Source organism: Coregonus lavaretus, assembly GCF_964263955.1.
Source record: "Coregonus lavaretus genome assembly, chromosome: 22".
NCBI lineage: Eukaryota > Metazoa > Chordata > Actinopteri > Salmoniformes > Salmonidae > Coregonus > Coregonus lavaretus.
Genome location: NC_140009.1, coordinates 30,309,193 through 30,439,876, shown reverse-complemented (window position 1 = coordinate 30,439,876; position 130,684 = coordinate 30,309,193). Strand labels below are relative to the sequence as shown.

At 44.0% G+C, this 130,684-nt stretch overlaps 1 protein-coding gene and 1 long non-coding RNA gene across 2 annotated transcripts; both read right to left on the bottom strand.

Moving 5' to 3' along the window:
* Nucleotides 1-24,787: 24,787 nt before the first annotated feature.
* LOC311149984 lies at nt 24,788-31,428 on the bottom strand. Its single transcript, XR_014615062.1, has 3 exons — nt 31,223-31,428; nt 29,495-29,534; nt 24,788-29,408 (listed from the first exon to the last, which is right to left on the bottom strand). It is a non-coding gene; the product is annotated as an uncharacterized lncRNA (long non-coding RNA).
* Nucleotides 31,429-62,859: 31,431 nt separating this feature from the next.
* LOC311149923 (uncharacterized protein) lies at nt 62,860-119,196 on the bottom strand (the record flags this gene model as incomplete). The annotated part of the gene is made up of 9 exons (XM_084187152.1): nt 62,860-63,042; nt 64,064-64,216; nt 67,912-67,964; nt 68,122-68,230; nt 83,966-84,046; nt 84,280-84,548; nt 85,199-85,228; nt 85,595-85,678; nt 119,115-119,196. 9 exons carry the CDS (start codon nt 119,194-119,196, stop codon nt 62,860-62,862), a joined length of 1,044 nt encoding a protein of 347 aa, XP_084043278.1.
* Between the last annotated feature and the right edge of the window lie 11,488 nt (nt 119,197-130,684).

The following is a 130,684-nucleotide window of genomic DNA, read 5'->3' as shown; positions in this document are numbered from 1 at the left end:
TTCTTTGCAGCAATTCGACCATGAAGGCCTGATTCACACAGTCCCCTCTGAACAGTTGATGTTGAGATGTGTCTGTTACTTGAACTCTGAAGCATTTATTTGGGCTGCAATTTCTGAGGCTGGTAACTCTAATGAACTTATCCTCTGCAGCAGAGGTAACTCTGGATCTTCCATTCCTGTGGTGGTCCTCATGAGAGCCAGTTTCATCATAGCGCTTGATGGTTTTTGCGACTGCACTTGAAGAAACTTTAAAAGTTCTGGATTTACTTACCTTTATGTCTTAAAGTAATGATGGACTGTTGTTTCTCTTTGCTAATTTGAGCTATTCTTGCCATAATATGGACTTGGTCTTTTACCAAATAGGGCTATCTTCTGTATACCCCCCCCCCCCCCCCCCCACACCTTGTAACAACACAGCTGATTGACTCAAACGCATTAAGGAAATAAATGACACAAATTAACTTTTAACAAGGCACACCTGTTAATTGAAATGCATTCCAGGTGACTACCTAATGAAGCTTGTTGAGAGAATGCCAAGAGTGTGCAAAGCTGTCATCAAGGCAAAGGGTGGCTATTTTAAGAATCTCAAATACATTTAGATTTGTTAACACTTTTCTGGTTACTGGAATGCATTTTTGGTTCCATATGTGTTATTTCATAGTTTTGATGTCTTCACTATTATTGTACAATGTAAAAAATTAAGAAAAACCCTTGAATGAGTAGGTGTGTCCAAACTTTTGACTGGGACTTTATATAGAGACATTAAACACTGGACCGTTTCTTTTATACTGTTTTCACACTGTGTATTCATAACTGTTTTCTTCACATTGCTCATTCTAATAGATCTACTACTGTACATTGCATTTTTGCTACACTGTTTATGCACACCGCCTGTATTTATCAACTGGATTCTTGACATAGCTCCACTGTGATAAAGTTACTGCTGAATATATCATTCTTTAGTATATATTTTTGGTTTGTATATACTCATAGATTGCATTTGGATTACTGATAGCGCTATTTGGGTTGTTAACTGGTTTCGTCCTGTCAGTCATGATTTCTTGTTTCTAATTTGTTCTTATTTGTGTACTTGCTTGACATTTTTACTGCCCTGTTAGGAGCCAGTAACATAGGCATTTAGATGCCCCTGCGATAACATCTGCTAAACTGTGTATGCGACCAATAAACTTGGATTTGATGTATCTCGTCCCTCCATTTCAAGGTGTCGTAAGTATTTGGACAAATTCACTTGTGTATTAAAGATATGCTCCGGAACTTTGGCGACTACAAAGTATTTTTTAAACTTCCCGCTTTGGACTGGATTTGTCAATGTGGAGTTCATACATGCATAATCTAGGAGCAGAATTACTGTCTTACCTCAATTAGCCAAGAAATCCCTAGTTTGAAGCAACTGTTTTTCTGGAAGATGTGCATTTTCCCCCATGTGGGCCAGCCCCCTAGCAATTCATGTTCAACCAATGAGCTTCAGCCCCTCGCCATATCAGTGACAGCTAGCAAGATGCACATGATGCAGCCACAGCAGAGCGAGAGAGAGCGATGACGTGGTGCACAAATCTGCACATGTAGTACGCAATTTTCAGGGAAATGTTTTGGCTTGTGCGCTCTACTTTCAGAACTATTTGCTAAAAAGTATACAAAAGTACTGGAGAATCCCTTTAAAGTAGTCAAATGTTTGTTGGATGCATTTGCAGTTTGTTTTTGTGTTTTGGATTATGTTGTGCTAATAAAAATGAATGGTAAATAATGTACTGTCATTTTGGAGTCACTTTTTTTTTCTAAACAAGAATAAATGTTTCTAACCACTTGGATGCTACCGTGATTATGGATAATCATGAATGAATCGTGAATATCAAATACAATTTTATTTGTCACATGCTTTGTAAATAACAAATGTAGACTAACAGTGAAATAACTGCTTACTTATGGGCCCTTCCCAACAATGCAGAGAGATAAATAATAACACAATGAATAAATACACAATGAACAACGATAACTTGGCTATATACAGTGCATTTGGAAAATATTCAGACCCCTTGACTTTGTCCACATTTTGTTACGTTAGAGCCTGATTCTAAAATGGATTCAATAGTTTTTTCCCCTCAATCTACACACAATACCCCATAATGACAAAGCAAAAACTGGTTTTTAGACATTTTTGCAAATTTTTTAAACATTTAAAAACTATCATATTTACATAATTCGATTCCCACGGGGGGTATGAAAAATATATAAAAAATAATAATGTATGCACTAACTGTAAGTCGCTCTGGATAAGAGTGTCTGCTAAATGACAAAAAAAAAAAAAAAGGATCTCTCTGTACTTTGCTCCATTCATCTTTCCCTCGATCCTGATTAGTCTCCCAATCCCTGCAGCTGAAAAACATCCCCACAGCATGATGCTGCCATCACCATGCTTCACCGTAGGGATGGTGCCAGGTTTCCTCCAGACATGACGCTTGGCATTCAGGCCAAAGAGTTCAATCTTGGTTTCATCAGAATCTTGTTTTTCATGGTCTGAGAGTTCTTTAAGTGCCTTTTGGCAAACTCAAGCGAGCTGTCATGTGCCTTTTACTGAGGAGTGGCATCAGGATTTTTATAAGAAACATGAATGTGGTTCTCCTGAGTGGCGCAGCGGTCTAAGGCACTGCCTTGCAGTGCTAGAGGTGTCACTACATACCCGGGTTCGATCCCGGGCTGTGTCGCAGCCGGCCGCAACCGGGAGACCCATGAGGCGGCGCACAATTGGCCCAGCATCGTCCGGGTTAGGGGAGGGTTGTACTTGTTCCATCGTGCTCTAGCGACTCCTTGTGGCGGGCCGGGCGCATGCACGCTGACTTCGGTGTTTCCTCCGGCACATTGGTGCGGCTGGCTTCTGGGTTAAGCGAGCAGTGTGTCAAGAAGCAGTGCGGCTTGGCAGGGTCATGTTTCGGAGGACGCATGGCTCTAGACCGTTGCCTCTCCCGAGTCCGTACTGGAGTTGTAGCGATGGGACAAGACTGTAACTACCAATTGGATATCACGAAATTGGGAAGAAAAAAGGGGTAAAAAAAATAAATAAAGAAACATGAATGTGTTAAATCCCAAATTGTTTGCATAGTCAATTTATACACAGCTCTGACACACGCTTATGCCACCAGGTTTTTTTTCACAGTCCCCAATTCCAGAACAAATTCAAGAAAGCGTTCAGTATTATATTGAGCCATTATTGCATGGAACTCCGTTCCATCTCATATTGCTCAAATGAATAGCAAACCTGGTTTAAAAAAACAGATAAAGCAACACCTCACGGCACAACGCCTCTCCCCTATTTGACCTAGATAGTTTGTGTGTATGTATTGATATGTAGGCTACGTGTGCCTTTAAAAATATATATATATATATTGATGTAGTTTGGTCCTTGAGCTGTTCTTGTCTATTAATGTTCTGCATTATGTCATGTTTTGTGTGGACCCCAGGAAGAGTAGCTGCTGCTTTTTCAACAGCTAATGGGGATCCTAATAAAATACCAAATACCATAAAGGCCTGATTGGTGGAGTGCTGCAGAGATGGTTGTCCTTCCTGAAGGTTCTCCCATCGTCACCTCCCTGACCAAGGCCCTTCTCCCCCGATTGCTCAGTTAAGCCGTGTGACCAGCTCTAGGAAGAGTCTTGGTGGTTCCAAACTTCATCCATTTAAGAATGATGGAGGCCACTGTGTTCATGGGGACCTTCAATATTTTTGTACCTTTCCCCAGATCTGTGCCTCGACACAATCCTGTTTCGGAGCTCTACGGACAATTCCTTTGACCTCAAGGCTTGGTTTTTGCTCAGACATTCACTGTAAACTGTGGGACCTTATATAGACCGGTGTGTGCCTTCCCAAATTATGTCCAATCAATTGAATTTACCACAGGTAGACTCCAAGTTGTAGAAACATCTCAAGGATGATCAATGGAAACAGGATGCACCTTAGCTCAATTTCGAGTCTCATCACAAAGGGTCTGAATACTTGTGTAAATAAGGTATTTCTGTTAAAATTGTTTATAAATTTGCAACAATGTCTAAACCTGTTCACTTTGTCATTATGGCGTATTGTGTTTAGATTGATGAGGAAAAAATATAATTTAAAGGCAAGGTAACCCGGTCCCGGAGATCCCATTCATACAGCAGTAAAATGCTGCAGATGTCGTGTCAATCACAAATGACCTTGTCAACTGTGCTAGAATGCAGATCTTCCACAGTTGGATTGAATCCTTGCCTGTTTTCATAACATTTACAATGCTGTCAAACATAATTACCTTGTGTAAACTGATGAATAATTTATGTTGGATTTAATTGTTATTGAGTTAAACTTATATATATTTTCTGGGACTGTCAATCGGTGGCTGGCTTTTGTAGTCAGGTCCAGGAATAGTTGTTACGTAATAATATCAGGGTTCAGATGGACCTGCAAACTGTATTGTTGGGGGATCTGAATAAACCACGATCAATCAATTGGAAATATCATCATACTCTTGGGTAAAGTATTTATTTTTAGAGCAATATCGGTAGAAACGTTACAAAATAGGGTGGTTCAGGACCCTCGTAAGACATCATAGTAAAATGGAGGGATGTTTTGCAAAAGGAAATAGCAAAATGGCATTATACTGGGAAAGATGGGTTAATCTGTGGACATCAGAGGGTTGGAGTTAAAATCAGAATGAATGGTGGACTGGCCACTGTGGGGTGAAAATCCAGCATTTGGAAGAAAGAGGAAAGTTTAAAAAAATAAATATATATATATCAGTGGGGAAAAAAGTATTTAGTCAGCCACCAATTGTGCAAGTTCTCCCACTTAAAAAGATGAGAGACGCCTGTAATTTTCATCATATGTACACGTCAACTATGACAGACAAATTGACAAAAGAAAATCCAGAAAATCACATTGTAGGATTTTTAATGAATTTATTTGCAAATTATGGTGGAAAATAAGTATTTGGTCACCTACAAACAAGCAAGATTTCTGGCTCTCACAGACCTGTAACTTCTTCTTTAAGAGGCTCCTCTGTCCTCCACTCGTTATCTGTATTAATGGCACCTGTTTGAACTTGTTATCAGTATAAAAGACACCTGTCCACAACCTCAAACAGTCACACTCCAAACTCCACTATGGCCAAGACCAAAGAGCTGTCAAAGGACACCAGAAACAAAATTGTAGACCTGCACCAGGCTGGGAAGAGTGAATCTGCAATAGGTAAGCAGCTTGTTTTGAAGAAATCAACTGTGGGAGCAATTATTAGGAAATGGAAGACATACAAGACCACTGATAATCTCCCTCGATCTGGGGCTCCACGCAAGATCTCACCCCGTGGGGTCAAAATGATCACAAGACCGGTGAGCAAAAATCCCAGAACCACACGGGGGGACCTAGTGAATGACCTGCAGAGAGCAGGGACCAAAGTAACAAAGCCTACAATCAGTAACACACTACGCCGCCAGGGACTCAAATCCTGCAGTGCCAGACGTGTCCCCCTGCTTAAGCCAGTACATGTCCAGGCCCGTCTGAAGTTTGCTAGAGTGCATTTGGATGATCCAGAAGAGGATTGGGAGAATGTCATATGGTCAGATGAAACCAAAATATAACTTTTTGGTAAAAACTCAACTCGTCGTGTTTGGAGGACAAAGAATGCTGAGTTGCATCCAAAAAACACCATACCTACTGTGAAGCATGGGGGTGGAAACATCATGCATTGGGGCTGTTTTTCTGCAAAGGGACCAGGACGACTGATCCGTGTAAAGGAAAGAATGAATGGGGCCATGTATCGTGAGATTTTGTGTGAAAACCTCCTTCCATCAGCAAGGGCATTGAAGATGAAACGTGGCTGGGTCTTTCAGCATGACAATGATCCCAAACACACCGCCCGGGCAACGAAGGAGTGGCTTCGTAAGAAGCATTTCAAGGTCCTGGAGTGGCCTAGCCAGTCACCAGATCTCAACCCCATAGAAAATCTTTGGAGGGAGTTGAAAGTCCGTGTTGCCCAGCGACAGCCCCAAAACATCACTGCTCTAGAGGAGATCTGCATGGAGGAATGGGCCAAAATACCAGCAACAGTTTGTGAAAACCTTGTGAAGACTTACAGAAAACGTTTGACCTGTGTCATTGCCAACAAAGGGTATATAACAAAGTATTGAGCAACTTTTGTTATTGACCAAATACTTATTTTCCACCATAATTTGCAAATAAATTCATTAAAAATCCTACAATGTGATTTTCTGGATTTTTTTTCTCTCATTTTGTCTGTCATAGTTGATGTGTACCTATGATGAAAATTACAGGCCTCATCTTTTTAAGTGGGAGAACTTGCACAATTGGTGGCTGACTAAATACTTTTTTCCCCCACTGTATATACTTTACCGAGTCAGGTGACATGGTCAGGAAAAACTCTACCTATGGGTAATGACAAATTCCCACTGTGAGAAGGGCACTGAGTAAGACTCAGTGTTCATGTGATCACCATTGCCACCTGGTGGACTAAATTGCAAATTACAGATTTCCTGACTGGCGTAAACACTGCAAAGAGAGAGACAATGCACTTTGTCTGTTAATTTATGTTCATTGCATTGTTATTTACCTTTGACCAGCCTCTAACACCTTATTACTCAAGTGAAGTGATTCAGTGTGCAATGTTTTACAAATTCATATCCATTATAAACAAATTTACCCTATAATCTGGGATGCAGCAAGACCCCCTCAGAAGTCCGGTTCTTCACTCCATGCAGTAATTTCCCCTGAGTCTGTCCAGTTGACTTTGTCCTTTATTGTAACCGATTTCAAATGGTGCTAGAAACACAACAAGACTCTGAACACCAAAAGAAATCGGTCACCCTTGGTGATAGGACAACTAGCTGGAGGTGTCTGTGTCTCTGCTGTGACATCCCTGATGACTAGAGGCCATTACACCACTGAGGGATATGGTCAATGGCACTTTGGGCCCAATTTAATCAGATCCGCTTTAGCCGACATCCGCATAGCTGATGTTCTGACGGTGTCGGAGGTGGAACTGCGTTAGAGCTGTTAAATCCAAAAGCGGCTCCTGGCATTATACCTAAAGGGGACATTGCCATTGGCTGCATGGAGTCACATTATGAGAAATCCCATGCAGCCTTGTTTACAAGTTCGAACACTGGAATGTGAGTTGTAATCTACACCTCGATTAGGCTGATAGAAATCCTCATTATTCCGTTGAATGATTTTCAATTTGAGCGTAATTATTTCTATATAGCCTACACTTTCTCATTCTGAACTTCTAACGGGACTGGGACTGGTGTGGCTTCCATGATAATGATCACAAGAGCAGCTGCTCACCGATTTGACAGCTCCAACGCAGTTCCACCTCCAACACCACCAAAACATCAGCTATGCAGGTGTCGGCTATCGCCGGTTAAAGCTTGATCTGATTGAATCTAGGCCTTAGTATTTCCTCCTCTCAATACGAAGTATCTCACTCTGCTGCTTGTCTGTCAAGTCCAGTCATTCAGGGATGTTTGGTTAGGTGTTGTTGGTCCGAGGCACAGAGAAGACGTAGCTACTTCCCACCCCAAGAACACTGATTTCAAATGGTGCTAGATAATGACTACAACACTCTAAGCCACCACCTGAAACCAGCTTCCAAGAGGAGCATTGTTAGGTCACACCAACCTTAACTGATGAAACTAACGACGCACTGAACCTGCTGGAAATTAGAAAACAACATGTGAAATGGTTAGTATTCATCTTGGTTACAAAATTATTAATCATTGCAAGTGTTAGGATACATGTTAAAGCTCACGGAGTCATGTGCTGCACATAGTCAAATTCTCACGTTTTGTGGAGTTGATGGGTGTTTGAACGTTTGTCAATCAGGTAAGTGGCACCTAGCTAGCAGAGAAACTTGCAGAGTTCATCCATGTAAACTTGGATTTGATGTAACCAAGGCTGTCAACGTACGATACAAACGTTTGCAGTATGTCAAGCTACCAAACAGCTTGGGAGGTGTGTCTGATTTAACATGATTGATACCTCTGATACACACTAAACATTCATTAGCACTACATTACAGCACAGAATAAATTGTAATAGTATAGTACCACTTTATCCCGTGCTGTAAGTCACGTCAATTCCACTTATTGAACAACTCAACACTTTGTTCCCCATTCTCCTGGCATGTGTAAATAAAATATCCTACTGTACATTTGCTTGAGTGCTTTCCCTGTATTAATATTCCTGCAAATAACTACTTTTATTCCATTGAGCTTATTTTATTATTCCTTTTATTATTCTTATGTTGCATTGTCTAGAGTGATGTACTGTAAGCTTTTTGTATTGTACTGTGTAGCATGTGTATCCCGTGCATATGACAAATAAACTTGACTAATGTAAAGTACAACCAAACAGTCTTAAGTAAAATCGATTGATCTCCGGCCCAAGCACTTTAATAAGACACAATCTGTCTCCTCCTGTAACCCTGTCTCCCCGTCCATCACCTGTGTTATTTTCCTGTCAGCCCACCCTCCTCTGAAATCCAAAACGTTAGTTGTGCTACGAGGGAGAGGAGAGGCACACTCGTACGCCCTAAACAAGACAACACAACAAGGGCCAGCCTTTTCAGAGTCAGTGGAAACTGAACACCGCCAGGCCCTTTTCACTGGAGACAGTTAAATACCCTGGCAGGCCGGCCTGGGAGGATCTGACGCAGACTTTCCGCGTCCCAAATTGCACCCTATTCCCTATATCAAATCAAGCTTTATTTATACAGCTGAAATATTTACTACACAACAAACAAGATAAAAAACTAAAGAATGACATCCAGGGCCCATAGGGCTGTGGTGGTCAAAAGAGTGCATTATATAGGGAATAGGGTGTCATTTGGGGGACACGCATTGAGAGCATGACTGGGGCACTGTAATCTTGTAAATCTCTGACAGAGGAACGTCCTCCATTTTTCCATCACAGCTTAAAATAGTGGTCTTAAATACGATCCGCGAGGCATCACTGCCTTGTTAAGTACAAATTAGAAATATTCAAATGTAACTGCACAGTAATGCATGGTCATTCTGTATAGAATAATGCATAGTTTATTCCAGTCCTCTGGATGCCCTCAGTGGGCAGTAGAGGAAAAATGATTGATAAAAACATCTATCAAACTAGAGTCCTCCATTATACTGATGTCTGTCATTGGAAAACTGTTAGTCAACTGTAAATCGCTATAGGATACACTCTGTTGTATCTGGGGTTCCATTGGACGTCAGCTGCACCTTTGGTCCCATCAGCTTTTGCAGATAGATTTGTAGGTTCTATGAATGTTGTTGTTTGCATCATTTCTAATCCCCTCTTTTTTTTTTCTCTATACTTTTCTTTCTCCTACCATTCCTACCCTGACTGGAGTAAACTAACAGAGAACAATATTTCTACTGCTATTTACAGCTATTTTCGATCACATCTACGGTACATGTAGTTAAATAATTATATATATATATATACAGTGGGGGAAAAAAGTATTTAGTCAGCCACCAATTGTGCAAGTTCTCCCACTTAAAAAGATGAGAGAGGCCTGTAATTTTCATCATAGGTACACGTCAACTATGACAGACAAAATGAGAGAAAAGAAATCCAGAAAATCACATTGTAGGATTTTTTATGAATTTATTTGCAAATTAAGGTGGAAAATAATTATTTGGTCAATAACAAAAGTTTCTCAATACTTTGTTATATACAGTGAGGGAAAAAAGTATTTGATCCCCTACTGATTTTGTACGTTTGCCCACTGACAAAGACATGATCAGTCTATAATTTTAATGGTAGGTTTATTTGGACAGTGAGAGACAGAATAATAACAAAAAAATCCAGAAAAACACATGTCAGAAATGTTATAAATTAATTTGCATTTTAATGAGGGAAATAAGTATTTGACCCCTCTGCAAAACATGACTTAGTACTTTGTGGCAAAACCCTTGTTGGCAATCACAGAGGTCAGACGTTTCTTGTAGTTGGCCACCAGGTTTGCACACATCTCAGGAGGGATTTTGCAGATCTTCTCCAAGTCATTAAGGTTTCGAGGCTAACGTTTGGCAACTCAAACCTTCAGCTCCCTCCACAGATTTTCTATGGGATTAAGGTCTGGAGACTGGCTAGGCCACTCCAGGACCTTAATGTGCTTCTTCTTGAGCCACTCCTTTGCTGCCTTGGCCGTGTGTTTTGGGTCATTGTCGTGCTGGAATACCCATCCACGACCCATTTTCAATGCCCTTGCTGATGGAAGGAGGTTTTCACTCAAAATCTCACGATACATGGCCCCATTCATTCTTTCCTTTACACCAGGGGTGTCAAACGTCCGGCCCGCGGGCCGGATCAGGCCCGCAAACGGGTTTAATCCGGCCCGCGAGATGATTTCGAAAAAAAGAAAAGAAAAGAAAATATATATATATATATATTTTTTTGTAAAGTATAAAAATGCGCTGCAATTTTTCTATAAAATAAACTGCTGTTCCAATTGCATCCACTGGATGGCGCAATAGCAATTGTGTTAAGCAAGCAAACTGTTTATACCGGGGCAGAGCAAGTAGGTCAAGCACATGCAGCCAATGAGCTACTTTGTTTTGCCCGCGATATTTATTACGGCTTCTACTTTTAACATTATGTGCTTTGGCACCCTCATTGCCCCAATATGTCTCTGTCAAAAAAGAGAAAAGTGGACGCAGAGTGCAGAGTGTTCCAAGAAAAATGGTCATCCTATTTATTCACGGAATTGAATGGGAAAGCTGTATGTTTGGTGTGTTCAGAGCATGTTGCAGTGCTGAAAGAATATAACCTTCGTCGCCACTATGTGAGTCTTCATGCCGACAAATATGACAACTTTCAAGGACAGCGGAGATGAGAGAAGGTGAATGAACTGTTGGGGGTTCTGAAGAAACAGCAGTCTGTGTTTACTCACAGCCGAGACATCAGTGACGCTGCAGTGAAAGCTAGCTACCTCATTGCTAATGAAATCGCAGTGGCTTCAAAACCATTTAGTGAGGGTGAATTTGTAAAAACATGCATGATGAAGGCAGCGGAGATTGTGTGCCCTGAAAAGCGGCAGGCTTTTGCAAATATCAGCCTGACAAGAAACACAGTTGCAGACAGGATTTCCGATCTTTCAGTGGATTTGGACAGCCAGTTGAAGCAAAAAGTAATGTCATTTATTCAGTTTTCGGTTGCAATTGATGAAAGCACGGACATTACAGATGTTGCACAACTGGCCATTTTCATCCGCGGAGTTGATGACACATTGACCGTCACCGAGGAGTTTGTGGAGTTGGTGCCGATGACAGATACAACGACAGCAGCTGATATTTTTACCGCACTCGTCGGCGCACTGGACAGGGTCGGAGTGGACTGGTCCCGCGCTGTCAGCCTGGCTACAGATGGTGCGCCCTCAATGATCGGGAAAAAAGCAGGCGTTGTGACAAAGTTCAGAGAGAAAGTGCAATCTGCAAATGGAGGACGTGATTTTTTGACTTTTCACTGTATTTTGCACCAGGAGGCTTTGTGTTGCAAGTCATTAAAGATGGATAACGTCATGAAGGTGGTCATCCAAACTGTTAATTTCATCCGATCCAGAAGCCTGAATCACCGTCAGTTTGACAGCCTTCTCAGAGAGAAAGACCACATCTATGGCCTGCCATACCACACTGAGGTAAAATGGTTAAGCCGAGGTACTGTGCTGAGGCGTTTCTTTGATTTACGAGAAGAAATTGAACAGTTCATGGAAGAAAAGGGCACACCAGTGTTAGAATTTCATTCCGCAGAATGGATGCAGGACCTTGCATTTATGGTGGATGTTACAGAGCACCTGAATAACTTGAACAAACAGCTGCAAGGGCGCAACAAAGTTGTCACGCAGTATTATGACAGCATACGTTCTTTCAAGTTGAAGCTGTCATTGTGGGAGACGCAACTTGCCGGTGGTGATGCAGCTCACTTCCCCTGTCTGAAAAATGTGTGCGCGACCCAACATGTGGCAGACATGAAGCGGTTCAAAGATAAAATAACGGGACTGTTACGGGAGTTTGAGCAACGCTTTCAGATTTATGTTTATATGTTTTTATGTTGATGTGCTATTGTTTTTAATTGATTTTATTTTATTTGTATATTTAACCTATTCTTGACTCTGTGGTTCTTGCACTTGTTTGGGGAACAGGATTTCATTATTTTTATCTACATTTCTGCCTGAGAAATGACACCCTGATATAGTTCTGTGATCTGTGAAACAGTTCTGTTAATCACTGAGGCATTGTGTGTTTGTGTGTTCTTTTTCTTTAGAATTTTCAAATAAACTTGACGTGTTTTATGATTAATAGTGATGTTGTGCTTGTACTATTTTGGACACACTGTCCTCAGGCTCCAGCTTTATGTTGTATGTTGATCGTATTAAAACAAAGAAAACAATCTGAAGTTGTTGTTTTTAAGTTATATATACCATGATATTTCCGGTCCGGCCCACTTGGGAATAGATTTTCCTCCATGTGGCCCCTGAGCTAAAGTGAGTTTGACACCCCTGCTTTACACGGATCAGTCGTCCTGGTCCCTTTGCAGAAAAACAGCCCCAAAGCATGATGTTTCCACCCCCATGCTTCACAGTAGGTATGGTGTTCTTTGGATGCAACTCAGCATTCTTTGTCCTCCAAACACGACGAGTTGAGTTTTTACCAAAAAGTTCTATTTTTGGTTTCATCTGACCATATGACATTCTCCCAATCCTCTTCTGGATCATCCAAATGCACTCTAGCAAACTTCAGACGGGCCTGGACATGTACTGGCTTAAGCAGGGGGACACGTCTGGCACTGCAGGATTTGAGTCCCTGGCAGCGTAGTGTGTTACTGATGGTAGGCTTTGTTACTTTGGTCCCAGCTCTCTGCAGGTCATTCACTAGGTCCCCCCGTGTGGTTCTGGGATTTTTGCTCACCGTTCTTGTGATAATTTTGACCCCACGGGGTGAGATCTTGCGTGGAGCCCCAGATCGAGGGAGATTATCAGTGGTCTTCTATGTCTTCCATATCCTAATAATTGCTCCCACAGTTGATTTCTTCAAACCAAGCTGCTTACCTATTGCAGATTCAGTCTTCCCAGCCTGGTGCAGGTCTACAATTTTGTTTCTGGTGTCCTTTGACAGCTCTTTGGTCTTGGCCATAGTGGAGTTTGGAGTGTGACTGTTTGAGGTTGTGGACAGGTGTCTTTTATACTGATAACAAGTTCAAACAGGTGCCATTAATACAGGTAACGAGTGGAGGACAGAGGAGTCTCTTAAAGAAGAAGTTACAGGTCTGTGAGAGCCAGAAATCTTGCTTGTTTGTAGGTGACCAAATACTTATTTTCCACCATAATTTGCAAATAAATTCATTAAAAATCCTATAATGTGATTTTCTGGAAAGTTTTTTCTCAATTTGTCTGTCATAGTTGACGTGTACCTATGATGAAAATTACAGGCCTCTATCATCTTTTTAAGTGGGAGAACTTGCACAATTGGTGGCTGACTAAATACTTTTTTCCCGAGAGAGAGAGAGAGAGAGAGAGAGAGAGAGAGAGAGAGAGAGAGAGAGAGAGAGAGAGAGAGAGAGAGAGAGAGAGAGAGAGAGAGAGAGAGAGAGAGAGAGAGATAAAAACAAATATTCTACTTTCCTCTTTCTTCCAAATGCTGGATTTTCACCCACAGTGGCCAATCCACCATTCATTCTGATTTTAACTCCAACCCTCTGATGTCCACAGATTAACCCATCTTTCCCAGTATAATGCCATTTTGCTATTTCCTTTTGCAAAACATCCCTCCATTTTACTATGATGTCTTACGAGGGTCCTGAACCTCCCTATTTGTAACGTTTCTACCGATATTGCTCTAAAAATAAATATTTTACCCAAGAGTATAATGATATTTCCAATTGATTGATCGTGGTTTATTCAGATCCCCCAACAATACAGTTTGCAGGTCCATCCGAACCCTGATATTATTACATAACAAATATTCCTGGACCTGAATACAAAAGCCAGCCACCGATTGACAGTCCCAGAAAATGTGTTCTATTGATTCTGTTTCCTCGTGGCAGAATCTGCTGACTGTCCAATGCCCCATATATTGAGCATTCTTTCTGTAGCAAGTATTTTATATAATAGTTTAAATTGACGTGAACGGATTGATGTGTCAATTATTGTTTTATATGTTTCATTTCTTCTTTAAGTAACTGTCTCTTCCAATTTTGTGGCAGTGCCACCATAAGTTGGTTATACACTGCTCAAAAAAATAAAGGGAACACTAAAATAACACATCCTAGATCTGAATGAATGAAATAATCTTATTAAATTCTTTTTTCTTTACATAGTTGAATGTGCTGACAACAAAATCACACAAAAATTATCAATGGAAATCAAATGTATCAACCCATGGAGGTCTGGATTTGGAGTCACCCTCAAAATTAAAGTGGAAACCACACTACAGGCTGATCCAACTTTGATGTAATGTCCTTAAAACAAGTCAAAATGAGGCTCAGTAGTGTGTGTGGCCTCCACGTGCCTGTATGACCTCCCTACAACGCCTGGGCATGCTCCTGATGAGGTGACGGATGGTCTCCTGAGGGATCTCCTCCCAGACCTGGACTAAAGCATCCGCCAACTCCTGGACAGTCTGTGGTGCAACGTGGCGTTGGTGGATGGAGCGAGACATGATGTCCCAGATGTGCTCAATTAGATTCAGGTCTGGGGAACGGGCGGGCCAGTCCATAGCATCAATGCCTTCCTCTTGCAGGAACTGCTGACCAACTCCAGCCACATGAGGTCTAGCATTGTCTTGCATTAGGAGGAACCCAGGGCCAACCGCACCAGCATATGGTCTCACAAGGGGTCTGAGGATCTCATCTCGGTACCTAATGGCAGTAAGGCTACCTCTGGCGAGCACATGGAGGGCTGTGCGGCCCCCCAAAGAAATGCCACCCCACACCATGACTGACCCACCGCCAAACTGGTCATGCTGGAGGATGTTGCAGGCAGCAGAACATTCTCCACAGCGTCTCCAGACTCTGTCACGTCTGCCACATGTGCTCAGTGTGAACCTGCTTTCATCTGTGAAGAGCACAGGGCGCCAGTGGCGAATTTGCCAATCTTGGTGTTCTCTGGCAAATGCCAAACGTCCTGCACGGTGTTGGGCTGTAAGCACAACCCCCACCTGTGGACGTCGGGCCGCTTGAGCAGACAAATGCACATTTGTGGCCTGCTGGAGGTCATTTTGCAGGGCTCTGGCAGTGCTCCTCCTGCTCCTCCTTGCACAAAGGCGGAGGTAGCGGTCCTGCTGCTGGGTTGTTGCCCTCCTACGGCCTCCTCCACATCTCCTGATGTACTGGCCCGTCTCCTGGTATCGCCTCCATGCTCTGGACACTACGCTGACAGACACAGCAAACCTTCTTGCCACAGCTCGCATTGATGTGCCATCCTGGGTGAGCTGCACTACCTGAGCCACTTGTGTGGGTTGTAGACTCCGTCTCATGCTACCACTAGAGTGAAAGCACCGCCAGCATTCAAAAGTGACCAAAACATCAGCCAGGAAGCATAGGAACTGAGAAGTGGTCTGTGGTCACCACCTGCAGAACCACTTCTTTATTGGGACCACTTCTTTATTGGGGGTGTCTTGCTAATTGCCTATAATTTCCAGCTGTTGTCTATTCCATTTGCACAACAGCATGTTAAATGTACTGTCAATCAGTGTTGCTTCCTAAGTGGACAGTTTGATTTCACAGAAGTGTGATTGACTTGGAGTTACATTGTGTTGTTTAAGTGTTCCCTTTATTTTTTTGAGCAGTGTAGTTTTTAATTGATCATATGCCTCCATCCACTATTGTTAGTTGCTTGTATGACTTAATTTTACCGTTCTTGTTTGCAATGTACTTCATAAATATTATACCCTTCTTGTAATTATTTGTAAAAAAAAAAAATTGTACATTGGAGTTTAGCCATGTTTTTTGCTGTAATATTAGATGTGCCTTTTCTGGAGGATGAAATGGAAATTGTAGCCAACTCTGTATGACCTCATTTAAAAAGGAGCATACTTTAAACAGGGATCCATTGTCAATCCACCGAAAATGTAAGGTTTTAATCTGCAAAAAGGCAAAGAGCCCACTCTTAAACATAGAATGGGCCTCTCTTAGTAGCTTGCTATAAAAACGGTTTGGTACAATGGAGGCTTTAAGAGAGGTTTAATGCCTTAATATTTAATAGTTTTAACCCTCCAAACTCATGTTTGTTATATAAATATGCTCGTTTGGTTTACCATTCCAAATAAAGTGAAATATTTTTTCTCGCATGATTTGAAAAATGATTATCCTGGAGTCAGTAGAGCCATGAATAAATATGTAAACTATGATATAACTAGAGAAATAAATCAGGGTAATCTTCCCGTAAATGGATAGGTGTTTCCCTCTCTACAGTTTCAAAATTAAGTTTTTGATCAATGTTAATAGTTGCAAGATCGCCTAACTTTTCTGGGTTATGTACACCAAGCACATCGAGATTACATGGACCTTTTAAGTTTGTATCTTTTAGAGACCCAATCATTAATATAGTACATTTATCATAGTTGAGTTTTAAAATTATCCAGGTCCTCAATGAGGCCCTTCAAGGTTGAAGATTGAAGACCGATGATTCAAGAAAACTTGAATCATCGGTCTCTAATCCCTTAATTTTTAGCCACTTAATGTTATCATTAGATCAAACTAACAGTTCAATGGCCATAATAAATAGGTATGGTGACAGAGGGCAACCTTGTTTTACGCCTCTTGACAATTCAATGTTCTCAGTAATACATGTTGTCAATATTTTGTGATGGGCCTTTAACTTTTTTAAGAGACTGGATCTTTGTATTGCCCCCTGGCTCCTGCTTCAGTAGGAGAGAGATCAGTCCCTCTTTTTGTGTGTCTGACAGTTTGCCATTTATATATGAGTAAGTTGTCCTGTCCCCTTAGCAGAAAAACACCCCCAAAGCATAATGTTTCCACCTCCATGTTTGACGGTGGGGATGGTGTTCTTGGGGTCATAGGCAGCATTCCTTCTCCTCCAAACACGCCGAGTTGAGTTAATGCCAAAGAGCTCGATTTTGGTCTCATCTGACCACAACACTTTCACCCAGTTCTCCTCTAAATCATTCAGATGTTCATTGGCAAACTTCAGACGGCCCTGTATATGTGCTTTCTTGAGCAGGGGGACCTTGCGGGCGCTGCAGGATTTCAGTCCTTCATGGCGTAGTGTGTTACCAATTGTTTTCTTGGTGACTATGGTCCCAGCTGCCTTGAGATCATTGACAACATACTCCCGTGGAGTTCTGGGCTGATTCCTCACCATTCTCATGATCATTGCAACTCCACGAGGTGAGATCTTGCATGGAGTCCCAGGCCGAGGGAGATTGACAGTTCTTTTGTGTTTCTTCCATTTGCGAATAATCGCACCAACTGTTGTCACCTTCTCACCAAGCTGCTTGGCGATGGTCTTGTAGCCCATTCCAGCCTTGTGTAGGTCTACAATCTTGTCCCTGACATCCTTGGCGAGCTCTTTGGTCTTGGCCATGGTGGAGAGTTTGGAATCTGATTGATTGATTGCTTCTGTGGACAGGTGTCTTTTATACAGGTAACAAACTGAGATTAGGAGCACTCCCTTTAAGAGTGTGCTCCTAATCTCAGCTCGTTACCTGTATAAAAGACACCTGGGAGCCAGAAATCTTTCTGATTGAGAGGGGGTCAAATACTTATTTCCCTCATTAAAATGCAAATCAATTTATAACATTTTTGACATGCGTTTTTCTAGATATTTTTGTTGTTATTCTGTCTCTCACTGTTCAAATAAACCTACCATTAAAATTATAGACTGATAATTTCTTTGTCAGTGGGCAAACGTACAAAATCAGCAGGGGATCAAATACTTTTTTCCCTCACTGTATATATACAGTACCAGTCAAAAGTTTGGACACACCTACTCATTCAAGGGTTTTGCTTTATTTTTACTATTTTCTACATTGTAGAATAATAGTGAAGACATCAAAACTATGGAATCATAAGGAATCATGTAGTGACCAAAAAAGTGAAACAAATTCTTCAAAGTAGACACCCTGCCCTTACCCCCAGGTGGTAAGGGTAGTTAACAACACATCTGCCACGTTGATCCTCAACACAGGGGCCCCTCAGGGGTGCATGCTCAGTCCCCTCCCGTACTCCCTGTTCACTCATGACTGCATGGCCAGGCACAACTCCAACACCATCATCATTGTGGTCCTCTGTAGCTCAACTGGTAGAGCACGGCGCTTGTAACGCCAAGGTAGTGGGTTCGATCCCCGGGACCACCCATACACAAAAATGTATGCACGCATGACTGTAAGTCGCTTTGGATAAAAGCGTCTGCTAAATGGCATAATATTATTATTATTAAGTTTGCCGATGACACAACAGTGGTAGGCCTGATCACCGACAACGGCGAGACAGCCTATAGGGAGGTCAGAGACCTGGCCTTGTGGTGCCAGGACCACATCCTCTCCCTCAATGTGATCAAGACAAAGGAGATGATTGTGGACTACAGGAAAAAGAAGAGGACCGAGCACGCCCACATTCTCATCGACGGGGCTGTAGTGGAGCAGGTTGAGAGCTTCAAGTTCCTTGGTGTCCACATCACCAACAAACTAACATGGTCCAAGCACACCAAGACAATCATGAAGAGGGCACGACAAAACCTATTCCCCCTAAGGAGACTGAAAATATTTGGCATGGGTCCTCAGATCCTCAAAAGGTTCTACAGTTGCACTATTGAGAGCATCCTGACTGGTTGCATCACTGCCTGGTATGACAACTGCTCGGCCTCCGACCGCAAGGCACTACAGAGGGTAGTGCGTACGGCCCAGTATATCACTAGGACCAAGCTTCCTGCCATCCAGGACCTCTATACCAGGCGGTGTCAGAGGAAGGCCCAAAAAATTGTCAAAGGCTCCAGCCACCCTAGTCATAGACTGTTCTCTCTGCTATCGCACGGCAAGTGGTACCGGAGCGCCAAGTCTAGGTCCAAGAGGCTTCTAAACAGCTTCTACCCCCAAGCCATAAGACTCCTGAACATCTAATCAAATGGCTACCCAGACTATTTGCATTGCATTCATCACTCCAGAGAACGCGTTTCCACTGCTCCAGAGTCCAATGGCGGCGAGCTTTACACCACTCCAGCCAACACTTGGCATTGCGCATGGTGATCTTAGGCTTGTGTGCGGCTGCTCGGCCATGGAAACCCATTTCATGAAGCTCCCAACGAACAGTTATTGTGCTGACGTTTCTTCCAGATGCAGTTTGGAACTCGGTAGTGAATGTTGCAACCGACGACAGATGATTTTTACACGATACGCGCTTCAGCACTCGGCGGTCCCGTTCTGTGAGCTTGTGTGGCCTACCACTTCGGGGTTGAGCCATTGTTGCTCATAGACGTTTCCACTTCACAATAACAGCACTTACTGGGGCAGCTCTAGCATGGCAGAAATTTGACTAACGGACTTGTTGGAAAGGTGGCATCCTATGACGGTGCCACGTTGAAAGTCACTGAGCTTTTCAGTACGGGCCATTCTACTGCCAGTGTTTGTTTATGGAGATTGCATGGCTGTGTGTCGATTTTATACACCTGTCAGCAATTGCTGCATCCACTAATTTGAAGGCTTGTCCACATACTTTTGGCCATGTAGTATATATAGAGATTTTTGCAATTCGTTCCAGTCATTAGCAGCAGAGAACTGGAAGGAATGGCGGCCAAAGGAGGTGTTGGCTTTGGGGATGACCAGTGAGATATACCTGCTGGAGCGCATACTACGGGTGGGTGTTGCTATGGTGACCAATGAGCTAAGATAAGGCGGGGATTTGCCTAGCAGTGATTTATAGATGGCCTGGAGCCAGTGGGTTTGAAGACGAACATGTAATGAGGACCAGCCAACAAGAGCGTACAGGTCACAGTGGTGGGTAGTGTATGGGGCTTTGGAGACAAAACGGATGGCACTGTGATAGACTACATCCAATTTGCTGAGTAGATTGTTGGAGGCTATTTTGTAAATGACATCGCCGAAGTCAAGGATTGGTAGGATAGTCAGTTTTACGAGGGCATGTTTGGCAGCATGAGTGAAGGAGGCTTTGTTGCGAAATAGGAAGCTGATTCTGGATTTAACTTTGGATTGGAGATTCTTAATGTGAGTCTGGAAGGAGAGTTTACAGTCTAACCAGACACCTAGGTATTTGTAGTTGTCCACATACTCTAGGTCAGACCCGTCAAGAGTAGTGATTCTAGTCGGGTGGGCGGGAGCCAGCAGCGTTCGATTGAAGAGCATGCATTTAGTTTTACTAGTGTTTAAGAGCAGTTGGAGGCTACTGAAGGAGTGTTGTATGGCATTGAAGCTCGTTTGGAGGTTTGTTAACACAGTGTCCAATGAAGGGCCAGATGTATACAAAATGGTGTCGTCTGCGTAGAGGTGGATCTGAGAGTCACCAGCAGCAAAAGCGACATCATTGATATACACAGAGAAAAGTGTCGGCCCAAGAATTGAACCCTGTGGCACCCCCATAGAGACTGCCATAGGTCCAGACAACAGGCCCTCCGATTTGACACATTGAACTCTATCTGAGAAGTAGTTGGTGAACCAGGCAAGGCAGTCATTTGAGAAGCCAAGGCTATTGGTTATGATTCCAATGCTGTCCAATATTGGGTCCATCTTAAGGATCTCCAGAAGAAATGCACCATGGGACAGTACTGGAAGAGGGAAGGTGGGAAGTCCCTGCTGAGGACATCTTTCACTAAGTTAGTTCTCTGCATCAGACAAGATAGTACTTCTAGCAGTGGCGGCTCCTGAAAAAATTCTCAGGAGGGGCAATTTTTCTGATGATTTAGGTGACCTACACACATTTAAAAAAAGATATGTCCAGCAACAACATGAAGACAGGGGCAGCATATAAGTCAATACCAGAAGCATTTATTGACTGATCTCAAAAGTGTTGGCTTACCAGGGTTGGTGGAGCCCTCAGTTTCATCTTTGCCTCGCAAAGCTAACTCAAACACTCCGCAAAACTTCACACACTGGATTAGCCGGCTGAGGATGTGGCGGTTCTTGCTAATGTCGTAGTAAATATATTTGTTATAGTGAATATGGAATATGATATGTTGAGTAAAATGTTGTGCTAAGATCTATTTAGGTCAGGAGCTGGTTATAAGTTCTGTTCCTATCCAATAACAATGGACAAAAGGGTCCTATCTTGTCAGCCTTGTCAGCAGGTGGCCAAGGACAACACCCACGCCATAGGCCTCTCAGTTCTTCCAACTCACGAGTTCTTGCTCTGAGGACACACACACACACAAACACACACACACACACATCATCACTGTTAAACACACACACACACACATCATCACTGTTAAACACACACACACACACACACACACACAAATCCCCTCTCTTAGGCTGAACATTTGAAGACAGAGAACCCGACTCAGAGCCAATGCAACAGTGACAGTAGCCTGCATGGGACCTCGCCCAACTCATCAGGACCAATCAGAAGATCAGAACTACTAGATTGAACCTACTTCATTTATTGCATAAAATGTCTGCACACAATGTTTCGGGGCTCTCTTCAGATAATAATAATAATAATAATAATAATAATAATAATAATAATAAGCCATTTAGCAGACGCTTTTATCCAAAGCGACTTACAGTCATGCGTGCATACATTTTTGTGTATGGGTGGTCCCGGGGATCGAACCCACTACCTTGGCGTTACAAGCACCATGCTCTACCAGCTGAGCTACAGAAAGTGGATACTCATGGATGCGCATTGCAATTGTAAAATGTCAACACAATTGGAGACACCACGTCATTTTTGGAGACATGTTATTGACAGTAAACTATTGTAGATGCGACTGCTAACTAAATAAAACATTTTAGCTGGCTAGCTAATCATCTTAGCTAAATGTGGGGCAAACAATTCAGTTATTTACCGTTAATTTGAGGGATTGGGGTGAAAGAAATCGAGTTACATAGTGATACTTTACGATATACTGTATTGACAATATCGCAATATTTTAGCGCTAGTTGGCTGTACCTGCACCAAAACACCATTATTGTTCCTTCATAGCTTGTTCTCAATCTTTTCACATTGGGAGCAAATTTGTTTTCAGCACTTTTATTTCCATGACTGATCAAAACTCGTTCTCATGGCTTTCTGATCCCTCTGCAACAGACATATGGTGCGCAATAAAATCACAGTATCGAATCGCAATACGTATAGAATCATGAGACTCGCAATGCTGATGCATATATCTTATCGTGAGGTTCCTGGCAATTCCCAGCCCAAGTTCATTTGCCACAACAAATCTCTTCGCTAGCAAACGCGATGTCTTCTCCAAAACGGCAATGTGTCTCCAGCAATTTTTACTTTTTTGACGTTCTATGGCATCTCCACTTTCCAAGCATATATGACCACATGTAATATTTTGGTAAGTGATGCAAATAGTGAACTATGTAGGGCCAGGATGTAAAATATATGTAGCTGCAGCAATTTCTCTTATCTGATATGGTAAGTAATGGGGCTTAATTTATAGCTCCCTAAGAGTTTGACGAACGGGTCCGTGAACGCGATTCCAGATATATTTACCTCTGAATAAACTGCCTTTATTACACCATATCCACATCCAGTAAACTTGTGATTATCAACACTAACCTCATCGTTGTGGCGGCGGACAGCTAGCCTGTATCCCTCGTCATCCAGTTGAGTGAGTGGCAATGTCTTTTTTCGTTCGTACCAATTTTTGGAAAATCCTCGGGTGTAGGACTTTCTGCCTTTAGTAGAAACCTGTTGAATTATTAAATTTGGTCTGGGAGGTCCTAATTGTTTCGTTGCCAATTTATCTCCATTTGTTCGCCGACAAAAAGGAACTTCTTTCAAACAATCCACTCTTTTCTCAGTTACGTTCATGGTTACGTAACGTATGACGAAAGCGCGTAAGTGCAAGCCCACAGACACCCATTGAGATTGTATTGAAGGCTCTGAAATTTGAAAAAAATAGATTTTACATGGGAGTCTATTACAGACTTCTGGGCGATTTTCAACCTGACTGAAATCGCCCCAAAAGGGGGGGGAGCCATTTGAAGCACGACTTTAGCCTGATTCGACATTTAGTGGCAGTGTGGCACTGTGGCAGATCAGACGTATAGATTACAACACTGATAACTACTGTTGCCGTGATATAATTGATTAGAAAAAAAATCCCTTCCTTTTCCCGTTTGGCAGTGCGTCGCCCATATCGCCCTATTGAACAGGCCGCCCCTGACTTCTAGTTGTATCACAGGAGAGAGAGCGAGAGAGAGAGAGAGAGAGAGGGGAGAGAGAGAGAGAGAGAGAGAGAAAGAAGGGCTTGGAATTGTCAGGAACCTTACGATACAATATTATCATGATAATTCTATACGTAATGCGATTCGATACTGTGCTTTTACTGTGATTCAATGTTCTAAATTGCTCACCATATGTCTGCTGCAGAGGGACAAGAGAGAGCCATGAGAAAACACATTTTGATCAGTCATGGAAATAAAAGTGCTGAAAACTAATATGCTCCTATTTAAAAAGAAGATGGAGAACAAGTTAAGAAGAAAAAATACTGTTTTGGTGCAGGTACAGCCAACTAGCGCAAAAATAATATTGCGACATTGTCAAAACGATACGATATACAGTTTTGTAAAAAATAATATTCAGATATGAAACTGTATTGATTTTCTTCTCCCATCACTAATAGATAGAAAAAGAGAGAGCTGTAAAACCATAGAGAGAACACCACACATACTACCTCCTTCTAGCAAACCTGAAACTTGATCCAAACGAAGCAGATCTGCTTGGAGCGGAGCAACACACAACAACACATGCCAAGTCAACATATTTTTTTAAAAATCTACAGTTTTACCTGCAGCCCTGAAGACACAGAGACAGATGCTGGCTGGGCCGTTGACTTCGGTCCCCTTCACTTTGACTCACAGTGGTGTGGTATTCACACTCACAGCTCTCTACCACCGCCATTATGGAGAAAACCAAGGAAGTGGCAGGTAGATTCTGTCAGGGAGAGAGCCATGACGCAGACACAATGTAAGGGCGTGGTAATAGGCAGTGGCCAACTCACTGACTTACAGTGGTGCCAACTGATTAGCTAGGCGAAATACAAAACTGCCCAACCTCTCCCCCAAAATACCCTTCTACCCTCTATGTAATTCAACATCTAACTCTCTCTGTTCTATTCTCTCAGCTACACCCCTCCCTCTCTTCGACAATGCCCACAAACACTCCTTGTACTTTAACTGATTAGAAGAGGGTCAGGGAAGTAAGGCTCCTGCCAAAATATTCCCTCCGTTTTTTCTTATTCTATTTAAAATGCATATTTGCTTTGATTTCCACAATGAGAGGAAGAGCAAAGACCCTGGCGCCCTACTGCCCTTATCAATCTGACCTATAGACAGACTGGACAATATGTTCAGGAGTTAGCTAGTGAGTCATGGGAACTCTGTCTCATTGGCCACCGTGACAGGTCAGACTGATCAGTAGGGTGTCTGGTTCCTCCCTGGCTGAACCCTACCCTGGCAGGCAGATTTCTTTTTTGGTTTGTTTGTTGCCTGTGTTCCCTGGACCTATTGTGTAATGTTTATAAAATAGTTAAAGGGACAGGAGCCTTTCCATGTGCAGTCCAAAACAACACAGACAGCACTGGCTTGCCTAGATGGACTTATTTATTTTATTTGGGGGGGGGGATTTGCTTAAATACATTTTCAACAGCATTATTTTCAATCTAATCAATCTAGCCAGTTCACCCTGATCAGGAAACACCATCAAAACTAAATTAAACCCAAAGTATAAGCCAAATGTAGAGTATATAGCCTAAAGCCTAAATCAATGTTTTGAATTATTTTCACACTATGGTGGTCTTAATCTGTGTAGACCCCATCCAAACAGGGGGTTTCAACACATGCATAGGAGTGATATTATATTACACCCTGAAGTGACTATTAATGGAGATTAAAGACTTTCACCCATTCAGGATCAAATCATTCTACCATGACAAAGTGATAATAGATATCTATTAAAAAAGCAGTATCACGTTACCTATTAATGAGAAAAGAAAGCGACACACACACACACACACACTAAAGTATGGGTGTCCTCCCTGTGCCCTTCTTATGATATGCTGTGTGTGTGTGTGTGTGTGTGTTATATCCACCACATACTGGCAGGCTAACCCTCTCCTGTTGCGTCCTCATTTATAACAAATTATCTCCATGGGGTGCCGCCGGGATATGGCACCCTCAACCTCAGAGATGAGGGCATTAGACAGACTCAGTGTGTGTGTGTGTGTGTGTGTGTGTGTGTGTGTGTGTGTGTGTATTGCCTTCATTTCGTGAATACGAGTGTGTGTGCGCGTGTGTTTCTGAGAGGGAAAGAGTGGCGCCAACTGCAGAGGCAGCAGCTGCAATGCAGACCCTTGGCAAACAGTTGTTCTTCCATCAATTTAGAAATTGCCAATGTGGCAGGTTTGTGACATCACAGAATGTCAGTTTACAGAACCCTCTGTCTCACGGACGGTAACCGTACTACAGCAACCAAACCAAACACTACTGAGAGACTGAGAAGTTGGCTCCTCTGGGAAGGGAAGGGGAGGAGAAGCTGGACAGAGCAGGAAGTGGGCTGTGGTTGGCCCCCAGCGTCACAGGAAACAAACAGGAGCTGATCAATGTCAGCAACATAGAATACAAACCAATCAGACTATGAGAACACATTACACAAGACATTACTGGAACCTAGTAAACAGATACACACTCATGTGTTTACCTACAGTGCACATAATGTTTCCACTCCTTTCAGCATAGGACAAACAATAATATAATATATTCTAATATAGAGTACATAAAACTAAATGTGCCATAGATAAGAAACAATAATGTAAAACAAAACCATGTACTGTACCTGTACACATTTCATTAGAACCCCTATAGAACATACAACATCTTTTAAAAAACGTATCCATCAATCAGAAGCTGCCCTCCACCTGGCTCCCTTGTGCTCTTCCAATAGCATTGTGCTGCCAGCAGAGTCTAGGGAGCTCCTCCCACTCAATGGGAGGCCAGCTCTGGCACTGGGGCCTGTGATGCAGCAGCTTTAGGAAGTCTAGTGAATGTGAACTGGAGAGCTGCCAATGCAGAGTTACCAAGAGAGCAAGGTAAAACATTTCTCCCTCTCTGTTTCTCTCTCTCACTCTGTCTCCCCCTCCCTCCCTCTTTCTCTCCCTCTCTTTCTCTCTCTCTGAACTCGAGCCATGACATTTAGACCCCATTTGCTGCTCCCTCACTCCCCCCCCAGAGATAGAGAGAGAGAACAAGAGGGAGAGAGAGAACGAGAGAGAAAGAACAAGAGGGAGAGCTACATGGGCGAGAAAGAACAAGAGAGAGAGAAAAACACAGGGCCAGCCATGCTGTCGTAGAAGTACAGCTCAGTAGAGGACTGCGTCACCACCTCTGTTTCGGTCTCTACTAACTACGCAGAAACAAATGTCTCAGGGAGGGTTTCCACTAAACCCCAGCCAGTGGCCCTAGAGACTGAAAACAAATCACATGATAATACTGATCTGCTACAAGATAAAGGCTCCAAATAGGTCTCCTGTTGGCTTCCCTAATAACAAAATAAGCCCAGGTTTACTCGATCCCGGTTTACTCATCCTCCTTCCTGCCTTCGACCCTATGAAGAGTTAATCACAACAAGTTGAAAGTAAAAACACACAAATATGCTGAGTAGCAATATGAACAAACTGTATCGCCTGGTTCGCACCTTATAGCAGGTACTATGGGAGAAAAGGTATCCTGATGACAACATATTACTGCCGACTAGCTCCATACCGGTTACTATGTGGTTTTGTATAAGGACAGACAACACATCACACATATCTATATCTACGTAATAATGTATGTAATAATTTATTTGTATATATGTAACCATATAATAGCAATATTCGATTACCTCGATCATTCTCTGAATACGCTCCCCAACGTGCTTCGTCTTGACATTAAGAACCTTCCAGAACGTTCTTTCGATGACCCCTTTGCCTCACTCCTTCCCACCCCCTACTCCGACCTCACAATGCCATCAAAACACCAAACACCCACACTAACTAACTGTCACATCTTCAGCATCCATGTTGGAAGTCTTCTCTGACGATCCCAGCCTAACTACTACACAGATGTAGAGGCTGAGGGAGAAGCAGGTAACATGCACTATGGATGAGGCTGAGGAGGCAGGGGTTCACGCCGTAACCATTGCGTCCAACTCTCAGGTAGAAAACTGGATGACTGCAGGCTTCTATTATCTTAGCTTCTGTTTCCCCCCTCGACGTGAAAAAGTGACGTAGCAACTAATCCAAAATCTCTCTCTCTGACTCCCTCCCTCCCTCCCTCCCTGTCTGCCTCAGACACACGCACACTATTTTCATCTCGTTGCAACAGCAGAATTTCTCTTTCAGACAGTTAGTTTTGCATTGACACAGATATACGCCAACAGATCAGACCACACACACAAACAGCTCGCCACAACGGTTTACAATCACTCTCTATTTCTCTTCCTCGATCGGTGTGACGCAGCACTCATTTTCAGGGCTTTCTCTGCTGCTACTGTTGTGGCTACATACACTAACGCAGGCAGCAGCTTCTTGAACGACTCGACCCAGCAACACACTGCTGGCTGCCAAACAGACAGCTGAGCACAGCTAGCTAGGGCTGCAGTTAAAGAGACCTTGTTGCCACCTCCCACTCTGTCCACCCATTTCTCTCTGACTGTGACGGATCCTGTGTCCCCATTTTCCCCCGTGTCCCCTTTCAATTGGGTCTCTCTCTCTCTCAGCTGAGAGCTAAGCTGACAGAGACGAGCCTCCTCTCCTTTGTCACCTGACTAGCCACTTGCTTTAAAAGGCACATCATCAGACAAACAAGAGAAAAACCAAAACAGAGAGGTACATAAGCCTCTTACATACAGTAGCATCTCGTTTATAGGAGATGAAAGTGGGCCAACAAGGAACCATCAAGATATTACAACATCAATATTCAAAACAGACCTACTGCAATCATGGGAACAATCGGTGCAGCAGAAGATGACTGAGGACCTGGAAAATGTGATGTTCAAAGTGTACCTTTTAAAGAAAGTCCTGTAATCATTGTCCAATTTCGCCTGTTGTGACGATCGTCATGTCTGTTATTGTGGGGAGTGTCTGTGTGTGCTGGTGTTAGCTATGGCTGGAGAATTACAATGAGAACCCTTTACCACCAGACATAGGCAGGGCTGAATAACCGTCATTAGGTTTAGCTACACACCACAAGGCTTACCACATCACGTCTATCTACAGCTCTCGCGGAGTAGAAACTCACTTTTGTTATCTGGGCTGTAAAGGAAGCTTTGTCTTAGAGACCACTAAGTGTAAAGTAATTTGATTTCTTTCACGTTTGACCACTCCAACACAACTGGGCTGAGCATTGAATAAGCAACCTTTGACTTGGATGAAGATGATACAGTAATAACATGATAATAAATGGCTGACAATCAAGGAACAGTTGAACAATACACAGTCAATTACATATTGTAAGGACAGTATGTTGCATTGACCCATTTCAGGTTCAGATAGAGATAAAGAGAGAGAAAGAGAGGGAGAGCGTTCACTTCAACATTCACTCCTTGGGTTCATCTTACCATGGTGGGAAGGGAAGGAGACTATCGGTAAAAGAATCAGCTTTATCTCCGGACTGCGTCTCTCTCTCTGCCAGCAGCAAGGATATGTAAGGGATATGTCTGATCAAAGCATGTGTTCTCTGAGGAGACATGGTACATGCAGGAGTATTGATGAGAGAGGTGACGATCTGGTCTCCTCTCAGTCAGTAGATCCCCAGACTTAACAACCCAGCACAACGTAAAACACATGGAACAGAAGCAGTAGGCTAATGGTGTGAGGGTTTACCAGTGGACTGGGTTAAAGCCAGGTTCCGCCCCTGCTACTGGTGCTACAAGATGCAACACCAAGATCAACACTTTAGTAGACATAAATACTGTTTCAAAAATACCAATAAGACCAATCCTATAAAATATATTCCTTTTATATTGTTGCCTTTACTGTAAATCTGCAACCTGGAGATCTTCCTGTTAGCTATTTATACCAATCATTCACTGGGCACTGGGTTAAATATAGCCATGTCATCTCAAAGTCCTGCTCCACCTCCTAAACCCTAATCTCCCTCTCAGGTATGTGCCCTGGTCTGGGTTGTTGCTGTTGTTGTTGCTGTATGGAAAGAAGCCTTCGCCATCCATCCCTGAAATATAACATCATATGGCTCAGCAGTTTGTGGCACACTCAGAAATCTGGTATTCATTATTATCATGTTGTGTATACACTTACCTATAATTTTTACTGCCCACAAAGTGTCACCTTTGGTCTACTGAAAAATAAGAAATGTAAAGGTATGTGGATGAATATGTATGTAATGAAACTTTATTCACCACTTCATATCAGGATATAGCCTATGCAGCTCTATACACGTGTACAATCTTGCACAGTAAACATACACTCCCCAAGCATCCAATGATAACATGAGTAGATTGATGATCTAGCCTATGCCTACATAGCTATGTTACTTGGTGCTAAGTTTGTTATTTTTCTGACCCTCTTGGTATCCATATCAGTGTTTTGATAGTATGATTATCAAAGTCATTATTTTAATCAATTGAATCCTGACTCAGATCCTGACTTTAATAAAAGTAATTGATTTAATCCACCAACCATCTGCACACCATTGAAAAGATCTCTGTATAACTGAGATAATAAGATCAACATTGTGTGGGCTGGCATCCACTGCGTCACTTTTTACTCTTGAGGGTTTAAGGCCTTGACGTCAAGAGAGCCCTCGTCATCCTTTCCCACACATGTGCGTACACACACACACACAAACACACACAAACACAGAGGTGCCAGCCTCATAAACCTGGCCAGACATAACCTCTGGACCAGGGTTTCCCAAACTCAGTCCTGGGGCCTCCATTTTGGTTTTTGCCCTAGCCCTACACAGCTGATTCAAATAATCAACTCATCATCAAGCTTTGATTATTTGAATCAGCTGTGTAGTGCTAGGGCAAAAACCAAAATGTGCACCCCTGGTAGGCCCCAGGACCGAGTTTGGGAAACCCTGCTCTGGAGGGAAAAGGAATATCACAGATTTTATTGAACTCCAATTGGAATACTGCTGTAATGTTTCACTAGTCAAGCGATTTTCATGTAAAGGTAAAATCATTTCAAATGGAAAAATCAGATACATTGATACCGTTCATTGTCCACGTTCAGTATTGAAAAATAATGATAATGTATGTTTATCTAAGCTGCAGAACAGCGACACACATCGTCCAGGAAGAGTAATGGTTTGGTGGTTTGTTTACATCAGAAATAGGAAGTGCGCATCTCATCCTACTTTCAATGATCATGTCATTTATCAAAAGGCCTACTTTGGTAAACATTAGCAGAGTCAAAGAATGCAGAATGACGTATTTTAGGCTATTTACTAGATGACATTATCTGCAGTTCTGCAGATCTCTTTATATCCTATACATTACATATATAACATAAACTTTGTACGTTTACCTCAATTCAAAATATATAACAAAACTTGCTATGCCACTCAGAATTAAGAAGTAGCATCATAAAATGGGCAAAGAGAGACAGACATGCAGGTAAATAGAAGTGCGCAACATCCTCCAAGGCGCCAAGCCCTCGTCCCTTCTCTTGCAGCATCCCTTTTCACTGTTATGGTACCTTCCCCACCATATTGCCTTCAATTAGTTTATTGCTCTATTCCCTTGTAAAAACGCACATTTTTACTATGCTTTCATATATTTTACGCAGTAGCTTATTGGGGTGCTATTTTAACATGTATTCATACTGTAAGACATTTCATAACAACTGTTTCATAACCCCATACCCTACACGTCAACACAGACTCATCTATGAACATTAATAAAATATTAGAAACATGAACTGCCTGAAGCTTAAAGAACAGTTACCCAAACATTTTGGATTGCGAAATACTAATGTGCGCAATTATTTCCTGATTATCTAAATGTAAAAGAGAAACTTCACCTGTGATATGCTGGGATGTTGACAATGACAGTAGGCTGTAGACATTGTGGTGTGTGATGATGATCCAAGCTTCATCCTTCTTGGCGAGAAAGGACTCACCTATGGCACATCTCATGCGTAGCATGTCCTGTGGCCATTCTGGACAACAATACATGATCCTGGCATCGGTCCCTGGATCATGTATCTCAAGACGTTTCCTTTTAAAACCTGTTAATCCATCGAATTTTCCAGAGCGCCACATTCAAACCCCGCCCTCTCACACACCCCTGCTTTGGATTGGCTGCTGTAAAAAAACGTAATGCCGCGTCGTCTGAATCACATGCTTTTGACACATGTTTACATACATTTGGAACTGTCACATGTTAAAAATGTAGCCATTTTACCAGTACTGTACGCGGTGTTTAAAAAAATTTTTTTTCGATGATGGTGAAGTGCAATTAGAGTAGTAGCCTATCATAGGCCTAGGCCTACTGCCCAATAAAACAATAGTTCTACCTGTCCTTAAACTAAAACTCAGATTAAATAATAATTAAAATAGGCAATTAGGCTATTGAAATTAACTTGTTTCTTTCAGTTTTCCCTATACAATAATAACCTATTCAGACCCTTACAAAATTGTAGAATGGCCATTAGTACAGAAGAGGGCGTACTCACCCAAGGATAGAAAGCCTGGTTTTAAGGACATGCTATTGCTTGTGGAACAGTGAACAGTGCTGTTCATACATAGTCTCTCTCACTGTGTTCCATATTTTTCATGGTTTTTGGCCTATACTAATTCACTGATTCAGTCTTTCACAGTTACTTGATTGAAGTGGTGAAGGTAGTTTCTAAGAAAATACTGAAAAAAAAATCATGTCAATATTAGGCTAAAGTAGTTTTACAGTTATCCAAATTTCCTTAGTGCAAATTAGGGCCAATACACATCAGACTGTGCACATGAGATCAAAGGAATGGACATCATATAGGCTACATTACAACAATTAAGCAGAAATGAAATGTGGAGATAAATGAATGTGTGGCGCATCAGATAGTAAATCATGGACCAGTGTTTGACTAAAGGCCGTAGCAGGGCCAAAGGAAATTAACTTGGTTGAGTGTAACATTGAACCACAGTGGAAAGAAAGAGACAATGTTTTCCAGATTGTTTCTTGTTTCTCACAACAGATGTACTTTAACGGGGAGCTTCCTCATAGATTTTTATTCACATCAGAGGACTTCTGCTTTGTGTGAAATATGTTTTATCACATGCATCCCACACTAGTCACTTGGATGTGAAGTCTAATGCAAACAATACAATTACATTTATTTTAATAGTATATTTGACAGGGACAATGTACAACAAACATTGCACCAGATATTTATGCTAAATAGCTTATTGTCATCTTATCTGAGAAAGAAAATGGCTACTGTTTATAATTCCCCATCGTATCTGGTAGGAGTGTGTTTTATGGGATTATGTATGCCCGACTTGGTGAATCCAGTGAAAACATCCAAAGTGGTGGAGAAAGCTTTGGGTAAAGTAAAATCGGTGAAAATCACAAGAAGTGGGCTTGTTTCTGACGATCAGAAAAATTGGGTGTTGGAACGCACTTGATTTGGAGATTATGATGTGTTGTGCTTTGAGCTACAGAGCAGGGCACCTATTAAAGGAGTAATTATTGGAGTTTCGGAAGAGGTTGACATTGATATACTAAAGTAAATTCCTGGAGTGGTTGATGTACGCTGGATGAATTGTGTGGTTAATGGCAATAAGGAGAAGAGTTAGTCTGTCCTTGTGTTTTTTGATGTGGAGTCCCTCCCAACCCGAGTGCAGCTGGGATATGTGTATTATCCTTTCAGATTCTTCATATCCAGGCCTTTGCAGTGTAAGCGATGTAAAATGTTTGAACATGTAGAAGGAGCCGAGATGTGGGATGTGTCGGGAAAGTCACTATGATGGAGACTGTTTAGCAGAAGAGTGGCAAATGAATAAAGTGTTGTAACTGTGGTGGAGAGCATGAGGCGACATCCTTGGAATGCCCAAATAGGGTGAAAGAGATGGAGGTTGCCAAAACCAGGGCAGTTCAGTCTGTCTCCTAAGCGGAGGCGGGAAAATGGGTAGAAAGATCAGAAGGTCCGATGTTAGTGAATACCAGATCTACACAGCAACATACACCGAAGCCTGCGTATCACCAGCAGGACCCAGACATTCTTCATGTGAAGAAAATTGACTTTGTGTCATTTATAGCAATGGTGATAAATGGAACTGTACAAGTGGAAAATAAGTAAAGAAAGATCGACATCTTTGTTTTTGCAGCTGAACTCTTTCTGAGATTAAAATATTTGACATCTGAGGAGGTACATGGAGTACTGTCTCATGCGGTCCCACCCTCTCAGGCCCCAGAGCCTTCATTTTCCCTGGCCTACCCGACTACCATCCATGCCAAAACCCTCATACCAAACTCTACCAACTACTACCCCTTTCGACATGTTCGTCAGATGGCGAGAAACTGAACTTGTGAAACTGTTTGTCCAGCCACCCCGCCCCTAACCGTGGCCTCCTATGATATGTGGAGAGAGGACTCCTTGTGTCAAAGCTCTCTCTGTGTTACTAATAAAACCAACAGCCACTAGTATCACATTTAACACATTAATGTTGCACCCCGGACCAGCTATGTGTCACAAGGTTGCTCAGAGACCGAGTATGTGCTGATCAACAGGCGAGGAGAGGACAGCGTTTGGCTGGGGATAAGGTGTGCATGTGTGAAAGAGAGAGAGAGTTGATAGGATAGGACAGTGTTTGGCTGGGGTTGGGGTGGGTGTGTCTGGACTCTCATGTGCTCAGACCAGTCACTGGGGACCCAGACTGGCTTCTTTATGTGGCTCCTCCCTTATAATGGATCTCATCCTCATGATTGGGGAATGCATATCTATTGAGAGAATCTGCCATGATGCATTTAGTTTGGCTGATATCTTGCTATGTCACAGCTGTGTTTCTGTTGGATATTGTTGAGTGTGTGTAAGTGTGCGTATATATATTTATGTGTGAGGTGTGTGTTTTAATGCAATCCACAGTTAGTGTATGATGTACAGTGGGACATTCCAGCCCTGTCACAGGGGTCAAATGATGTGAATGTGAGCTAGCTAGCTACAGTGTCTCCCTCCATCTCCCCATTTCAGAAACATTCTCAGGTTTGGAACAAGACATTGTGAATTTGGGGTGAGCTGTTGTAACTTCTCAAAGTTTATGCTCTGTGCTGTGTTGAACTGTGATGAACTGCATTTCATAGACTCCTGTTGCACCCTAACACAAGGCCGTTGTGTTCTGGAACGGTTGCTTGTATAAAATAACTGTTGTGTAACCACTATGATTGTATTATCACCTTCCTCTATATGAGGGATATGCAACCATCTCCCTCTGAGTCCTTCCCTGATCTGTGATCAGAGAGACAGATCTCCCCTACAGCTACTTGTATTAAAGATTTCAAATCAAATCTTATTTGCCACATGCGCCAAATACAACAGGTGTAGACATTTACTATACCTTAAATAGTCTCTGCCTAGATCTTTGGATTGAGCTTTCCACAACAGCATGCTCCACTACTAGGACCTCCTTGCAAAAACAACCACTAATGGTACTAATGAGACGTGTGTGGCAGGGACTCCAGAGAATCAAGGATGATAAATGGAAAAGCAGCCACGTCGTGGGCACCAACGCCTTGCTCCCGGTCAAGCTAAAACACCTTCTTCACCCGCATTGAGGTGAACACAGTGCCGCCGACGTAGGCCACTGCCGCTCACGAGGACTGTGAGCTCTCGTTCTCTGTGGCCGACATGAGTAAGACATTTAAGCGTGTTAACCCTTGCAAGGCTGCCGGCCAAGAGGGCATCCCAAGCCATGCCCTCAGAGCAGGTGCAGACCAGCTGGCTGGAGATATTCACTCTCCCTATCCCAGTCTGTTTTCCTCACTTGCTTCAAGATGTCCACCATTGTTCCTGTACCCAAGAAAGCGAAGGTAACTGAACTAAATTACTATCGCCCCATATCATTCACTTCTGTCGTCATAAAATGCTTTGAGAGGCTAGTTAAGGATCATATCACCTCCACCTTACCCGACACCCTAGGCCCACTACAATTTGCATACCGCCCCAACAGATCCACGGATGACGCAATCACCATAGCACTACACAATCCCTATCCCATCTGGACAAAAGGAATACCAATGTAAGAATGCTGTTCATCGACTACAGCTCAGCCTTCAACACCAAGCTCATCACTAAGTTCGGGGCCCTGGGTCTGAACGCCACCCTGTGCAACTGGGTCCTGGACTTCCTGACGGGCCGACCCCAGGTGGCAACAACACCTCCGCTACTCTGATCCTCAACACGGGGGCCCCACAAGGGTGCATGCTTAGCCCTCTCCTGTACTCCCTGTTAACCGATGACTGCGTGGCCACGCACATCACCAACTCAATCATCAAGTTTTCAGATGGCACAACAGTGGTAGGTCTGATTACCAACAACATCGAGACAGCCTACAGGGAGGAGATGAGGGGCCTGGCGGTAGTGCCAGGAAAATACCCTCTCCCTCAACGTCAACAAAACGAAGGAGCTGATCATGGACTTCAGGAGACAGCAGAGAGAACACGCCCCCATCCACATCAACGGGGCAGCAGTGGAGGGTGAATAGCTTCAAGTTCCTCGGAGTGCACATCACTGACAACCAGTGTGGTGAAGAAGGCGCAACAGCGCCTCTTCAACCTCAGGAGGCTGAAGAAATTCGGCTTGGCCCCTAAGACCCTCACAAACTTCTACCGATGCACCATTGAGAGCATCCTGTCAGGCTGTATCACAGCAACCAAAGGGCTCTCTAGAGGGTTGGGCGGTCAGCCCAATGCATCAGGAAGGCCATTAAGATCATCAAGGACCTCAGCCATCGGAGCCACGGCCTGTTCACCCCGCTACCATCTAGAAGGTGAATACAGTACAGGTGCATCAAAGCTCTGACCAAGAGACTGAAAAACAGCTTCTATTTCCAGGCCATCAGACTGTTAAATAGTCACCACTAGCCGGCCTCCGCCTAGTATCCTGCCCTGAAGTTAGTCACACTTACTAGCCGGCCACCACACGGTACTCTACTCTGCACCTTAGAGACTGCTGCCCTATGTACATAGTCATTGAACACTGATCACTTTAATCATGTTTACATACTGTTTTACACACTTCCTAAATATAACTTGATGATTGAGTTTAGTGCCTTCAGAAAGTGTGTTACAGCCTGAATTCAAAATGGATTAAATATATATTGTTTCTCGCCCATCTACTCACAATAACCCATAATGACAAAGTGAAAACATGTTTTTAGATATTTTTGCACATTTATTGAAAATTAAATATAGAAATGTTTCATAATATCTTCTTATATGGCATTGACATTAGTGACGTGCTTGAAACCAATAAATAAGCCTATGTGACAGGGATGATAGGATTTGGCCCACTATAATAGTGTTGATATTGCCATTTTATTACATTTATTTATCTGCTTTATGTCTAAAAATGTTTGTTGTTGTTGGCTCGCGAACCCTTTATACACAAAAACAAACGTTATTTTTCACACATTATAGCCATCAGACTATATCAAAAATAAAAATGGATAACCAAGGGAAGCGAAATATAAACTTCAGCAAACAAGAGCTTGAAGTGATGGTGGAGGAAATAGCAGCCAGGAAAAGGTTGCTGTTGGGGAGACTCGATAACTGCAGGGTCACTGCAGAGAATGGGCGAGAGTGGCTGAGGCTGTCTCTGCAGTCGGGGGTATGGCAAGGGACAGTTACAGCGTAAAAAAAAGTGGTCCGACATCAAGTCGGCTGCTAAGAAGGGAGATGAAGAAGACTGGAGGGGGGGTATCGACCATGTAGACCAGCTGGAGGAGAAGGTGTTGTCCATGATAGGAGAGTCGGTGGTAGAGGGACTGTGCGACCAGTAAGATAGCTAGCTAGCTAACGCGTAACAACATTAGCCAACATAGCTAACGTTAACGTTGTTAACTAAGTTAGCCATGTTCTTCTTTGCAAATTGACGAGCTAACGCTAGCTATTTAACACTTCTAGTATATTGTAACATAGTGTTAATTACTAGCTAGCTAGATAATGCGCGTTTAATTAGTTTTCTTGCTGTATTTAAATGTCAGGTAGCCAACTGTGTCTGTGGAAGTGGCGCAAGAAAACGTTCATGGTTAAAAAAGTATCCAGTTGTCACAAGACAAGTTAAGTACATTTCCAAGAAGAAATCCTAAAACATTATTTTCAAGAATCCCATTTCTTAACTTTTTTCTTAGGAAGAAACATAGGAAAAAACTGAAGAACATTTCCAATAACTTTATTGAGGAATAGCAACATTGCTTAACTTTCTTCACATGACTATAGTTAATGAAAAAATGGCAGTTAAGAAGACATTTCTTCTTAAGGTTTTGTGACTCTGGGCCCTGGATTGTACAATATTTGCCCATTATTCTTAAAAAGATTATTCAAGCTCTGTCAAGTTGATTGTTGATCATTGCTAAACAGCGATTTTCAAGTCTTGCCATAGATTTTCAAGCCGATTTAAGTGAAAACGGAAACTAGGTCACTCAAGAACATTCAATGTCGTCTTGGTAAGCAACTCCAGTGTAGATTTGATTCTATGTGTTAGGTTATTGTCCTGCTGAAAGGTGAATTTGTCTCCCAATGTCTGTTAGAAAGCAGACTGAACCAGGTTTTCCTCTAGGATTTTGCCTGTGCTTATTGCTGTATTCTGTTTCTTTTTATCAAAAAAAAACTCCCTTGCCGATGACAAGCATAAAATGATGCAGCCACCACCATGCTTGAAAATATGAAGAGTGGTACTCAGTGATGTGTTGTGTTGGATTTGCCCCAAACATAACCGTTTCTATTCAGGACAAAAATGTAATTTCTGCCTTTTTGCAAACAGGATGCATATTTTGGAATATATTCTATTCTGTCCAGGCTTCCTTCTTTTCACTCTGTCATTTAGGTTAGTATTGCTGAGTAACTACAATGACCACGTTTACATGCACAACAATATCCCGTTATTATTCGGGATACTCAAGTATTCTGTTTTTGAGTTCACGCATATAAACATTACATTTTACATTTTAGTCATTTAGCAGACGCTCTTATCCAGAGCGACTTACAGGAGCAATTAGGGTTAAGTGCCTTGCTCAAGGGCACATTAACGTCATCTAGCAGACGCTCTTAGCCAGAGCGACTCACAAATTGGTGCGTTCACCCTAAAGCCAGTGGGATAACCACTTTACAATTTATTTATTTTTTTGGGGGGGGGGGGGGGGGTAGAAGGATTACCTTATCCTATCCCAGGTATTCCTTAAAGAGGTGGGGTTTCAAATGTCTCCGGAAGGTGGTGAGTGACTCCGCTGTCCTGGCGTCGTGAGGGAGCTTGTTTTACCATTGGGGTGCCAGAGCAGCGAACAGTTTTGACTGGGCTGAGCGGGAACTATGCTTCCGCAGAGGAAGGGGAGCCAGCAGGCCAGAGGTGGATGAACGCAATGCCCTCGTTTGGGTGTAGGGACTGATCAGAGCCCGAAGGTACAGAGGTGCCGTTCCCCTCACTGCTCCATAGGCAAGCACCATGGTCTTGTAGCGGATGCGAGCTTCAACTGGAAGCCAGTGGAGTGTGCGGAGGAGGGGTGTGACGTGAGAGAACTTGGGAAGGTTGAACACCAGACGGGCTGCGGCATTCTGGATGAGTTGTAGGGGTTTAATGGCACAGGCAGGGAGGCCAGCCAACAGCGAGTTGCAGTAGTCCAGACGGGATATGACAAGTGCCTGGATTAGGACCTGTGCCGCTTCCTGTGTAAGGCAGGGTCGTACTCTCCGAATGTTGTAGAGCATGAACCTGCAGGAGCGGGTCACCGCCTTGATGTTGGCGGAGAACGACAGGGTGTTGTCCAGGGTCACGCCTAGGCTCTTCGCACTCTGGGAGGAGGACACAGCGGAGTTGTCAACCGTGATGGCGAGATCATGGAACGGGCAGTCCTTCCCCGGGAGGAAGAGCAGCTCCGTCTTGCCAGGGTTCAGCTTGAGGTGGTGATCCGTCATCCATACTGATATGTCTGCCAGACATGCAGAGATGCGATTCGCCACCTGGTTATCAGAAGGGGGAAAGGAGAAGATTAGTTGTGTATCGTCAGCGTAGCAATGATAGGAGAGGCCATGTGAGGATATGACAGAGCCAAGTGACTTGGTGTATAGGGAGAAAAGGAGAGGGCCTAGAACTGAGCCCTGGGGGACACCAGTGGTGAGAGCACGTGGTGCGGAGACAGCTTCTCGCCACGCCACTTGGTAGGAGCGACCGGTCAGGTAGGACGCAATCCAGGAGTGAGCCGCGCCGGAGATGCCCAGCTCGGAGAGGGTGGAGAGGAGGATCTGATGGTTCACAGTATCAAAGGCAGCAGACAGGTCTAGAAGGACAAGAGCAGAGGAGAGAGAGTTAGCTTTAGCAGTGCGGAGAGCCTCCGTGACACAGAGAAGAGCAGTCTCAGTTGAATGACCAGTCCTGAAACCTGACTGGTTTGGATCAAGAAGGTCATTCTGAGAGAGATAGCAAGAGAGTTGGCTAAAGACGGCACGCTCAATAGTTTTGGAAAGAAAAGAAAGAAGGGATACTGGTCTGTATTGTTGACATCAGTGGGATCGAGTGTTGGTTTCTTGAGAAGGGGAGCAACTCTCGCTCTCTTGAAGACGGAAGGGACATGGCCAGCGGTCAAGGATGAGTTGATCAGCGAGGTGAGGTAGGGGAGAAGGTCACCGGAGATGGTCTGGAGAAGAGAGGAGGGGATGGGGTCAAGCGGGCAGGTTGTTGGGCGGCCTGCATTCACAAGTCGCAGGATTTTATCTGGAGAGAGAGGGGAGAAAGAAGTCAAAGCATAGGGTAGGGCAGTGTGAGTAGGACCAGCAGTGTCATTAGACTTAACAAACGAAGATCGAATGTCGTCAACCTTCTTTTCAAAGTGGTTGACGAAGTCATCCACAGAGAGAGAGGAGGGGGGGAATTCAGCAGGGAGGAAAATGTGGCAAAGAGCTTCCTAGGGTTAGAGGCAGATGCTTGGAATTTAGAGTGGTAGAAAGTGGCCTTAGCAGCAGAAACAGATGAAGAAAATGTAGAGAGGAGGGAGTGAAAAGATGCCAGGTCGGCAGGGAGTTTAGTTTTCTTCCATTTCCGCTCCTGTTGACAATAACCCATTGCCTGCGTCCGTAATGGGTCCGCGGTCAAACGACCACCCCTCATCACTGTCAAACGCTCCCTAAAACACTTCAGCAAGCAGGCCTTTCTAATTGACCTGGCCCGGGTATCCTCGATGGATATTGACCTCATTCCATCAGTAGAGGATGCCTGGATGTTCTTCAAAAGTGCTTTCCTCTCCATCTTAAATAAGCATGCCCCATTCAAGAAATTCAGAACTAAGAACAGATATAGCCCCTGGTTCACCCCAGACTTGACTGCCCTTGACCAGCACAAAAACATCCTGTGGCGTACTGCATTAGCATCGAACAGCCCCCGCGATATGCAACTTTTCAGGGAAGTCAGGATCCAATATACACAATCAGTTAGGAAAGCAAAGGCTAGCTTTTTCAAACAGAAATTTGCATCCTGTAGCACTAACTCCAAAAAGTTTTGGGACACTGTAAAGTCCATGGAGAATAGGAGCACCTACTCCCAGCTGCCCACTGCACTGAGGCTAGGAAACACTATCACCACCGATAAATCTACAATAATCGAGAATTTCAATAAGCATTTTGCTACGGCTGGCCATGCGTTCCACCTGGCTACCTCTACCCCGGCCACCAGCTCTGCACCCTCCGCTGCAACTTGCCCATGCCCCCCCACCCCGCCCGCTTCTCCTTCACCCAAATTCAGATAGCTGATGTCCTGAAAGAGCTGCTAAATCTGGACCACTACAAATCAGCTGGGCAAGACAATCTGGACCCTTTCTTTCTAAAATTAGCCGCCGAAATTGTCGCAACCCCTATTACTAGCCTGTTCAACCTCTCGTATCGTCTGAGATCCCCAGAGATTGGAAAGCTGCCGCGGTCATTCCCCTCTTCAAAAGGGGGTGACACTCTAGATCCAAACTGTTACAGACCTATATCCATCCTGCCCTGCCTTTCGAAAGTTTTTGAAAGCCAAGTTAACAAACAGATCACCGACCATTTCGAATCCCACCGTACCTTCTCCGCTATGCAATCTGCTTTCCGAGCTGGTCATGGGTGCACCTCAGCCACGCTCAAGGTCCTAAACGATATAATAACCGCGATCGATAAAAGACAGTACTGTGCAGCCGTCTTCATCGACCTGGCCAAGGCTTTTGACTCTGTCAATCACCGCATTCTTATTGGCAGACTAAATAGCCTTGGTTTCTCATATGACTGCCTCGCCTGGTTCACCAACTACTTCTCAGATAGAGTTCAATGTGTCAAATCGGAGGGCCTGTTGTCTGGACGTCTCTATGGGGGTGCCACAGGGTTCAATTCTCGGGCCAACTCTATTCTCTGTGTATATCAATGATGTCGCTCTTGCTGCTGGTGACTCTCAGATCCACCTCTATGCAGACGACACCATTTTGTATACATCTGTGTCACGGTTTCGGCCGAGACTGCTCCCCCTCCTGGTTCGGGCAGGCTTCGGCGTTCGCCGTCCCCGGAGTACTAGCTGCCACCGTTGAATGTTTCGTGGTGTGATTGCTTTGGTCTGTCTTGTACACCTGTGTCTGTTTGTGTTCTGATTACGTGTCCTATAAGTTCCCTGTTTTGTATAGGTTAGATTGTGTGTTGTTGTCTGCCTGTATTTCGGAGCTGCGTGTTGACGCTCTGTTTGTTTGTTTAGTGTTTGCGCATGGTTTACGTATTCACTCGCCTCTGTTTGTTTCGAGGCTGTGTATTGTATTTTTTGCACTTTTGACTAGTAAAGTCTGTTGGACGAAGCCTCTGTGTCCTGCGCCTGACTCCTCCACCACATCCACATCGGTTCATCTGACAATCTGGCCCTTCACTGGACACTGTGTTAAACCTCCAAACGAGCTTCAATGCCATACAACACTCCTTCCGTGGCCTTCAACTGCTCTTAAACGCTAGTAAAACTAAATGCCTGCTCTTCAATCGAACGCTGCTTGCACCCGCCCGCCCGACTAGAATCACTACTCTCGGCGGGTCTGACATAGAATATGTGGACAACTACAAATACCTAGGTGTCTGGTTAGACCGTAAACTCTCCTTCCAGACTCACATTAAGCATCCCAATCCAAAGTTAAATCTAGAATTGGCTTCCTATTTCGCAACAAAGCCTCCTTCACTCATGCTGCTAAACATGCCCTCGTAAAACTGACTATCCTACCGATCCATGACTTCGGCGATGTCATTTACAAAATAGCTTCCAACACTCTACTCAGCAAATATGATGTAGTCTATCACAGTGCCATCCGTTTTGTCACCAAAGCCCCATATACTACCCACCATTGTGACCTGAACGCTCTCGTTGGCTGGCCCTCACTACATATTCGTCGCCAAACCCACTGGCTCCAGGTCATCTATAAATCACTTCTAGGCAAATCCCCGCCTTATCTTAGCTCATTGGTCACCATAGCAACACCCACCCGTAGTATGCGTTCCAGCAGGTATCTCTCACTGGTCATCCCCAAAGCCAACACCTCCTTTGGCCGCCATTCCTTCCAGTTCTCTGCTGCAAATGACTGGAATGAACTGCAAACATCTCTGAAGCTGGAGACACTTATCTCCCTCACTAACTTTAAGCATCAGTTGTCAGAGCAGCTTACCGATCACTGCACCTGTACACAGCCCATCTGTAATTAGCCCACCCAACTACCTCATCCCCATATTGTTATTTACATTGTTATTTATTTTGCTCATTTGCACCCCAGTATCTCTATTTGCACATCATCTTCTGCACATCTATCACTCCAGTGTTAATACTAAATATTTCGTATTTATTGCCTTACCTCCATAACTTATTACATTTGCACACACTGTATATAGATTTTCTATTGTGTTATTGACTGTACGTTTTGTTTATTCCGTATGTAACTGTGTTGTTTTTATCGCACTGCTTTGCTTTATCTTGGCCAGGTCGCAGTTGTAAATGAGAACTTGTTCTCAACTGGCTTACCTGGTTAAATAAAGGTAAAAAAATAAACAAATAAAAACTTGTATCCCAGTTATGAGAAACCCAGATAAGATGCCTGGGATATGCTGATCTAAGATGGGATACTGTGGCATGTAAACATCTTATCCCGTTTTTGTGGTCTGCGCAGGCTCAGTTTCACATACTGTATCATGGGTGTTGTGTGATTATGTTTTCATCTGATTGTCAAACAAATCACTTCAAAAAGTAGGATACCTGCACAGTTTGATCCACCATAATAATTTAGCCTACTATCATTAATTTACTGGAATTTACTACTGGCCATTTGTTTGTCAACTATAGTTTGATTCATGCAGCTTCTCTTCTGTCATAACTTGTTGCCCTAGAAGACTAAATGAAGTAGTGCTCATCAGAATAATGTCTTACATCGATAGAATGAATGCATTAGTAATCTAGTTAACACCTGTAAAGTTGTTTGTGTCGTTTAGGGACTGGGGAGAAAATGCAATAACTCCTAAACAGTGGAAAGATTGGTCCTGTGCAAAATGTCCAAACGTCATCAGTTTGGCCGGTTTTAAGAAAATGAAAAGCTGAAAAAACGAAGAAACTCGTTTCTGCAAGAAATTAATAGCCTAATTCTGCAGGAGTTAATATTATACTACGCTACATGTGAGAGGTTATAGGCCGACAGTCAGTGTCCATATTTCAGTTACTATTCCATTTAACCAAATTAGGAATATTCAGTTTATTCATGGAACAGAGATACTCATGAGCGGGATATCAAAGGTGCATGTAAACAGCTTATCCCGAATAAGACCTTAAACGGGATATGAGCTACTATCCGGAATACTGTGCGGATGTAAATGTGGTCACTGTTATTGATTAGCCTCAGTTCAAATATCACAAGCATTCAACTCTGTAACTGTTTTAAAATAACCATTGGCCTCATTGTGAAATCCCTGAGCAGTTTCCTTCTTCTCCGGCAACTGAGTAAGGAAGGACGCCTGCATCTTTGTAGTGACTGGGTGTATTGCTACACCATCCAAAGCCTAATTAATAACATCACCATGCTCAAAGGGATATTCCGCGTCTGCTTTTTTTATTTTTACATTACCAATTGGTGCACCGCTTTTCAAGGCATTAAAAAACCTCCCTGGTCTTTGTGGTTGAATCTGTGCTTGAAATGTACTACTCGATTGAGGGACCTTACACATACAGTAATTGTGTGTGGGGTACAGAGATGGGCTAGTCATTCAAAAATCATTTTAACCACTATTATTGAACACGGAATGAGTCCATGCTAACTATTATGCGATTTGTTAAACACACTTTTACTCCTGAACTTATTTAGGCTTGCCATAACAAAGATGTTGAATACTTATTGACTCAAGACATTTACATTTACATTTTAGTCTTTTTAGCAGACGCTCTTATCCAGAGCGACTTACAGTTAGTGAATACATATTTTTTTTTACTGGCCCCCCGTGGGAATCGAACACACAACCCTGGCGTTGCAAACGCCATGCTCTATCAACTGAGCTACATCCCTGCCGGCCATTCCCTCCCCTACCCTGGACGACGCTGGGCCAATTGTGCGCCGCCCATGAGTCTCCCAGTCGCGGCCGGCTACGACAGAGCCTGGATTCGAACCAGGATCTCTAGTGGCACAGTTAGCACTGCGATGCAGTGCCTTAGACCACTTTCTAAAATGTTCTACTAACAAAATTCCATTTTGACATTATGGGGTATTGTGTGTAGATCTGTGACACAAAATCTCAATTTAATACATTTGAAATTCAAGCTGTAACAACAAAATGTGGATAAAGTAAATCCTTTCTGAAGGCACTGTATCTAGTCAAGGCTCATCCTATATAACTACTGCTGTACACACCTTTTCTATTGATATACTGTCCATACTGTCTATACACACCATCATATACACCTGCTCTTTTCACGACATAGACTGACCAGGTGAATCCAGGTGAAAGCTATGATCCTTTATTGATATCATAGCTTGACCCCATCCCCTCCTCTCTTCTCCAGACCATCTCCGGTGACCTTCTCCCCTACCTCACCTCGCTGATCAACTCATCCTTGACCGCTGGCCATGTCCCTTCCGTCTTCAAGAGAGCGAGAGTTGCTCCCCTTCTCAAGAAACCAACACTCGATCCCACTGATGTCAACAATACAGACCAGTATCCCTTCTTTCTTTTCTTTCCAAAACTATTGAGCGTGCCGTCTTTAGCCAACTCTCTTGCTATCTCTCTCAGAATGACCTTCTTGATCCAAACCAGTCAGGTTTCAGGACTGGTCATTCAACTGAGACTGCTCTTCTCTGTGTCACGGAGGCTCTCCGCACTGCTAAAGCTAACTCTCTCTCCTCTGCTCTTGTCCTTCTAGACCTGTCTGCTGCCTTTGATACTGTGAACCATCAGATCCTCCTCTCCACCCTCTCCGAGCTGGGCATCTCCGGCGCGGCTCACTCCTGGATTGCGTCCTACCTGACCGGTCGCTCCTACCAAGTGGCGTGGCGAGAAGCTGTCTCCGCACCACGTGCTCTCACCACTGGTGTCCCCCAGGGCTCAGTTCTAGGCCCTCTCCTTTTCTCCCTATACACCAAGTCACTTGGCTCTGTCATATCCTCACATGGCCTCTCCTATCATTGCTACGCTGACGATACACAACTAATCTTCTCCTTTCCCCCTTCTGATAACCAGGTGGCGAATCGCATCTCTGCATGTCTGGCAGACATATCAGTATGGATGACGGATCACCACCTCAAGCTGAACCCTGGCAAGACGGAGCTGCTCTTCCTCCCGGGGAAGGACTGCCCGTTCCATGATCTCGCCATCACGGTTGACAACTCCGCTGTGTCCTCCTCCCAGAGTGCGAAGAGCCTAGGCGTGACCCTGGACAACACCCTGTCGTTCTCCGCCAACATCAAGGCGGTGACCCGCTCCTGCAGGTTCATGCTCTACAACATTCGGAGAGTACGACCCTGCCTTACACAGGAAGCGGCACAGGTCCTAATCCAGGCACTTGTCATCTCCCGTCTGGACTACTGCAACTCGCTGTTGGCTGGCCTCCCTGCCTGTGCCATTAAACCCCTACAACTCATCCAGAATGCCGCAGCCCGTCTGGTGTTCAACCTTCCCAAGTTCTCTCACATCACACCCCTCCTCCGCACACTCCACTGGCTTCCAGTTGAAGCTCGCATCCGCTACAAGACCATGGTGCTTGCCTATGGAGCAGTGAGGGGAACGGCACCTCTGTACCTTTGGGCTCTGATCAGTCCCTACACCCAAACGAGGGCATTGCGTTCATCCACCTCTGGCCTGCTGGCTCCCCTTCCTCTGCGGAAGCATAGTTCCCGCTCAGCCCAGTCAAAACTGTTCGCTGCTCTGGCACCCCAATGGTGGAACAAGCTCCCTCACGACGCCAGGACAGCGGAGTCACTCACCACCTTCCGGAGACATTTGAAACCCCACCTCTTTAAGGAATACCTGGGATAGGATAAGGTAATCCTTCTACCCCCCCCCCCCCCCCAAAAAAAATTGTAAAGTGGTTATCCCACTGGCTTTAGGGTGAACGCACCAATTTGTGAGTCGCTCTGGCTAAGAGCGTCTGCTAGATGACGTTAATGTGCCCTTGAGCAAGGCACTTAACCCTAATTGCTCCTGTAAGTCGCTCTGGATAAGAGCGTCTGCTAAATGACTAAAATGTAAATGTAATGTAATGTTAAATCCACCTCAATCAGTGTAGATAAAGGGGAGGAGACAGGTCAAATAAAGGATTTTTAAGCCTTGAGACAATTGAGACATGGATTGTGTGCCATTCCGAGGGTGAATGGGCAAGACAAAAGATTTAAGTGTCTTTGAACGGGGTATGGTAGTATGTGCCTGACGCACCGGTTTGAGTGTGTCAAGAACTGCAACGCTGCTGGGTTTTTCACGCTCAACAGTTTCCCGTGTGTATCAAGAATAGTCCACCACCCAAAGGACATCCAGCCAACTTGACACAACCGTGGGAAGCATTGGAGTCAACATGGGCCAGCATCCCTGTAGAATGCTTTCAACACCTTGTAGTCCATGCCCCGATGAATTGAGGCTGTTCTGAGGGCAAAAGGGAATCCCAATTGGCCAATCTCAGTTTTCTAAAGCACGGAGTCAATGAGCCGGAACAATGGCTGCTGAAGTGCAGGCGGGATATCTGCAGAGTCAGGGGATTCATTCTAGAACTGGCTGGCTGTGTTCTCACTCTGTTTAGCCCTGAGAAAGCAACCTCCCAGACCCTCAGTTTGTTTCTACAAATCTGTAGTTGCGGTGTGGAGGGTGGAGAATAGAACAGATTAGAAAAGAGATCTTTCATCAGAAACACAATATAGGCTGTCAGTTTGCTAGCCTAGGATCAGGTGCTTTTTCTCAATGAAGGAAATATATCATTTTGACAAGGCCTTTCTTTTTTGGGAAAATACCATTACAAATTGGCACAGCGAGTTTTACTGTAATGAGCTACAATATGAATCAACATCCGCATAGAGCTGTAGGAATGCTTGTATCAGCGGGCCATTGAGATTAGAAAAGCATATAAAGTTATAATTTCAGAGAGGTGGTAAAGTAGATCTCGATGAAAGTAGGCATACATCTTAACCGGAAGGTCAGCTAAGGACAAAATAACTGCAGCAAATAGATGTCTGATAATACATGCCATGATGCCTAATATATATGGAACTTAATCTGACCACTACCCAGACATGGTTAACCTTTAGTGGGGAATGGGGATCAATGTGTCCAGCTCAGCCCCCCACCTCCTGCACCCACCTAGACATTGGACAGTTATTTTGCAAATGTTATCGCAGGTGCAGCGAAATGCTTTTGTTTTAGCTCCACCAGTGCAGTAATAACTAACAATACAATACAAAACAATAAACACAAATCCCCAAATTAAAAAGAAAGGAAATATAGAAATATCAGAACGAGCAAAGTCAGAGTCTGAAATATAAATATACACTGAGTGTACAAAACATTAGGAACACCTTCCTAATATTGAGTTGCACTCGTCCTACGCCTTATTGTTTGGCCTCATGACTACAGTGTCACATTTTTGGAGCTCAAGAGATTCCACTTAGTACTCTATGGATTTCTCCATTGATTTCAATCATTATATGCAGCTCTACTGTCGTTAAAGGTTCAGATGTGTCCATATGGTAATTGTTATTGTATAGTCAAGGGAGTGAATGACATTGCCATTTAAATGATTTCATATTTGTCTCCTGAGCCAATCATTATTATCATAAAGCAGTGCCATGTATCAACTAAAATGTTCATAAAGGACAATACATATCCTTATCTGTTGTACTACATTACAACTATCCAATAACCAGCAAAATGCCAGGGGAGGGTATCAGATAGACACTACATGGACATCTGTTCTGTAGCTGTGGAAAGGGTTCTTGCCAGAGGTTATCCTGCCCTGCTCTGTCATGCCAGATGTTGAGTCTACCCTGCCGAGAGATAAACTCCACAGTTCCAGGGAAAAAGGAAGTTGGTAAACATTCCTTGGTCCATTTCTTCCTAATGGGAAACTCCTGAGCATGGATGGCCATGATGTAACTAGTGCTTTTAATTTGTAAATCGGGAGGTGCCAGAACAAAAAGTGAGCGTGAGAGGGGGGTGACCTGGGAGCTCTGAGGTATCGGAGAATCACCTTTATTATAAAGCGTTGCATGCATATCATCCCATGTGCATAGTGGTCTAGACTAGAGCAGTAGAGTTGAGGCGCTTGCAGAATTTTATTTGTAGCCTAGGGTCCGGGAAAAATTGGGCCTTTTATTAACGAATTTCATGCAATTCTATGTCATTTTACATGACTGGAGACTTTCGCAGAATCTTTTTTATTACCGCACAAATGATTGAAATGTCAGGCTACTTTGACACTGACAAACTGAGAATGAGAGATCATTAAAAACGACCTCATCTTGAATCCATCAATAACCTAGTTCTTAGGTGTGTGGAGGAGACACACATATTGTACAATATGAGGAGGAAATTATAGTCCTAAAAAAGCTTTCCTGTTTCAATGACTCACCCAATGATGACTCACTCACCAGCAATGGCCGATGTGCCAAATGCCTATCTCTCTCGTTTTAGTTTGTAAAAACAATGCTGTTCGCTCAATAGGCCTATTTGGAATTCAAAAAGAAAGGAGGACCAAGGCACTCTTCATATAATTAATTAAAATGCCTTTATTAGTATGGCATGTTCAATAGAAACAAGGTTTTTGAAAAATCTGACGCGTTTCGGCTGCATGGCCTTTGTCAGGGCGTACAAAGAAATAATACAATGTCCTCTTTTGAACAGCTTTTCCAATTAGCCCTAATTTGAAGAGGGAGTGGTTACAAAGTTGATTGGACACACCTAGTAAGCAATACTATACACATTAAAAAGTGAAATACTGTAACTATGTTATCATACAAATACAACTCCAAGTTAGATGTATCAGAACACTTAGAAAGGTAGTTCTATTTTGGAAGTTGATAAAATATTTTGGTAGCCTACAGAAAGATAAGTATTTTTGTTTCAGCAGGAGCCATTTGCTTTCCAAACGATTGTATTTGAAATATTGCAAAAAGCCTGTTTTGGCTGCATGCTGTTCACTGACAGATTTTCCAAGCATTCCCGACTGTAGGCAATGCCTTGTAATTGGGCTACACTCAATCCACAGCCAGGCTATTTTAAAACAAATAAACTATTGATGCTCTGTGGCTAAATTATAGGCCTACTACTGGTTTTGTATTTTGAGTTATTTCATTTATTTCTGAATAGACAGCACAGCAGTAATTCTATAACTTTGGCAAATTTATTTCAATTTATCAGGGGTGCTGCAGCACCACCAGTACCCTTCCCATGGCTATGATTCTTTAATGAAATAAATGATGAAGTGCAACGTTGGAGAGATGAGAGTTGCAGGTTAATATGTAGTGTATTAAGATTATGACTTGGTGAATGTTTTCTAGTGGAACCTGATGGGATGTTTATTTTAGTTCAAAAAGAGCCGTTTTTAGGGTGACGCCCCAGGGGAGACAGGTGATTGGAGAGCAGAGGGAGCAACCCATATTTTTGCATACCTTATAAGTATAGGCTAGAGACAGAGGGGGTTAGAACATACATATTATCTTTGGACACTGTTCTCCAGCCCCTGCAGGGTCTGTAAACTTATGCTGACATCTTGTGATATAAATACAACTTATAATCAAAGTACAGCCTAAGCGGACTCTTTGTTTGACAGCAATAATTACCAGCATTGACTCGATACTACAAATGGGGGCTCGTCCGGGATCAGTCTGCATCTTCCTTGTGTTCCATTCATGAGCCGCGAGGTGACTCCCGCTCAAGCCGGCTATAAGGTGAGATTCCTCACAAATTTTGGGCGCTAGTTGGTTCGCTGGCTTATGGGTGTGCGTTGGAAAGGTGTACCGTGTAAATTACTTGTGTGTGCGGATGTGGTCTTGTTGCTGTCGACTAAGGGTCTGTTATAAATATTCTAAATTTTGTTTGCATTGGTAAACGGCGCAAATAGGGGGAAGTGTCTATAAAAATAGGCTTGAATAGGAATTCTAGAGCAATCGATGGTAGTGAATAAGGCAGATATACAAGGCAGATATACAAGGCAGATATACAAGGCAGATATACAAGGCAGATATACGTATACACATTAGGGCATTGCGAATCTGGAAAGACCTCTGAAACGAGGCGATCTTAGGATGGGCCGAAAATCCTTTTACGCGTTAGATGTGTATTAGGTGAGTTCTGGGAACTGGAGAGTGGAATATACATTCTGTTGCATGTTACCGCTCAGCTGGTGTTTGACGAAGCATTTGTCTGATGTGACCTCTCATAGAATATCCATAACTCACGGCAGCATAAAGTTAGTGACAAAGGAAAAAGGAATTTAAGGCGCAATGTAGGTTACATTGTTACATGCCACATGTTACATACATGCTAATGCTAAATGCTAATGCTAAATGCTACATGCTGCATGCTAACATGTGACCTTAGAGGGCCATTGCGATGGAATAAAGCCTCTTAAATTATGTTTGTGTGTGTAGAATTTAGGGTATATGCTTTGTGAGCTCTGTTAAATGTTGTTTGACTATGAGGAGAAAACGGAGTTACAGCTGGACTGTTAACTGTCTGTTTGGGTTGGGAAGAGAGCTGAGAAGCTCCCTTCCACGGTGAAATCGTATTGGTAAATGTACTGCGCATGCGTGTGATTTTACGGCACTAGATTATGACACGTTTGATTTTACGGCACTACACTACGACACGTGGGATTTTACTACACTAGGTTACGACACGTGGGATTTTACGACACTAGAGTGACGTAGGGGTAAATCGGTCATTCCTCTGTTACACTGTGCTGCGGGGAGACACAGACAGAGGAACAAAGATTAGACATTTAGAGTGTAATGGTGTATTCTGGTTGTTACATCGGCTGTTGGTTAAAGATGAAACTGTTTTTGTGACCTATTGAATTGATAAATTAGAGAGAGATGTTGACGGATTAAAATAAATAAAATAAAATGACGGATTAAAATAAATAAAAATGTTATTGAGCTATTTATTCCTGAGTTAATTCTTAGAGCGAATGTGAGTGGAGGAATATTGAATGCTGGAAATAACTCAGTGAGTGTATAAACTTTAAATGCTTGTCTGTCCTTTTTGTTCCTTTGTCATATGAGAGGCGATAGGACGAGAGGAGAGAGAGAGAGAAAGAGAGGAGGTGCTGACGTGTACATCACGTGACAAGGTGTGACGCGACAAAGGATCGAGTCAAATATCAGGCTAGTACTGTTCTGTTTACAAAAAACCTTCCCCTACAGGATATTTGATGTTATGACAATTTCACAGGGACTTGGCAAAAGACGACTGATTGAATAAAAATTGCATTTTGGAGTTGCTGTGAATGAGTTGGTTTGATTACAGTTCTGTTGGAAATCGAGTACTGACATTATTCTGTAAAATTAAGATAATTGGGTGCTTATTAAACAATGGAATTTATGAGTATTGTAGTGTTGTAGGATTGGAAGTCTTTATTTTTTGGGATTGCTGTGAAGTTGACTACTTGCATTTACTTTCCTGATGGGATGTGGTAAGATAGCCACTAATTGATAAATTGGTAAAATAGGATATAGAAATAAAGAATTGTTTTTGATTATTCATAATTTTTTAATTGATTTTTTAATTGATTTTTTATTTTAATTAAACATATTATTTTGAATTAAAAAAAAATTAATTTAATTTTTTGAATATTCATATTTTTATTGATTGATTTGTTGTTGTTTAGTTTATATTAATAATTAAAGGGGGGAAGCCATAGGCTATATAGTCTAAAATAAAATAATTCACAATAAAGGAATATAAAAGAGTTGTTACAATGGGGAGAAAGGACAGCAAGGCTATGAAAGTCATTACACCGGTTGATATAGTTGAAAATAATAATCCTTTAGTTAAGGGTATTGCGAGGTTATCCGGCAAATGGAACAAACGTTGGCCTGACATTGAACAACCATGGCCAGTGGAAGGGACTCTTAACCCTGACGTCATCAACATCATGAAAGTGCTTCTGTCAATTTACAAGGCAGATCAAAAGAAGGGGAAAAAAAGGGAACAACGTAAAGAAAAGAGACAAAGAGAGCTGGGTGTTCTTAAGCTGTTTGAAGATGAAGGACAAAAACTGATGAAAGATACCAACGATAAGAGAAACAAAGGTATAGAGAAAATGCTAAAGGAAGAGAAGGCGACAGAAAAACTAAGGGCAGAAGTCAGTATACCTTTCTCACATACGGATTCAGCAAAAAGACCCCCACCTTATGAGAAGGAAGTAGAGCTTAGGGATGTTTATCCTCAGCTTCCAGTGATCATCCAGGAGGGTGATTATTGCATCAGAGATGAAGATGAACGAATAATAGAGAGAGGACAAGCAGAAACGACCATAAAAATGCATCCAAACTCCAAAAGTAAAAAGAAAACGAGATGTCTGGAAACTAAGGGTGGAATGAGGTTAAGTAGGATGGAACTGGATGAGGACGATGATGATGATCAGAGTGATGCAGTGGGGATCATGGGTGGATATGATCCTGTGATCAAACGGAGGTTGGCCTGAACGGAAAGAAGGGGTGAGGAAGGTTTGAAGAAGAAGAATACAAGATATTCTAGTGCTGATGAAAGCAAAGATGAAGACAGCGATAAAGATTTGGAGACTAAAGGTGCTGTGTATTCAAGAGGAGTTTATCCTACAAGGACTGGCACAGAAGAAATAGAAAGAGATATAGACCGATGCGTATCATGCCTGGATAAAGCGTGTAGTTTCGAAGAAGTAAAAGAACTGGAGGAACAACTCAAGACGCTGAAGATAAAGAGGGAGAAACTGCGGAGAAAAGAATCCAAAGAAGTTGAGGGAAAATATACATTGAGGCCAAGGAAAAAGGCCACGAGTAAGAAAATGATGCCAGTTATCATTCGAGGTCAAAACTTAGAATATAAGCCTTTGCAAAATACCGATATGTCAAATATACTTGAGAAGCTGCCTACTCTTCAAGATGGGGCCTATCCTTGGATTTCAAAATTGGAAGAAATGACGGTGGGAACACAGTCAGCCATAGGAGACGTTAAGAGACTTTTGGCAAATCTCCTTGGGATTCCAGATATGGAAGAAGTCTTTCAGAGAGCTGGACTTAATAGATATGTAGGGACTGCAGTGAACGATCCTGAATTGTTGGCTGCAAGTAGGAATCGTCTGTGGAGAGCATTGAAAGATACATTTCCAACAAATGTGCATCCTGATAATATTCTGATTGACCCACTAGGACAACAAGAAAATCCGAGAGCCTATGTGTCAAGAGTTCATCAAGTGTGGAGAAATATTACTGGAAATGATCCAGATGTGAGTCAAATTGAGCAGTCAATTTTGAGAGCTAAACTGCAAATGGGACTGCCCTCACCAGTAAGGAGCAAACTGGCAGAAGTTGTTGGACTTGGAAGCATGACAAAAGGTGTCTATACTGATCATATAGCCCATCAAGTGGATCTGTACAGGAAAAAGGAACACAACCAGAAAGAACAGGACGAAGAAACTCTCAGAAAACTCAATCAAATACAACTGGTGGAAAATAAGAAGGAGAAGAAACAAGCTTTGGTTATGCAGAATCAGTGTGCACCAAATCAACAATCACTGCCACAGCTTCAACAGGACCAGTTCCAACCGCAATTGTACCAGCCACCAAGGGCGGTACCAGTTGTTTCATATCCACAGCCAGTTTCTGGACAGACACAGAATTGGAGAGGAAGAGGACGAGAAGGCTTAGAAGGAGGAGGAAGGTTTCAGCCACACTTCCAGCAACTTTCAGAAGAGTGTTATAATTGTGGACAGGTTGGTTACTTTACCTGTGAGTGCAATGCGCCAGGAGGAAACAACAGAGGAAATTTCTGAGGAAGATAAAGGAGCAAGTGAAGATCACCTGTTCTCTAGGTGAACCCTTAAAGGAGCAAGGATTCTAGAGTGCCTAGAAGATCCGAAGGTGTCAGATGATAGCACCAATTAGAAAAATATCCAACAATTGAAGTGAAAATAAAAAGGACTAGGAGAAGTGATAGTGGAAAAACTTTTATCTGTGTTGAGCCTAAAGAGGTTAAACATCTCACTATGTAAAATTAACTAATTAGGATTTGAGGGAGTAAAACAGTTGATTACTCTTAAGGAACCAATTGAGATCTGCTATAAAAAAATCAAAGAGAAATTAATTAAATACACATACTGGTATTAGAACATATACCTATTGCATTGTTGGGAAGAGATGCATTGTTTAAATTGAACTGTACAATAAGATGTACACTAGACGGCTGTCTGGTAGAAGATTTTAAAAGAGTAGGGTTTTTGACAATCTATTGGACTGCCTATTAGACAATCTGTCTGAAAAATAAAGTTAAAAGGGGTGACTGTTATTCTGGGTTACATTCCTACACCAAGAGATTTCAAACTAGGCTAAAAGATGTTCGATCGTTTGCCAAGTCTGTGTGTAAAGAAGTCAGAAGCAGGTGGGGACTTCCCAATCACATGTTCTAAAAATTGGTGGTAAAAGGATTTTGTGAATAGATCAGTGGAAAAGGTTTTTAAAGGTTAGGAGAAAAGATTAGATTAAAAAAAGTTATGAGAACTAGGGTTGAAGGAACTTTAGGACGGTAAGCTAAGTTTCAAAGTTAGTAGTAAGAGAGAGAGAACAGTGGTGAAGGAAAATTTAGAGTTTAGTGGGAAGATAGATATGGTAGGAGTTTAGATCTGTTAGGAGCAGATGCATTGAGAAAGTATGCGTTGCTGAATGATAAGAGAAGATTAGGGGTGATTGAGTATCTATACTTACAATTCCCAGCAGGAAGATCAAGGTAATTGTAAGTGTATTTTTTATAATCAAAAGTTTGAAAGTGAGGGTTTAGAGTCGGGACTGAGAGTGAATGTAGTGACACTAGTGGTGATAGATGGAAGTACAAGTAAAGAGTTCAACGTTTTGGGGAAACTAGATGAAACAACGACAATGACATCAACACTTCAGCCTATTATAACAACAGTGAGGAGCAATTTAACTCTTTCAACATTGATAGTTATTAAAGCCATAAATATATCGCATTTGATTACAAGGGAGCAGATAGCTCCAGCATCAATTTTAGAGGAATTTTATAGTCTGGGAATCAATCAATCAATCAATCAATTTTATTTTATATAGCCCTTCTTACATCAGCTAATATCTCGAAGTGCTGTACAGAAACCCAGCCTAAAACCCCAAACAGCTAGTAATGCAGGTGTAGAAGCACGGTGGCTAGGAAAAACTCCCTAGAAAGGCGAAAACCTAGGAAGAAACCTAGAGAGGAACCAGGCTATGAGGGGTGGCCAGTCCTCTTCTGGCTGTGCCGGGTGGAGATTATAACAGAACCATGCCAAGATGTTCAAAAATGTTCATAAGTGACAAGCATGGTCAAATAATAATCAGGAATAAATCTCAGTTGGCTTTTCATAGCCGATCATTAAGAGTTGAAAACAGCAGGTCTGGGACAGGTAGGGGTTCCATAACCGCAGGCAGAACAGTTGAAACTGGAATAGCAGCAAGGCCAGGCGGACTGGGGACAGCAAGGAGTCACCACGGCCGGTAGTCCCGACGTATGGTCTATCATTGGAGGATAAGTCTAAGAGAGAAGTGGGGATTTTTCCATGGTATGGTGTAAAATTTGGGAAGATCATATTGATAATATTACCTATACTTTGATTCCAGATAGTTATAGATGCATTGAAGAATATAAGGGATGCATTGGGTAGATCTGAAGGAGCTGGGTGGTCAGTGAAGTCTTGGTTGCAAGATTAGTTAGGCCCAGTGGGAGCAGTGATGGTTCAGATTTAATAGCAGCTTTGATAGCACTGTATGTGATGTTTGTAATTTGTTACTGACCTTTGAGAAAGCTATGATATTGAGATGGGTTGGAGTAGTGATGCCTGGAGACAACACTCAGATGCCGTTGTTGACTGTTCCTGATCTGGATGAAGATGGACAAGTGGGACTGGATGGAGTATTGATGGATAAATATCCTTTTTGATTATTTGATCATTTTCCAATTTTTTTTCAATATTAGTGTGATTTTAGTATGATGTTATGAATCAAAGGGGGGAAATAGGATAATGTGATTCATACATCATTTATATATCATTTTTTATATTCTTAGTTGATATTGATGTTTTAATTTGAAAGTGTTGTTTTGCAAAAGATACTGTTTGGTCTTTTATTTTCTTCCAGAAGCATGTGGGGGAATATGTAGAGATTGAAATACGCAAACAAGGACAATATGAAAGGACAATGACTGGAGGAGATGGAACAAGGAAGGTGTGGAAAGGTTCCGATTCCATCATCAACAATGCATTGGATCGACACTGCTGAGGAGATGAAGTGTAGTGGACTACATTCCAGTGTCTGCAATGAAATATAGACATATTTGCATGTGTAATACATAATGTGTGTCATATTCTTAGGTATTAATTTTTGTAGAATGATATTTGATGTTATTGAATACATGTGGGGATCTTAGATGTTTTTGTTTATTTCGGGAATGCTTAGGGACATGGAGTTTAGGCAGGGATAGAGATCCACTGTAGGGTCCGATGGGTCGACCAGCCTGAGAGTGGACATTTTGGATAGTATTTTGTTTGCTGGGGCTTTCATGTGTATTTAATTGCATCATAGTTTCAAATGCATTGATAACATTTGTGAATTGATCTGGAGTACCTAGGTGGTTGCCTGGGGCAGAGGGACCGTGAGAGAATTTTACTGTCTTGATTGATGGATGGATATTTGGAACGAAGGCTGCCAGACAGGTTTTTCGCTCTCACACTCCATAAAGATTTGTTCATATTTCATAGAAAGGTATTTACACTCTAGAGAAAAATGTTTTTGGTTAAAGATACTCAATAAGATAAATTGTTACTTGTCATAATCCTGTTCTTTTTGTTTTCGAGACTTTTAGTTCGTCTCGAAGGGGGGAATATGTAGTGTATTAAGATTATGACTTGGTGAATGTTTTCTAGTGGAACCTGAGGGGATGTTTATTTTAGTTCAAAAAGAGCCGTTTTTAGGGTGACGCCCCAGGGGAGACAGGTGATTGGAGAGCAGAGGGAGCAACCCATATTTTTGCATACCTTATAAGTATAGGCTAGAGACAGAGGGGGTTAGAACAGACATATTATCTTTGGACACTGTTCTCCAGCCCCTGCAGGGTCTGTAAACTTATGCTGACATCTTGTGATATAAATAAAACTTATAATCAAAGTACAGCCTAAGCGGACTCTTTGTTTGACAGCAATAATTACCAGCATTGACTCGATACTACACATGTCTATCAGAGTAGAGAGTGGGAGAGAGACCATAGAAAGTGAATCTCATTCTAGTTCTGTGAGAGATCCAGGCACGCTTCTCTCGCGCAACACAACAACTGCCACGAGTTGGTCTCTAAGCTACAATGTTGCGCAAATCATAAACCCGGGATGGCCCAACCCAAATCAATTTTTAGAATATCAGGCGCGGGCTGAAAATCTACGTTTTCACATTAGGCTACGTTTTTTTTAAGGGGCAGGAGAATTACAGAGGAGCCAATTCGAATTAACCCTGATCACTTTTATTCCAATGTTTACATTGCAAACAGTGAACATTATGTTTCATGCCAGGAGAGGTACCAGATCCTGGCAAATTGGTTCAGTAACGAAACAATCGAAAACTGAGAGGTGCCAGATCCTGTTCCGCAAATTAAGCACTGGATGTAACGCAATAAACCCGTCACATGAAGAGGGGGTTTGATGCTGAGATAAACTTCAAGAAGTCTCATCTAAAATATTAACTCTTTTGATTCTTTTTTTAGTTGTTGCCATGACTCCACCTTCAATGACTAGTGGTGAGTATTGAACGATGATATGTCATTGTGCTGCCACACTATTCATTGAGAAACTAGTCCTTAGACTGTGTGTAGTATGTAGCTACTTTAACATTACACAGTCCTAAAAAAAAGATCAGTGGGATTAGGGAATTGCTTAGTTCATTTTTACTTGACAGTTTGGATAATCAGTCTTGTCTCTCCCATTAAGTTTTGGCGACACTGTAATACTATGGGACAGATTTACCTGCTACGGTCCTGTCCTCCTCTCCCCTCCTCCCTCTCCCTTCATTCCTGCCTGATATTATCTTACCATCAGTGAGGGGAGATGGGGTGTTATGGACGCGTCTTGGCAGGGAGAGGAAAAACATGACGTGCCGCACAGCTGTGTCTACACTAAGGGAGACCCGCCCGCCATGAAAACAGACAGTTGAGATGTGTTCATAATCTCTGACTACGCTAGTCACACACAGGGCGGGGATGGAGGGGTATAGAGGTGGAACGGAGGAGTGAAGGGATTGAAGAGTGGACGTAACGTTGCAGGCTAGCTCAGTGCTGCCCCCTCTCATTGAGTAACACACGTTGAAGGCAGACCGTGGTACTACAGGCTGCCATTAGCAACTAAATTATCCTTATAACTTCTTCTGTGTGTAATGTTTAAATAATTGGTTCAAGGACATACATCTGGTTTATTAGAATACATTATTGGTACAATAATTGTCTTTGAATGTTTTATTTATTCACACGAAGATTGACAATGAAGATCGACTTTTTTCCATTTACTGTAATGGGGATCCTGTTTTCTGTCAACAATGTCTGCAGTACCGCGATCGGCATTGAACTTCCGAGAGGGGGCAGTCGTTCCTTTGTCTCACATGGGTGGGGTCCTCTGGTCCTCCCTCACAGTAAATACAAACCTCACCTCCAACCCAGCCCAGACACATTTGTTCAATAAAATACAGATGGCCTCTCTCGCCGAATGCTGTCTCACCTCTACAGAAAGAGGTCCTGGTGAAATAATGACATTTCTCAATATGGAGCAAGATTCCTGCCCATATTTATTTCATTTATGATACAAAAGTTAACAGTAGAGCGACTGATTTGCTTTTCTGATTCTGCTTTTATGTGTTTTTATTTAAAGCCCTTTTCACTAAAGTTCTCTGTGCTCTAAGCTATGGAGCCAGATAATACTGTCATTCTAATAAGCTATGACTCTATTGTTTACTGTGATTGTAATACTGCTTCTCTACTGTCATATACTGTTTATACTCCTCTTCTGGACAAAGACATATCTGTATAAAGTCAGAGTTGTTGACTAGACTGTCCCCAGGCATGGCCTTGCTCTTATCTAGTGTCTGGGACACATTGTGGCGATCGGTATGAGGGCACATTCATATTGCAGATCTTACTAAAGGCCTTGGATGGATATTTTCCTTTCGGGTGGGGTCACATGGGTGTCTTGTGATTACTGGGAGGGTGTGTGTAAATGGTGGCAGATATCTGTTCACCAACCATGTAGATAAAGTGACAGATAGTGCTATATCCAAACAACGCAGGCTGGGCGTGCAGAGATCAGAATGGGCTGAGCAATACTTTACTGTCGCTTATCTTACAAACGGTCTATAAAGAGACTGCAAATTATAAACTTGTCGGTTTCCCTATCAATCTTAACCCGTCTGGCACTTGGTTATCATGAAACACGATCGGTACTGATCAACACAGAGACAGCTGTGGGATGTTTTCTTTGCCCCACCCAAACAGTGAAAGACAAAACTGTGTGAAGTAATGTCATTACTACTGCTTATGCAAACCAGCTGTGTGACCTTATTGGCTGTATGGGATTTACATATCAGCGGTGTGTGTGCAATATTTAGCTTAAAAAAAAAATTCCCCAGCCATAACCTTGCCTGTATATCTTCCCTCCAACACAGCAGATGACAGACCGAGTGAAGTAAACTGAGGGTATCCAATGGATACATGTAGTTATGGTTAAGAGGTCCACAACTTTTCTTTACACTGGGAATTAGATGAACATTTCATGATTTATATAAAAAAAAGTATTTTATTTTCCAAACTTGATTCCTATCTTGAATTGTAGGATGCTAGTAGAATTAAAACAGTCATTCTGGAATGTTAAAAATACAGAAAATTAATGAAAAGTAGAAATGAAAGTAAGGTAACGCTTATGTGCTCAAATGTTTTCTTAAAATGGCAATTTCCTCCAGTTAGATCAACAAAACAGTGAATACTGTTGGTTATTAAAAACAAAGAAAAAATAAACAGTGATGTAATGTGGTGCATAATGGAAATCATAATATTCTCCTTAGTTCCTGATTAAGGGTAGACTCAGCAATATTAATTAAAATCATACACAGTGGGGCGATGCCCTACTTGTAGATGTCTATAAACAAGAAATCACCCTGCTGTGCATGCTGAGTGTACTTTTTAACAATAGATTGGGCTGTGTTGTTTAAAATGCAGTTCTGCTAAAATGTAGTATTGCCAAGCATTGAGCAACATGTATTTGGGGAACTAGGCTAAAGACATGTTTCAAACACACTAAAAGAGACCCAAACAATACCTTGAAATCTCAGAATTCATGACATAAAATGAAAATGTAACAAAAAGAAGCAACAAGTACTTTCTGCGCATGATCACTCCTTCCTATACAGTATGTCTGCATGGCAAGCTGGTGAAAATGATTTATGTGGCTTAGAACAAAGCAAGTGTGAGTACACAAGATTAACAAAAACATGATAAAACAGAAGCATATTATACAACATTGTTCAATATAATACTGTATGTATTAAGTGTTTAATTCTATACCATTTCAAAGGTATTAAAAATATCATAATACTGATTGGCACACCTGACCTCTTTATACACTACACTGTGCCCCAGACATTATACAAATCAGTCTGGTATGGTTTTCAGCAGTCGCCATGGTGACACTGTGTGGATCCTTTTATTCTACCTCCTGTCAGGCCATTGGCTTATCTGGGTTCAGCTTGCAGTAATGAAGGGGAGAATTATTTCCTGCTTCGTCTCCTACAGATTGGCAGTGAGATTAAGCACCAAAAGAGGACCCCCTCTCCTCACCACTACTGGGGACCTAACTCCCTAAGCCATCACCTTGTCTACTCATTTTACAAAATTGTAAAAAAAAAAAAAAAAATTGTATAGCTGGCGCACACACACAAAAACACGCACGTAGACAGTCTCGCACACACATAAAATCGCTAGCACACACACACACACACACACCCATACACAGAAAACAAGCACCAACACACAAGCATGCACACCTGCACACCTACTATACTGACACACCATTACACACAGAACACACACAAAGATGACCAAACAAGCTCAGAGTGCTCATCTATTCTACTCTGAGAACTTTGTAAACAAATTTAAGGATGTGTTGTTGTTTTCTTGCTATTTTCTATTATCAACTAAGGTCCAAGGATCAATTTGAATTGATAGTGAAGCTTTGCTTCAATTTATGGTTAAATGATTTTTGGAAGGAAGCTTTAAACCTGATGACGTGCAGGCAGGGCACATGACATGGTTGATGTGACCCCAGCTGCAGTCTTGGAGCCAGTGGTGATTAACAACGTAAAATCCTCCCTCCCCACCCAATCCTGCCCTGGCCCAGCCTCCAGCCCTGAATGACGTCAGCAGCCCAGGGACAGGGACACAGCCCTCGGCATCATTATTACCATCATCATCCACATTATCATCAAGACTATTATCATCATTCCGTCATCATCAACACCATCATAATCTTATCGGACTTTACCATGGGGTTGTCATAGGGTTGTATGTAGCCGAAGTGGGGGACATGGAGAGTCAGAAGGAGTGTTTATGTGGGGGTTATTGGGGTTATGAGGGGCAGTTTTAGTCCCTGATGTCCACTGTAGGATGGGGTCTCTGGAGTTCTGGGGTGTTCTGAGGGGAAGGGTTGGTGTTGGAGGGGTGGGGGGTATGTTTCATTCTTCTCCAGGAGTTCTAGGGGGGTCTTCACAGCTCTGTGTCTGCCGTCTTGGTGGAGGAGTGGCCGTTGGTGGGAGGGGGCTGGGTCTTGGCGGCCTCTTGGGAATCCCCATTGGCAGGCTTCTCCACGGTCTCAAGGGGGTTGAGAGGAGCCACCGACAACAGGGTGTTCCCCTGGTTCTCCTCATCCACTGGGTACGCCTCCTCAGCCTGGGCAAACATATACACACGGTCAACATAACATCAACATGCTGCTCGACTATTACAAACAAACCTGGATGGATATATTTAACTTCACAATATGCTAGAGTATACAGTACACACCAACAATTCTGAATGTTAGAATCTAATAAATCACTGGAATAGAATGTGAGTATCAAAAAACCCTTAGAGGTTGAGCTGCAGTTGGGTTTGAGCTACAGAAGTGACTGAACTAAAGCAGTTATTTCCACGATATGGCTCTACCTCACTAGCAGCACTCTGGGTTTCTCTCTGAGGCACATACCCGATGGAGGGTCTTTATCAAGTGACGTCAGTACTGACTGGTCTTAGAAAAAAACAGCTGTGGGCTCTTTGGCAAGGAGATGAAACCTTTGCGCACACACACACACACACACACACACACACAGCTGTATAGATCTCATTATACAGGGCGTGTGCTGCTGGAACTCACAGTGTTGCTGTAAGTTCCTCTGTGACAGTTTGCCAGAACTTTCCTAATTACAAGGCTGGCAACAATCCCTCTAAAATAAGTTTGGATGATTTTCCCATTTTGATTTTTAACAGTGTTAGAAATATAATGAAACAGAAAAACTTGCAAAAATGTGTATATTATATTTTTGGGGAATGTACAATTTTATTGAAAGCACCAAGCTTTGCATGTTGAATTAATGGAACACAGGCCAGTGAGAACATTGTTTGAAATCACACAACGCTAAAGACTCCATTACACCATATGCTGTACAGTGAACCATCTACATCGAATCACTGATAACTTAACCCTGGGGAACTGGAGCTAACGGGATAGGGCACATCTGGCCTATACTCAAGGTTAACCAGTGCTGCAATACAATACAAGTCATGGGTACCACCCTAAGGTCATACACGAATGAGATCTAGAGTAGCCTACATATTGCAACTAGAATCTTGATGCATTGAGACAACGGTCAACCGCAACAGTAAACAGGTGAATAGCCTTATATAAGTAAATAGCCTAATAACGATGACTGACCAGCCTCATGCCCTTGGCGTTATGTCTGCGGTGTTTCCTCAGACAGTAGCCTCCGATGAGGGCAGCAGCCAGCAGCAGGCCAGTGATGAGCAGAGATACCAGCACGGTGGAAGAATGTTTACCCCACTGAGGAGCTGCCTCCACCACACCCAGCTACAAAGAAAGAAAGAAAGAAAGAGAGAACGAACAAACAAGAGAGAGAGAAAGAGAGAGAGAACGAACAAACAAGAGAGGGAACGAACAAACAAGATAAATAAATAAATAGAGAGAGAAAGAAAGAGAGAGATTACTTTAGTTAATACAGGGAGTCATGTAATCATAGTGACCCTACTGCAAATCTGTTATATTTAACTTGTTTTTCAGGTGATTAGATTTTCAAACACACAAAAACCACAAAACATCTAAAGAAGTGAAAAGTTGGCTGCCATATTGGATTTCACAGGGAAAATCCGGAAGTTGCCTTTCAAAGAATGGTGGGTAGATACGTGAAAATGTGACACCAACAAGTTAGCTAGCTAACTAAAAAAGATGGGCAGATGAAGACGGGTGCTGAAAGCAGTCAAGGAAGGAGACATTTACAACATAGAAGGTAAGATGACGTGTCAGATTGTTTGCTTGCTTGCTTGCAGGGATGTTAGCTTAGTACACGATCTTGTCATCAGCAGTGAAGATGAAAAGCTAAACTAATTGTGAATTCAGAAATGTGTAAATTATGAAGACATGGACAGTTTTCAAATACTGAATTGGTGACCTTGCTAGCCAGCAGCAATGCAGAAAAAAAAAATTTAAACAACAAAAAACCCTAAAAGAAATGCAGCTAGCTACTCTGCTCGGGAATCTAGGCTTGCTTGCTAGCTAGCCAATGTTCTAACCTAGGTCCCACCAGATCGAAGTGCTCTTGCCAACTGATTGTCAAGCCAAACCTTTTTGTATTTTTTTATTTTTTTTACCCTTATTTTACCAGGTAAGTTGACTGAGAACAAATTCTCATTTACAGCAACGACCTGGAGAATAGTTTACAGGGGAGAGGAGGGGGATGAATGAGCCAATTGGAAACATGGCATGACAATAAGAGACAATCATGATAGCACAAACAGACTGCACTCTGCACTACCAATCTGCAGTCTTAACCTTCTTTGACAGTGAGTGACTAGAAGTTGACATGATTAGTTAACGCTAATTTCAATATGACTCTCGCCAGTGTTGTGATCACAGGGCTTTGTCAGCTGGTAGAGACGTCATTGACAGGGCCTGGGCTGGAGGGGGCTCTGGGAAGCTGTAGGAGATTCCTCACCCTGGTGACAGGGGACTGTTCACATCATGGTGAATTCACTCCCAGGTTTTATACAGTTGAAGTCGGAAGTTTACATACACTTAGGTTGGAGTCATTAAAACTCGTTTTTCAACCACTCCACAAATGTCTTGTTAACAAACTATAGTTTTGGCAAGTCGGTTAGGACATCTACTTTGTGCATGACACAAGTAATTTTTCCAACAATTGTTTACAGACAGATTATTTCACTTATAATTCACTGTATCACAATTCCAGTGGGTCAGAAGTTTACACACACTAAGTTGACTGTGCCTTTTAAACAGCTTGAAAAATTCCAGAAAATGATGTCATGGCTTTAGAAGCTTCTGATAGGCTAATTGACATCATTTGAGTCAATTGGAGGTGTACCTGTGGATGTATTTCAAGGCCTACCTTCAAACTCAGTGCGTCTTTGCTTGATTTTCATGGGAAAATCAAAAGAAATCAGCCAAGACCTCAGAAAAAAAATTGTAGACCTCCAAGTTAAACAATTTAAAGGCAATGCTACCAAATACTAATTAAGTGTATGTAAACTTCTGACCCACTGGGAATGTGATGAAAGAAATAAAAGCTGAAATAAATCCTTCTCTCTACTATTATTCTGACATTTCACGTTCTTAAAATGAAGTGGTGATCCTAACTGACCTAAGACAGGGAATTTCTACTCTGATTAAATGTCAGGAATTGTGAAAAACAGAGTTTAATTGTATTTGGCTAAGGTGTACAGTGGGGAGAACAAGTATTTGATACACTGCCGATTTTGCAGGTTTTCCTACTTACAAAGCATGTAGAGGTCTGTCATTTTTATCAACGGTACACTTCAACTGTGAGAGACAGAATCAAAAAAAAAAATCCAGATAATCACATTGTATGATTTTTAAGCTATTAATTTGCATTTTATTGCATTACATAAGTATTTGATCACCTACCAACCAGTAAGAATTCCGGCTCTCACAGACCTGTTAGTTTTTCTTTAAGAAGCCCTCCTGTTCTCCACTCATTACCTGTATTAACTGCACCTGTTTGAACTCGTTACCTGTATAAAAGACACCTGTCCACACACTCAATCAAACAGACTCCAACCTCTCCACAATGGCCAAGACCAGAGAGCTGTGTAAGGACATCAGGGATAAAATTGTAGACCTGCACAAAGCTGGGATGGGCTACAGGACAATAGGCAAGCAGCTTGGTGAGAAGGCAACAACTGTTGGCGCAATTATTAGAAAATGGAAGAAGTTCAAGATGACGGTCAATCACCCTCGGTCTGGGGCTCCATGCAAGATCTCACCTCGTCGGGCATCAATGATCATGAGGAAGGTGAGGGATCAGCCTAGAACTACACGGCAGGACCTGGTCAATGACCTGAAGAGAGCTGACACCACAGTCTCAAAGAAAACCATTAGTAACACACTACGCCGTCATGGATTAAAATCCTGCAGCGCACGCAAGGTCCCCCTGCTCAAGCCAGCGCATGTCCAGGCCCGTCTGAAGTTTCCCAATGACCATCTGGATGATCCAGAGGAGGAATGGGAGAAGGTCATGTGGTCTGATGAGACAAAAATTGAGCTTTTTGGTCTAAACTCCACTCAACGTGTTTGGAGGTGGAAACATCATTCTTTGGGGATGCTTTTCTGCAAAGGGGACAGGACGACTGCACCGTATTGAGGGGAGGATGGATGGGGCCATGTATCGCGAGATCTTGGCCAACAACCTCCTTCCCTCAGTAAGAGCATTGAAGATGGGCCGTGGCTGGGTCTTCCAGCATGACAATGACCCGAAACACACAGCCAGGGCAACTAAGGAGTGGCTCCGTAAGAAGCATCTCAAGGTCCTGGAGTGGCCTAGCCAGTCTCCAGACCTGAACCCAGAAAATCTTTGGAGGGAGCTGAAAGTCCGTATTGCCCAGTGACAGCCCCGAAACCTGAAGGATCTGGAGAAGGTCTGTATGGAGGAGTGGGCCAAAATCCCTGCTGCAGTGTGTGCAAACCTGGTCAAGACCTACAGGAAACGTATGATCTCTGTAATTGCAAACAAAGGTTTCTGTACCAAATATTAAGTTCTGCTTTTCTGATGTATCAAATACTTATGTCATGCAATAAAATGCAAATTAATTACTTAAAAATCATACAATGTGATTTTCTGGATTTTTGTTTTAGATTCCGTCTCTCACAGTTGAAGTGTACATATGATAAAAATTACAGACCTCTACATGCTTTGTAAGTAGGAAAACCTGCAAAATCGGCAGTGTATCAAATACTTGTTCTCCCCACTGTATATAAACTTCCAACTTCAACTGTATTAAATCACATAGTGATTTATAAGTGGGGCCTTGTTTTTCCATTCCCTGTTTGTTTCCCTATACCCTCCGTGTCTCTCCTATAAACAAATTGCTATCACGCCTGCTGTGACACAGCTAACTAAAGCAGTCATGGCACTCGTGTCACAGTACATTCAGAGTCGTGTATAAAAGATAGCACAACATGAATAAATACGGTATGGAACTCTCCTCCATCTCTAGCGTTAACAGGGATCATACCTGGCCCTTGATGCCTTGACTGTTCAGGCTCTCTGACAATTCTTTGACTCCACCTGTTAGGGGAGAGACAAATAGCAGTTTGAAAAGTGCCTTTTTCACATTTCTAATAATCAAATACTCTTATCATTCAAATATTCAAAGTCCCAAAAACGAAAAGAAAAAAACTCTAACACATCATTATAGTACATAAAACAATCCAGGTAAACCTACCATTAGCGCGTGTCAAAACCAGTGTGTTAGAGTTCTCCTCCTGGAACAGTTGAAGGTTGCAGTCCCCTGTGCACCAGGCTGAATCCTCCAAGATTCTCTTGGTCTCCGACTAAGGGAAAAACATTTCAGTTTAACGATCATATTGTTTTGCTCACAATTTGAACTATAAACATACAATGATTTGTGTGTTAAAACCACAGCACTCTGACGATGACAATGTGATTTCTAATCTGTTTGTTCTCACAGACAGGCTGAGATCGCTACAGTCTTTTGGCACGCCCTGTTGTACAGTGACCCGATGGGACTTGGCTGCTCAGACTGTGTTGTGCCCTAAGCAGGGCATGTCAATCCTCATCTGAACATCACCACACCAAACACACAATGACGCCGGTGTTTGAGCCGTTTGCTGCTTTCCCACACTTACACTATGCGCTCTTTCAGCATTCTCTCCCTCTCTGTAGAGTTGATACCTTTCAGATGCTTCAGAGTAGACTTGCAGTGTTAAAGGTTAGGCTGTTATGTCTGTGCGTTCACCACGCCATATGCCTTTGTGTAATGGAAGAGACTCACTCACTCACTCACTCACTCACTCACTCACTCACTCACTCACTCACCGACTCACTCACTCACCAGTGACTCATTAAAGCAGGGTTCAGGATCTCTATGTTCATCACAGTGGGCCTCTCTCAAATAAAATTGTATTTGTCACATGCGCCGAATACAACGGGTGTAGACTTTACCGTGAAATGCTTGCTTACAAACCCTTCCCAACAATGCAGAGTACAAAATAAATAATACAAATAGTAACAAGGGTAATAAAATACACAAGATTTAAGCGAGTACCAGTACCAGTTCAATGTGCAGGGGTAGGAGGTATTTGAGGTAGATATGTACAGTTTAAGTCGGAAGTTTACATACACCTTAGCCAAATAAAATTAAACTCAGTTTTTCAAAATTCCTGACATTTAATCCTAGTAAAAATTCCCTGTCTTAGGTCAGTTAGGATCACCACTTTATTTTAAGAATGTGAAATGTCAGAATAATAGTAGAGAGAAGGATTTCTTTCAGCTTTTATTTCTTTCATCACATTCTCAGTGGGTCATAAGTTTACATACACTCAATTAGTATTTGGTAGCATTGCCGTTAAATTGTTTAACTTGGGTCAAACGTTTCGGGTAGCCTTCCACAAGCTTCCCACAATAAGTTGGGTGAATTTTGGCCCATTCCTCCTGACAGAGCTGGTGTAACTGAGTCAGGTTTTTAGGCCTCCTTGCTCGCATACGCTTTTTCAGTTCTGCCCACAAATGTTCTATAGGATTGAGGTCAGGGCTTTGTGATGGCCACTCCAATACCTCGACTTTGTTGTCCTTAAGCCATTTTGCCACAACTTTGGAAGCATGCTTGGGGTCATTGTCCAGTTGGACGACCCATTTGCGACCAAGCTATATCTTCCTGACTGATGTCTTGAGATGTTGCTTCAATATATCCACATAATTTTCCTTCCTTATGATGCCATCTATTTTGTGAAGTGCACCAGTCCCTCCTGCAGCAAAGCACCCCCACAGCATGATGCTGCCACCCCCGTGCTTCACGTTTGGGATGGTGTTCTTCGGCTTGCAAGCATTCCCCTTTTTCTTACAAACATAACGATGGTCATTATCGCCAAACAGTTCTATTTTTGTTTCATCAGACCAGAGAACATTTCTCCAAAAAGTACGTTCTTTGTCCCCATGTGCAGTTGCAAACCGTAGTCTGGCTTTTTTTATGGCGGGTTTGGCTTCTTCCTTGCTGAGCGGCCTTTCAGGTTATGTCGATATAGGACTCATTTTACTGTGGATATAGATACTTTTCCTCCAGGATCTTCACAAGGTCCTTTGCTGTTGTTCTGGGATTGATTTGCACTTTTCGCACCAAAGTACGTTCATCTCTAGGAGACCGAACGCGTCTCCTTCCTGAGCGGTATGACGGCTGCGTGGTCCCATGGTGTTTATACTTGCGTACTATTGTTTGTACAGATGAACGTGGTACCTTCAGGTGTTTGGAAATTGCTCCCAAGGATGAACCAGACTTGTGGAGGTCTACAATTTGTTTTCTGAGGTCTTGGCTGATTTATTTAGATTTTCCCATGATGTCAAGCAAAGAGGCACTGAGTTTGAAGGTAGGCCTTGAAATACATCAACAGGTACACCTCCAATTGACTCAAATTATGTCAATTAGCCTATCAGAAGCTTCTAAAGCCATGACATCATTTTCTGGAATTTTCCAAGCTGTTTAAAAGGCACAGTCAACTTAGTGTATGTAAACTTCTGACCCACTGGAATTGTGATACAATGAATTATAAGTGAAATAATCTGTCTGTAAACAATTGTTGGAAATGCTTGTGTTCCTAGCTCCAACAGTGCAGTAGTATCTAACAGTTCACAACAATACACACAAATATCAAAGTAAAATAATGGATTAAGAAATATATCAATATTAGGACGAACAAATGTCGGAATGGCATTGACTAGAATACAGTAGAATACATTATATACATATGAAATTAGTAAAACAGTATGTAAACATTATTAAAGTGACTAGTGATTCCATGTCTATTTACATAGGGAAGCAGCCTCTAAGGGTTGAGTAACCGAGTGGTAGCCGGCTAGTGACAGTGACTAAGTTCAGGGGAGGGTACTGGGTGGAGGCCGGCTAATGATGGCTATTTAACAGTCTGATGGCCTTGAGATATTAGCTGTTTTTCAGTCTTTCGGTCCCAGCTTTATGTACCTGTACTGACCTCGCCTTCTGGATGACAGCGGGGTGAACAGGCCGTGGCTCAGGTGGTTGATGTCCTTGATGATCTTTTTGACCTTCCTGTGACATCGGGTGCTGTAGGTGTCCTGGAGGGCAGGCAGTGTGCCCCCGGTGATGCATTGGGCAGACCGCACCACCCTCTGGAGAGCCTTGCGGTTGCGGGCGGTGCAGTTGCCGTACCAGGCGGTGATACAGCCCGACAGGATGCTCTCAATTGTGCAGCTGTAAAAGTTTGTGAGGGTCTTAGGGGCCAAGCCACATTTCTTCAGCCTCCTGAGGTTGAAGAGGCGCTGTTGCGCCTTCTTCACCACACTGTCTTTGTTGGTGGACCATTTCAGATTGTCAGTGATGTGTACGCCGAGGAACTTGAAGCTTTTCACCTTATCCACTGCGGTCCCATTGATGTGGATGGGGGCGTGCTCCCTCTCCTGTCTCTTTAAGTATTTGATGAGTATAAAAGTGTGTGTGTGTGTGTGTGTGTGTGTGTTTGTGTTGTGTCGGTATACGTATGTGTGTGTGCGTGCGTATGTAGTGTATGTGAAAGTGTGTTGTGGGTTTTGTGTGAGAGTGGTCAGTGGAGAGTGGGTTTTGTGTGAGTGTGTATCAGTGGATGTTCCTCAGAGGAGGAAGGGGGGACCATCCTCCTCATTGAATTTCATAAAAATAAAAATGGTAAAACATTGAAATAGTTATCCTTTTTAGATAAAACTATACTAAATATATTCACATGTCACCAAATAATTGATTAAAACACACTGTTTTGCAATGAAGGTCTACAGTAGCCTCAACAGCACTCTGTACGGTAGCACCATGGTGTAGCCGGAGGACAGCTAGCTTCCGTCCTCCTCTTGGTACATTGACTTCAATACAAAACCTAAGAGGCTCATGGTTCTCCCCCCTTCCATAGACTTACACAGTAATTATGACAACTTCCGGAGGATGTCCTCCAACCTATCAGAGCTCTTGTAGCATGAACTGACATGTTGTCCACCCAATCAAAGGATCAGAGAATGAATCTAGTACTAAAAGCATAAGCTACAGCTAGCTAGCACTGCAGTGTATAAAATGTGGTGAGTAGTTGACTCAAAGAGAGAGAAAGACAATAGTTTAACAGTTTTCAACAAATGAATTTCTTCCAAAATGAAAGAAGCAAGAGAGAGAGAGAGATGGTCATTTCTTTTCACTTTCAGTTTCACTTACTCAGCTAGCAAATGCAGCTTGCTAGTTTAGTTACTCAAACACTCTGCGCTCAAACAGAGGGATGCTATATGTTAGCTAGCTGGCTATGACTATCCAACACAACACTGGAACTCTTCCAAGTTTTGGTTTTATTAATTTATTGCCACCGGGGACCACCGGTGTAACTGCTTACTGACTATACACTGTAACGTTACTGCATGATTGTACTAACGCATTAGTTCTATTAACTATGTTGACTAGGACGTTACTTTAACAAATATGGGGACAACGATGTAGGCTATGTGTAACGTTAGCGGTTATGACATGGTTTGGCTTGGAAAGGTTTTTCGCCTGGTCACATACAGCTGATGTGTTGTTCATTGAAGTCCACAAACGATGGGAAAAGGTGAGAGGGAATACAATGTGGTTGCTATGAAAGTGAACTGTGTTAATGCGTGATCAGGAGTGTATTCATTCTGCAGATTCTGTTAAAAAACGTTTCTTAAACGGAAGCAAACAAAACGGGGATGAAAATACCTGAATTCTTCCAATAGAAACTCTTGTTTGCAACTGTTGGACTAATGATTACACCCTAGAAATGCTAGATGCAGGCAAGAGTGTGCAAGGCGGTATTGAATGTGTCACTGTCTGTCCATGTGTCACTGTCTGTCATCTCAAATTTCTCTCTCAACTTGTGTGCACCTACGTTGTAAACTTTGATTCATAGGCTAGGTTGTAGCAACGTCATGATGGGTACAGGAAAAATGTAAGTATCATGTAGTAGCCTAAACCTATCGATGTTACATTGAACTGGGTGAATGGAATAGGAATGACAGTCATCCAACATGCTGTAATAGAAATAAGGCCATGCTCATTATTTATTTATTTGTCCTGACACAAATACTAATTTTCACAAAGTCTGCTGCCTCAGTTTCGATGATGGCAATTTGCATATACTCCAGAATGTCATGAAGAGTGATCAGATGAATTGCAATTAATTGCAAAGTCCCTCTTTGCCATGAAAATGAACTTAATCCCAAAAAAACATTTCCACTGCATTTCAGCCCTGCCACCAAAGGACCAGCTGCCATCATGTAAGTGATTCTCTCATTAACACAGGTTAGAGTGTTGACGAGGACAAGGATGGAGATCACTCTGTCATGCTGATTGAGTTAGAATAACAGACTGGAAGCTTTAAAAGGAGGGTGGTGCTTGAAATCATTGTTCTTCCTCTGTTAACCATGGTTACCTGCAAGGAAACATGTGCTGTCATCATTGCTTTGCCCAAAAGGTATTCACAGGCAAGGATATTGCTGCTAGTAAGATTGCACCTAAATCAACCATTTATTGGATCATCAAGAACTTCAAGGAGAGAGGTTCAATTGTTGTGAAGAAGGCGTCAGGGCGCCCAAGAATGTCCCGCAAGCGCCAGGACCGTCTCCTAAAGTTGATTCAGCTGCATGATCGGAGCACCACCAGTGCAGAGCTTGCTCAGGAATTGCAGCAGGCAGGTGTGAGTGCATCTGCATGCACAGTGAGGCGAAGACTTTGAGGATGGCCTGGTGTCAAGAAGGGCAGCAATGAAGCCACTTCTCTCCAGGAAAAACATAAGGGACAGACTGATATTCTGCAAAAGGTACAGTGATTGGACTGCTGAGGACTGGGGTAAAGTCATTTTCTCTGATAAATCCCCTTTCCGATTGTTTGGGGCATCCAGAAAAACACCTTGTCCGGAGAAGAAAAGGTGAGCGCTACCATCAGTCCTGTGTCATGCCAACAGTAAAGCATCCTGAGACCCTTCATGTGTGGGGTTGCTTCTCAACCAAGGGAGTGGGCTCACTCACAATTTTGCCTAAGAACACAGCCATGAATAAAGAATGGTACCAACACATCCTCCGAGAGCAACTTCTCCCAACCATCCAAGAACAGTTTGGTGATGACCAATGCCTTTTCCAGCATGATGGAGCACCTTGCCATAAGGCAAAAGTGATAACTAAGTGGCTTTGGGAAGAAAACATCAACATTTTGGGTCCATGGCCAGGAAACTCCCCAGACCTTAATCCCATTGAGAACTTGTGGTCGATCCTCAAGAGGCGGGTGGACAACCAAAACCCCACAAATTCTGACAAACTCCAAGCATTGATTATGCAAGAATGGGCTGCCATCAGTCAGGATGTGGCCCAGAAGTTGATTAACAGCATGCCAGGGCGGATTGCAGAGGTCTTGAAAAAGAAGGGTCAACACTGCAAATATTGACTCTTTGCATAAACTTAATGTAATTGTCAATAAAAGCCTTTGACACTTATGGAACGCTTGTAATTATACTTCAGTATACCATAGTAACATCTGACAAAAATATCTCATAACAATGAAGCAGCGAACTTTGTGAAGACCAATACTTTTGACCACGACTGTATATATAGTCTTATGATTGTGCATAGAGTCAGTGCAAAATAGGGTTAGTGCAGATAATTAAATGGTTACCCAGACCAGCTATTAAGCAGTTTTATGGCTTGGGGGTAGAAGCTGTCTTGGAACCTGTTGGTCCGGAAGCCAATGTTCCGGTAACGTTTGCCGGATGGTAGCAGAGTGAACAGTCAATGGTTTGGGTGGCTTTGGTCTTTGGCAATATTTCAGGCCTTCCTCTGACACCGCCTGATATAGAGGTCCTGGATGGCAGGGAGTTTGGCCCCAGTGATGTACTGGGCTGTCCGTACCAACCTCTGTAGCGCTTTGCGGTCGAGGGCGGTGCATTTCACATACCAAGCGGTGACGCAGCCAGTCAAGATGCTCTGGTGCAAGTGTATAACTTTTTGAGGATCTTAGGGCCCATGCCAAATCTTTTCATCCTCCTGATTGGGAAGACGTGCCGTCTTGCCCTCTTCATGACTGTGCGGGTGTGTGTGGACCATGTTAAGTCCTTAGTGATGTGGACGCCAAGGAATTTTAAGCTCTCGACCCGCTCCACTACAGCCCTGTCGATGTGGATGGGGGCGTGTTCTGCCCTCTTTCTCCTGTAGTCCATGATCAGCTCCTTGGTCTTACTGACATTGAGGAAGAAGCTGTTGTCCTGGCACCACACTGTTAAGTCTCTGACCTCCTCCCTGTAGGCAGTCTTATCGCCGTCAGTGATCAGGCCTACCACCTTCGTGTCATCAGCAAACTTGATGGTGTTGGAGTCGTGCGTAGGGTTGTCACGGTGACCGTATTACTGCCACACTGGCGGTCACGAGTCATGACTGCAGTCAAATTCCATGTGACCGTTTAGTCACGGTAATTAGGCTTCTCCAAGCTCTGATGCTGCTGATGGTCATTAGCAGCCTACCAAACTTGCTACCTGTCTGGTACTCAGCACTCCATTGTCCCTCTAATCACTCTGCCATCAACGCAAATGTAAATCGAAAATCTAATCAAACACTTAATGAGAGCTCATGAGCTCATGTTGCGCAACATTTCTATAGGCTATGCAGTTTTGATGGCGAAGGAGCACATCAGCTTTCTATAGGCTAGGCCTTCTATATTTATTTCTCTACTTTCCTAATATTAAGCACATTGCTTCGCTTTACAACAGCAGTATAGCCTATCTGGCTGTCATGAAAATTAAATCACCGGAAAAGCGTCCTCCATTCGATATTTAAGTGGATAGATTACATTAATTTTTTCCCCCATGCCCCTGTTCCGAGACAGGTGCATGATAATGGTTCATTCTAAATCAAAATTAATTTCACACATATTATTTAGCATATGTAAAGACAACATTAAATTAACAATAGTCAGATGGGTGATAATATTAGCCTATAACTTGTGAAGGATGTATTATCACTTGTGAATGATGCCCAGCTTGTGCAGTAAGGCAAGAAACAGTGCATGCCTATTTTTTGCGACTTTTTCAAATCATAGTCACCCACCTCATGTAGCCTAGCCCATACACCTACAGTTGAAGTCGGAAGTTTACATACACCTTAGCCAAATACATTTAAACTCAGTTTTTCACAATTCCTGACATTTAATCCTAGTAAAAATTCCCTGTTTTAGGTCAGTTAGGGTCACCACTTTATTTTAAGAATGTGAAATGTCAGAAAAATAGTAGAGAGAAGGATTTATTTCAGCTTTTATTTCTTTCATCACATTCCCAGTGGGTCAGAAGTTTACATACACTCAATTAGTATTTGGTAGCGTTGCCTTTAAATTGTTTAACTTGGGTCAAACGTTTCGGGTAGCCTTCCACAAGCTTCCCACAATAAGTTGGGTGAATTTTGGCCCATTCCTCCTGACAGAGCTGGTGTAACAGTCAGGTTTTTAGGCCTCCTTGCTCGCAAACGCTTTTTCAGTTCTGCCCACACATTTTGAGGTCAGGGCTTTGTGATGGCCACTCCAATACCTTGACTTAGTTGTCCTTAAGCCATAACTTTGGAAGTATGCTTGGGGTCATTGTCCATTTGGAAGACCATGTCCTAACCGACTTGCCAAAACTATAGTTTGTTAACAGGAAATGTGTGGAGTGGTTTTAATGACTCCAACCTAAGTGTATGTAAACTTCCGACTTCAACTGTATATATTTTGATAAGGTTTGTATCACAACTAAAGTGGCCAAGTAACTTCTTAAAATTAAGCACATTAATCCACTTTATAACCGGTGTAGAGCTTAACTGGCACACATACAGTGAGGGAAAAAAGAATTTGATCCCCTGCTGATTTTGTACGTTTGCCCACTGACAAAGAAATGATCAGTCTATAATTTTAATGGTAGGTTTATTTGAACAGTGAGAGACAGAATAACAACAAAAAAATCCAGAAAAAAGCATGTCAAAAAAGTTATAAATTGATTTGCATTTTAATGAGGGAAATAAGTATTTGACCCCCTCTCAATCAGAAAGATTTCTGTCTCCCAGGTGTCTTTTATACAGGTAATGAGCTGAGATTAGGAGCACACTCTTAAAGGGAGTCCTTCTAATCTCAGCTTGTTACCTGTATAAAAGTCACCTGTCCACAGAAGCAATCAATCAATCAGATTCCAAACTCTCCACCATGGCCAAGACCAAAGGATGTCAGGGACAAGATTGTAGACCTGCACAAGGCTGGAATGGGCTACAAGACCATCGCCAAGCAGCTTGGTGAGAAGGTGACAGCAGTTGGTGCGATTATTCGCAAATGGAAGAAACACAAAATAACTGTCAATCTCCCTCGGCCTGGGGCTCCATGCAAGATCTCACTTCGTGGAGTTACAATGATCATGAGAACGGTGAGGAATCAGCCCAGAACTACACGGGAGGATCTTGTCAATGATCTCAAGGCAGCTGGGACCATAGTCACAAAGAAAACAATTGGTAACACACTACGCCGTGAAGGACTGAAATCCTGCAGCGCCCGCAAGGTCCCCCTTCTCAAGAAAGCACATATACAGGCCCGTCTGAAGTTTGCCAATGAACATCTGAATGATTCAGAGGATAACAGGGTGAAAGTGTTGTGGTCAGATGAGACCAAAATCGAGCTCTTTGGCATCAACTCAACTCGCCGTGTTTGGAGGAGGAGGAATGCTGCCTATGACCCCAAGAACACCATCCCCACCGTCAAACATGGAGGTGGAAACATTATGCTTTGGGGGTGTTTTTCTGATAAGGGTACAGGACAACTTCACCGCATCAAACGGACGATGTACCGTCACATCTTGGGTGAGAACCTCCTTCCCTCAGCCAGGGCATTGAAAATGGGTCGTAGATGGGTATTCCAGCATGACAATGACCCAAAACACACGGCCAAGGCAACAAAGGAGTGGCTCAAGAAGAAGCACATTTAGGTCCTGGAGTGGGCCTCCCGAGTGGCGCAGTCGTCTATTGCACTGCATTGCAGTGATAGCTGTGCCACTAGAGATCCTGGTTCGAATCTGTCGTAGCCGGCCGCGACCGGGAGACCCAGGGGCGGCGCACAATTGGCCCAGGGTAGGGGAGGGAATGGCCGGCAGGGATGTAGCTCAGTTTGGTAGAGCATGGCGTTTGCAACGCCAGGGTTGTGGGTTCGATTCACACGGGGGGTATGAAAAAGTAAAAAAAGAATGTATGCACTCACTAACTGGATAAGAGCGTCTGCTAAATGACTAAAATGTAAATGTAAAATGAGTGGCCTAGCCAGTCTCCAGACCGTAATCCCATAGAAAATCTGTGGAGGGAGCTGAAGGTTCGAGTTGCCAAACGTCAGCCTCAAAACCTTAATGACTTGGAGAAGATCTGCAAAGAGGAGTGGGACAAAATCCCTCCTGAGATGTGTGCAAACCTGGTGGCCAACTGCAAGAAACATCTGACCTCTGTGATTGCCAACAAGGGTTTTGCCACCAAGTACTAAGTCATGTTTTGCAGAGGGGTCAAATACTTATTTCCCTCCTTAAAATGCAAATAAATGTATAACATTTTTGACATGCGTTTTTCTGGATTTTTTTGTAATTTCTGTTTCTCACTGTTCAAATAAACCTACCATTAAAATTATAGACTGATCATGTCTTTGTCAGTTTTGGGGAAGATCATTTTCACCATAAAAATGCACCTTTATAATAAAGCATTACATGCATAATCACATTTGCCATCACTTTCGAGAACAGTGTTTTCCCGCTAATTGTTTGCATTTCGGAGCATTAACGCTTATAGCCTACTGCCGTGTGCGCATTGCTGCGCTTATAATGTGAAGAAATAGCCAAATAGTTTATCAACATTTTAAGCTACACGTTCTGATCTGTTGCATCAGCCTCATTGCTTTTAAACTTTTTTTTGATGCGAGTGGTTGTATTAATTTGTGATCTATCACATCCCACAACTGTCCCAGAGTATGTTTGGAACATTTATTAATTGCACAGAAGGACAAGTTGACCAATAGAATATAGAATAGGTCAACTTTTATACTATGGGGGATTGTAGATTGACATAGGCTAGTGCTTTTGCTGTTCGTTAGGCCTACTAATCTTGTTGGCTGATTTAAAAGTAGGCTAAATGTGGACAGTTCTAACATCTTCAATATGTGCCTCGGAATTCGATAAGAGGGACGCGCGCAGTTGGGTCCCCGATGTGTTGGTCTTCATTCACTTGTAGCCTACTTCTTAGCTGAAATGCCTGTGAGAAGGACATGATCACGTGACAGGCATTTGCTAATAAGAATTGAGATATCTTGGAGAGCCATGTGAGTGAGAGGTGCTTTGGAGCACGGCAGCTGGGAGAAGGGAAATATAATTATTATATTCAACCCAAGTGCACAACGGCAACTTTGGCTGCAAAATACATAGATTTTTTAGGGGGCATTATGGCCACGCAAGGGGGATGCTGTCAGGAAATTCGAGGCCTGGTGAGAATATTATCAAGTGCTTGTCAAATTGTGAATGAGAGACTGATGAAGTGTGTGCAACTTGCATACTAAATAAAATCAAAGCTCATGCCTTTCAAGTTACTTTTTTCATATCATCATTAGTCCCATCATGCAGCCTTAAAATGTATTAAAAATCTAAACATATAGCCCAACGTTTGTATCACAACTAAAGTTGCATAAATAACTCTAAATTAAGCATATAGGAGGACCAGTTTCTCTGTTAACCACTCAACACAGAATAGCCACATTTGGAGAAAATATCCTATTTATTTTTTAAAGATATGTTCAATTGTATTCTTCATACCTTAAAATAATAAAAAATAATGTCACGGAATTCTAAGCAAAGCTTGTCTGTTAAATGAACTAGTGTAGCCCACAGCCATAATGCATAGCTATATCATGAAGGACAACTCAGAGTATGCTATTCTGTTCTTCTGAAATAGACTACATTTTCTTCATATCATGTTTCTTTAGACCTGTCTAAAATAAATAATGGATTTATTGTGATGGTGTAGGCCATACTAAATGGATTTAGATATACTTTTAAAAATGTAGATGTTCCAAAGGTCTGCATCAGTGGCTTGTAGGCTATGCGTGGAAGCCAGGAGATGCTAAACGTGTTTATGTTTATTAATGGTCAATTACCGTGAGACCGGCAGATATTTGCTTGACAATCACCGGCTGACAAAATGTCATGACCGTCACAGCCCTAGTCGTGTGTGGCCACGCAGTCATGGTTGAACAGGGACTACAGGAGGGGACTAAGCACACACCCCTGAGGGGCCCCCGTGTTGAGGGTCAGTGTGGCGAAGGTGTTGTTGCCTACCTCACCACCTGTCAGGAAGTCCAGGATCCAGTTGCAGAGGGAGGTGTTCAGTCCCAGGGTCCTCAGCTTGGTGATGAGCTTGGAGGGGACAATGGTGTTGAACGCTTAAATGTAGTCTATGAATAGCATTCTTACATAGTTATTTCCACTCTTGTCCAGGTGGGAGAGGGCATTGTGAAGTGCAATTGAGATTGCGTCATCTGTGGATCTGTTGGGGCGGTATGCGAATTGGAGTGGGTCCAGGGTGTCTTGGATGATGGTGTTGATGTGTGCCATGAACAGCATTTCAAAGCACTTCATAATTACAGATGAGTGCTACAGTGCAATAGTCATTTAGAAAGGTTACCTTGGAGTTCTTGGGAACAGGGACAATGGTGGTCAGCTTGAAATTGTCTGTGAAAACAATTGCCAGCTGGTCTGCGCATGCTTTGAGAAGGTATGTGAGTTTTAACATGTTTAAAAGTTTTACTCACGTCGTCCACGGAGAGCGAGATCACAAAGTCATCCGGAAGAACCGGGACTTTCACCCAAGACTCAGTGTTGTACTCCTCGAAGCGAGCATAAAAGGCATTTGGCTTGTTTGGGAGTTCTGCATCGCTGGGCATCTCACGGCTGGGTTTCCCTTTGTAATCCGTTATCGTCTGCAAGCCCTGCCACATAAGACGAGCGTCGGAGATGGTGTAATAGAATTCCACTTTCCTCCTATTTTGTCCTTTTGCATGTTTAATGTCTTGGAGGTCGTACCGGGCTCTCTTGTGTGCGTCCATATCCGTGTCCCGTTCCTCTAGCCTTTAGTCACCGCTGATATTGCCTGTAATCCATGGTTTGGATATGTTCGTATAGTCACTGTGGGGACTACGTCGTCTATTCACTTATTGATGAAGCCCGTGACTGATGTGGTCAAATCCTCAATGCTATCAGATGAATCCTGGAACATATCCCAGTTTGTTGTAGCAAAACAGTCTCGTAGTTTCGCGTCTGCTTCATCGGACCACTTCCGTATTGAGCGTGTCACTAGTACTTCCTGTTTGAGCTTTTGTTTGTTAACAGGAAGCAGGAGAATATAGTCGTGGTCAAATTGGTCGAAGGGAGGATGAGGGAGGGCATTGTATGCATTTCTGTGGGTAGAATAAAAGTGGTAGAGTTTTACGCCCCTAGTGGCGCATGAGACATGTTGGTAGAAGCGAGGTAGAACGGTTTTAAGTCTCCCTGCGTTAAAGTCTCCGTCCACCAGAAGCGCTACCTCTGGATGAGTGGTTTCTTACAGTTCTTCTTTGTTTATGGCCCCATATAGTTATTTGAGTGCCAAAGTGGTTTTGGCTTGTGGAGGGATGTAGACAGCTGTGATAATTACAGATGAGAACTGTTGGTAGATAAAAGGGTCTGCAGCTTACCATGAGGTATTCTATATCAGGTGAGCAAAAGCTCAAGATTTCCTTCACACTGGAAGCAGCGCACCAGTTGTTGTTTATTAAGAGGCACATCCCTCCGCCTTTGGACTTGCCCAAGGCAGCCATCATTCAATTGATGCTGCTGCATGGAGAAACCACCAAGTTCTACGTACATAGAGTCATCCAGCCATGTCTCTGCAAGGCATATAATATTGCAGCTTTTCAAATCTCTCTGATAGGAGACTCTCAAACGAAGCTCATCCATCTAATTCTCAAGTGACTGGACATTAGCCAATAGAACGGAGGGGAGTGCCAGTCGGTTTTCTCTTCGTTTCAGTCTCACCAGGACGTCGGCCCATCTACCGCATCTACGCCTGCATCGTTTTGGTAGCCCATGAAACAAAGGAATGGGGTCCAGTATGATTTGATTTGGATTTGATTTGGATCCCCATTAGCTGATGCCATGATGACAGCTAGACGTCCTGGGGTCCGACACATAACGAAAAAAACATTACAGACAAAAATACTTTACAATTTACATACATTTAAAAAACAATAACAAGTAGACATTATAGACATTTAAAATACCTGAAAGGTAACATTTAACAGTCAATACGTATATTCAGCGGTCAGTATCTGTCCAGTCATATGGTCAATCTTAGTAGATGTACCTTTAAATGTTTTCTTCAATGTGAATACATTTTTCACTTGGGAAATATTAGTTGGTAGGGAGTTCCATTCAGTTATGACTCTGTATGTACAGTAACTGTTGCTTTGAGGAGATTTGTCCTAGGTCTGGGGGGTATCAGATGCCCCAATCTCGCCTGTCTGGTTTGGTGATTATGTCTATTGCCGGTATACACTAATTGGTTAGAGAAATAAATGGGGTTTCTTGAACAGGATTGCATTTGAGAAAAATCTAAAGACTAGAGAGTAATTTACTTTCAACAGAAAGCAATGAGAGGTGCGTCCAATGTGATGGCAAGTAGTTTGGTATTTTTCTATTGTTCTACAGGCACCCCAGCCATTGAAAAGTTTAATTGCGCATCAGCAGCAAGCATATTTCTAAGGCTAAACACAATACTAATGGTCTTAGAAATGTTTAACACCAATTTGTTCTTAGCAACCCACTCACAGTTCTTAATTCACTGTTCAGTACATCAGTTAACTCATTATGTGCTGATGCAGCACTATACATTGTAGTCATCAGCATACATTACCACACTTGCTTTTTCAATTACAGATGGTAAATCATTAGTACAAATGTAGTAGAGGGGGCCTAGACAGCTGCCTTGCGGAATCCCACAGCTTAGATGTATACTGTCTGAGAAACGTCCATTAATGAAAGAAAACTCTGTCTTCTCCTGGATAGGTAGCTTTCCATCCAGGATAGAGCAGTGGATGTGAATCCATAACACTTGAGTTTACCTATCAATAGTTCATGATCAATTACATCGAAATAAACACTAATGTCTAACAACACTGCACCCACTAACTTCCTGACATCCAAACTCTGTAGCCAATCATCTGTAATTTGGGCTAAGGCCATACATGAACAAGGGAACAGCTTAGTCGGAGATTAAGTCGGATTTGAAGTCGAAATCGATGTTAGTAACTGCCGATCTGATGTCCAGAAGTGCTTGGTCATATGTAATAATAGTATGAACTTTCTGTATAAAAAAGTATAGATAAATACGAAAAAAGTCAATAAATAGCAAAGTTGGGTTGGAACTCGTAAGGTGTCACCTTTCTTCGTCGCGCCTCACTCTTGGCAACCACGACTCACTCTTGGCAACCACGACTCACTCTTGGCAACCACGACTCACTCTTGGCAACCACTGCATTTCTATTTCTATTTCTAGGTCTGTTTGTGATTGACATTTGAAGCCTCTAGTGAGACTAATGTGTGTTTATAATAATTGTGTTATTATTAGCTGCTGCCATTTATAGGGAGTGTTGACTGGTACTTCAGAAAAAGGGGCTGTTTCTCTTGGGAAACCACAAACCACATTACCAGACTTTTCTCATTGAGAGATTTTTCAATTCTTTGGAGTGGATCTCGTTTTATGGAAAGGGAAAGGGGGATGCCTAGTCAGTTGCCAGCGACCCCTGCACGGTACACACTGGTAGAGGCTGGGGAGGGCAACTGTACCAGAGATACCCTTGTTAATGGCCATAAACCATACAGTACTGTACTGTGACAGATGAGAGCTGGGTCGGGTGGTACACCACATAGGCTAATAGGGCATGGGGAAAGTCCATAAGGATGTATTTCATAATAACAATAAAACATGTTGATACTCACACAGCTAGTTTCTGAAGAAAGCTCCACCTTGACTGTGTCCTTGTCCTTCACTGCCTCCTTGTCCACACACTCAACAATGGGCTGCAGAAACAGAGGCGGCCTAAAGCTTTCACTCAAAAATTGACATCAGATTTGTAAATTTACCTCTCCATTCACTAATAATCTGCTACATTCCCTTTACATTGACTTATGATACAGGGAATTGAAAGAAAATACATTTACTGTCTTGAGCCTTCTTTTAGCATTTCAATATGATACAGCATCTAAATGCATTGTAGGCATTCCCCACCATAATGTAGTTAGGTATTACTCACAAGAACAAGAATGGCCTCTTTCTCAGGTACAACAAGTGCAACCGGGGAATCAGTAGCTTCAGTGCCCTGTGTGTCGACACCAGGTCCAGCTGTGGTTCCAGAGGTGTCACCTCTTGCTAAGAGGTCATTCTCTGGCACCGTGGACGTGAAGGCAGTGTCCTGGTCTGATACTGGAGCACTGGTCCCAGGAGTGTCGTCAGCTGTGGAGTCAGCGACGGTAGTGGCTGTGTCGTCTACAGGGGCTTGGGGTTCGACGGTGGCATCAGTACCTGTTTTTAAAAACATTTTTATTGAAAATATACATTTTATACGCAAGTGAAGCAGCTCCGAATACCCAGTCCCCTTGACCACCCTCCGGAATCCTCACAATCCCACCCACATGCCCACCCACAACCCTTGTTTTTGACCTATCCTAACCCAGTCACCTGATGGAAGACAATAGAAGTGACGGAGAAAACAAACATACAAGACAAACATGCAACAGGTACTGGTAGAGATGAACAGACTGGACAGGTAGACAGGACAACTTATAATAACAAACCGACAGTTGTGAAAAGGAAGTGACCAAACTTATGGTCAAGTGCATTGAAGTCCCGTGTAGCTCAGCTGGTAGAGCATGGCGCAATGCCAGGGTTGTGGGTTCGATTCCCACGGGGGATCAGTATGAAAATGTATGCACTCACTAACTGTAAGTCGCTCTGGATAAGAGCGTCTGCTAAATGACTAAAAAAATTACATTTAAAAAAAACGTTAGTTTGGGAGTAAGATTGTTATTGGGGACGGGTCGTGTTCGGATTTATCAACATCTTTTTCTATCAACATAATTAGTATCTAGTTAGATTTTGTTTAAATAGAGAGAAGGAGATGAAGAACAAAAAGTAATTGGACTATCAGATAAAATATTAATAAGCATCAGTACCTTGGGTGTCGTCTGCGAGGGCTGTGACTCCTAAACCGGCAGAAGTGTGATAGTTAGAACTCTGAGCACTAGACCTACTGGATCTGCTGAGGTTCTAAATGTTATGCATTACCAATGGGTGGAATGTAATTCACTTATAGATGATTGATCAATGGTTAATGAAAAGGTATTATACTCATTACTCTACCTTATATTCATTATCCAGAGCTATACGCAATCTCTACTTCTATCAATATTATGTTCCTATAATTGTAATAGTGTAATGAGAGCCAATCTTAAAATCATGATGATCCATTGTCATCTCCTTTGATCCTCCATATCATATAGGCCTAACTACTGACTTCAAAGCTTTGATGTGGACTTTGGTCAGGGTCAGGGATCTTATTAAGATCTTACCGGTTGCATCTGTGGGTGCAGCACCTGGGGCATCAGTATAAGGTGTATCAGTTGCATAAGTGGCATCTTGACAGTGAACTTCATCTGAGTGAGAGAAACAAACATGAATCAACATGTAGACCTGCTACTATTGCTAAGATACACTACATTACCAAAAGTATGTGGACACCTGCTTGTCGAACATCTCATTCCAAAATCATGGGCATTAATATGGAGTTGGTCCCCTCTTTGCTGCTATAACAGTGTCCACTCTTCTGGGAAGGCTTTCCGCTAGATGTTGGAACATTGCGGCGGGGACTTGCTTCCATTCAGCCACAAGAGCATTAGTGAGGTCGGGCACTGATGTTGGGCGATTAGGCCTGGCTCGCTGCCGGCATTCCAATTCATCCCAAAGATGTTCGATGGGGTTAAGGTCGGGGCTCTGTGCAGGCCAGTCAAGTTCTTCCACACCGATCTCGACAAACCATTTCTGTATGGACCTCGCTTTGTGCATAGGGGCATTGTCATGCTGAAACAGGAAAGGGCCTTTCCCAAACTGTTGCCACAAAGTTAGAAGCACAGAATCGTCTAGAATGTCATTGTATGCTGTAGCGTTAAGATTTTCCTTTACTGGAACCAAGGGGCCTAGCCCGAACCATGACAAACAGCCCCAGGCCATTATTCCTCCTCCACCAAACTTTACAGTTGGCATTATGCATTGGGGCTGGTAGCGTGATTCATCACTCCAGAGAACGCGTTTCCACTGCTCCAGAGTCCAATGGCGGCGAGCTTTACACCACTCCAGTGACGCTTGGCATTGCGCATGGTGATCTTAGGCTTGTGTGCGGCTGCTCGGCCATGGAAACCCATTTCATGAAGCTTCCGACGAACAGTTCTTGTGCTGACGTTGCTTCCAGAGGCAGTTTGGAACTCGGTAGTGAGTGTTGCATCCGAGGACAGACCATTTTTACGCACTACGTGCTTCAGAACTCGCCGGTCCCGTTCTGTGAGCTTGTGTGGCCTACCACCTTGCGGCTGAGCCTTTGTTGGTCCTAGAAGTTTCCACTTCACAATAACAGCACTTACAGTTGACTGGGACAGCTCTAGCAGGGCAGAAATTTGACGAACTGACTTGTTGGAAAGGTGGCATCCTATGACGGTGCCACGTTGAAAGTCACAGAGCTCTTCAGTAAGGCCATTCTACTGCCAATGTTTGTCTATGGAGATTGCATTGTTGTGTTCTCGATTTTATAAACCTGTCATCAACTGGTGTGGCTGAAATAGCCGAATCCACTAATTTGAAGGAGTGTCCACATACTTTTGTTTATATAGTGGATGTAGCCTTGATCCAAGGCCTTTGTATACTTTGTATACACAGAATGGAGAGCTTAAACACTTCTTTATTTAGTGTTACTTTCTTTTCATAAAGTAGCTCGGCACTCTTTTAGCCCTTAACCAACAATGCAGTTTTAAGAAAAATAAAATTGGTTAGCTGTTGCAGGCAAGCCTGGATGTTGGTAAAGTCAAGTGAAACTGTAGGAAAATGTTTATCCATGTGAGTTTATATGAGGTCAATGGGTTATAGGCCTATTTTATCATGTTTTGTTATTGTTGGAGTCTACGGTTGCTATAGGCTTATTGGATCTACACTTGCTATTGTGTAGCAATATGTTGGTGCCAGAGTGGACATTTTTAAGATAACTGATAAATGTTGCTTTACGCCTACCCTAGAATGCTGATTCACAACGAGTAAGTACATTTTGAACATCATTTGATATGAATTATCTATCCAAATGTGGAGTATTTCCAGCATTGTTCCCATGGGCAGATGAGCTAGTGTGTGAGCTGGCATTCTAGAGTCCAAACTCATTGTCACCCAGGCTCCAGAATGCAGGCTAACGCTCCATCTGATAGGACTGGCCGTCCTCCACAACCGTCAATACCCCTCAGCTGGGTTATCTAGTTTCACTGACAAAGACACATGTATTCTTCTACTCTGACACAAGCGGAAGCCCTGTGCTTGTCTCATGGTGTACAAGTTGTTAAAAGCAGGTTTACTGAGATATGGTACAGTACCTGAAGATAACCACTGTTTTTGGACACTGGCTCAAAGATGTAAACTTAGCCTATGTCGTGTACATTTCTATGGCCACAACCCTTAAAAAGTTGTCAAAACACTGTTTTGCAAAACACACATATAAAGAAATCTGTGTATGGCTAACCGTCACTGACTTTACACTGCAAGTTAACAGTTTAAACACTGTCTGATGTGGGTGGCAACGAGTGTGGTTTGTAAAGCCCTATAACTGGAACAATTATCATCTACCCAACGCTATGGCATAATCGGAGCTTGTGAACACACCACAACACATTATTTATCTAAATAACTTCCTTTTTCTTCTATTGCGATGATGAATTCAAGATTTGAACATTCTGCCAACCACAGATGAGGATGTTAGCCAACCTCTTTGTAAGGATTAGAAAGTTAGCTAGTTCTAGTTAGTTAGAATCGTCAACGAGTTTAAAGCGTTACCTCAATATTTTCCGTGATTAATAGCTGCCAACTGGCCGCAGTGATAGTGTGTGTCCAGAGCTGCACACTAAGCCCTGTAAAATGTGCTACAATTGACATTGTGCAGAGCAGGGTATACATTTTAATTGGCTTAGCTGGGCATGAATTCAATGTTTAAAGGCCCAGTGCAGTCAAAAATGTGAATGTCCTATGTTTTATATACACATTTCCACACTATGAGGTTGGAATAATACCGTGAAATTGATAATGCCCTTTTAGTGTAAGAGCCGTTTGAAAAGACTGCCTGAAATTAAAGCCTGTTTTGGTGGGATGGAGTTTTGGAATAATGAACTGTAGTCAATGAACAGCATTCTCAAATAGGTGTTCCTCTTGTCCAGATGTGTTAGGGCCGTGTGAATAGCAATGGAAATGGAATCTCCCGTGGATCTATTGGAGCGGTAGGCAAATTGGAGTGTCCAGTGTGCCATTCTGGCCTTGACATGGGCCATGACCAGCCTCTTAAAACACTTAATGATGACCGGAGTGAGTGCGACGGGACGATGGTCGTGTCCTTGAAGAAAGTGGGGACTACAACCTGGGACAGGGGCAAGTTGAAAAGGTCTGAGAAGACGCCCACCAGCTGGTCAGAGCACACACAAGGGTGCCGTCTGGTCCGGCGGCTTTGTGAGTATTTATTATTTTGAGAGTTTTCCTCAAGTCAGCTTTGGAGAGCGAAAGCACCTGGTCGTCCGGAGCCTTCCTGGATGGCTCGGTATTGTCTGCCTCGAAGCAAGCATAGAATGTGTTAAGCTCGTCTGGGAGGGAGGCTTCAGTGGGCACCACACAGCTGAGGGCTGAGTGAGAAATCATACCTACCCCCCCAGCCAAGCCAAGCCCCTCCATTAGCCCCTCACTCCACTACTGTGTCAGACCACCACACGAGCTTGCTCTCAGCCCCCCCCCCCCACACACAAACACACAAAAACTTCCACTCCACATAAACACACACCTTTTATTCTTTCCTGTAGGAGTGTGTTTTGTTTTGGAGGTCTTGGAGCATTGAGCCTGAAAACCAGTGAAAGTCACACCACTGACCTTGTGTGAGACAGTGGCCACAATCCCCTCAATATACTCAGCCATCCACAGTCAATGCTACCCTGTCTGCTCCGGGCTTTTAGCACATATCACAGTGTGGCGAGAAGGCACGGCCGTGGGCCGCCATAGGCCACTAAATCATGGGTTGCAGTGTGGCTGTGACAGGGGCCTGGCCTGGCCCCTGTCACTGCAGCTTGGCTGTGGTCTGCCTCTTCTGCCTTGCTGTGGCCTGACCCATCAACCGCAATTACACTGTGGGCCCATGATACTGTGGTTAGTAGCAGTGGCGACCAGTCATTCAAGGCAGAGCCCAACCTGTTTTGAGCCCCACATTCTTAGCTAAAAAATATTATTGCATGTTATTATGGCATTAATACGTGTCACATGTCAGTTTGCAAACAATGTAAAAATAAATAAAATAATCATTGAGTTAATAAAGCCGCATACAAACATGGTCTCTTTTTATCTTTCTTGAGTAAGGCAGCTCCAAATTGCAGATGTTTCAGCCTAGCTCAGTACTTTCTGTGGTGGTGGGGCAGCCAGCGGAAAATACGGAGCGTAGGTGTTGGTAATGTTCTCTAGTTGCGCCATGATTAGCTCAGTGTTCACTCGTGGGGACAGTACGTCACAGCCAAGTCCAAGGGTAGAGCTTTGGACATAAACATTACACAACAAGTTCGAATTCGCAAATTCAATGAGTGGTTTGGAAGCAAGCATTGCAAAGCAATCACTAGCCTGCTATTCAGTGGAGTGGCTGTGTGGTCCCAAATCTGGGATTAAGGGTCTCTTTTCCAAGTTTAAAATGATAAACATTCAACATTGGCCATGCTGTCAATGAAGCATGATTTGTGCCACGCTCAAAACAACTGTTAACTCGGAACTGCGAAAACTTTACTTCAGTGAGTTCTAGACAACTGGGAAGTCGGAAAAAAACGAGCTCCGACTGGGAAAATACGTTTTTAACGGTCATCCAACTCGGAATTGTAAATCCGGAACCCGGGCCTCTTTTAGAGCTACGACCTGAAGATCAATGACGTCATCATGATTCGACCTTGTTTTTTTTCCAGAGTTCCCAGTTGGCTTGAAAGCACCATAAATCCAGAGAATGCCAGACTTTGATGACCAAATTTGCCCACGAAGGACCGCCGCACCACCTTCCTGTTCAAGTGAGCACAGCACAACAAGGTGAGTCCAAATGATTAATGTCTTGGATGCTGCTGCATAAATGATGTAGTATGCCAGGGAGATATGTATACTGTAGCTAAGAAAGTAATACTAAGTGTATGTTGTGTAGTAAGCGGTTAGTAGCCCATGTGCCTCACCCTAATACTTTTCTCCATTTACCCCTCTTAATTTCACCTACTGTTCTGACTTGGTGGTGCACATGTAGCCTATAACCTGTTTTAGAGAAATGTAATCATCAAATATTGTAAGAGCTTTCATTGTCTGCTTAAATGCCCCCTTTATTTACCCCACGGTTCTGACTGTCACGCCCTGGCTCTGGGGACTATGTTATGTTGAGCCAGGGTGTGTAAGTCTATGTTTAATTTTCTATGTTGGTCTGAGTGACTCCCAATCAGAGGCAACGAGTGTCAGCTGGGTGTCTCTGATTGGGAGCCATATTTAACTGTTTGTCTTGCACTTTGTGTTTTGTGGTTTCTTGTTCCTTTTGGTTGTGTATCGAAGGACTTCACGTTTCGTTCTTTGTTTTGATCGTGTGATCAGTTGAATAAATATAATATGTTCACCCGCAACGCTGCGCCTTGGTCTCCCTCATTAGACGATCGTGACAGAAGAAACCACCTTAACCAGACCAAGCAGCGTGTTCAGGAGCCATCGCTGGCAGATCTCCGTGGCAACCTCGACTGGATCAAGCAGCGTGACGAGGAGAGAGGATGGACGTGGGAGGAGATGATTGCGAGTCTGGCAAGAGGGAGGAGAGACCCCCAGGAAATTTTTAGGGGGGGGCTCACGACGTCGGGCCAGCAGGTGTACGGGTTAGAGCGGTGCAAAGCGTTGGCAGAGAAGGCCGCCAGGTTAGGGGGGCCACTGGGCACAGAGGAGAGGGAAAGTGTGGAGGCACGGCGAGAGGTACTGGGGTGTGTTACCAGTCCGGTCCGGCCCGTTCCTGATCCCTGCGTGGGGCCAGTGGTGTGTGTCCCCAGTACGGTCCGGCCTGTTCCTGCCATTCCCACCAAGTCAGTGGTGCGCGTCGTCAGCCCAACCCGGCCTGTTCCTGCCATTCCCACCAAGTCAGTGGTGCGCGTCGTCAGCCCGGCCCGGCCTGTTCCTGCCATTCCCACCAAGTCAGTGGTGCGCGTCGTCAGCCCAGCCCGGCCTGTTCCTGCCATTCCCACCAAGTCAGTGGTGTGCGTCGACAGCCCAGCCCGGCCTGTCCCTGCTCCACGCACAAAGCCTACGGTGTGCGTCGACAGCCCAGCCCGGCCCGTTCCTGCTCTCCGCACCAAGTCTGTGGTGCGCGTCGCCAGCCCAGTCCGGCCCATCCAAGCTTCCCGCACCAAGCCAGTGGTGTGCGTCGTCAGTCCGGCACGGCCCGTTCCTGCTCTCCGCACCAAGTCTGTGGTGCGCGTCGCCAGCCCAGTCCGGCCCATCCAAGCTTCCCGCACCAAGCCAGTGGTGTGCGTCGTCAGCCCTGTCCGGCCCGTTCCTGCTCTCCGCACCAAGTCTGTGGTGCGCGTCGCCAGCCCGGTCCGGCCCGTCCAAGCTCCCCGCACCGGGTCAGTGGTGCGCGTCGTCAGCCCGGTCCGGCTCATTCCTGCTCCCCGCACCAAGTCAGGGGTGCGCTTCGTCAGCCCGGTCCGGCCCGTTCCTCCTCCACGCATCAAGCCAGGGGTGTGCGTCGTCAGTCCAGCACAACCCGTGCCTGGGTCATGTCCGGAGCCGGATCCGCCGCCGAGGCGGAGTGCCCACCCGGTCCCTCCCCTGTTGTGGTTGTTTGGCGCGGCCGGAGTCCGCGCCTTTGGGGGGGGGGTACTGTCACGCCCTGGCTCTGGGGACTATGTTATGTTGAGCCAGGGTGTGTAAGTCTATGTTTAATTTTCTATGTTGGTCTGAGTGACTCCCAATCAGAGGCAACGAGTGTCAGCTGGGTGTCTCTGATTGGGAGCCATATTTAACTGTTTGTCTTGCACTTTGTGTTTTGTGGTTTCTTGTTCCTTTTGGTTGTGTATCGAAGGACTTCACGTTTCGTTCTTTGTTTTGATCGTGTGATCAGTTGAATAAATATAATATGTTCACCCGCAACGCTGCGCCTTGGTCTCCCTCATTAGACGATCGTGACACTGACTTGGTTTACAGGGAGAACACTAAGAACGGCCCACGTTCTGAATTCTGTTAATGTACATTTCAAAAGTGCTAAACAAATAGTTATATTGACTACGTCTGTCCTAGCTCGCTCATGTCTTAATCGAAATTACGGATTGCCTCTTATCCGCTTGCCGTCCCCTTATGCCATAGTTTGTACATCTCAATTGTCATTGGAAACCACATTTGTTTAAGCCAGCCATGTTTTTTTTTAAGGCAGTAAATGAGGCTGAATGAACTGTTTCGCTGCCAGACAAGACTCTGCTGATAGCCAGCTGTAGCAGTGGTAGAATGTTGGGACTGCTGTTGGGACAGCTTTATGTAGGCCCTAACAGTTTGTGGGCACTGTTTGTCACCGTTCTAGTACAATTAATGTATTGTTTAGTGTTGTGTTGTGGCTTTGCTGGCATGCATCCCACTTTTTTTGTTTGGTTTGCCCCACCAAGATTTACATGCCAAAATCGCCAGTAGTAAGGTTCTATGGCCAAATAAGAGGAGAGGACAGCCATGGATCTGCCTGACTCACCGCAGAGACGTGTCAGTAGATATTTCTGTTGGGTTGATCTATGGTGAGGAGGTTGACTTCATGGTTATATTGGCTTAGGGGAGCGGTGTATGTCACTGGATGAGGTCACTGATATATGTACAGTGTGACTGTCTATTGTATCTACATATACATAAATAAGTATGTACTATCCCTGAGTGTGTATTTCACGACCGTACACAATCGTTTTTATATCGAGAGTTCAAGGGAGGTCACTTTAACGATGAGCCACTATCATTATTAATGCACACACCCTTAATGTGCAGACCTGAAAACGTATGGTACATTCAAAAGCCCCACAAACACATAATAGGTTCTTCTCCCATGAAACTCCCCTGTTAGAGCTGACACAACACTCACTGAAAACCAGTGAGAGTAGTTCTCTTTATTGGCCCTGTTGCCATAGCAAACAAGGTTACCATAGCAGATGTTAGAGGCCCCATGGGCTCTGCTCCTGGCCTGGAGAGAGACCAAGTCCTCCCATCGCTGCTCGGGGCAAACCAACCGTGGAGGAGTGGGGGAGCGGAGAGAGCGGGATTATAAGTGGGAGGGAAGAGGGGAGGTGTCTCTTATCATTGATGTCTGTATGAAAGCCAGATTCCACATTTGTTTTTGCTTCCCAACAAGCCAGGCAACCTCCCTTTGGCCCCTCTAGCGAAATCGGAGATAGAGGGGCCCTCTATACCTCCCCCTAACCCTGACACGCATACACTGAACGAGTTTGGGGGATTGTGTCTGGACTATTGAGAGTTATACACATTCATCTATTCGACCATAATAGTTGATGGCTGCTGTTTTTACGGTTCAATTCATTGCACATATACACTGACAATTAAAGTCAACTATTAGTTGAACTTAACCAAAACATCCATCAATCCAGGCACACCCATTGTCTTATTACTTGTTGAACATGAGGAGAGATTCTTACAGTGCAAGTTTGAGATGTGACTTTGGGTGTGGGTCTGTGCAGAGAGGAGCCCAGAGTGTGTGTGTGTGTGTGTGTGTGTGTGTGTGTCCAGCTCCTCTCAGACAGGGTCCAGGCCCTATCCATCTGTGGAGAGTGTTTCCTGGCCCCTCACTCTGATGTCATCGTGGTACCAACGGAACAGATTGTCTCATTGTGCTCCTGAGCAGTTCGGGTCTCCAAACGAAACGCATAACCTTTGGTTGCCAGATTTTTACGAGTACAGATGGGAAAGATTGCAAGAGGATAATTTGTTTGTTCCGCACTGCTAGAGCACGTGGCAGAGCAGTGTAGTGAGGCTGTGGCTAGCTGTGGATCAGGAACGGGGCAGCCAGTATCCCTAACCCACTGGGAAAACACACACACACACACAGGGAGCAGATGTGACAGGACCCATGCCAGGTGAGATGACAGCTCAGAGTAAAAACTGATTGATCACAGAAGGACCAACGGTGGTCGATGGTCCCATCACATCGACACTGTGGTGAAGAAGGCACAACAGCGCCTCAACCTCAGGCAGTTGAAGAAATTTGGCATGGCCCCCAAGACCCTCAAACGTCTACGGATGCACCATTGAGAGCATTCTGTCGGGCTGCATCAACGCCTGGTATGACAACAGCACAGTCCTGAACCGCATGGCTCTTCAGAGGGTGGTACGGTCAGCCTGGCGCACTATCGGGGCACGCTGCCTGCCCTCCAGGATATTTACAGCACTCAGTGTCGAAGGAAGGCCAAGAAGATCATTAAGGACCTCAGCCACCCGGGCCACGGACTGTTCACTCTGCAACAGTCTGGCAGACTGTACAGGTGCATCAGAGCTGTGACCAAGAGGCTTGGAAATAGCTTCCAGCAACAGGCCATCAGACTGTTGAACAGCAATCACAAGCCGTCTACTGGACCTGGTACTCTGTCCTGCACCTTAGCAAACACTTAGTCACACAAAATACACACAAACTCACAGACTCCTGCATGCGCACGCGCACACACACACACACACACACACACACACACACACACACACACACACACACACACACACACACACACACACACACACACACACACACACACACACACACGTCCCATGTACAGTGCATTTGGACAGTATTCAGACCCCTTGACTTTTTCCACATTTTGTTACGTTACAGCCTTATTCTAAGCTTGATTAAATCGTTTTCCCCCCTCATCAATCGACACACAATACCCCACAATGACAAAGAAAAAAAAAAGACTTAATATCACATTTACATAAGTATTCAGACCCTTTACGCAGTACTTTGTTGAAGCACCTTTGGCAGCGATTACAGCCTTGAGTCTTCTTGTGTATGACGCTACAAGCTTGGCACACCTGTATTTGGGGAGTTTCTCCCATTCTTCTCTGCAGATTCTCTCAAGCTCTGTCAGGTTGGATGGGGAGTGTTGCTGTGCAGCTAATTTCAGGTCTCTCCAGAGATGTTCGATCGGGTTCAAGTCCAGGCTCTGGCTGGGCCACTCAAGGACATTCAGAGACTTGTCCCGAAGCCACTACTGCGTTGTCTTGGCTGTGTGCTTAGGGTCGTTGTCCTGTTGGAAGGTGAACCTTCGTCCCCAGTCTGAGGTCCTGAGCGCTCTGGAGCAGGTTTTCATCAAGGAGCTCTCTGTACTTTGCTCCGTTCAACTTTGCCTCGATCCTGACTAGCCTCCCAGTCCCTGCAGCTGAAAAACATCCCCACAGCATGATGCTGCCACCACCACCCTTCACTGTAGGGATCGTGCCAGGTTTCCACCAGACATGACGCTTGGCATTCAGACAAAATAGTTCAATCTTGGTTTCATCAGACCAGAGATTCTTGTTTCTCATGGTCTGAGAGTCTTTAGGTGCCTTTTGGCAAACTCCAAGCGGGCTGTCATGTACATTTTACTGAGGAGTGGCTTCCGTCTGACCACTCTACCATAAAGGCCTGATTGGTGGAGTGCTGCAGAGATGGTTGTCACTCTAAAGTCCCATCTCCACAGAGGAACTCTAGAGCTCTGTCAGAGTGACCATCGGGTTCTTGTTCTCCTCCCTTACCAAGGCCCTTCTCCCACGATTGCTCAGTTTGACCGGGCAGCCAGCTCTAGGAAGAGTCTTGGTGGTCATTGTGTTCTTGGGGACCTTCAATGCTGCAGAAATGTTTTGGTACCCTTCCCCCAGATCTGTGCCTCGACACAATCCTGTCTCTGAGTTCTACGGACAATTCCTTCAACCTCATGGCTTGGTTTTTGCTCTGACATGCACTGTCAAGTGTGGGACCTTACATAGACAGGTGTGTGCCTTTCCAAATCATGTCCAATCAATTGAATTTACCACAGGTGGACTCTAATCAAGTTGAAGAAGCATCTCAAGGATGCTTAATGGAAACAGGCTGCACCTGAGCTCAATTTCGAGTCTCATAGCAAAGGATCTGAATACTTATGTAAATAAGGAATTTATTTATTTATTTTTATACATTTGCAAAAATGTCTAAAAACCTGTTTTCACTTTGTCATTATGGGATATTGTGTGTAGATTGCTGAAGAATATGTTATCTTATCAATTTTAGAATAAGGCTGTAACGTAACAAAATGTGGAAAAAGTAAAGGGGTCTGAATACTTTCCGAAGGCACTGTATATAGAGACATTAAACATTGGACCGTTTCTTTTACTGTTTTCACACTGTATATTCATAACTGTTTTCTTCACATTGCTCATTCTAATAGATCTACTACTGTACATTGCATTTTTGCTACACTGTTTATACACACTAAGTATTTATATACTTGACATAGCTCACTATAATAAATCTACTGCTGTATATACACTGAGTGTACAAAACATTAGGAACGCCTTCCTAATATTGAGTAGCACCCCCTTTTGTCCTCAGAACAGCCTCCATTCAGTCAGGGTATGGACTCTACAAGGTGTCGAAAGCATTCCACAGGGGTGCTGGCCCATGTTGACTCCAATGCCACAATTGTGTCAAGTTAGCTGGATGTCCTTTGGGTGGTGGACGATTCTTGATACACACGGGAAACTGTTGAGCGTGAAAAACCCAGCAGCGTTGCAGTTCTTGACACACTCAAACCAGTGCGTCTGGCACCTACTACCATACCCCGTTCAAAAGGCACTTAAATATTTTGTCTTGCCCAGTCACCCTCTGAATGGCACACATACACAATCCATGTCTCAAGGCTTAAAAATGATTATTTAACCTGTCTCCTCCCCTTCATCTACACTGATTGAAGTGGATTTAACAGGTGACATCAAAAAGGGATCATAGCTTTCACCTGGTCAGTCTGTCATGAAAGAGCAGGTTTTCATAATGTTTTGTAGACTCAGTGTATTTGTATTTATTATGGGTCCAGCAAAATTAAGGCAGTTCTACATTTTTTATAACATTACAATACATTCACAACAGATTTTACAACATTAAGTGTGTGCCCTCAGGCCTCTACTCTACTACCACATATCTATAAACACAAAATCCATGTTATCGTGTATGCATGTTTCTGTGTTGCTTCACAGTCCCCGCTGTTCCATAATGTGTATTTTTATCTGGGTTTTTTAAAATCTAATTTTACTGCTTGCATGAGTTACTTGATGTGGAATAGAGTTCCATGTGGTCATGGCTCTATGTAGTAGGCACAGACACATGCATACACACACGAACATATGGATTTTGTGCCTCCCATAGTCTGTTCTGGACTTGGGGACTGTGAAGAGACCTCTGGTGGCATGTCTTGTGGGGTATGCATGGGTGTCCAAGCTGTGTGCGCCAGTAGTTCAAAACAGACAGCTCGGTGCATTCAACGTCAATACCTCTCACAAATACAAGTAGTGATGAAGTCAATCTCTCCTCCACTTTGAGCCAGGAGAGATTGACATGCATATTAGTAATGTTAGCTCTCTGTGTACATCCAAGGGCCATTCTTAGTATATATATTTGGTGTATATAAGTATATATTGCATTTGGATTACTGATAGTGTTATTTGGGTTGTTAACTGGATTCATTCTGACATTTCTTGATTTGTTTGATTATTTGTGTACTTGTTTGACATTTTACTGCACTGTTAGGAGCTAGTAACACAAGCATTTCGCTGCACCCGCTATAACATTTGCTAAACTGTGTACGCGACCAATAAACTTTGATTTGATTTGAACGGAAACAGAGAGATGTCTTTAAAAGCTCACCTAATAGAAGAGGTCCTGGAGAACGGTGGAACATGCCACTCACCTCAAGCCCCAGTGAATCTTCATGTGTGCGTTCATCATCTGTGTGTGTGACCTTGCACTAGAAAATGACCCATTGTGTCCCCATATCCCCAGGAGGGTCGAAGGAGCACACGACTGAGGTTTGAGTATCTTTTGCCATTTGGCTGCTGTAAACGATCTGGCTGAACTCAGCCGACTCCCCAGCCCAGCCAGGAGGAATGTCGTGTGGAGAGATCAACAAGCTGTGTGGCATCATGTTTACTCTGTACCACTGGCCGTGCCACGTATCTGTCTGCATTCATCGCCCACCACAATGCCGCAATTACAGACCATTGAACCCTGATTTACTGGGCTCTTTTGTAGATGCTTGCTTTTGGGATAAGCGCGTATGAGAAATGACTAAAATGTCATGTAAATATTGTGACGTTTTTGATGATTTATTGTGAAGACGTCTGCTATTCGCACTCACGTGTGCCAGTCTCTTCCTCGTTCCCTCTACCCTTCCTTCTGAAACCTTTTCCCATTGTGATAGCCAACTCTCACCCTTCTTGTTATCCTTGTGTAAGGGATGCAGGATGGGGAAGGAGGATAGAGACTGAACCAAAACAAACATCTCCACACTAAATGAAAGGGGCAGACAGAGAGCATGGCCTCTCTAACCTCTCTGTAATTAGGGCCTGGTTTTTCTCTGGGGAGGGCTGTGTATGTGGTCTGGCCTGTAGCAGGGTGGGGTCCTTGGGGCCTCCAACAGGGTGGGGTTCAGCCCAGCAGATGTCAGTCTCCCTGGGGTACCCCTGTCTGTCTCTCTTTCTGGCCCTGCCTAGTCTCAGGGAGAAGATCAGGAGCCCCTTGACGTCAGAAGCCACTCAGAGACAGACAGGCCTCAGGCTCTGTCTACACCCTGGGGCTCACCTCCGAACTGAAGGGCAGGCGGACTCAAATAATACACAAACATAACTTCCTTAGGACGGCAAGACTTTATTAAGCAGCTCTTCATTAACACAGCAGTTACTTCGTCAATACAGTGCAGTATTAGTTCATCAATACTTCGCATACTTCTTAAAGACGGAATTTGTTTGTCAATGCATCGTCCCACTAAGCCCAAACCAGATGGGATGGCGTATCGCTGCAGAATGCTGTGGTAGCCATGCTGGTTAAGTGTGCCTTGAATGCTAAATAAATCACGACAGTGTCACCAGCAAAGCACCATCACACCTCCTCCATGCTTCACAGTGGGAACCACACATGTGGAGATCATCCGTTCACCTACTCTGCATCTCACAAAGACACGGCAGTTGGAACCAAATATCTCATTTGGACTCATCAACCAAAGGACAGATTTCCACCGGTCTAATGTCCATTGCTCGTGTCTCTTGGCCCAAGCAAGTCTCTTCTTCCTCTTATTGGTGTCCTTTAGTAGTGGTTTCTTTGCAGCAATTTGACCATGAAGGCCTGATTTCACGCAGTCTCCTCTGAACAGTTGATGTTGAGATGTGTCTGTTACTTGAACTGTGAAGAATTTATTTGGGTTGCAATCTGAGGCTGGAAACTAATGAACTTATCCTCTGCAGCAGAGGTAACTCTGGATCTTCCTTTCCTGTGCCGGTCCTCATGGGAGCCGGTTTCATCATAGCGCTTGATGGTTTTTGCGACTGCGCTTCAAAAAAAAGTTCAAAGTTATTCAAATTTTCCAGACTGACTGACCATGTCTTAAAGTAATGATAGACTGTCATTTCTCTTTGCTTATTTGAGCTGTTCTTGCCATAATATAGACTTGGTCTTTTATCAAATAGGGCTATCTTCTGTATACCACCCCTACCTTGTCACAACACAACTGATTGGCTCAAACGCATTAAGAAGGAAAGAAATTCCACAAATTAACTTTTAACAAGACACACCTGTTAACCTCATGAAGCTGGTTGAGATAATGCCAAAAGTGTGCAAAGCTGTCGTCAAGGAAAAGTTTGGCTACTTTGGGTGATTTGTTTAACACTTTTTGGGTTACTACATGATTCCATATGTGTTATTTCATAGTTTTGATGTCTTCACTACTATTCTACAATGTAGAAAATAGTAAAAATTAAGAAAAACCCTTGAATGAGTAGGTGTGTCCAAACTTTTGACTGGTACTGTATATTCTGGGCTGGTACTGTATATTCTGACTGGTACTGTACTTCCCCCTCCCTCGGTAGATGTGCCTTGATGCACGCTAATAGGTACATTTTATTAACTACAAACATATACAGTGCCTTCAGAAAGTATTCACACCTCTTGACTTTTCCCACATTAATGGATTTAATTGTCATTTTTTGTCAACAATCTACACAAAATACTCTAATGTCAAAGTGGAAGAAAAATTCAAACATTTGTAAAAAAAAAAATAACATGCATACCCATAACATGATGCAGCTACCACTATGCTTGAAAATATGGAGATCAGTCCTCAGTAATATGTTTTGTGTTGGATTTGCCCCAAACATAACACTTTTTTGTAGTATTACTTTAGTGCCTTGTTGCAAACAGGACATGCATCATTTGGAATATTTTTTATTCTGTACATGCTTCCTTTTCACTCTGTCAATTAGGTTATTACTGTGGAGTAACTATAATGTTGTTGATCCATCCTTATTTTTCTCCTATCACAGCCATTAAACAAACTGTTTTAAAGTCACCGTTGTCCTCATGGTTTCCTTCCTCTCCGGCAACTGGGTTAGGAAGGACACCTGTATCTCTGCGCTACAGTGCGGTAGACATTTAAAAGGCAATGTTCCTGCATTAGCGGAGACTGCATTCACGGTAAATGCTGCGCATATGTCGGCTCAATTGGAAATTACCTTTAAATTTAAATTGCGCTATAACGCTGAAGTCTCATGTCTTCTCCTAATAGAGCCCTCCCCCCCCCCCATGTCCCTTATTGGACTAAACCTAGGTTCACCCATGTTCTAGTCTGAACCCTACACCAAAGAGACACAACCTTGGCTGTTACCGCTTGCCTCCTGCACCACTCCCACTCCCCAACTTCCAGATGTTAGCAGTATAAACCTGACTTCTCTGACTCTCCCAGGCTAAAAATCAAATGTTGTATGTTGAGGTTGTTGTATTGTCACATACACTGGATAGGTGCAATGAAATGTGTTGTTTTACAGGGTCAGCCATAGTAGTACGGCACAAAGTGCCTTGCTTAAGTGCCAAGGGCAAATCGACAGATTTTTCACCTTGTCGGCTCGGGAATTAGAACCAGCGACCATTTTGGTTACTAGCCCAACACTCTAAACGCTAGGCTACCTGCCGTCCTAGACTAGACTGTCGACCGGGTGGATTTCCTCCAGGCTTCCAATGCCTCCATGCTGCCTGGTGCTGGAGGAATGTCCAGGGAGGCTGAAAAGGGATCCCATTCCTACTAGTCAGCAAGTCAACAGAGTCCCTCTGTACTGGGACACCTTCCATTAGGTGTCCATGTAGCCTGTAGTAGAACACTGTGGGCACCCCACAACCCTTGTCCTGTTCTGCCAACCTGTAGCTACTAGACAGCCACAGGCTTTGCAATGCTGGGCAGATTAACGGTTTCCCTGGTAACCAAATACAGTTTACAGAGTTCTCTCTTCTGTGAACAGACGGCCAGTCCAAAAGACCAAAACACAATCTGGAAAACCCTGGATTGTACCAGCCACCACACTTTCCATCTCTCGCTCCACGAAAATAACGTGAGAATGTTATGTTTCTGAAATCAGGCTGGTTTTGAAAGTTGCCTTTTGAAATCCACCTTTTTAAACAAAACTGAAATAATGTAACTGAATTCAAATCTAATTTTATTTGTCACATGCTTTGTAAACCACAGGTGTAGACTAACAGTGAAATGCTTACTTATGGGCCCTTCCCAACAATGCAGAGAGAACAATAGAACACAAGGAATAAATACACAATGAGTAACGATAACTTGGCTATATATCGCCTGGTACCAGTACCGAGTCGATGTGCAGGGGTATGAGGTAATTGAGGTAGATGTGTACCAATAGGTAAGGGTAAAGTGACTAGGCAACAGGATAGATAATAAACAGTAGCAGCAGCGTATGTGGCGAGTCAAAATAGTTAGTGCAAAAAGGGTCAATGCAGATAACCAATAGCTACCCAGACTAACTATTTAGTCTTATGGCTTTGGAGTAGAAGCTGTTCAGAGTCCTGTTGGTTCCAGACTTGATGCATCTGTACCGCTTGCCGTGCGGTAGCAGAGAACAGTCTATGACTTGGATGACTGGAGTCTGACCATTTTTAGGACCTTCCTAACACTGCCTGGTGTACTGGGCCGTACGCACTACCCTCTGTAGCGCCATGCGGTTGGATGCCAAGCAGTTGCCATACCAAGCAGTGATGCAGCCAGTCAAGATGATCAATGGTGCAGCTGTATAACTTTGAGGATCTGAGGGCCCATGCCAAATCTTTTCAGCCTCCTGAGGGGAAAGAGGCATTGTCGTGCCTTCTCACGACTGTGTTGGTTTGTATGGCCCATGTTAATTCCTTAGTGATGTAGACACTGAGGAACTTGAAGCTCTCGACCCGCTTCACTACAGCCTCGTCAATGTGAATGAGGGCGTGCTTGGCCCTCCGTTTCCTGTAGTCCACGATCAGCTCCTTTGTCTTGCTGACGTTGAGGAGGAGGTTGTTGTCCTGGCACCACACTGCCAGGTCACTGACCGCCTCCCTATAGGCTGTCCCTATAAGGCCCTGTGTAGCTCAGTAGAGCATGGCGCTTGCAACACCAGGGTTGTGGGTTCGTTTCCCACGGGGGGCCAGTATGAAAATGTATGCACTCACTAACTGCAAGTCACTCTGGATAAGAGCGTCTGCTAAATGACAAAACAATTATTAATAATCAGTCGGTGATCAGGCCTACCACCGTCGTGTCATCAGCAAACTTAATGATGGTGTTGGAGTCCTGTGCGGCCATGCGGTCGTGAGTGAACAGGGAGTACAGGAGGGGACTAATCATGCACCCGAGGGGCCCAAGTGTTGCGCATCAACATGGTGGATGTGTTGTTGCCTACCCTCACCACCTGAAGGCAGCCCGTCAGGATGTCCAGGATCCAGTTGCAGATGGAGGTGTTCAGTCCCAGGGTCCTGAACTTAATGATGAGCTTGAAAGCTGAGCTGGTGTTGAACACTGAGCTGTAGTCAATGAACAGCATTCTCACATAGGTGTTCCTCTTGTTCAGGTAGGAGAGGGCAGTGTGGAGTTCTGTAGAGATTGCGTGATCTGGATGTGTTGGGGCGGTATGCAAACTCGAGTGGGTCCAGGGTATTTGGGAGGATGGCGTTCATGTGAGCCATAACCAGCCTTTCAAAGCATTTCATGGCTACAGATGTGACTGCTACCGAGCGACAGTCAATTAGACAGGTTACCTTGGCGTTCTTGGGCACAGGGACTATGGTGGACCACTTGAAACATGTAGGTATTACAGACTGGATCAGGGAGAGGTTGAAAATGTCAGTGAAGACACTTGCCAGCTGGTCAGCGCATGCTCTGAGTACGTGTCCTGGTTATTCAGCTGGCTACGCAGCCTTGTGAATGTTAACCTGTTTAAAGGTCTTACATCAGCTATGGAGAGTGAGATCACACAGTTGTCCAGAACAGCTGGTGCATTCATGCATGGTTCAATGTTGCTTCCCTCGAAGCGAGCATAGAAGGGATTTAGCTTGTCTGGTAAGCTTGTGTCACTGGGCAGTTCGCGGCTGGGTTTCGTTTTGTAATCCATGATGGATGTGGCAGGGCTTGCAAACTAACGAGCCAGCGAAGTAGCATTTGATCTTAGTCCTGTATTAGCACTGCCTGTTTGATGGCTCGGAGATCATAGTGGGATTTATTATAAGCGTCGGGATTAGTGTCCCGCTCCTTGAAAGCGGAAGCTCTAGCCTTTAGCTCAGTGCGGACGTTGCCTGTAATCCATGGCTTCTGGTTGGGATATGTACGTACGGTCAATGTGGGGACGACGTCGTCGATGCACTTATTAATGACGCCGGTGACTAATGCGGTAAACTCCTCAAATGTTATCGGATGAATCCCGGAACATGTTCCAGTCTGTGCTAGCGAAACAGTCCTGTATCTTAGCATCCGCTTCATCGGACCACTTCCGTATTGAGGGAGTCACTGGTACTTCCTGTTTGAGTTTTTGCTTGTAAGCAGGAATCAGGAGGATAGAATTACAGTCAGATTTGCCCAAGGGAGGGTGAGGAAGGGCCTTGTATGCATTTCTTTGTGGGGAGTAAAGGTGATCTCAAATTTTGTTGCCTCTAGTTGCACAGGTGACATGCTGGCAACATTTTGGTAAAACTGTTTTCAGTTTCCCTGCATTACAATCACCGGCCATGAGAAGCGTCACCTCTGGGTGAGCATTTTCTTGTTTGCTTATGGCCCTATACTGCTCGTTGAGTGCAGTCTTAGTGCCACCATTGGTTTGTGGTGGTAAATAGACCGCTACAAAAAAGTGGTAAATAGTATGGTCTGCAGCTTACCATGAGGTATTCTAACTCAGGCGAGCAAAAACTTGAGACTTCCTTAACATTAGCGATCGCACACCAGCTGTTGACATCTTACCAGAGGCTGCCAACCAGTCTTGACGATGCATGGAAAAGCCAGCGAGATGCATATTAACCATGTCCTTGTTCAGCCATGACTCCTTTAAACATAGAATATTACAGGTCTTCAAGTCCTGTTGATAGGAGAGTCTCGAATGGAGCTCGTCCAGTTTGTTCTCTAGTGACTGTACGTTCGCCAACAGAATGGAGGGTAGGATGCCGGCTCGTCCGCCTCTTTTGCGCCGTCGCTTCCTCTTTCAGAGTTCCGGGGATTAGGGCCTGGCCCGGAGTAGGCAGTACGTCCAGAGCTGCCGACTCGTTGAAGTAGAAATTGTCATCCAAATCGAGTTAGTGATCGCAGTTCTGATCTCCATAAGCTGATTTCGGTCATAGGAAATGGCGGAAACATGTAACAAAAAAAAATAAAAAAGGTAAAAATATGCATAAAAAGAAAGAAAGAAAAATAGCAGAATTTGTCAGCAGCCTGTAAAACGGCTGCTCTCCACTGCAGCAACATCTTAGCATCCATGCACATCCTTGGACAGGATATGGCTCTCACGGCACGCGGCATGCTGCGACTCAGAGGTGAGTATGCTGGGGCCAACAATAATACCCAGAATAAATCAAATCAAATTTTATTCGTCACATACACGTGTTTAGCAGAATACCCAGCAGGCTTCCCATAGAGACACACACAGCAGGTTCACCAATTCCCACATAACGACAGAGAGAGAGCCATCACTCATAGGCTACATGTACTAAGGTTATATACTGCCACGGGCATATTTCTATATATTGTGACTGTCACAACTTTGTTGTGGACTTTGCAAAGAATCGATTTCCATAAATCTGCTTTTAAAATCCATTCTTCTAGAGCAAAAAGGGCCAAATGTAGATGAGGCTTTGTTATAGGCTTAATAAAAGGGCATGGGATTTTTTTCAGCACTAACACCACTCATCAAAATAGTTTGGGCAGGAAGCCCCGCCGTAACTTAAGCCTCTGTTTCCTAAATAGTCCATTAATCTCATTACTGAAGGATAGGGCCAGGCTGGCTCCTCGCTCCTATACACCAAAGCTGCATCCAGGTGGAAACCTATTCCCTACATAGTGTACTACTTTTTACCAAGGCCCATAGGGCTCCAGTCAAAGGTAGTGCATCATGTAGGGAATAGGGTGCTATTTGGGACACAGACCAAATACCAGCTGCTCTGACAGGCTTGTTCCTCGCCTCACAGCTCCCACTGTCAGAACCAAAGCTGCCTAGATTGTTACTGTTGCTGAGTGCAGATTTTGCTGGATGAGTTCCCACTGCTTTTTGACATCAGAGTGGGGAGAGGCTGTGTTAGATGATATCTAAATGTATAGTCCTCCTCCAATGGCTGGCTTTATACAATGGTTTAGATTAAGGAGGGAAGAGTAAAAGACTGACTGGTTAAACTCCCTGATTTCCCCTCACATAGAGACCTACCAAGCCCCCCCCCCACCCACCCCCACCCCACACACACAGAGAAGGTCCCAGTGAAAGCAGGAACAGGATGTAATCTTATGTTTTCAAATTAGCCAGCAGCATAAAGAAGGGCCCTAACGACCAACGAGTTTCTAGCTGAACATTAATTACCAGGAGCAATTACTCTAGCAGTGAAAGGGCCTCAGCCAACCCTCATTAAATATCCTTTATACCCCAGGCTAAACTAAACACCCTTGAGAGCCATGCCTAACTCTGCCTTCTCTTGACAAGCATGTCTTGCCTTAGACGACGTACACTTGCCATATACGTACTGTTATTGTAAACCCACTGTGGTCTTATATTCTGACAATATGTGACATCAAAATTACCATGAGCTGTGAACTTCCAAACATGAGCAAAGTTTGTGATAAGGTTTCAACACAGGCTGAGCTTATGTAAGCATTGGAAAAGACCTGAGTGGATCCTGAGTGGCACTGCATCACAACCGGACGTGATCGGGAGTCCCATAGGGAGGTGCACAATTGGTCCAGCGTCATCCGGGTTAGGAGAGGGTTTGGCCAGGGTAGGCCGTCATTGTAAATAAGAATTTGTTCTTAACTGACTTGCCTAGTTAAATAAAGGTTAAAATAAATTGTTTTAAAAAACAGACTCAGCGTGAGTCCAAAATGATGTTTTTAAATTTCCCCTAATCTCATGGTTGTTCATTAGATTAACTGTGTGACTTTAGTCTGGAGGAGTGTTGTCTAGAAGCTCCCAAAGTGTTTCTGCTCTCTAGCAGGTTGCAGTGGTGTGTTGACATGAAAGAGAACTAGGCGGAGAGGAGAATGTTTTTGTGCCTTGGCATTATCCCAAATAGCACCATAATTGCCTATGTAGTGCAATAATGTTGACCAGGGCCCATAGGGCTCTGTTCAAATGTAGTGCACCATGTTGGGAATAGGGTGGTATTTGGGATGCAACTCTTGTTATAGCCATAACAGCTGTACAACTGCACCAGGGTGCCAGGGGAATAGGGAACAAAAAGATTGCTAGAAACAGTCAAAATGAGGAGAGGAATATTTTAATGGTAACACACCCTCTATAATTCATTAACATTTACATTTGAGTGATTTAGCAGACGCTCTTATCCAGAGCGACTTACAGTTAGTGAGTGCATACATTATTTTTTATATTTTCCATACTGGCCCCCCGTGGGAATCGAACCCACAACCCTGGCGTTGCAAACGCCTTGCTCTACCAACTGAGCTACATCCCTGCTGGCCATTCCCTCCCCTACCCTGGACGACGCTGCCGGCTACGACAGAGCCTGGATTCGAACCAGGATATCTAGTGACTAGCACTGCGATGCAGTGCCTTAGACCACTGCGCCACTCGGGAGACAGTTAGCTGGGTAAATAGTTGCTAGAGAGTCTACAGTCTTTTGTCCTAGAAAAGTAATTATTATCAGCAGTAGTGATTGTGCTTATCCTTGGGTTTGTTGCCTTCGTTTCTTAAATTTGTTTTGGGAATAGAGTTGATAGAAGCTAATGCCCAAATGAAGATCTTCTGTTGAAGAGAAAGGCTCTTTGTTATAGAAGGAGTTCTTTGTTATGTTATGTTATAGTCCAGAGTGCGACTGCAAGTTAATCGAATGGACAAAGGGGAGCTGTTGTGTTTGTTTGTGAGAACATTTCCTGTCGAACCCTCTAGCCAGAAATGACACTGACAAACAAGATGATTTCAACTTCATTTTGACTAGTACATATTCGTTTTTACAAAACCACTGAGGAAACTGCCAGTTAACTGTAATCCAGCTCTAATTCTTTAACTCTTAGGGTCTTTGGACTGTGACTTTAGGCCCAAAGAGGACACACCCCCAACACACTGCTCTCACTCTGTCATAAGACAGTTATCTGCCAGCCGGTTACATAAAAAGCCCCACACCCACCTCTGGATGATGCGAGTCCAACGTTAACCATCCTGACTTGGGACTGATGGAATGCGAGTCAATAGCAGAGGGCCATGAGAAAAAAAAGTGGCAATATTCTGCCCTTGTTTATGTGCATGCCGGAGATCTCGGAGGGCATTACAGAGTCAAAGCATGGAGATTTGAAGGGCACAATCTTATCTCCCCATTGGTAATGGAATGCCTCTCCTTGAACTGAACTTTGTATTTTGTCCGTTAGTTTATATCACAGAAAAGAGATTCAGAACCCATCTCACTCCCACTACTGGCCATCACTCCTCTTTGTGTCGGTCTTTACTGTGCTGCTTTGGGTGTCCATATTTTTTCAGACTTTATGGTTCACGCCACCCTGAATGACTGTGTGTCTAGCCGGGCTATCAAAACGTCAATCAAGCGGTTGTCATAGAGACAAAATACTCAGACATGTAAAGGATGTGGTGTGATTGGAAGGATTGGAATTCCCCCAAATGATAGGAATGCACATTGTGTCTGTCCCGCCTTCACCCAAGTTTGTAATGGGTGCAAATACTTTGGAATACTTCATCACAATGGCTCACTCTACCGTGCCACAAGCACTGAATTAGTGACACATTTAGCAGCTACTGGAATACCAGCCCAACCGTGAAATTATACACATTCAAGTGTATTTTCTCTTCTCCATATTGCTGTAAAGGTAGAGCTAGTTTCCCCCCTCTCCACAGAAAGCTAGGGCTCCTCACATTCATGTATTCCAAGAGGCGTTGGTATGACATCATGCAGCATTTATGACCCAGTCCATTTCAGTGCATCTAGATGCTGAATCAAAGCCATGGGAAACGGAAACATAAACACAATCAGTGTTTGTGATGAAAGTGCGTAGTTTAAACAGCAGGCTTGGATATGAAGAGAATGTTAGATCAGCTTAACACACTTCATCATTGAGTTTATTCAGAGTACAGTTACATGCACACAATAATATGATAATTGTGAATATTCAGATTAATATAATAGTTTGATTTAAATGTTTACATGCTTTGCAAGAAGAACGATTTACCTAATAACCCTGTTTACATGGACACATCTGAAATCAGACTACCTGATAAGACTGATAAATGCAGGAAATCGGCAATCAAAATAAACATTCTACCACAGCGACCATGCTATTTTTGAGAAGCCTATTCCCCCAAATAACGGACATACAGTACCAGTCAAAAGTTTGGACACACCTACTCATTCCAGGGTTTTTCTTTATTTTTACTATTTTCTACACTGTAGAATAATAGTGAAGACATCAGAACTATGAAATAACACATATGGAATCATGTAGTAACCAAAAAGTGTTAAACAAATCAAAATATATTAAAGTAGCCACCCTTTGCCTTGATGACAGCTTTGCACACTCTTAGCATTCTCTCAACCAGCTTCATGAGGAAGGCATCAGGGCGCCCAAGAAAGTCCAGCAAGTGCCAGGATTGTCTCCTAAAGTTGATTCAGCTGCGGGATCGGGGCACCACCAGTGCAGAGCTTGCTCAGGAATGGCAACAGGCAGGTGTGAGTGCATCTGCACGCACAGTGAGACGAATACTTTTGGAGGATGGCCTGGTGTCAAGAAGGACAGCAAAGAAGCCACAGAACGTCATTTTCTCTGATGAATCCCCTTTCCGATTGTTTGGGGCATCCAGAAAACACCTTGTCCGGAGAAGACAAGGTGAGCGCTACCATCAGTCCTGTGTCATGCCAACAGTAAAGCATCCTGAGATCATTCATGTGTGGGGTTGCTTCTCAGCCAAGGGAGTGGGTTCACTCACATTTTTGCCTAAGAACACAGCCATGAATAAAAAATGGTACCAACACATCCTCCGAGAGCAACTTCTCCCAACCATCCAAGAACAGTTTGGTGATGACCAATGCCTTTTCCAGCATGATGGATAACCTTGCCATAAGGCAAAAGTGATAACTAAGTGGCTCGGGGAACAAAACATCAACATTTAGGGTCCATTTCTAAGTGACCCCAAACTTTTGAACGGTAGTGTCATCCTTAATCCCATTGAGAACTCCAAGCATTGATTATGCAAGAATGTGCTGCCATCAGTCAGGATGTGGCCCAGAAGTTGATTGACAGCATGCCAGGGCGGATTGCAGAGGTCTTGAAAAAGAAGGGTCAACAATGCAAATATTGACTCTTTGCATAAACTTAATGTAATTGTCAATCAAAGCCTTTGACACTTATGGAATGCTTGTAATTATACTTCAGTATACCATAGTAACATCTGACAAAAATATCTCATAACAATGAAGCAGCAAACTTTGTGAAGACCAATACTTGTGTCATTCTCAAAACATTTGATCACGACTGTATATTGCATGAACATCAATGGAATATTATGTTCAACCTAAAACAAATATGCTATGAACGTCATAAAAACAGACTTATTTGGAAATTGTGGAACATTCTGCAACATTGTGAGAATATTCTTGGAACATCCCAGACAACTCCCATAACTTAATTAAATGTTCTGGGAACCTTTATAGAACTTAGACCAGGTGTTCCGTCAACATTCTTACATTCTAGGAATGTCCTGTGCAACCAAACTTTAAAATATATTAATGTCACCACAACTGAGCATATTTTGTGTGTTTGGGAACCCATGTCTTGTAATGTACCCACACTGTTCCCACAACATTTACGTCATTTAGCAGACACTCTTATCCAGAGCGACTTACATTATTTTTTTTTCATACCCCCTGTGGGAATCGAACCCACAACCCTGGCATTGCAAACACCATGCTCTATCAACTGAGCTACATCCCTGCCGGCCATTCCCTCCCCTACCCTGGACGACGCTGGGCCAATTACGCGCCGCCCCATGGGTCTCCCGGTCACGGCCGGCTACGACAGAGCCTGGATTCGAACCAGGATCTCTAGTGGCCTTAGACCACTGCGCCACTCAGGAGACAACCTAATGAAAATATTCTGGGAACCTTTAAAGAACAGCCGAAATGTGTTCTGCGGACGTTCTTGTAACATCAGGTGGTTCAATGGTTTTTGCACCCTAAAAGAAACATTGTAGAATCATCCGCACATCTGGACAGTTTGTGTTTCGGGAACATATCTTTTGTGATGTCCCAACAATGTTCTCACCAGACTGTTCCCACAACCTAATGAAACATTCTGGGAACCTTAAAAGAACAGATTGAATGTTTTCTAGGAACGTTCTTAGAACATCAGGCAAATGTTTTATACAAAAATTCTATAATCATCAGCACGACTGGACAGTTTTTGTGTTACGAGAAACATTTGCCGCAACCTAATGAATGTTGTGGGAACTTTCACACAAACAATTTTGGTTTGCTGGGTTGTTGGTCTCAGTGGCTGACACCTCTAAAAAGGTTTGCACTGGCAATCCTGCTGCAACATCTGAGACCTACATCTACCACTGGAATGCATGGCCTTCCGTGGTCAGGTGCTTAGGAGCCCTAATGGCTACAGTTACAGAGGACTCCCATCTCAGTTACCCACAGTAAACCTTGAGTCACCATAGCCATGCTGCAACTGCTATAGATGACGACCCAACTAACGGTAGCCTCCAACTGTAACTCAGTGGAGCTCCAGTGTCTGGGGGGGGGGGGTCATGTGGTTGGTCTCAAAGTTCTCTCCCCAGAGGCAGGCTTTGCATGCTATGCTGCCATCAGACTATCCACAAACATACATGTTTGTATGAAAGATAAGCCCAGTGGCCCCTGGGAAATGGGTTTATTGGTTTCCAGATATATCCAGAGGCCTGTACTGTAATGGCTCATGTTTGGCTCTTTTGAATAGAAGCACAAAGAAGGTTCTTTAATAAAACCCTGGAATCAGCTGCCTCTCCTACCCGGGTTAATGATATTACTGGCCCTAAATTCACTGTGTCATTGATTAAACCTTATCCACAACAATTACCCTTCAAGAACAAGACCACAACTGTCCTCTGGACTGATGCTGGATTCATCAACTTACCAAGACATGATAAAACCCCCTCCCCATTATAGAGACAATGTTCATTCACTGTGAAACATTAAAATAGTATTTCTCTTTGAGAATATTGAATTTTGACGTCATGGAACTTGACATCCAACCTCTTCATGTCTTTACAGCCAGACAGCTGTAGTTTAAAAAAGGGCCAGACAGCTGTAGTTTAAAAAAGGGCAGTGGCGACCCGTCATTTAGGGCAGGTAGGGCAGAGCCCCACCTGTTTGGAGCCCCACATTCTTAGCAAAAATAAATAAATAAATAATTAATAGCATGTTATTTTGGCATTAATAAGTGTCACATATCAGTTTGAAAACAACGTTAAAAAAATATACAGTTGAAGTCGAAAGTTTACATACACTCAGGTTGGAGTCATTAAAACTAGTTTTTCAACCACTCCACACATTTCTTGTTAACAAAGTATAGTTTTGGCAAGTCGGTTAGGACATCTACTTTGTATATGACACAAGTAATTTTTCCAACAATTGTTTAAAGACAGATTATTTCACTTATAATTCACTGTATCACAATTCCAGTGGGTCAGAAGTTTATATACACTAAGTTGACTGTGCCTTTAAACAGCTTGGAAAGTTCCAGAAAATGATGTCATGGCTTTAGAAGCTTCTGATAGGCTAATTGACATCATTTGAGTCAATTGGAGGTGTACCTGTGGATGTATTTCAAGGCCTACCTTCAAACTCAGTGCCTCTTTGCTTGACATCATGGGAAAATCAAAAGAAATCAGCAAAGACCTCAGAAAAAAAAATGGTAGACCGCCACAAGTCTGGTTTATCCTTGGGAGCAATTTCCAAATGCCTGAAGGTACCACGTTCACCTGTACAAACAATAGTATGCAAGTATAAACACCATGGGACCACGCAGCCATCATACCACTCAGGAAGGAGACGCGTTCTGTCTCCTAGAGATTAACGTACTTTGGTGCGAAAAGTGCAAATCAATCCCAGAACAACAGCAAAGGACCTTGTGAAGATGCTGGAGGAAACAAGTGCAAAAGTATCTATATCCACAGTAAAACGAGTCCTATATCGACATAACCTGAAAGGCCGCTCAGCAAGGAAGAAGCCACTGCTCCAAAACCGGCATAAAAAAGCCAGACTACGGTTTGCAACTGCACATGGGGACAAAGATCGTACTTTTTGGAGAAATGTCCTCTGGTCTGATGAAACAAAAATAGAACTGTTTGGCCATAATGACCATCGTTATGTTTGGAGGAAAAAGGGGGAGCTTGCAAGCCGAAGAACACCATCCCAACCGTGAAGCACGGGGGTGGCAGCATCATGCTGTGGGGGTGCTTTGCTGCAGGAGGGACTGGTGCACTTCACAAAATAGATGGCATCATGAGGAAGGAAAATTATGTGGATATATTGAAGCAACATCTCAAGACATCATTCAGGAAGTTAAAGCTTGGTCGCAAATGGGTCGTCCAAATGGACAATGACCCTAGGCATACTTCCAAAGTCGTGGCAAAATGGCTTAAGGACTACAAAGTCAAGGTATTGGAGTGGCCATCACAAAGCCCTGACCTCAATCCTATAGAACATTTGTGGACAGAACTGAAAAAGCGTGTGCGAGCAAGGAAGCCTACAAACCTGACTCAGTTACACCAGCTCTGTCAGGAGGAATGGGCCAAAATTCACCCAACTTATTGTGGGAAGCTTGTGGAAGGCTACACGAAACGTTTGACCCAAGTAACATTTTTTAAAGGCAATGCTACCAAATACTAATTGAGTGTATGTAAACTTCTGACTCACTGGGAATGTGATGAAAGAAATAAAAGCTGAAATAAATCATTCTCAACTATTATTCTGACATTTCACATTCTTAAAATAAAGTGGTGATCCTAACTAACCTAAAACAGGGAATTTTTACTAGGATTAAATGTCAGGAATTATGAAAAACTGAGTTTAAATGTATTTGGCTAAGGTGTTTGTAAACATTCGACTTCAACTGTATAATCATTGAGTTAATAAAGTCGCATACAAACATGGTCTCTTTTTTGTTTTCTTGAGTAAGACATCTCCAAAATGCAGGTTTCAGCCTAGCTCAGTGCTGTGGGGGTGGGGCAAGCCAGCAGCATTGTGCCGTGATTGGCTCAGTGTTCTGTCACTCATGGGGACACTATGTCACCGCCAAGTCTAAGGGTAGACTTGGAAGATTCAAGGCCCTTGGGTTCTGCCATAGGGTTTACATTAGAAGTGCCCTTCCAAGAAGGCTCAAGGTCATTGGCCACAGATAAAATGACGTCAAATCACGTTATATGTACAGTAGCTTTGATTGGACTGATCATGTCAAAATCTTACCTAGCAGTCATCATCATGAATCAAGTCGACAATCTACTGGCAAATCCTTTTTAAACCTTGTCATATGAAGATAAATAATGAAGATAAATCATAGATAAAACGTATCGGTGCTCATCGGCCATCAACATTACACAACAAGTTAGAAATCGCAAATTCAACAACGAGTGGTTTGGAAGGAATCGGTGACAGTGGCTAACTGCAAGCATTGCAGCTGGGAAGTCGGGAATAAATGAGCTCCGACTGGAAAAATAAGTTTTGAACGGTCATCCAACTCGAAATTGTAAATCCAGCCTCATTCCCTTTCTTTGATGACAAAATTTGCCCATGAAGGACTGCCGCGCCACCTTCCTGTTCAAGTGAGCACAGCACAACAAGGTGAGTCCAAAAATGTATTTTATGCTGCTGCATAAATGATGTAATATGCCAGGGAAATATGTATACTGTAGCTAAGAAAGTAATACTAAGTGTACACTACCGTTCAAAAGTTTGGGGTCACTTAGAAACTTCCTTGTTTTCGAAAGAAAACAAAAAAAATTACCATTAAAATAACATCAAATTGATCAGAAATACAGTGTAGACATTGTTTGTTGTAAATGGCTATTGTAACTGGAAACAGCTGATTTTTAATGGAATATCTACATATGCGTACAGAGGCCCATTATCAGCAACCATCAGTCCTGTGTTCCAATGGTGCGGTGTTTGCTAATTCAAGTTTATCATTTTTAAAAGGCTAATTGATCATTAGAAAACCCTTTTGCAATTATGTTAGCACAGCTGAAAACTGTTGTGCTGATTAAAGAAGCAATAAAACTGGCCTTCTTGAGACTAGTTGAGTATCTGGAGCATCAACAATTGTGTGTTCGATTACAGGCTCAAAGTGGCCAGAAACAAATAACTTTCTTCTGAAACCCGTCAGTCTATTCTTGTTCTGAGAAATGAAGGCTATTCCATGTGAGAAATTGCCAAGAAACTGAAGATCTCGTACAACGCTGTGTACTACTCCCACAGAACAGCGCAAACTGGCTCTAACCAGAACAGAAAGAGGAGTGGGAGGCTCCGGTGCACAACTGAGCAAGAGGACAAATACATTACAGTGTCTAGTTTGAGAAACAGGCACCTCACAGGTCCTCAACTGGCAGCTCATTAAATAGTACCCGCAAAACACCAGTCTCAATGTCAACAGTGAAGAGGCGACTCCGGGATGCTGACCTTCTAGGCAGAGTTGCAAAGAAAAAGCCATATCTCAGACTGGCCAATAAAAATAAAAGATTAAGATGGGCAAAATAACACAGACACTGGACAGAGGAAGATTGGAAAAAAGTGTTATGGACAGACAAATGGAAGTTTGAGGTGTTCGGATCACAAAGAAGAACATTGTGAGACGCAGACCAAATTAAAAGATGCTGGAGGAGTGCTTGATGTCATCTATCAAGCATGGTGGAGGCAATGTGATGGTCTGGGGGTGCTTCGGTGGTGGTAAAGTGGGAGATTTGTACAGCGTAAAAGGGATCTTGAAGAAGGAAGGCTATCACTCCATTTTGCAACACCATGCCATACCCTGTGGACGGCGCTTGATTGGAGCCAATTTCCTCCTACAACAGGACAATGACCCAAAGCACAGCTCCAAACTATGTAATAACTATTTAGAGTGATGGAGTGGCCAGCACAGTCACTTCAGGAAGCATAGGGTGAAATCTCTTCAGATTACCTCAACAAATTGACAACTAGAATGCCAAAGGTCTGCAAGGCTGTAATTGCTGCAAATGGAGGATTCTTTTACGAAAGCAAAGTTTGAAGGACACAATTATTATTTATATTTTAGAGAAATGTCATCATCAAATATTGTAAGAGCTTTCATTGTCTGCTTATATGCCCCCTTTATTTATCCTACGGTTCTGACTTGGTGTACAGGGAGAATATGGTAAGAATGGCCCATGTTCTGAATTCTGTCGCTGTACATTTCAAAAGTGCTGAACAAATAGTTATATTGACTACATCCCGTCCTAGCTCGCTCATTAAATGTCTTAATCGAAATAATGGATTGCCTCTTATCCGCTCGTCGTGCCCTTATGCCATAGTTTGTACATCTCAATTGTCAGTAGAAACCACATTTGTTTAAGCAAGTCAGCCATTTCAGATATGTTTATTTTTTTAAGGCAGTAAAGGAGGCTGAATGAACTGTTTCGCTACCAGACAAGGCGCCGCTGATAGCAATGTGTAGCAGTGGTAAGGTTTTGGGACTGCTGTTGAGACTGCTGTTGGGACAGCTTTATGTAGGCCCTAACAGTTTGTGGGCACCGTTTGTCACCGTTATAGTGCAATGAATGTATTGTTTAGTGTTGCGTAGTGGCTTGCTGGCATGCATCTAAAACATATTTTTTTTGTTTGCCTCACCAAGATTTACATGCTAAAATTGCCACTGGAAAAGGGACAGAAAAGTGTCAATAACGGGGGCTGATATGGCACACAGGGCCTCTCTATAGACTCATCAGGGGCGTGAATAGCTTTACATTTCAAAATCAGTACCACCAGCTTCTACAAAACATGCCAGTGATCTAGGCCATACATACAGAACTGAATCACCCTGGCAACAATCTACAGTCGTTTATGTTCTGGGTTTGGCAGAGATTTTTTCAAATGTGTTCCAAAACCTTATGCTGAACATTCCTTGGCAAATTCAAATAGCGGTGCCTGTGGCACAAGTGTCAACTATGTTGCAGGTGATTGTGGCCTGTGTCTGGAATGGGGGAGGAGGTAGGGAGGACTTGTAGCAACACCCCTGTGCTAATGATTCTCTAAGTGAAATGCAAGAGCTGAAAAAGCTGTTAACCTGAAACGGGAATGGTAACATTTTACTGATGTATAGTAATGTTCTGATTCTAACAATTTTACAATATAAACCTAAATAGTTAATAGTTAGTTGAACATCTATAACCATTTGTTAGGGTACTCTCCAATGATACAATCAAAAGGAAAAAGCACAGTATAGCTGTTTAATGCCAAAGGTAAACCACATCCTTCATGACCTATGGGGGGGGGGCAGTCACTTAATGAACTTTAATTACTGTAGATTCCCATTAAAATCTTGTTAATCTAATAACCAGACTGCTGCAATTGGCATATGCCTTTCTAATGTGTTGTGCGTATGTATAGAGCATGTTCTTAGGGCATGTTCCTTTCCACTTTAGAGTAAGGACCTTTTCCCCTTTAAAGTAACATTAAGCCCTTCACCGTTTATTTTCCTCCTCCTGGTTAGTCTGGCATACTGTTCCCCCAGTTCACAATGTGCCAGAGAGCTAATGTTTTACTGTCCCAGTGCCCAGATGAGCCACTACTGAGCTCTGGAGAAGCCATTATACAGACCGAACCAACACCAATCCCACCGCCGTAACACTATGCAATTATCTATATTAACAGACTTAACAGTGTGGTTTGGACCGGACTGCTGAACCTTCCCCTCACACCTTCCCAACAGAAATTCCCACCACACATACAGTTTGACGGTTGCCACAACCTAAGGCGCATCCCTTAAGGGACCTATTTTTACTCCCTGCTGAAATCAACAGATAATGTATGGTCAATTCCCCATCACACACACACCTGCTGGCTAATTAATTAGATAAACATGGTGCATCTTCACAGGACAAGCAGGAATCATACACAGGATAAGCTTCCTTCTCCTATTAGATGGAAAGACGCCCAAACACACTGCAGAGACGCCGATTGAACTTATACCAGAAGTATATTTCCCCATTTAAAAAGATTACATCTGAATAAAATATGCTTAATGGAGCTCCATGTTTCAGAAATGAGCGAGCCTGTTTTGGAAAGAGCGTGCTCTCCACACACACACAGGCGGCAGGTAGTCCAGCGGTTAGCGCATTGGGCCAGTAACAGAAAGGTTGCTGGTTCGAATACCCGAGCCGAAAAGGTGAAAAACCTGTCAATGTGCACTTGAGCAAGGTATTTATCCCTAATTTGCTCTAGGGGTGCCGTACTACTATGGCTGACCCTGTAAAACAACATATTTCACTGCACCTATCCGGTGTATGTGACAATAAAACATCTTTATGGTCACAAACACACCCACCCTTCTCAGGATGTTGTCTAATTATTCTCAACGGCAACTTTCCACTCCAGAGCAGTTGCATGCGGCCCCTCTGTCAGCTGGCCACCCCTACAACTTTTTACCAGCCCCAAACTCTAAAGCTACAAACTGCTTAATGTCACATAATAACACAAGCATTACAGAACACACTTGTGAAAAACCCCACATGTAATTTAAGATGCTTGAAATTACATCATGGTACATTTGATTGGCATGTTCACCTCTTGGCATAAAGTTTAAGTTAGGACTTCATGTTGCACATGCTACTTGCTCACAAACTCTCTCCCTTTCTATGCCTTGGTCATATTCTAACTCTCCTAGCTTTTCTCAGATTCAGAGAGATGACAAAAGGACTACAAGGTTAAGTTTGAGGTACCATGCTTACGGAGTTCGCTTACTGACTTAACCATAGTTTAAGACTGAGCATGTAAGACACACAGATTTCTTCAGAGCCACGAGTTGGAGAGGCTTAAAGAGGTGTAGTACTCACTGTGTAGGAGCAGAGCACAGATAACCAGGGCTAGAGCCATCCATCTCCAGGACCCATTCATTCTTCTCATGGACACAGCCATCCTCCAGTCCTTTGTGAGCGTAGCCGGTGTGTGTCTGTAGATGTGTGTGAAAGGGAGTGATGAATGAGTGAGTGAGGGCTGGGGGAGTAGTGTGTGTTTCCTGTGCTCGCAGAGCGGGACAGACTGGCAGGATAAAGCGTGGCTGGTTTCATATGGCCTCTCCTTTGCCCCCTCTCTCTATCCCTCCTTCGCCACACCCCTTTTCTTACTGGCTGAGTTGAACTCTTCTCATGCAGCTGGTCTTTTTCGTGTGTGTGTGTGTGTGTGTGTGTGTGTGTGTGTGTGTGTGTGTAGAAAGTGATTCAGGGCGTGAGCAGGGCGTAGTAGGTTTGTGTGAGTGGAATGGTAATATAATCCTGGTGTGCTTCATCACATCTGTCTTTTCAGATCAGCAAACCTATCCAGCTATTTCCCCAAACCTGGAAAGCTATTGCTGAGTTGTGTGAGAGAGACAGAGTGGTATGCCATCTAAAACTGTACTGTGCATTCTTTTAATGATCCCTAAAATCAAGCTCTACGATACCAGTGAACTAGCACCTCTGCTGTATATTTGGAGTTGACCACAACCATGACTCGCTGTCCACCCCGAGTATCTACACCTAACTGAGACATCCCAGACCCAGGCAGCCTGTTTACTCTGGCTATGGAGGGACTTGTCTGATAGGTTCTGCTTTGAAGATGCACTAGATAAACAGGAAGCCCTCTCCCTTGGTCTGGTCTGCCTGCCTGCTTAATATTGTGCAGCATAGCTCAGAGGCCTGTAACAGTGCATGGCGTCACACACATCACATCTCTCCACATCACTCCACTCTCCTCTGCCAATGCTTTAGTTTGTCCCTGGACTGGTGAGTCAGTTATACTGGGATGGGTCATCCGCTGAACCCCCCCACCGCACACACACACGTCCGGTGCTGCTGCTCACACCCACAGAAATCACCACACACACAAAATCGCCCTATACACCCATGCCATAGGCAAACACACATTGTGTTTCACAATCTCACACTCTATCCTAGCAACGATTGGGATCAAGCAGTTTATTTTCTCCCTCTCTTTGTAAATGCAGCCAGACTGGAGTTGTCTTGCCTGCAAAATTGCTGGTCAAACAATCGGACCAAATGGGGCTGAATCAAGGCAAGAGCAGGCGATTGTCGGGGACTGGGACACTCCTACTACTCCCTGTGTATGTTCACTTTCTTTAGGGACTGACTGGGGTGTGGTAATCCGATCCCTTTACTGACCCTTTCCTCAAGCCCCCCTCCTCCTCCCCTCCCCTCCTTTCTAAATGCTGAGCAGACTAGGTCGTAGTACACGCACACTCCCAAGCGAGCACACACACGCACACACACACACACACACAACCCTGCCCCCAGCCAGGAGCACCCATCACTGTGGCAGCAGGCAGGGTAGCTTTCATAGCAGTCAGAATCAAAGCAAAGGCTTTCCTGACCTTGTGAGTGTGGCTGCTGAGAGGGGCAGTGGGTTATGGGGATTTCTGTCACGGATTCTGCCGAGGCTGCTCCTCCTCCTTGCTCGGGCAGGCTTCGGCGTTCGCCGTCCCCGGAGTACTAGCTACCACCGTTAGATGTTTCGATGTTAGATTGGTTTTGTCTGTCTATTGCACCTGTGTCCGTTTGTGTCTGATTATGTGTCCTATAAGTTGCCTGCTTTGTGTTGGTTAGTTTGTGTGTTATTGTTACGCCTGTCCGTTAGTGCTGCGTGTTTCTCTATGTTTGTTGTTTTTGTTGTTTACGCACAGTTTGCGTAATCGCTCGCCTCTGTTTTGTGTTTGAGGCCGTTATTGTATTTTGCCTAGTGTTTCACTAGTAAAGACTGTTGGACTAAGCTTCGGTGTCCTGCGCCTGACTCCCACACCACATTACATCAGCCCTTGACAGAATAACACACCACCAAATGGAGTCAGCAGGAGCAGCGGCGGCACCCAAGTCGCTGGAAGATCGGATCAGCGATCAAGACACCATGATCCGGCAACTTGGGGCCGCCATGAACGAGGTGTCCAACACTCTGCGCCGTTTGGTTACTGGAGAGGTGCCCACGCCGTCGCACACCTTACCATCACCATCGGCCAGTCCTCCTCTCCCAGCACCGGAACCCAGTGGCATTCGGCTCTCGCTCCCGAGGGCATATGATGGTACTGCAGCCGGGTGTCAGGGGTTCCTCCTGCAGGTGGAACTCTACCTGGCCACCATACACCCGGTGCCCTCGGGATACGAGAGCGTCTCCGCCCTCATCTCCTGTCTATCCGGCAAGGCGTTGGAGTGGGCCAACGCCGAATGGAGGGGAATAGACGCCGCCACCATCACCTACGCAGAGTTCTCCCGCCGCTTTCGGGCTGTGTTCGATCATCCACCTGAGGGGAAGGCGGCGGGGGAGCGTCTGTTCCACCTCCGACAGGGGAAGAGGAGTACACAGTAGTTCGCCCTGGAGTTCCGGACTTTAGCGGCTGATGCGGGGTGGAATGAGAGGGCCCTCATCAACCATTATCGGTGTAGCCTACGATAGGACGTTCGTCGTGAGCTGGCCTGCAGGGACACCAACCTATCCTTCGACCAGTTGGTGGACATTTCCATCCGTCTCGACACCCTGCTGGCTACCCGCGGACGTTCCGAATGGGGGTCGTCCATTCCGCCCTCCAGCACCTCCGAGCCGATTCCCATGGAGCTCGGGGGTGCTGGCGCTAGAGAGAGGAGGAGAGAGAACCCGAGGGGGGCCGTCCCCTGCACAAACTGTGGCCGTGGAGGGCACACTGCGGCTAGGTGCTGGGGAGGGTCTCCTGAGAGAGGGGACAACAGGCCACGCACTGGGGAGTCATTTCAGGTGAGTAGGCGCCCCACTTACCCAGAGCTCTCTGTTGGTCACCTGTGTATACCTGTGAGATTTCCACAGGTGGCACCTCATTCCCAGCATAAGGCGCTAGTAGATTCAGGCGCAGTTGGGAATTTTGTTGATCGTGAATTTTGTTCTAGGTTAGGAATTCCCCTTCGGCCGGTGGAAGCCCCCTTTCATGTTCATGCCCTAGACAGCTGGCCGCTGGGGTCGGGGTTGATCAGAGAAGTCACAGCACCACTTAAGATGACTACGCAGGGGGGTCATGAGGAGATCATTCAGTTTTATCTGATCGACTCTCCTGCGTATCCCGTGGTGCTGGGGCTTCCCAGGTTAAGCGCCCATGATCCTACCATTGCGTGGCAACAGAGGGCTCTTATGGAGTGGTCTGCCCAGTGTGTAGGGAGATGTTTAGGTGTTTCCTTAGGGGCGACTTCGGTGGAGAGTCCGAACCAAGTGCCCGCAATGCGCATTCCCCCTGAATATGAGGATTTAGCACTTGTGTTCAGCAAAACTAGGGCAACACGGCTGCCACCTCATAGACAGGGGGATTGTGCGATAGATCTCCAAACAGGAGCGGCACTTCCGCGGAGCCGTGTGTATCCCCTGTCTCAAGAGGAGACAGCGGCTATGGAGACTTACATAGCCGAGTCCTTGGAACAGGGATACATACGGTCCTCCACTTCCCCGGTTTCCTCGAGTTTCTTCTTTGTGAAGAAGAAGGACGGGGGTTTGTGCCCGTGTATTGATTACCGTAGTCTCAATCAGATCACGGTTAAGTACAGTTACCCTCTTCCTCTGATTGCGACTATGACGGAGTCATTACGCGGAGCGCGGTTCTTCACAAAGTTGGATCTCAGGAGCGCGTACAATCTGGTGCGCATTAGGGAGGGGGATGAATGGAAAACAGCATTTAGCACCACCTCGGGTCATTACGAGTATCTCGTCATGCCATACGGGTTAATGAATGCTCCTTCAGTCTTCCAATCCTTTGTGGACGAGATTTTCCGGGACATGCATGGGCAGGGTGTGGTAGTATACATCGACGACATCCTAGTGTACTCTTCTACACGAGCCGAGCATGTAGCCCTGGTGCGCCGAGTGTTGAGGAGGCTGTTGGAGCATGACTTGTATGTCAAGGCAGAGAAATGCTTGTTTTTCCAGGAGTCCATCTCCTTTTTGGGTTATCGGTTGTCCGCGTCTGGTGTGAAGATAGAGGTTGACCGTGTGTCGGCCGTGCGTAATTGGCAAACTCCAACCACTGTAAAAGAGGTGCAGCAGTTTTTGGGTTTTGCTAATTACTACCGGAGGTTTATCCGGGGCTTTGGACAGGTGGCAGCTCCCATTACGTCCCTGCTAAAGGGGGGTCCGGTGCGTTTGCAGTGGTCAGCTGAAGCGGACAGGGCATTTGTTAAACTGAAGAACCTGTTCACTTCGGCTCCGGTGCTGGCGCATCCGGACCCCGCTTTACCATTCCAAGTTGAGGTAGACGCGTCCGAGGCCGGTATTGGGGCAGTCCTGTCGCAACGGTCCGGCACGCCACCCAAACTCCGCCCCTGTGCGTTCTATTCTAAGAAGCTCAGCCCGGCGGAGCGTAATTATGACGTAGGGGACATGGAGCTGTTAGCTGTGGTTCAGGCCCTAAAGGTGTGGAGGCATTGGCTTGAGGGGGCTCAACACCCTTTCCTCATTCTGACTGACCACCGTAACCTGGAGTACATCCGGGCAGCTAGGAGATTGAACCCTCGTCAGGCTAGGTGGAACATGTTCCTGACCCGGTTTGTTTTTAAGATCACATACATCCCAGGGTCCCAGAACGGTAAGGCAGACGCCCTGTCCCGGCGGTATGACACAGAGGAGAGGTCCATTGAGCCTACTCCCATACTGCCGGAGTCTTGTCTGGTGGCTCCGGTGGTGTGGGAGGTCGATGCGGAGATCGAGCTGGCATTGCGTACCGACCCTACTCCCCCAGAGTGTCCTGTGGGGTGGACGTACGTTCCGCTCGAGGTTCGTGATCGCCTTATTTATTGGGCTCATACATCACCCTCCTCTGGACATCCCGGTATTGGCCGGACAGTGCACTGCCTTAGCGTGAAATACTGGTGGCCAACGTTAGCTAGGGATGTGAGGGTTTATGTCTCCTCCTGCTCGGTGTGCGCCCAGTGTAAGGCGCCTAGACACCTGCCCAGGGGAAAGTTACATCCCCTGCCCGTTCCACAATGACCATGGTCCCACCTTTCGGTGGATTTTGTGACCGACCTTCCCCCCTCCCAGGGGAATACCACCATTTTGGTCGTTGTGGATCGGTTTTCCAAGGCCTGTCGTCTCCTCCCAATGCCGGGTCTCCCTACTGCCCTACAGACCGCTGAGGCCCTATTTACCCACGTTTTCCGGCACTATGGGGTTCCCGAGGATATAGTGTCTGACCGAGGTCCCCAGTTCACCTCCAGAGTCTGGGGGGCGTTCATGGAACGCTTGGGGGTCTCGGTGAGCCTTACCTTGGGTTACCACCCAGAGAGCAATGGGCAGGTAGAACGAGTCAACCAGGATGTGGGTAGGTTTCTGAGGTCCTATTGCCAGGGCCGGCCGGAGGAGTGGTCAAGGTATATCCCCTGGGCAGAGATGGCACAGAACTCTCTCCGCCACTCCTCCACCAATCTAACCCCTTTCCAGTGTGTGTTAGGGTATCAGCCGGTTCTGGCACCATGGCACGAGAGCCAGATCGAGGCTCCTGCGGTGGACGAGTGGATTCGGCGCTCGGAGGAGACGTGGAACGCTGCTCATGTCCATCTGCAGCGGGCCATCCGTCGACAGAAGGCAAGCGCCGATCGCCACCGCAGTGAGGGTCCGGTGTACGCACCGGGAGATCGAGTCTGGCTCTCGACTCGAAACCTGCCCCTCCGCCTGCCCTGCCGGAAGCTGGGTCGGCGGTTTGTGGGGCCTTTTAAAGTCCTGAGGAGATTGAACGAGGTGTGTTACAGGTTACAACTGCCTATTGATTATAAGAATATTAACCCCTCGTTCCATGTGTCTCTTCTCAGGCCGGTGGTAGCTGGTCCACTCCAAGAAGGTGAGATAGGAGAGACCCCTTCGCCCCCACTGGACATCGAGGGAGCTCCGGCGTACACGGTCAGGACCATCTTGGACTCGAGACGTCGGATGGGGGGTCTCCAGTATCTTGTGGAGTGGGAGGGGTACGGTCCGGAGGAACGGTGCTGGGTGCCTAGGAGGGATATCCTAGATCCATCTCTCCTGACTGAGTTCCACCGTGGTCATCCCACGCGCCCGGCTCCGCGTCCTCCTGGTCGTCCCCGAGGCCGGGGTCGGCGCACGGCTGGAGCCGCGCGTCAAGGGGGGGGGGGGGGTACTGTCACGGATTCTGCCGAGGCTGCTCCTCCTCCTTGCTCGGGCAGGCTTCGGCGTTCGCCGTCCCCGGAGTACTAGCTACCACCGTTAGATGTTTCGATGTTAGATTGGTTTTGTCTGTCTATTGCACCTGTGTCCGTTTGTGTCTGATTATGTGTCCTATAAGTTGCCTGCTTTGTGTTGGTTAGTTTGTGTGTTATTGTTACACCTGTCCGTTAGTGCTGCATGTTTCTCTATGTTTGTTGTTTTCGTTGTTTACGCACAGTTTGCGTAATCGCTCGCCTCTGTTTTGTGTTTGAGGCCGTTATTGTATTTTGCCTAGTGTTTCACTAGTAAAGACTGTTGGACTAAGCTTCGGTGTCCTGCACCTGACTCCCACACCACATTACATCAGCCCTTGACAATTTCTCTGCTGTAAATCTCGTTACTAATAGAGTCTAGTCCTCTCCCACATACAGTGCATTCGGAAAGTATTCAGACCCCTTCACTTTTTCCACATTTTGTTACACTACAGCTTTATTCTAAAATGTATTACATTATTTTTTTTCATCAATCTACACACAATAACCCATAATGACAAAGCAAAAACAGGTTTAGAAATGTTTGCTAATTTATAAAAAAATAGAAAACTGAAATAACACATTTACATAAGTATTCAGACCCTTTACTCAGTACTTTGTTGAAGCACCTTTGGCAGCGATTACAGCGTCGAGTCTTCTTGGGTATGACGCTACAAGCTTGGCACACCTGTATATGAGGAGTTTCTCCCATTCTTCTCTGCAGATCCTCTCAAGCTCTGTCAGGTTGGATTGGGAGCGTCGCTGCACAGCTATTTTCAGGTCACTCCAGAGATGTTCGATAGGGTTCAAGTCTGGGCTCTGGCTGGGCCATTCAGAGACTTGTCCCGAAGCCACTCCTGCATTGTCTTAGCTGTGTGCTTAGGTTCGTTGTCTTGTTGGAAGGTGAACTGTCGCCCCAGTCTGAGGTCCTGAGCACTCTGGAGCAGATTTTTATCAAGGATCTCTCTGTACTTTGCTCTGTTCATCCTTCCCTCGATCCTGACTAGTCTCCCAGTCCCTGCCGCTGAAAAACATTCCCACAGCATGATGCTGCCACCACAATGCTTCACCGTAGGGATGGTGCCTGGTTTCCTCCAGATGTGACGCTTGGCATTCAGGCCAAATAATCTTGTTTCTCATGGTCAGAGTCCTTTAGGTGCCTTTTGGCAAACTCCAAGCGGGCTGTCAGGTGCATTTTACTGAGGAGTGGCTTCTGTCTGGCCACTCTACCATAAAAGCCTGATTTGTGTAGTGCTGCAAAGATGGTTGTCCTTCTGGAAGGTTCTCCCATCTCCACAGAGGAACCATCTGGTTGGGTTCTTGGTCACCTCCCTGACCAAGGCCCCTTCACCCTCGATTGGGATTAGGTCTGGACTTTGACTAGGCCATTTCAAAACTTCCAATTTGTTGCTTTTTAGCAATTTTCATGTAGACTTGATTGTGTGTTTTGGATCATTGTCTTGCTGCATGACCCAGCTGCGCTTCAGCTTCAGCTCACAGACGGATGGTCTGACATTCTCCTGTAGAATTCTCCGATACAGAGCAGAAGTCATGGTTCCTTCTATTAAGGCAAGTCGTCCAGGTCCTGAGGCAGCAAAGCATCCCCAAACCATCACACCACCACAACCATGCTTGACCTTTGTTATGATGTTCTTACTGTGGAATGCAGAGTTTGGTTTTCGCCAGGCATTACTGGAACCATGTCGTCCAAGTGGAAAACCACACTACAGGCTGATCCAACTTTGATGTAATGTCCTTAAAACAAGTCAAAATGAGGCTCAGTAGTGTGTGTGGCCTCCACGTGCCTGTATGACCTCCCTATAACGCCTGGGCATGCTCCTGATGAGGTGGCGGATGGTCTCCTGAGTGATCTCCTCCCAGACCTGGACTAAAGCATCCGCCAACTCCTGGACAGTCTGTGGTGCAACGTGGCATTGGTGGATGGAGCAAGACATGATGTCCCAGATGTGCTCAATTGGATTCAGGTCTGGGGAACGGGCGGGCCAGTCCATAGCATCAATGCCTTCCTCTTGCAGGAACTGCTGACACACTCCAGCCACAGGAGGTCTAGCATTGTCTTGCATTAGGAGGAACCCAGGGCCAACCGCACCAGCATATGGTCTCACAAGGGGTCTGAGGATCTCATCTCGGTACCTAATGGCAGTCAGGCTACCTCTGGCGAGCACATGGAGGGCTGTGCGGCCCCCCAAAGAAATGCCATCCCACACCATGACTGACCCACCGCCAAACCGGTCATGCTGGAGGATGTTGCAGGCAGCAGAACGTTCTCCACGGCGTCTCCAGACTCTGTCACGTCGGTCACGTGCTCAGTGTGAACCTGCTTTCATCTGTGAAGAGCACAGGGCGCCAGTGGCGAATTTGCCAATCTTGGTGTTCTCTGGCAAATGCCAAACGTCCTGCACGGTGTTGGGCTGTAAGCACAACCCCCACCTGTGGACGTCGGGCCCTCATACCACCCTCATGGAGTCTGTTTCTGACCGTTTGAGCAGACACATGCACATTTGTGGCCTGCTGGAGGTCATTTTGCAGGGCTCTGGCAGTGCTCCTCCTGCTCCTCCTTGCACAAAGGCGGAGGTAGCAGTCCTGCTGCTGGGTTGTTGCCCTCCTACGGCCTCCTCCACGTCTCCTGGTGTACTGGCCTGTCTCCTGGTAGCACCTCCATGCTCTGGACACTACGCTGACAGACACAGCAAACCTTGCCACAGCTCGCATTGATGTGCCATCCTGGATGAGCTGCACTACCTGAGCCACTTGTGTGGGTTGTAGACTCCGTCTCATGCTACCACTAGAGTAAAAGCACCGCCAGCATTCAAAAGTGACCAAAACATCAGCCAGGAAGCATATGAACTGAGAAGTGGTCTGTGGTCACCACCTGCAAAACCAGTCCATTATTGGGGGTGTCTTGCTAATTGCCTATAATTTCCACCTGTTGTCTATTCCATTTGCACAACAGCATGTGAAATGTATTGTCAATCAGTGTTGCTTCCTAAGTGGACAATTTGTTTCACAGAAGTGTGATTGACTTGGAGTTACATTGTGTTGTTTAAGTGTTCCCTTAATTTTTTTGAGCAGTGTATATATTCCCCTTTATTATTTTCCAACCCCGCCACCCTTTCCCCACTTGGAGTAAACTAGTGAACAACAACGCCTAGGCCTCTACTTCCAGCCCATACCAACTATCTACATTTTATAGACACAGTCAATTTTACAATAATTACATTTTGTTTGTTCTTTCTCCTGAACTTCTTCTACTCTCAACCTCTCCGATCATTTTCATGATGTCCATCCGGTTTGCTTCTATATGCCATATCTTTCTAACTGTGCTCCTTCACAAAAGCTCCCAACCTACAACCCATACACTTATTATGGACACAGCGTGCCTACATTATTAGTTATCTTGTTATTGTTAGTTGTTATTAGTCCCATCCTTCAATTCCATTCAACACCCCCCATCTATCTTTTAACACCATCCATATAGGATTTCTATTTGCCATATACAGTGGGGAGAACAAGTATTTGATACACTGCCGATTTTGCAGGTTTTCCTACTTACAAAGCATGTAGAGGTCTGTAATTTTTATCATAGGTACACTTCAACTGTGAGAGACAGAATCTAAAACAAAAATCCAGAAAATCACATTGTATGATTTTTAAGTAATTCATTTGCATTTTATTGCATGACATACGTATTTGATCACCTACCAACCAGTAAGAATTCCGTCTCTCACAGACCTGTTAGTTTTTCTTTAAGAAGCCCTCCTGTTCTCCACTCATTACCTGTATTAACTGCAGCTGTTTGAACTCGTTACCTGTATAAAAGACACCTGTCCACACACTCAATCAAACAGACTCCAACCTCTCCACAATGGCCAAGACCAGAGAGCTGTGTAAGGACATCAAGGATAAAATTGTAGATCTGCACAAGGCTGGGATGGGCTACAGGACAATAGGCAAGCAGCTTGGTGAGAAGGCAACAACTGTTGGCGCCATTATTAGAAAATGGAAGAAGTTCAAGATGACGGTCAATCACCCTCGGTCTGGGGCTCCATGCAAGATCTCACCTCGTTGGGCATCAATGATCATGAGGAAGGTGAGGGATCAGCCCAGAACTACACGGCAGGACCTGGTCAATGACCTGAAGAGAGCTGGGACCACAGTCTCAAAGAAAACCATTAGTAGCACACTACGCCGTCATGGATTAAAATCCTGCAGCGCACGCAAGGTCCCCCTGCTCAAGCCAGCGCATGTCCAGGTCTGTCTGAAGTTTGCCAATGACCATCTGGATGATCCAGAGGAAGAATGGGAGAAGGTCATGTGGTCTGATGAGACAAAAATAGAGCTTTTTGGTCTAAACTCCACTCGCCGTGTTTGGAGGAAGAAGGAGGATGAGTACATCCCCAAGAACACTATCCCAACCGTGAAGCATGGAGGTGGAAACATCATTCCTTGGGGATGATTTTCTGCAAAGTTGACAGGACGACTGCACCGTATTGAGGGGAGGATGGATGGGGCCATGTATCGCGAGATCTTGGCCAACAACCTCCTTCCCTCAGTAAGAGCATTGAAGATGGGCCGTGGCTGGGTCTTCCAGCATGACAATGACCCGAAACACACAGCCAGGGCAACTAAGGAGTGGCTCCGTAAGAAGCATCTCAAGGTCCTGGAGTGGCCTAGCCAGTCTCCAGACCTGAACCCAATAGAACATCTTTGGAGGGAGCTGAAAGTCCGTATTGCCCAGCGACAGCCCCGAAACCTGAAGGATCTGGAGAAGGTCTGTATGGAGGAGTAGGCCAAAATCCCTGCTGCAGTGTGTGCAAACCTGGTCAAGACCTACAGGAAACGTATGATCTCTGTAATTGCAAACAAAGGTTTCTGTACCAAATATTAAGTTCTGCTTTTCTGATGTATCAAATACTTATGTCATGCAATAAAATGCAAATTAATTACTTAAAAATCATACAATGTGATTGTCTGGATTTTTGTTTTAGATTCCGTCTCTCACAGTTGAAGTGTACCTATGATAAAAAATTACAGACCTCTACATGCTTTGTAAGTAGGAAACACTGCAAAATCGGCAGTGTATCAAATATTTGTTCACCCCACTGTATATTTCAACTGTACTGTGATGTCTTACAAAAGTTCTGAACCTTTCTATTCTCATTGTTTCTACAGATTGTGAATTGAAAATAATAATA